Source organism: Anthonomus grandis, chromosome 6 (genome assembly GCF_022605725.1).
Source record: "Anthonomus grandis grandis chromosome 6, icAntGran1.3, whole genome shotgun sequence".
NCBI classification, from domain to species: Eukaryota; Metazoa; Arthropoda; class Insecta; order Coleoptera; family Curculionidae; genus Anthonomus; species Anthonomus grandis.
In genome coordinates this window covers 4,736,853-4,863,023 of record NC_065551.1, presented here as the reverse complement: position 1 = coordinate 4,863,023, position 126,171 = coordinate 4,736,853, and the positions used below count along the sequence as shown (strand labels likewise).

The following is a 126,171-nucleotide window of genomic DNA, read 5'->3' as shown; positions in this document are numbered from 1 at the left end:
TTCTTCCTTCGGATAACAATCTTTTTTTGCAGTTTGTATAAGTGAGTAGCAAGGATAGATGTTTTTGTTGCAAATCTGAATAATTTCATACTGTTTTCTTGTAAGATCAGCTTCGACAAAAATTGAAAGAGCCTGAGACGGACTGTGTTTTTTAACAATACATTTTTGTGAAGAAGAAATGACTTTTCTAATTTTTGAAGCCCTGGTAGGAGTTAAGGTAATATCCTTTATAATTTTAGATACGTCAATGTTTCCGTCACTTCGTTGACTCATTTGGGCAGCATACGTAAGCTCAACAGAGGATGCTTGCGCTCTTAAATCTTGGGTTTTACGTCGCTTACTGCGTTCACTTAGATCCCCAAATTCCTTTGGTGGTCTACCCGCTTTTGGAGTTATGTTTTCCCACATAATTAGGCTAACCGACCCATTAAGCCACTGTTCGTTAGTTGCTGAAAAACGGTCCTCTTTTCTTGAAGCGTTTTCCCATTTTTTCTTTAATTCGCTTTTAAAATTCCCTTACCTTCTTTGAAAATAAGAATTTTCATATTCAGGACATTTTGTGATGAATTTCAGTTTTTTTTCTAAATATAAAATTCTATCAGCAATAGTCTGTTCGTTGCATTCTTTCATAATTTCATATAGCGATCTTCTTTTGAAGTCCTTTTTAATAATCTCTGTAACAAAAGACACTTCATTAAAAACATAAAATACGTATATGTTTTTAAATCGTGTTTTGCATCTTAAATGGGCATGAAAGGTAAAATTTTAAATTTAATAAGCCATCTTAAATTACCGATATTTGACATTTGTTTAAATGACAATAAACTCTAGAACTTTGACGTTTTTTAAAAATTAAAATGATGCAAGTAACTTCTAAACCGCATACAACTTACACGAAGATCGAACAAATTGTGATTGCTAATTATGGGTAATTTATATACCTATAGCTACTCTAAAAAAAATATTTTAAGCAAATGGCGCAAATATACGCAAGATTTTTTTTTAGGACATTTGTGTCATAAGGTCAACCTATCGTATGCTTCAAAAAACTGAGCCCGATCTAACCAGATACACAACTTTTTACTCTTAGTTAAAACAAGAAAAAAATTAAAATACACTAAATATTATGGAAGTTTATTAAATACATTAGAAACTTGATGCAGTTAAAATTAAAAATTAAATTATATATCAAAATAAAGTACTTACCATCACGACCCCTCCATAATTCTTAAAATATAATATTACTTTATACAAAGCACGAACGGACTTTAAAATCCTAACTTAGCAGCACTACTAAATGAACTGTAAATTCAATTTTAGTTCATTACCTGCCACTTGCTTGCGTTGCCAAAACAATTTACATTGTTTTCAAAACAATTGTTTTTTTTGCCTCGCCAACTATTCCTCTTATCGCAAAAATGTTTTATTTACGGTTATATATTATATTGAGTTTTGGACTTATGACCGGGTTTTTGATTTGAATACTCCTCTGTGCGCCGCAACCCTCACAAAACAATCTTATGACATCCACTTCCTCCAGGTTCATAGACCTCAGATGGTTAAAACCAGGTATAAAACGTAGGGTGCACAAAAATGCATAAAAACTGATTTGCCTTAAGTAGAACGCATTTTGAAAGGGCATGAATTTGCTGCAATTCAAAGCAAATTGTGACACTTTTATCAGGAGTTTCATTGAGCAGTTTGTAGAATGCGTTGGCTCTTACTTTATGAATTCTTAGATCTGTCAGCCAGTATCGATTTATCTGCGATAGGTGCCGGACGGTTAACTGCTTCGAAAGATAACGACGCGTATTTAAAATTACTTCGGTTTTTATAAAGAATAGTGGCTCTTTAAATAGGATTAAATTTAGCAGCAATTCTGTGAGTTGTATCTATTTCAATTTAAATAAAAACAATTATCACGCCGCTTACCCTCTCATGTTCTTAATATGATTGGGGGTGGCAGTGTTGAAGGGGGGGGCGAAAAACCCCCCGATAAGCAAAATATTAAAGTAGTGGATATCACATATGTCGAAAAGAATAAAGATGTATCTATGCATGATTTAAGTTTTCAAAATCAATATAATTCAGGTGCAAAAAATATATTAGACGATAATTCCCAAGATAAAATTATATCAGAAAAAATAAATAACATTGATTTTAATCTAAGATATAGATTGAATAGTGAAGGCCCATTTATCATATATGTTGAGCATAAATACTTAAATTTTGGAAAGTTACATCCACTTAAAATTAGCGAAAAACTCCTTAATCTAGGAGGAGATGAGAAATATATTAATCATATTAATCCAGTAGATCGTAATAGGGTACAGATTGTTTGTCAATCTGCTTTAGGTGCAAACAAAGTTGTAGTTAACCCAGTATTTAAAGTAAATGATTTAGTTGCTTATATTCCTTCATATTTAATAGAAAAAAAAGGTCTTATCAGAGGAGTAGATGCTTCATATTCGGAAGAAAGTCTATTTAGTGCTATTAAGTCTTCAATCCCTATAAAATCACTGCAAAGAAGATACAAAACTATTTTAAATGATGAAGGTAAAACGGTTAGGGTTCCTAAACAACAAATTTTTGTAACTTTTGATAATCTTCAACTGCCTCAATATATATATATTTACAAACTAAGATATGAAGTAGAAACGTGGTACAGTCCAGTTACGATATGTTTTAACTGCCTTAATTTTGGACATACAAATAAAAAATGCCGAGGAAAGAAACGATGTAAAAATTGCTCAGTAATTATAACAGACAATGAATGTACAAATTGCAATACCTTTTGCATCCACTGTAAATCAATTGAACATTCTTCAACTAGCAAACAATGTCAAAAATACCAAAGACAAAAAAAAGTCAAAGAAGCCATGGCCAATTTAAACATTTCATTTAAAGAAGCCGAAAAAATCATCGAAATGCCCTCGTATTCAAGTCTAGTGCAAAAAAATAAATTTGCACCTTTATTAACTATCAATCAAGACAATTTTCCTGAATTACCCAACAAATACAATCACAAAAATGCCCACAATATTAACAATATATCACTTTCGCAACCTACTCCTTCTAAAAACATAAATAATCCATCATTTTACTCCCAGCCAATTACTGACAATAGTAATTCAAATAAAAAACGGCGGGTTCAGAATAGAAGCCCTAATTATGAACCTATTCGAAGTGATTTCGATTGGTCTTATACCGGTTCCCCTTTAATTGAAATAAATCAAAAACAACCTAAAGAAAATTTAAAACAACTGAAACAAAAAATACATGAAAACATTAAAAATGGATTAAGTCAATCTCTCAATTTTAACAACATTACTAATATTCCAGAAATTCTTAAATGTGTTAGTGATATTTTAAACGATACTCTAGTTAATATTATTGATGAAATATGGCTAATAAAAGACAACAACTAAATATAATACAGTGGAATGCTAGATCTGCTTACTCTAATCATAACCATTTAAAAAACCTTATTATTGACACCAAGTGTACAGACGCTATACTATTATGTGAAACTTGGTATAAGCCAGAATATAAAATTCGATTTAAAGGGTATAATATCATAAGAAAAGATAGGGTTCAAGGTAAGGGCGGAGTAGCAATTTTTCTTAAAAATTCAATACCTTATAAAATAATTGACTTTGTAAATTTAACAAATAATAAACTAGAATTGTGTGGAGTTAACATTATGTTTAACAAAAAAGAAATCTCGTTAGTATCTATTTATCGACCTCCCAATGTTCAGGTATCTACTTCCGACTACGAACGAATATTCTCACAATTAAAGGAGCATTGTATTATAGGTAGGGATTTCAATGCCCATCATATAGCATGGGGTTCTGATACCTCTAATAATTTTGGTACTACACTAATTAACTCCTTAGATAATTTTCAGAATTTACTTATTAGGAATCAAGGGCAAACAACCAGAGTTGGTGGTCCTAATCAGTCTGATTCTGCTATTGATGTTACTATTATTTCATCCAATCTGGTTCAAAATTCAGATTGGAAGATACTTCAGGATTCATATGGTTCAGACCATCTCCCAATTGTCTTGAATTTAAATAACTTTAACGTTAACAATACTAATAATTCTATACAACATTTGGGTTGGAAACTTACACAAGCTAACTGGAATAACTATAGACACGAAATTGATTACAAAATGTCTTGTATAACAAATAAACCTGAATACGCTCATGAAATTATTGAACTTATTTCTAATATAATAACAGAAGTTGCTAATAAAATTTTCCCCAAAAGAAAAGCACAAAATAATAAGTATTATATTCCCTGGTGGGATGAAGAATGTCAAAACCTTTCAAATAAACGTAAACATATTTATAACTTTTACCGTAAAAATAATAATTTAGAAAATTACATAGCATATAAAAAAATATCGGCCAAGTGCAAACTATACTTTAAAAAGAAATCTAAAGAGAGCTGGATTAACTTTTGTAGTAGTCTTAATGCTCAAAGCTCTCCAACAAAAATTTGGAATAGGGTAAACTGCATCCGGAAATCTTTGGTTGACAGTAATATAATGCCAGCAACTAATGATATTGCTGATGAATTTTTAAATAAAGTAGCACCTATTTCGGTTTACCAAGATATCCCAAGAAAACAATCGGATAAAAACCATTATTTAAGTCAACCAATTTCATTTTCAGAATTTAACTTTCATCTTAAAAGACATAAAGATACAAGTCCTGGTCCCGACAATATCACATACAGCATGTTGCTAAATCTTCCTAATTCTGCCAAACAATTGTTAATTAAAGCCTTTAATAGTGTTATTATTGATGGAGAAATTATTAATTCCAAGTCAGCAATAGTTTTAATTAATAAGCCGGGTAAACCTGGTGAATTCAGACCAATAACTTTGTCCTCATGTATTAATAAAACTCTTGAGCGAATTTTAAAAAGTCGTCTGGAGTGGTGGTGTGAGTCCAAATGCATCTTTCCGACCTATCAGTTTGGCTTTCGTAGGGATAAGAGTGTTAACGATTGCTTAGCACATCTTGTTTCAGACATACAACAAACATACTCAGAAAATAGTTATTTGGGAGCATTATTTCTTGATATTCAAAGTGCTTATGAAAATGTTAATCTTTATATCCTGTTAGAAAAGCTTATTTGTGTAGGTGTTCCTGAAGGGTCTGCTCATAATCTTATTAATTTATTTACAAACAGAAATATTACCATAAAAACTAGTTATAATACAACAGATTATAGGACAACATCTGCAGGCCTACCTCAAGGTTCGGTCTTAAGCCCCTTACTTTTTAATCTTTATACAGCTGATTTTCACAAGCTGCAAATAAGATCTAAAATATTGCAATTTGCAGACGATTTTTGTATTTATTGTACAGCATACGATATGCCAGTTTGTAGAAAGAATCTTAACCATGTTATGTATATTTGTAATAAATATTTTCCAAGCAATGGATTTAGTATTTCTAGCAAAAAATCAGCCTTAGTAATTTTCACACGACACAATCTACAAATACAAAATCAAATAATTTTAAGTAATATTACCCTTCCATGGATAAAAGAACTAAAATACCTTGGTGTATATTTAGACCAAAAATTGACATGGAATACCCATATAAATTATATCTTACAAAAAGCTGAAAAGAGCTTGAATATTTTAAAATCAGTCACTGCCCGAAAATGGGGCTCTGATCTTAAGACATCTTTAATGTTCTATCGAGCATTTACTAGATCGTTGCTGGATAACGGCTCAATTTTTTATGGTTCTGCTACTAAAACGAGACTACTAAAGGTTGATCGTATACAATATAGAGCTTTAAGATTAGTCACAGGCGCCTTAAGATCCACGCCGATTGAAGCATTACTGGCAGAGACTAATGAGCTACCATTAGAGATAAGACGAAAAACTTTAGCAGAAAAACTTTTGATTAAAAATGTGCAATATCGGAATAACCCACTAATAGCTAAAATTCACAAACTGGGTATGTCTAATTTAACTAATAAATATTGGTTGAATAAAAACAGTCCTCCATTGGCTGAAGCTTATACTGAAACAAAATACCTCCATCAATTCATTAATGAAACAAATATACTATGGATGTACGAATTAGCTTTTGGGGTTAATTTTTTTGACCCCACAATAATATTTCCTACATTTACGAACTGTCATGAGGCCAATCAAACTATTCTTAAGGATACTTTGAGTAAATTTCAAAATTACTTAGAAATATACACAGATGGATCAAAAACTGCTGATGGTACAGGTTGTGCCTTTATTATTCCGAAAATTAATATTAAAAGAAAATACAAGTGTGAGGATTATGCTTCTATTTTTACTGCAGAGGCATTAGCAATATTAAGGGCCCTGGAATTTATTAGTGATGCTAATATAATTTCAAACTTTTTAATACTTTCTGATTCAAAATCAGTTTTGCAATCACTAAAAAATGGACATAATTTTAAACACCCAGTTATTTTTAAGATTCGAGAGGCTATCAGTAATCTTGATAAACATAATACTAAGGTAGTATTCATTTGGTTAAAAGGACACACAGGATTGCTAGGAAATGAATTGGCAGATAAAGAGGCCAAGGAAGCAATTAAGACAGATAGGATTCTTTCCAAAGTACACTTTAGTGATATAGTTCCAATTATCCGAAAGAGGTCTTCAGAAACTTGGAAAAGAAAATATCTTGCATATTTAGCAAATACTTCAAATACATACACTTCAATAAAAGCGTCCCTTAGCAGTTATAGTATGGTTTCCAAATGTAACTTTCGAAGATATTTGACAACATCTTTCTTCAGATTTCTAGTGGGTCATGGTAATTTTAATAAATATTTACATAAATTAGGAATAAATGACTCATATATATGTAACTGTGACAACCAGTCAATTGATGATTTGAACCATATTTTATTTGAATGTAAAAATAATATGGACGCAGTGATGTTTCTGCATAATAAATTGAAAGAGCTTGGCTTGCTTCCTATGTGTCATACTTCACTTATGGCAAACGTAATTGCCGACGATAGAATGGAGTCTATTTTCATAAAATTTTTGAAATTGTCCAAAAGGAAAATATAAGTTAATATAAGTAAATATAATATAAGGTAATATAAGTTACTTAGAGATCCCTTTGTTTTTTCCCTATTGTTTACCTACCTATCCGAGCCCCCCTATGTTCTGTTTTAAAAAATGTCCTGCATTGGCTCCAGGACGAGAAGCGTGTGACCCTGTCTAAGATCCCTAGTATTAATCTTTCTTGCACTATTCCTTTTTTTGTACTCTTTTTATTAGATACAATGTCATACTACCCAATAGTATAATTATTTAAATACTATATTAGCAACCTGTTCTCCTATTATGAATGAGTTCCTATATTGGAACACGTGGCTAAATGTGCCAAGCACAAGGCCAAAAAACGGAAGAAAAAAAAATAGATCTGTCAGCAGTTTGGCTTTGCTTTCAGGCTTTTGTTTTATAGCATTTTTTAAGTTAATATGTATCCATATCAACACAAGTTGGGAAAGTATTTCCTGTGTGGTATAATGGTGAAATAATTAAAGATAAGGAATGTTATTTAAGGAAGTTTAAAAAAACTAAAGTTGGATATTGCTGGGATAAATATAAAAAGATTAGGCAAACAATTAAATTAAGTATAAAAAAAGCATATGGAGAATATAAAACTAACGCTGAAAGAAGCATGGATACACATCCCAAATTTTTCTGGTCTTTTATTCGTACTTGCCCAAATGACTTATAACAACCTCTCTGTAAATGGCGCTGAAAACATTGCAGACTTGTTCGCCCAGTATTTTTGTTCTGTTTTTTCAACTGCCATACCTCTCTGCCAGGATGAGGTACGCTCCAAAACCTTTTTTTGTTATAGAGCTTTCACAGAAACAGAGATTATGAATGCCATTAAGAAATTGAAAGGAAGTAGATCTGTTGGACCTGATGGTGTTCCTGGATATATTATTAAGGGTTGTGTTGATTTCTTAGTAAAGCCTTTTTTGCATATTTTTAGTCAGGGGTGCAAAGTCTAATATTTATACTAGTACCTCTGGGGTTCCCCAAGGATCCAGTTTGGGAGCCCTTTGGTTTTTAATTGCTATAGGTAATTCAATTGATATTGTATGTCAAAGGTAATTCAATGTCCTTATGTTTTGCTGATAAGTGTATATCGAAATTAGTACATTAGAGGATTGTCATGTTTTGCAAAGAAATTTACAGTGTTGTAGACTGGTGTAACTTAAATGATTTTAGTTTTAATGACAAAAAGTATTGTTCTATATCTCCAACACTTAATAAAAATCTGTTTAAATACGAGTATAGCATTAATGGTACACTAGTACAAGACCGTAAACATGAGAAAAACTTGGGTATTATTGTGGACTGCAATTTGACTCATACAGACAATATTGTTGAGTTTGTAAATAAAGCACATAGAACAATGTTTTTAAATATTTATCGTCAGGTCTACCAAGGGTTTGAGTATTGAGTGTTGTTTAAAATTATTTGACGTAAATTTCTGAAATTGATGTTTTTCAAAAAGTATGGATATTATCCAAGTCAGGGCTATAACAATTTATTGTTATTGTAGGAATTTAATAGGCTCTCACTGGAAAATAGACACCAAGAAATTTGCCTTGTGTATATGTATAAAATCTTAACAAATAAAATTAACTCTCCAGAAATACTTTCAATGCTTCCATTTTTTGTCAATGCTGGGAAAACTAGACAAAGAAATACTTTTAATTTTCTAAGAGCTATTTAGGATTTTGTATTGTTCACTTAGTGCTTCTGATTATTTTGAATTTATTAGCTATAGGTAATTTCAGTATCTATAATTGGCTGTTGATGCTGTAATAATAAATAAATAAATAAATAAGTTTAAGCAAGTTTCACAAACGACGGAAGCGGGTGACGAAATAGAAAATTCTCTTAAACATTGATTTCGACGCACGGAAATTGGCATGCTTATCGTTAAACATTTTCCATAGCTTTTCCAAGTTTAATTGACAAGAGAGATACACACGACGGGACTTACTGCAGTTGTCATGACTTTCACTTTTGCGCAAATTGTTTAAAAACTCACGAATTTTTATGTGGGGTAGACATCCTAAAATTACAATAAAGAAAATCAATAATATCACCTTAATTAAGTGGAATCGCCTACCTAGTTTGAGAAATAGATGCTAGCTAGTAAGTCCCCTTGAATCCTTCCCTAAAGTTGGGTTTATACTATTTTTGGGATGGAAAATGTCAAGAGGACCCAAAACAACGAGAAGTTGCAAATTTTCAAAAGATTTGACGCATAACTGTAGTCGTTCCAAATAATCGATTTTCCTCAAGCAATTTGAGCGGGCTCCAGCTCTGAGGGGGCGCATTTTAAGACACACGTTTACAGTTTATAGGAATTTTTATATGAAAAAAAAACCTATTTTGACTCCAACAATACGCTCTTAAAATATTTGGACCGAATTTTATAACAATCTGTATACTGCTGCAGCAATTTCTATCGTTATTGTTTCGATATTACTCAACTTTAAATAAATTAAAAATCGTACACGAAAATGATGGAACGGCAGAATGTTATACTATAGGTTATACCACAATGCTTTATTAAGCGATAATTTATCGAAACACCGAACTTCGCTGCGTAACATAAAATTGTTGCGCTTCGAAACGTAAAGGTTTTATTTTATATCAAATTTGAATTGCGCTCTACTATACCATGCGCTTAAAACTAGTGAGAAATATTTGGTTCTTTCAGAAATAGAACTAGAAATAGAACCTAGACATTGAAAAATTGTTAAAATGGAACTTTTTGTTATTCCCATATTAAATAGATGGGTTTTTAGAACAAAACATATTCACAAAATGTAGTACAACATTATAAAAAGATATTATCACAAAAAATTCATACAATAAAAATTAACAGTTGTAAACGCTTGTTAAAACAATAAATAAAATATAATTTTTTTTCCAAATTCTATAATGTATAAACTTACAAATTAATTTAATTAGGAACTTTGTTGCATGGAGAACAAACTATGTAAATTAAAATTTAATCAGGGTGTGGCAAAAGATTACAGTAAATGTACAAATTCAATAAAAATTTTATAAAATCACCAAGGAATTATCACCTACTAAATTCACTATTAGTGTTTCTTACTAAATGTTATAAATGAAATAACTATCAACAAATTAGTAATGAAAGAGGCAATAAGTACATACGTTAAAAGTAAAATTTATAGGTGTTATCATTTTTCTATTTACCTTCAAATTATTGGAAAATTTCAGACCTTAAGATTTGTATAGAATCCAAAATTGCTCATGGATTGAATTTGCTGAAATTGCTTTTCTTTTAGGTTTGGCGTCGGCTTTAGAGTAAGTTTTGACTATGAGGCTGTCAAAAAGTCTATATAGAAACAAGATGAATTATGTTGCATATTGAAATCTACTGAGTAAATTATTTTGGACTCCAATATCTAGAAATAGAAAGCATATTTTGAATTATATAAAATCTTACTCCATTTTGCCATATTTTCCATCTAGGATTCTATGGTATTACTAAATACCTGGGTGCAGTTTATTAATTTTCAATCCATCAGCATGTTCTGTTGTCCACTGCTGCTAATCAAAGCTGAAACTACTACAACAAGAAAACATTTTGCGGGAAATATGAGAACAGATAAATTTTGGTCAGATTTTTCGCAAAATTTTATTAATGAAAGTAAAAAGAAAGGGTCTGCAAGCTAAAGAACTATGGAACATGGCCGCATTTTGTATATCAGATGCTTGATAGTCCGTGTACTCTCAAAAAGGTAATTCTGCTCTCTTAAAGTCGAAATTACACCCATTTGTAGTTACGTCATCCAGGTGAGAAAAAACGTATGGCGTAGATATTTTTGCCAATCAATATTAGGTTAGAAACTTTACCATCGCCTTCAGAAATTAACAGTCTGCTATGTATTTTTATACGTTCAGAAATTAACAAATGATTTATTTCAGCAGCATATTATTATATTTTTATATTCGTGTATATACTTTCATTCCCAAAAATTTTAAAAAAATCTTGTAGAGTTTATTGTATTATTAACAAGTTTAATAATTAACAAATATTATTATAATTAATCATAAATAATGGGACATAAACATCAAGTCCGAAACGGAATTGCACTTCAAATTGAGAATGTGATAGAGCGAGCCGCAGATGCAACAAAATTGAGCACAACAACGATCGCAAATATAAAGAAGAATGGGATAAAATCAGATCAGGATTACGCTGCTCATATATTTTCCAAGCAAAAGACCGCAAAAATCAAATCTACAACATATTTGAAAAGTAGAATTCGGCACGAGCAGTAGACGTAACAAAACCGAGCTTACAAAATTTGTGAATAATGGTATAAAATTATTTTAACTCATTGGGAAAAATTTAAATACTGACAATTTAATTTACTTGTTCATGAAAAAAAATGCTGCTTGAAGGAATATGTTAACACATTAAAATAAAAATATCATTCCAAAAAATAAAACATACAAACTCAAAGCTAAGAGTCGCATGCACAAGACGTATTAAGCTGCTCTCCAAGTGTTTTGCCTAATTTGGTTAGTTTTTCTTGTAACTGGGTGAGTTTTACTAAGTCTCAGCTTTAGTTTACGACCTACGCAGTCAACTGGTGAGGTTTTTTTTGAGTTGATATTACCTAAGTAATACGTTTAAAGCACTTAGAAGCTCTAATACGTCGGCGATCCCAGTTTGGACTTTGAGACGTGGAGCAGTTCCGGACTTAGGATTATGACTAACAGAAGGAAATCTATTAGTTGCGGCAAGTGCAATCGTAACTTAACTAAGTTGCAATATAAGATCCAATGTGCTGGAACGTGTTCCAGATGGTTCCACAAAGACTGCTCTGGACTTAGTGCAGCTGAGTTCTCCGCCTATGAACTACGTCCGACAACTCAAAAATGCGCATGTGTTGATTGCTTAGCTGCTGATCTTTCATCGAATATAAGAAGAAACAGCACTGTGACAAACAGAAGAAGCACGCTATATGAAATCCCGGAGGTACATACTAATGCACTCGGCTTTGAAGACCTGTTTGACCTACAAAATCCATCTAACCTTGACATCATGAGGGCGGTAAAGGGAATGTTTAAAGAGTTGAAAAACTCAGTGTCTTTTAATAGTTCTCTGATGGAAAAGCTTCAGAAAGCAGTTGAGACTCTTTCAAATGATAACAAAGAGCTAAAGAAGGAACATGACCTATTAAAAGCCAGAGTGTCACATGTCAAATTCGGTTATCCCAGAGCCATGGAGGAGAAGAGCAAAAATTTAGTTATCGTAGGCATAAAGGCCAACCAGCAATGTAAGGATAACGTTTTAAAAACTTTTAAAAGTTTAAATGTAACTATATCTGAAAATGATTGAAGGCTCCTCCTAGTGATAAATCCATTAAAATGCCAATAATTGTATCCTTCGAAAACCTTGCATTAAGAAACGAAATTTTGGAAAAACGGAAATTAGTATCATAAGACACAAAAATCTGTAATATTCAGTCCGAAATAAAAACAAAAATTTATATAAATCCTGACCTGCCTAAACACACACGCGATCTGTTTCTTAAAGCACGGGAACCTAAGGAATTTGGCTACAAATTTGTATGGTGTAAAAACGATAGCATTCTTGTATGAAAAAAGGAAGGCGAGCCGGAATTATAGATTTGTGTGGCGAAAGATTGTTTTTAAAAAACAAAATATATTAAAGTACGATACAGAGTACAGTAGCTTAGGTACAATAAGAATGACTAAAACTAGAATTAACTTATATTTATAAACTAAAAAGAGCTAGGCTGGCATAAAGGTGGGCCGCTGCTGGATAGGCACTATGTGACTATGTAACTCCTCCCTCTTTAAGAAGCAAACATAATGGAATGAGTTTGCTTGGTATCTTGGAGCTCAGTTTCAGACTGGATGTCTTCAGAAGGTAGCTTCTTCTTCTGGCATCGCGTTCTGGCATAGGAAAACAATTGGCTTCTGTAGAGCAATATTAAAAGTATGATGACAAGACATGTAGTTATAATGCTTATTATCATATAGGTTGGTGAAGATTCTTCATGGATTTCCTGGATTGGGGTGAGTTGACTAGCGAAATCTTTTAGGTGGTAGACTTCCTTGAAATCTACGGTGTTGATATTGATTGCTGGGTACTTCATCGGTAGGATGGTGGTGTCAAGATGAAGTTCTGGCAGAATTAACGGTTTTCCTTGATTTATATGAATATTGTTGATAAACTTTCTGGTTCCAATGGAGACTTCACAAGGATGCGGAATTGTAATGAGAGTTGGTGCATTAATTGACAGGTACTTGTCTGAGCCACATTTTGTAAAGGCTTGGACCTCTTGTTCGGGAATCACCAAGACTTCAGTTCTAGTTATTTGCTCAACTAGAGGTTGTTTCAGGTGTAGATTACTAAACTGGCAAGAGGTTGGAGGTAGATTTTTCATAAGCTGAGCAATACAACTATCTTCTTCGTGAAAGACTTCTTTACAGTAGAATATTCCTTCAATTTCGGGGCAAGAGTCTTTTTCATATTGGATATTGTTCTGTGTTTGTGCCACATAGGGGTATTTAGGAATGATAATGGTATGGTTTTGAGGAGTAGGATAGATATGGTGAAAGGTATATGTTTCAGGCTTTAATAAGGGTATTTGAATTGAAAATATTATCCTATCCTTTGAGAATAAAACTTGTGTTCCAATAAATTGGTAGAATGAAAGAATATTTTTAAAGTTTGGTACAGTGTCTCGATCATAATTCGCTCTTAGGTAGTTTAATGTTTCATTTAACTCGGATACAGAAATAATAGAGTTATGTAAAGAGTTCAATTTAGCAAAAAGAATGGCATCTTCTAGGTTGTCAAGAAAATTAATTAGGTTTTGACAATCCAAATTGATTTGGGAAAGCAATCCTTCGATCATAAAGTATTCATGCGCATCTTTTAAAGAGTCTTTTAAAATTTCCCAGACAAATTCAATTCCTTTTTGAAGTTTTATTTGGTTTTGTTCGATTATGGAAAGAGATTTGTTGAAGTGTTCGATAAGATGTTTTGATAATGACATTTGAACATTTAAATGTTGAATAATGTTTTTCTGATTTTGTTGTAAAGCTGTGATAGCTTGATCAAATCTTTTTCCGTCTTCAGAATCTAATGTCCCGAATAACCATTTTTCTGCGCTACCTACAATATTAAAAAGGCCTCTTTTAGCTCTTTTATAAGGGATAAGATTGTTTACTTTATTCTTAATTATATCTATTAAATATTCGGTTCTAGAAAGTAGACTTTCTGTTAGACCTTGATAAGATAAGATATGTGTGTTAGTATCGTTTTTATGTAATATGTTAGAACTTAAAATATTGAAGGAGCTAACTAGTTTTTCTAATTGTACATATATAATATCTAAATCTACATAGTGTAAAAATACGTGTTTATTATATATAATTCGTGCATGTCCTAATTCAATAGGAAGTATAGGATTCTTAATGGTTGTTAGTTGGGTATCTTCACTGCTGATTAGCTGAAGTAGAAGGCCCAACGTCAATATTGTCTTTGTTAAGGTCGTCATGTTCCTGCAAAGGAACAACATGTTTAGATTTTGGTTTTCTTGCAGACCCTTTATGGTAAACACCTTTTGTAGTTAATAATTTTATAGGTGTTTGATCATTTACGTTTGTTTTCACAAATTTGGGTAGTGCTTTACTACGAAATTTGGTTTTAATGTACGCTGGTTCATTAATATGATGTTCAGGAGGGTCATTTCTTTTTTCATTCCGTTTGTTTATAATATTTTCTTTTATTTCTTGATTTGAATTAGAAATTCTTGCATAGAGTTTTTTGCAGTTTTCTTTATGATTCTGTATGTAATCAGAAATTATTATGTGATCATTAAGGTCAAAAGGATTAGTATTATTTATATGACCTTTAATAATTTCAAATGGAGTGAACTCTGTAACACTGTGTATGGAGTTATTATATCCTAGTAATGCTCTTTTTACCAGTTGTTCTGGGGTAAATTTATTTGAATCCTTAAGGCAACGATAATGTTCTATTAAAGTGGAATGAAAGCGTTCCACAGGTGAATTTGAGTTGCTGTTTTTGGCTGTAGTGTAATGGAGTTGGATTTTATAAAGAGAACAGAAATCTTCAAGATCTTTATTTTTAAATTCTGTTCCTCTGTCACACGTAATTTGAAGTGGCAAGCCATGATGTGTAACAAATGTTAAAAGGTTTTCAATTACAGCTGTTCCTGTAACACTACTTAAATGGTAAGCTTGTGCATAGCGAGAAAAAGCGTCGATGATAGTAAGAAAATTATGATTATCTATTTTAAAGGTGTCGATGTGAATTTGTTCAAACGGTTTTGTTGTACTCGGTGTTAAATTAAATTTGATTACAGGGGGATCTCTGTCATATTTATTCTTTTGGCAAATATCACATGAGTTAACGTATCTTTCTATATCCATAATCATACTAGGCCAATAAAATCTATGGCATAATGCTTTTTTCATTTCGGTTATGCCTCGATGACATGTTTTTGTGGTGTGATATAGAGTGAGTTTCATTTGTTGTTCTTCTGACGTTTCAATGTCTTGTAACATTGTTGAACATTGTACAAATTTATAGGCTGTGTTAACAAAGTAATTTTGTAAGGTTGTTGTGAAAAGTTTGCTAAATTCTTCATTTCTGAAAAACAAGGCATAAAGGTTTTTGGGATTTATGTAATTTTTCAAGAATTTAATAATGTCTCTTATAGGTTCTGTTTTTGGGAATGTTACATAATATCGAGTATTTTGAAAGATTTGTTCTACTTTACAAGTTAAGCTCAATATATCTCCTACAGTGATGACTATTTGTTTTTTATAGGTATTGAGTGTCCTTTCTGAGATTGGTAAATTAAAAATAGGGTTTTCTAATGATGTGTGCACAGTTTCGAGATCATCTGAATTCTCTTGTTCTTCCAGTGGAGTTGATGATTTTGGAATGGGTCTTTTTGAAATAGTAAAATCAGATATTATGTTTATTTTTGGTTTCTGCATTCCTAGAATTTCGTTTAAAGTTTCTGGATCTAGGTTTGGAAGTTTTTCTGAGTGTTGTAAAAGTTCATCGATAATTTCATCAATATCACCTGGATTATTATCGATTGAGGCTGTCTCTACAGCATTTAGGTCAACGGGGTTTCTAGAGAGAAAATCTGCTGCAGTATTTGATTTGCCTTTTTTATACTTAATGAAATAATCATATTCTTCAAGTTTAAGGCGCCATCGTACTAAGCGACTATTTGGTTCTTTTAAAGAAAATATCCATTGTACCGGTTTGTGGTCTGTTATGACTGTAAATTTGTTGCCAAATAGATAAGGTCTAAAGTATTTGCATCCCCAAACTACTGCGAGTAACTCTTTTTCAATTGTGGAGTAATTGATTTCCGCAGGGTTTAGTGTTCGTGATGCATAGCTTACAGGATGTCCATCTTGTGATAAAATAGCACCTATAGCATAATTAGACGCATCTGTAATAAGTTCAAAGGGTTTTTCAAAATTGGGGTAAGCTAAAACAGGTTCGGAGGTTAATATGTTCTTACAGGTTTGGAAGCAATCTATGAATTCTTTAGTGTGAATTACCCTTTCGTTTTTCTTTAAGCAATGAGTCATGGGTTTGGTTAGTTTGGCAAAATTTTTAATAAATTTCCTATAGTAGCCTAAAATTCCTAAGAAAGATTTTATTTGTTTTTGAGTTTTAGGGATGGGAAATTTCTGAATAGCTTCGATTTTTTTCGGGTTTGGTTTAATGCCTTCGGGTGTTACTACGTGTCCTAAGAAATCGACTTCTTTTTTTAAAAATTCACTTTTGTCTAGTTGAATTTTTAATCCCGCTTCTCGCAATTTGGCAAATACAAGTTTTAAATTTTGAATATGTTCTTGTAGGCTTGTGCTAAAAATTATTAGATCAATATAAACCATGCATATTTTACGTAGTTTCTTTAAGATTTCATCTATCGCACGTTGAAATGTTGCTGGTGCATTTTTTAATCCGAATGGCATACGAACGAATTCAAAATGGCCATCTTCTACAGTAAAGGCTGTTTTTTTAATTGAATTTTCGTCCATTTCGATTTGATGGAAACCACTTGCGAGATCTAGTGTTGTAAAGTATTGTGACCGTCCTAATTTATCTAAGATATCATTTATGTTTGGTATTGGCCATCTATAATCGATTGTTTTATCATTAATTTTCCGATAGTCGATTACTAGTCTCCATTTTCGTTTATTCGAAGCGTCAAGTTTCTTTGGCACAATCCATATTGGAGAGCTCCATGGGCTTGATGATGGACGTATTATTTCTTTATCTAGCATTTCAGCTATTTGTTTCCTAACCTCATTTTTGTGAATATAAGGATATCTATAGGATTTGGTATGTATAGGTATTTCGTCCGTTGTTTTTATTTCGTGTTTAACATGTGATGTAAATGTTAATTTGTCTCCCGGTTTATGAAAAATGTCTGAATATTCTTGACATAACTTTAAAATTTCTTTTTTTTCTTCTGAATTCATGTGGTCAGTTCTAATAAAGTCCTTGATGTTACACTTTGTACTTTTACTAGTGGATTTATTGTTATTAAAAATATTATCAAAAGAAAACATTTCATAATTACCACTATTAAAAGGTTCTACTGTTAGCGGTTTTGTAAGAACAATGTCTATTGTTTTGTCCGTCTGGTTTTCAAGTTCAACAGGGGCAAAACCGTTCTCAGCATAAGATAAAATATGTGGAATAAAAAGTTCATTTAATAATCTAGGTTTTATTATTATGTCGCCTTCGTAAATGCTTACTGGAAGCCTTTTTACAAGTTTCTCGTGTGGGTTTACTGATAAAGAAAAGTTGACATCATCTGGTTGACGATAACAAAACGGAATACTAATACAGTGACCTACTAAGACTTTATTAATAAGGTCAATGTTTAAATTTAGCTTTCTTAAGTCAGAAAGACCAATGATTCCGTCATAAAAGTCATGAAAGTCAAATAAAATACAGTCTATTTCATCGTTTATATTATATTCTTTAAAAAGAGGTAATGTAGCTTGACAAAGAGTTTGTTGGCTACCTAAGGCAGTTTTGATAGTGTTTTTATTATTATATATACATTGGGGGAAATATTTTTCTGCTATTGTGGGTTTTAAGATAGATTTGCTACTGCCAGTGTCGATTAAAAGCTTAATGTTTAGATTTTTTAGTGTTACGTAGGGGAGTGAATTGTTTGATGAAATATTAATTTCTATCAACTTTGTTGATTTGTTAGATGATCCTGAGTAAAATTTTCAGAGTTTGTATTTTTAATAGAAGTATTCTGTGAGTCATTAGATTCATAATTATTATCAGAATAATAATTAAAGTCATTAAAATATTCATTTTGAGAATATTCTTCTTGTTGAGAATATTCGGGTAAATATTCTTCATTATAATCTTGATTGTAGACTTCCTCTACAATATAGTGAGGTTTTTGTTGACCTTTGTATTGTGTAAAATGATTTTTAAAATGATTTTTAGAATTAAATCTTGCACTTTGAATTGTAGGGTTTCTTGAAGTTGTTGACATTGGTTCAGGTTTAGGTAGTAAATGTTCTGGAATTTGATTAGGCTTAAAAACATTTTTTGGCTTACCAAAAACTTCTTCGTTTGTTGGTAATCTTCGTGGAGGTAAATTTCTGGGTCTTATGTCAATAGGTTGACAAGGCCATTGTGGATTAGTTAAGAATTGTTTATTATTATTGAAGTTATTAGAACTATTGTTTGCAAAATGGTTATAATTAGTGGGAAAGTTACTTTGATGTGGAAACTGGTTTTGATTTGGAAAATTATTTCCAAAATTATTATTATTATAAAAAGGTTGGTTACTTTGAAATTGTCTTTGATTATTATATTTATTTTGATAATTATTGTTTCCATTGATGCTTGTATGGCCATATAATCGTTCGAAGTTTTCAAATTCGATTACATAAGCCATTGCATCTTCCAAGGATTCTGGTTTTTTAAGATGCATATTGTTTTTTAAGGTTCCCGTACAACCAGCAATAAATGTATTTAACGCGGTTTTATCATGATGTTTAATTTGATAGGTTTTTTCTTGTGTAGCAATTGTTACATCATTACTAATACGCTGTGCGACACTGCTTCTTAGAAGTTGTAAACGATTTCCAAAATTTAATAAGTTTTCATTTCTGAATGGTCTAGCTCTAGTGAGCTCTTGTATTAAACAATCAAGGTCTCGTCTATCTGAGAAGCATTGTCTTAAAGAATTTTTTAGATCTTCCCAATTATTAATTTCTGCTCTGTTCCCGACAAGAACTTCAGCTCTACCGATAAGTTTTTCCTGAATAGATTCAAAAATGTGTTTCATTAACTCATTATCATTAAATGGACTATAACTACAAATAATATCTTCGCATCTGGAAATGAATTTATTCAAAGTATTAACATCACCATCATAAGGTTTAATGTTATCTAACCGTGATTTAAATAGTTCCCAATTCATTTTGGGTTTCTCAGTATTGTTTGATGCAGTATTCATATTGTTTATATTAATATTATGTAATAGGTTTACCAACTCTCCTAATTCTGTATCAGAATCAATATCTGACATTAAAAATTATAAATAAAAAATATGAAATTATCTTTTATAAATACTATAAAAATAAAAATTGTTTTCAAAATTAAATTATTTTCAAAATATAAATATTCGAAAATCATAAGATTAATTGTGATCGATTCACTGAACTAAAATTACGAACTTTCTTAAAATTAAATGCAATTAATTTGCTAAATAAAATTAGTTTTATGTACGATACAAAAACTAATGAAATTAATACGTGCAATACGTAGAACCTAAAATTATCCCTATTAAAACCTTAAACAGAGGGTGGAATAGGGGCAAAAAGGATGTGACACTAACCTTTTCCGATTCTGTATTGCCTGCGCCTCTGCACCACTTTCAGCACCACACTGGTTCTTTCGGATTGCGTCTAAAGGGTTGAAACCACCACGGTGAAAGTTTTTATCGTAGCGAAAAATACATACACCGGACACAATCCTACCGACTGCGCCAATTATAGATTTGTGTGGCGAAAGATTGTTTTTAAAAAACAAAATATATTAAAGTACGATACAGAGTACAGTAGCTTAGGTACAATAAGAATGACTAAAACTAGAATTAACTTATATTTATAAACTAAAAAGAGCTAGGCTGGCATAAAGGTGGGCCGCTGCTGGATAGGCACTATGTGACTATGTAACTCCGGTGATCAGTATCATCACTGCTGCTCAAGTAGATAACTTAAAAATGTAGATATTTTTTTTGCAGCTATTGTTTATTTCTATTTGTGTTTATGTTTTGAATTAAGGTTCGATGGCTTTAAACCGTAATAACCTTAATATTACTAATGCAAAAATTGGTCATATAAACGTTAGATCTTTAATTCCTAAATTTCAGCTTATCAAAGACTATATCCTACTAAATAAGTTTGACATTTTTGCCGTCACAGAATCTTGGCTGAAAATTTAAATCAACACTACTATTTTGTACAGAATAGTAGTGTTGATTCAAATTTTCAGGTATCAGATCATTTTGTCGTTTTATGTAAAGTACGTCTTATGATTTTCAAACCTCCACCCTTCCTATTAACTTACAGGGATTTTAAACATTTTATACATGATAATTTTTACCAAGATTTATTAAATTCTCGATTAGATGACATATTTTATATGGAAGATATTAATGCTAAAGTTGATAGGTTTAATGATTGTATACTTAATCTTTTTAATATACATGCGCCATTTAAAACGGCCAGAATTACTAAAGGAAGGAGTCCTTGGATCACAGATAATATCAAACATCTTATTTATCTTAGAAATGGGGCCTTGTCCAAGTACAAAAGACGAAAAACTGAATTAAATTGGGAACACTATCGCCAACTTCGGAACCAAGTGACAGCGGCTGTTGAAATAGAGAAAAAGTGCTATCTCAATAACACCTTACAAAAGGACTTCAAAAATAACTGGAAGGTACTACGTCAGCTGAACATACATTACAAGCCTCAAAAACACCATTCTTGACCACTTGGGTGACCCTGAAATCATAAATACCTTTTTTATAAATGCTGCATCTTCCAACGCGCCTAATCCAGAAACGTTGCCTTATTATCTACTAAATGTTAAGGAAGGGGTAGGAAACTTCGAGTTTCAGCTAGCAACGCTTGAAGAAGTTAAATCTACTTTATTCTCAATGAAATCTGAGGCCATTGGGACAGATGGTATAGGCTTGTCGATGCTGCTCCACTGCGGTCCATATATTCTTCCATTTCTAGTGCATCTTGTTAATTGTTGTATTGAATCTTATTTAACTTAATTAGGCCTATAAGCATTCTCCCTGTCATCTCAAAAGTTTTAGAGACGGTATGGGAAAGCCAAATCAGAACATACGTAAACAGATTTGATATCTTGCCGGTTATTCAGTCCGGGTATCGAAAAGACTTCAGCTGCTCTATTGCTCTTCTAAAAGTTACTGACGATACTATACAGTCAGCTGATTGTAATGAGTTAACAATCTTGACTCTACTTGATTACTCCAAGGCCTTTAATAAGTTAAATCACCAACTATTACTGGCTATACTAAAATTCTTAGGTTTTGGGGAGAGTGCTCGCTCTCTAGTTCGGCAATATTTGACCGGTCGAACTCAGATAGTGAAGCTCAATGGGAAGCAATCCTCGGCTATGGATCTCTCTTGCGGAGTACCACATGGGTCTATTCTTGGTCCTCTATTCTTTACCCTGTATACGTGTCAATTGTGTAAGAGTCTCAAATATTCAAAATTCCATCTATATTATGACGATACACAGGTTTATTTCTCTTTTCCTCCTAACAAAATCTTAGAAGCTAATGATAAGGTATCTTATGACCTTAACATGCTAGCAAAGGCATCGAAAAATCATTGTTTGAGTTTAAACCCAAGTAAATGTAAGGTTCTTCTTTTTGGTAGGTTGAATTCCAGAGACACATATGAGAAATTTGTTCAGATTAAATTGAATGGTCAACTAATAAATTGTAGTAATGTGCCTAGGAATCTTGGAGTTTTATTAGATGTTAAGTTGAGGTTCACTGAATACATTGATCAATGTATTAAAAAGGCTTTTATTAACCTTAAGCTACTTTATAGTCAGAGGCAGCTCCTTAATAAGGAACTAAAAAAAGTTTTATGTAACAGTCTTGTATTGTCCCATTTCACTTACTGTGATGTTTTGTATGGCCCCTGCCTTTTGATAAGTGATATAAAAAGAATACAGTACATTCAAAATTGTTGTATAAGGCTAATTAATGGAATGAGAAAATTTGATAGAGGTATGAGTAGTGAGTTACGCTTGATGAGATGGCTAAATATGTGTGAAAGGAGGTTACTACATAGTCTTGTTCTCTTTAATAAAATTGTCTTTAAAAAATGTCCTAATTACCTTTATCAGAAAATTAAGTTTAGATATGACGCTCATGTTTTGGACTTAAGAAATAAGCATTTTATTACACCTCCTCTTCATAAAACTGTTTTATTTGAGAGGAGCTTTAGTTACTGTATTAATCTGCAATATAATTTAATTCCTCCTGAGTTAAAATATATTTCACCTTCTATATTTAAGCGAAAAATAAGCAGTTATATTACTGATCTCTGTTAGCCTAGAGTGTTGTTAAATATCTATTCTTTAACTTATTGTAAATTTCATAAGTCTGTGTGGTTATCAAACGTTGTAATGTTAATCGGTTATGCATTTAAGCAGTTAGAATGCAATTATTTAAGATAGATTTTGAAATTCTTTGTAATATTTAACCTCAAGCTGATTTGTATGGTTAAGCTAGGAAGTAAGCTTCAACTTCGCCATTTAGAATTTACCAATTGTAAATTTTTATAAAGACATTATTATTATTATTATTATTATTATTATTATTATTATTATTATTATTATTATTATTAAAAAAAAACACGTCATATTGCATTACCAAGTTAATGAAATTGCAAGGGATCTGATTGAATACTTAAACGATGATCATAAAATAAAATTTGCTAGAACAAAAAAAGCTTAATCAATCTTGTCAGAGTCAGAACTGAAATCAAAGATATTGTCTTCGTCAGTCGTAATCACAAGTGGCAGAATGTCATAGGCATCACACACTTGTATTACCTCCCAAGCCTTTTCAATTACCTTTTCTGTATGAAAAACATATTTTTGCCAATGATCTATAGAAATTTCGTTTATTACCCTTTCCCATGTAGTCAGAATTTCTGAAGGTGACCCCTTAAAATTGGAAATATATTGATCATATTTTCGTTTACATTCCGACCATACCATTTCAATTGTATTAAACTGGCAATGATATAGTGGCAGTCGCAAAATTTTGTGTCCTAAAGGTTTAACATATTCATCAAGGAAGTACTTTTTTTCACTAGGGCAGTTTCTGCGTGCAATACTCCATATTTTATCTTTCATGGCTTCTTCTGGAAAGCCAATATTCTTTTTCTTCAACCATTCGGTCAGTCTCTGCTTTGCCCAAGATTTTCTCGGGATTTGTTCTAATAAACCAGAATGGTAACTTGCATTGTCCATGACTAAAAATGACTTTGGGGGAAGATTTGGAACCAGCTGAGTTTCAAACCAGTTTTCGAAGTTTTTCCTGTTCATATTGTCATGATAATCTCCCGTCTTTAATCCACTCTTGAATATTAAATTTGTACCCTTGATGAAGCCATCTTTGGTTCCGGCGTGGACCACGATATAACGATGACCTTAAAAATAAAAGATAATTCAATTCTCTTCTTTTAGAAATCATTCTTCCAGAACATAAAAATAATATAATGTTCCATGCACATACGAGTAGTGTATGGAGTTAAATTCCCTCATATTGTCTTAGAGAGAAATTATATGAAACTATGAAACATATGAAATTATGAAGTTAGAGGGCCCTTACAAGGGCAATAGTTTTTATTCAAAAAAAAAAATCTAAAAAGATAACCAGATAATGTTTACCTTCACTGTTTTCCTTGAATCCGTGTGCTTGGTGTTATCTTGCCAGCTTCTACGAAATGATCCCTTACTAAAAATCCACGTCTCGTCAATGAAAACTGCAGTAAAACCTTCCGGACCTACATTTCTATTTTTGATATTCTCCCTTAAAAAATTGATTCTTTTATGAATATTTGGCAAGTCCATCAAATATTTTCTGTTAATTGATTTTTTCCACTTGAAGCCTATACTATTGATCCATCTTCTTAAGGAGTCAATGAAAAACTCAAAATATTCAATTTCTTCCCTGAACTTTTCTCTTATTGTTGCTAATATTACATATTCTTTTCTGGCGTACATAGAATAAATTGTGTCCCGAATTCTATGTTTCAAATATGTTGTAATTTTGGTTTTCGCTGTCTTGCTTGGAAGATTCATATAACATTCTTCACATAACCTAATATATAAAAGATGAATAATCATCAGACACCAATTTTTTTCAAAAGTTTGTTGTTGCCGCTGTTTGGAATATGCTAAACAAAGATAAACAAAAATGACGTCATTACAAATGGGTATAATTTCGACTTTACCGCCATTGTCGAGGAGTAGAAGCTTTTTCAGTGTTCCATAAATCTTCCAGGCCCTGGAAGAGATTACGCCCTCCCAGGTCCCCAAAAGTCTCTTTTGCCGTTGGATCATGCTTTTGTTTATTTTCCCGCTACAACTTTAAACTGTTATTAGGTTATGGTCAGAAGTCGCTCAGGCACACACTCTGCTTATGCCTGTGCTACATAGCAACAAACCAGACCAGGGACAGCTTTAATTTCTTTAAATCTTTCAACACGATACTACATAGTAAAAGTTATCTAGAAAACGAAGCTCGAAAGCAATACAAATAGATTTAAATTTTAAATGTCTATGCGCAGCGGCTCACTGCATGCTTGTGTAAGTTTGTACGCACCTTTACACACATATGCCGGCGGTTAACATTCATCTGTCAAAATGGTCAAAATAAAGAAACGTCAAAATTGAAAAATAACACAAAAAATGTAAAAAATGGAAGATTTGCATCTCTCGGAACCGTTTTTGAGATATTTTTCGGATGTATTCTTATGCTGCGATGAAGATCGATCAGGAAAAGCCTCGCTACAACGAACTGTAGACCTCATCAAATCTGGAAATGTCCCAGAAGAAGTTATTGCCCAGGTAGGTCTAGCCTAGATTCCTTCTTGTTGCATTATTAATTAGTGCTCCAAATCTGTTTTACACTTACCTATCATCAAATATAGTTAATTTTGTTAATTTAACTCCTTATAGTAAATTGATTCAAAGTACACTTTGTTACAAGGTGTCATTCTAATTCCACATCAACTAAAAAACAATACCAGTCCCACTCTTAAGAATGATATGATTTTCTCAGAAGTTTTAAGAAAATCAAAGAACTTATACTGGTGCTTTTGGGATTCTATAGAGCAGGCTATTACAAGTTTGAAAAGTAAGGGTTACTCTGGATAAAGGTTTGACATAGCAATGACTATCAAAATGTATTTGCCTTATTCATAACTTCCATAAACCTAAACTTCATAAAACTATTTAGTTAATATGCCTCTTATACATATTTTTTTCTTCTTGAACATATTTTATGATTAGTTATATTTTTATATATGATTATTATTATTTTTCATGATATATGAATTGTTATTACTTATATTCTGATATATCATCTTAGTGATTAGGATTAGATTCCTGTTAGACAATAAATATATTTGAATTTGAATAAGTTCCATATCAAATCAAATAATCTCTATTGTATGCAACAATTAAATTACATCTATTCTATATACATTAGGGTGGAGCGAAAAATTTTTTTTTTTTTAAACTTAAAATGTCTATATGCTGAAAAGTTGCGTTTTTGTTATTACAAATTGCTGTGCAAAATCTCAGATTTCGGGTCTTTTATATATGGATTTTAAAAAATGTGCCTGCAAGACCAAAGTGCCTGTAGCTGAACGGGATTTTCTGTCAGATCAGAGAACCACTCAAAAAATGGCAATTGGCAATGTTGATGCCAAGGTTAGTAAAGTATTCCAAAAAAAATTAGAGTGTAAAACTAAGGAGGAAGAAAGAAAACAACGACATCTCTTGAAAGAAACTGAAACAGATCACCAGTCGGAAGTACCTTCTTCTTCCAGTAAAAATAGTAAAATTATAGAAAAAGAATATTCCCAGGCAAATAGCAAAAGTTCTATAGAAGAAAGCTGCCCCTCAACTTCTCAAATGAGACTAAAACTTTCAAGTTTAGCGCAAGCTTGCGATAGAACAGGCGTATCCGATAGATCTGCCGCAATTATTGTAAATGCAGCTCTAACAGATATGGGAATTTTTTAACCAAAGAAGACCCCTCCAAGATCGTCGATTGAAGCAAAATAAGAAGAGAGAGAACAAAAGCGCGTAGTGACCTAAAAAGAAAAGATAAGGAAATATCATTTCCATTATATGGTTTATATTTTGACAGATGGAAAGACCAAACAATAATTCAAGTCAAAGGGGCAAATACATGTTCAAGAAAAACCATAATAGAAGAGCATATTGTACTAGTATCAGAACCAGGATCCACATATTTAGGTCATGTAACTCCAACTTCTGGTCATTCGACCAATCAATTAATTATTAATTTATCAAAAAAGCATTTTACAATTCCTAGAGAAAAACATGGATCTTTCTAAACTTCAGGCTATTGGATGTGATGGTACAGTAGTCAATACTGGTGTAAAAAATGGAATATTGAGATAAATTGAAGTTTCTCTTAGACAGCCTTTACATTGGTTCGTTTGTTTGTTACATGTAAATGAACTTTCTTTGCGTCATTTACTGCAAAATTTGGACGGCGGTACTATTGGGCCTAAAGGATATAGTGGCGAAATAGGAAAACATTTGGAAAACTGTGAAAAAATGCCTGTTAAAAAGTTTGAAAAAATTGATACTTTGCCTGCAATTACTCCAAGTGAACTTAGTACCCACCAGCAATACCTTTATGAAATCTGTACTGCAATTTCAACAGGAAACATTTCTTTGAGTTTGTCGCAGAGAGGACCAGGAAAATTGAATCATTCTAGGTAGTTAACTTCAGCCAATCGAATTTTAAGATTATATGTTGGTACCGAAAATCCATCAACAATTCTTAAAATTTGAACGCAATATATTATGAAAGTGTATGCTGTTTCATGGTTTGCGAACTGCTAAAATGTAGACAACACAAGCCATTAGGATTAAAAGTACATGAGTTTAAGGTATCATTATTAAATTAGACTAGATTGACCTAATTGATTTGCAGTCGATAACAATTACCGAGCCTTCCCTTACAGTGTCGATTTCCGATAGCAGCCTTATTGAAATAATCTCAGAAGTTCCAAGTGAAATTGACATTTTAAAGTTTCCATGCCATTCACAAGCAGTGGAATGCTGCATCAAATTGGTAACTGAAGCATCAACTGCAGTCTGTGGCTTTGATGCATGTGATGGTTATATAACGTCCAAAATAGCTTCTAGAGCCGCATTGCCAATATTTGAAACAAAAAGTCAATATTATAAAGTTTTAGAGAACTAAAAAAAAGTTTATTAGTATTATAGTTTTTACTTAAGACTACTGTTAATTATTAATAAGTACTTGAAATGTTATATACGTTGATGAATAAATAAATAAATAAAAATAAATTATAAGCATATAATATAGTGGTGAGTTCTGGGTTATTTTCTTTTAAAAAAGGAGTTTTAATAAAATTTTAAAAGGAAATAAGTGAAGAGCTGCATAGAAATTTGGAAAAATTTTGATTTTTTTTTTAAATATTCATGCCTCGTTGGGCAGCCAAAGGTAAGGTCACACCAAACCCAGATTTTGGGCAGTAATCAGCGGTTTGAAAAGGCAACTTTTTCAAATATAGGCATCGCCATATCTGACAAATAAAAAAAATCGGCCATTTTCACTCCACCCTAATATACATACAAAGGTGGAAAGTACCGCTAGGCATGTTTTAATAACCACCACAATAAATAATAACAGGACATGGTACAATTTTCTTAAAAATAAAAATTATTCAGTGTACCACACCAGAATTAAAGTTACACCCATATTAAAATATTAGCAGTCTCCAAAAATGTTTTTTAATTTAGACTTAGAAGAGGCCATATCTAAATTTTTAATTTCCGCAGGTAGGTTATTGTAAATACAGGCAAAAGTATATATGAAAGAACATTTAAGAAATTCAGTCTTATGCTGGGGCATTGCCAGTGGGCTTTTATAGTGAATATTTACATCTCAATTTACATTATGTGTATCTCCCCTTTGAATAAGGAATTCTGACATTCTGGTTTATGAAAATTAAGTAATTTATGTACAGTGCAACTTATGCCCAAAAATCTTCGTTGAGCGCAACATATTTAGACTATAGACCTGCTTTACATGCTCACTCACACAAACACTCCGAGGCAAAATTCTCTCTCAAAAAAGATGTTACATTTATTTTGTACAGTTAAACAAGGATCATATACAATATTTAAGTATCCAGCAACACTAAACACTAAACTCTCCATAAGGATTTTTTTTTGTACTAGCAGGCAAAATATCCTTAAATTTATGTAATGACCTTAATTTATAATATGACTGTTGAAAAATCTTATTTACATGTGCATATGACATTCAATTATACATACAAATGCCCAGGTTTTTTACTTGATCTACCCATTTCAATTCAATACCATTAATATTTAATTTACTTGGTGCTTCATTATTCAAGGTACTTTCATTTTTTGAGAACAGGATTGCCTGTGTTTTACCAGAATTAATAAAAAGTGAGTTTTTGTCAGCCCAATCAAAGATATGATACATATAATAATGGCAGAGAAATATGCCAATCATCTGCATACTTGTGATACCTGCAGTAAATTACTTTATGAATTAAGTTAGCCATGGATATATATTATAAAGAGAATCTGTCCCTAACACCGACCCTTGCCGGACTCCCCAAGTTACATTTCTCCACCCAGAAGTTACTTTTAAACCACCCATTTGTCTGAATATTGTAGTGTATTGTAGTGTAGTGTAGTTTTGCCATTAAGAGTTGTATATTGAGAGTATCAAAGGCTTTTGTCATATCTATCCAAACAGAGGGACAACATTGTCCATGAGATAGAGCAATATCTGTTGTTACTTTTAGAAGAGCTGTTGTACTATAATTTGGTCTAAGCTGAAATTTTGGGATAATGTTTCTGCTTAATAAATAATTCGGAATTCGGTAATTGACCTTTTACAGTGTTCTCAATTAGTTAAGATAAAGTTGGCAAAATACTTATTGGTCTTGGTTTATTAATATCGGTTGGATTGTTCACTTTATGTACTGGAGTAACGAGGGCTTTTTTCCAGATGTCAGGGGTACACCCAGAAGATAAAGAATTATTAATAATGTTCACCAGAGGTTTTAAGCAAATAGGAATGCAAGCTTTTAACATTTTTATAGAGATCTCATCTACCCCGATAGCATTACTTCTAATACTGTTTATTGTTTTATAAACTTCATTTTCAGAGAGCTTCATTACATTCAGGGCTGCATATTTTAGCTATTTCCATTCCTTTATCATATATAATATAATTAATTGGGCTTATTCAGCACATATGCCCAAAATATTTGCTCTGTAACATCATTGTTTAAATAAAATCTTATTGTTGTGACGAATTCATAATGAGTTACTTATTATATTGGGTATTACGTCACTTATAGCAAAAATCAATTTAGAAATTTTTATCTCACACGCTCAACAATTGAAAATAAGAAGAAAATAGACTTATTCACGTATTTAAAAGAAATATGAACTTAAATCTGTAACGATACCGTTCGATATACTTAATTTAATTTAAGTTCAATAAGTTTTAGATACAATAATTTACTTGAGGTATAATAGATTTTTTATATACCTAGCTCAGAGATTAATAGATTGAACCTCAGCTCCTAGGTATATAAAAAATCTATTATACCTCAAGTAAATGATTGTATCTAAAACTTATTGAACTTAAATTAAATTAAGTATATCGAACGGTATTGTTACAGATTTAAGTTCATATTTCTTTTAAATACGTGAATAAGTCTATTTTCTTCTTCTTTTCAATTGTTGAGTGTGTGAGATACAAATTTCTAAATTGATTTTTGCTATAAGTGATGTAATACCCAATATAATAAGTAACACATCATTGTTTAAGACTGATTGTGTGTGTGTGGGTTACAGAGATTGCTGTTAGTCCCATTTTAGACATCTTGGGGATCTCATTGTACCCAGTGCATAAATTCTTGTGTGTCTGCTATTTCTGAGAGGGAAAATCTTTCCAGATTGCTTACTTATTCAGACACTCACAATTACTGTAGGAGAGAGGTGGCAGCTCTTTAGTGGCACCATATCATAGACTCTCCCATTCATGCAATTGGGTATCCTCCTATGAAGTTAAGTTTTTTAATGCCTTGCCAACAGCAGTTAAGGACTCGCCCCTTAAGGAGTTCAAATACAGGGTAGAAAAGTTTTTAATTTTAAATGCATTTATTTATTTGAGGATTTCCTTTTTTATATTGGTTCAAATTTAAAACCTTTACTCTGGTACATAATTATAGAACTTTACACATAGGTAGCTAGAGCCTTCTGTATCTCTCAAGTCGGCAGAAATCAGGTACAAGATTAGTGTTGTTCCTTGTAGGATAATTATGGATGTTTTCATGAGAATTATCTAGGTTCAAATTTTGCTTGATGTGCATCTGACACTGCATAATGTACATAATGTACACACAGTGTAGAGTCATTATTTTTAAAGATTTAAAAGAATTTTAACATTCATCCCTATAGCCAAGACCAGACATGATGCATATGGATTTTCTTTGTTTTCCTAAAACTTTTTCCATATGGCAGGAATGACCCCACAATAGAATGACATACATTAAATGGAAATGGAAATTGCTGTGGTAAGCTGTTAAAAAGCTGTTTCTCTAGAAGTTACCTGAACAATGTTTCTAGAAAGAAAGAGTTGCTGTAATAATTTTTTTGACAGAATAATCAGATCTTTCCAGGTTAAGCCCTCATCCAAGAATACACCAAGACACTTTGGATGCTGTTCACATTGAGGTAACAAAGGCTGGGAAACATTTGTATGGTTGCGAAGAGAAAAAGTTACACTTTGTGATTTTGAATTATTTAAAGACAGATGGTTTGCCAGAAACCATTCAGAAAGATTTTGTTCTGATGCCTGGTAGTTAATATTGTAAATTTCTGAAGGATGATAACTTACACAAAATGTTCTCTAATCACAAAGCAACATCAAGATAGTGCTGTGTGTGATACAATTTAAAAACATAAAAAAGATAAAAAAATCATATATACTTTCACACTTAACATAATTAAAATTCAGTAATAAAATTTAAAATATGCTAAAAAAGATAAAATGCAAGCACACAGTTAAGATTCATCAACCAGACACTTAATAAAAAAAAAAGAAAAAATACAACTAATAGTAATAATACCAATGCATTCATGTACCATAATATCTACCACATATTCAAACTATAGAGACATTTTTCTTGAAGCAATTCCATTGTTTCCTTCCTAAACATTTTGACACTGATTATTTCTCTAATGGACTGTGGCAAAAAGCATATGGGACCCAACACTGACCCTTGTGGTACACCAAACTCTAAATGTTGTTTTTCAGAATCACACTTATTGAAATGGACATACTGTTCCCTGTTTGAAAGATATGACTCAAGTAGCTGAATTGCACTGTCACGGAAATTATAATAATGTAATTTTTTTAAAAGAATGGTATGTGTGACACAGTCAAATGCTTTAGTGAGGTCTAAAAATGAGGCTAGAGTATCAAGATATTTTTCAAAACCGTCAAGATTATTACTGGTAAAATGGTCAATTGCTAAGGTTGTTGTTTTATTTTTACGGAATTCAAACTGGTTAATTGAAAAAAGGTTGTAGGTTTCAAAGAATTCATTGATTTTATTTTTTTAAATGCGCTCATAAACTTTTGATATGATAGGTAATAGGGATATTGGCTGGTAATTATTGCAATCGTCAAATTATTAATTATATATTTGTCCTTGTGCTTAAAGAGAGGCACCACCTTTTTAAAGGTTCTGGGAAATATTTGGCATGAAATGGACTGGTTTATTAAGTCAGTTAAAGGTTGAGTTATAATGTCCTTTATTGTTTTTACTACCTAAGAGTTAATCTTATCTGTATCCTTGCTATTAATGTTTTTTATTTCTGATATAGCTAAGTAAACACCCTGTGAATTGGAAAACTTAAATTTGAAAGATGATGTGTTTTCATTTAATATGGATTGGAGGTAAACTTCAAAAGATTGTTAGGAGGGATCAAGACTGTTTAACACATTTGCAGCAGTAGTACAGAAGAGATGATTAAAGTCGTTTACACCTGGCTTTGACATCTGATCATTAACCATATTCTTTTTTGAATTACCATTGATTAAGGTCCACATTTCTTTCTGCGGATTGGTTGATTGATTTATGAAGTCATCATTTGCTTTTATGTTCGGTTTTCTATAACTTTTTTTGTACTTGGGATGGTATTCTTTGGCATGGCAATGGGATCTCTTTTATTTAGAGAAATCAAAGAATGGAGCCGGTCTGCGTACTTACATACTATACTACAGCATAGAGCACCATGGAACTCGGCGGCTCTGTACTGCAGTTTAATATGTAAGGGTACAACTATAAGAGATTATTTTATTAGATTAATTTTAATAGAAAAATAAAACAGATTTATATATTAGAGGATTTAACAAACATTTATTAAAAATAAAAACACGTACTTGACGTAAAATAAAAAGAAAATAAATAATAATCTGTAAATTCCTATACATTCTGTCTCATTAACACACAAAAATATGCTTCTAATTCTACCATTTCTAATCCGCAAAGTCTTGAGGTTTTATTTTCATATTTTAAGCAAAAGTAATTGCTTTATTTTTATTCATTAGGCCCTTTAAATTTCAAATCTAAACTAAATAGGTAGCATCTTATTAAAATCTAACAAATTATGTGTACTTATTTAGATACATATTTTGTATTCATATATATAAAAATAAATAACTTAACTTAGAAACAAAGCACTTTCAAAATTTTAAAACCCAAAATACAACACACCTTCACAACATTGTTTTTAAATTTTAAAGTAGCGTTGTATTCACTAAATATTTTAACATGCTTCATCTTATATATTAAATCCAAAACAAAAATGAAAGAAAAACCAATAATAATAACATAAATAATTACACATTTATTCACACTGTTACAATCAGTTTTACAGCACCAAACATATCACACAAATATATTTTTCTTTGCAATGCTCTGTAGCGTAGTATAGTATGTAAATACGCAGCCGGTCTCTCATTTCTCTTAAGTCATCATTAAACAATTTAATCTGCTTATGACAAGTTTTATCAGTATTAATTAGTTTGGATTTTTCATGAAAAGAAATGTTGATGGTATGTGCTATGATATGAATAAACATTTGAAATTTGAAATTTTTGGTTGACGTCAAAACTGTCATCATAAACAAAGTGAAAATTTTGATTGGAAGCATTTTGATAGAGATTTAAGAAACCAAGTTCTGTGAAAGGTTTATAACATATTCTGGTTGGCAAGTGTTTAAATCCATAACAAGTTTGAATGAAAATACCTTTATGATCAGAGGTATAAGTGAGATCGATGGGTTGAGCAATACCATTAATATTTGTATAATAAATATTATCCAGGCCTCTGCTGTGGTGCGTGTTGAACTTTATAGTCTTCTTGATATTAAAAGATCTAAAAAAATTGCATAGCTCTAATGGGCATTAAAGTCACCCATTATTATTAGAGATTTGTGAATATAAATTTTTCTAAATGCTAAAGCCATTATATTGAAGAATTTCAAATCATTATCCGGTGCACGATAAACAGTGATAAGTTTGCACATTAGATTGTTTAAGTAAAATTCCTATAATTTCACAGTTGCTCGACAGATACATATTCAAGATTTAAAAGCTCATAGGTTAAATTTTCATTAATATAGGTACCTACACCTCCATGAGATCTAACCGACCTGCAAAATCCAGAAACCATCCTGTAATTTTATATAGGGATCGTAAATAGTTCCTCTGGCACCAGTCAGTGTTCATTAAGACATAGATAATAACTTTAACCATAACCTTGAATGAAAAGTTTTTTTTATGTGCATTAACCATGCTTTAAAATAGTTTGATATTTAAGTATAAATATTCTAAATAAAAGCTAATTTTATATCCCCCAACAGATTTCAGAAATATGCTGGTCACCAGGTACAACTTGTCTAAGCAAAAAGCAGTTCTTTTCCGCCCTTAAACTAGTGGCTCTTTACCAAGCAAACTTACCCATTCGCAGTGACCTGATCATGAGTAAGGTAGACCTGCCGCTACCCAAATTTACATGGGGTCCCCTAGATGCTGAATCTCCTGTTCCTGATCTTATTGAGTTGAGAAATGAGCCTGAATGCAATACGGATTCAATTAGTACGGACTCTGAAGCTGATAGTGAGACTGTAAGTTATAGAATTCATTTAAATTTTTTTAAATGGAACTGCTGATCCTTATTACCTACTTAAGAATATTCCATGTAGCAGAAATAAACATATAGGTAGTATTAGAATATGTAAAATAAACTTGTGTCCTAAACTTTTGGGCTGCAGCATGTTTAAAAATTTGAGAAAAAATTATTTATAATATTATAAAACTTTAACTTTTTGAAATTCAAGTATCAATAGCAATTTTTTGATGTAAAAAAAGAATTTTTGAGTTTTAGCCAGTGACATCTGTACAGGATGTGTATTGGATATTTATTGTTACATAAATGGCTTTTATTTGAACATTTTGTGCTCCAACCAAGACATACTTTGCCTTAGATGGTGTAAGATTTTTCTTTGTTTTCGTTCTGGTAGCGTCGTTCTTTTGCCGAAATTGTAGTCCTGATGATGTAAAGCCCTAGGCAGATATAACTAATTTTTTTTGTACACTGAACATGTGTTTTATTTTAGTTTTTCTCAATAGTCAATTACAGCATACAACTGAAGAGGGCTATTACTGCCCTCTATGGTATAGATAATAGATATGATGAAAACCAACCACAAGTTGAGCAGAAAATTCAAAAAAGTGCATTTTAGCATGTTCTGCTTAATAAGGTCAAATTCCTTAATGTCATCTAAAAATATAAAGCAGGAGATCCTTGACTTCTTCATGGTTTAGATATACTACTAGGAACCTTACAATACACTTACACTTACATTACACTGACACTGGCCATTTGACCCGTCGTGTAAATGATGTTCCCCTATCTATTCCTACGTCTTCCCTTACCAAAAACTCATTAATTTACATAAGTAAAAAAATTTACAATCATGTTCCTCTGTGTGTTAGACATATATCGGATGTTAAGAAATTTAAAAGAGAATTAAAGTCGCTTCTATTGGCTAAGGCATATTATAACCTGGATGACTTTTTTAATGATAGGTTTTAACCTTGGACATGTTGGAAAGTTTTCTTTTTTTCCTTTTTTCTTCTCTAGTTTTGTCAACAAGTTTACCTTTATTTAGTAATTGATTGTTTTATTTAGTTATCTTTAATTTAAGTATGTTCAAAAAGTTTTGTCTTCTTGTGTTTAATTTTGTTCATTGTTTTGTCAATTTTTGAAATTGTATTTGTGTTTTGTTTTTTTAGCTTGTAATCACAATAATAAACTATTAAATTTTAACAGAATTAACAATCATATTAACCATTTAATTATCATTAACACCGATTTGGCTCCGATAACTTGACTATAACGCATAAATGAATATAACAAAATAACAGTGACTGCTAATATCACAAATATTAAAAATTAACATATCTTCCATAATCAAAAATAAAAAAATTATCTGAATAATTTCTCTATTTGATGCCTAAACTGAGACAAGGTAATGCTCAAAATGTCCACTTCACCTGAGTTTAATAATCTTAAAGTCCCGAAGAGTGAGATGCATAATTAGTGCCACGAAAAGGCAGGGAAAACAAACGATTATATGTATCTTAGGTTTGTAGTTGGTATATTAAAGAAAATCATTCTCAGAAGTTCAGGGCAATTTATATGATCATTTAACAACTCAAGTATTTAATCATCAGTTCCCATACATTTTGATTTATTTTGTGCAAAACATCTATCAATAATCATGTTTTGTAATGATCGGAAATTTGAAGGCGTTATTTGATACTGTTGGAAGTTTAATATTAAGTTTCAGATCTACTGGGATGTTCTTATCATCTAGGGTAGCAAAGTAATTGCAAATGTTTGAGACATATTTCAATTTTCAATCTTAAATAAAGCTTTAGAATCAACATGCTAATTATTGTTTTTCCTATGGTTTTTAAAGGACCAGAATTATCAAAGATTTTAATTAACTGCTTGTCTAGCATTTCAATGGTTTTTTCAATTCAATTCAATTTATTCCTGTCAATAAATGTTCAGATAGAACTTTGGGTCAATAATATTTGGCCAAAACCAATATTACTCATAAAAGTATTTAACAAATCTTTATCAAAGTTTCTAAAATATTAAAAAGTTATGAGTTTAGGTCTATGTAGTTTTAGCCTTAAATTTAAGCAAGGATAAACAAGTATATAGTCTGTTATAACATAAATTTCCACAGTTCTTGGATCAATGACTTGCATACATTAATCTAAACCGATAACAGTTGGTTTGTTAATCATATGGACTAACTTGTAGGTTTCTAAGATTAATTTACAAAAATGGATGAGCTGAATCAATAACTTCCTCAAAAAGTTATGCATATCAAATATAATTTAGATTAGGTTGGAAAGTATTTCTTATAGTATCACAACAAACTACTATGTCGTTTTCTATTCCTTCCTCAATGATTATCGGGGTGCTATAAACCATCGTCTTAAGATATAAAAAAAATCTAGGCTATTTAGATCTGGGGATGTAGGTGGCCACAAATGTGTTTCTCTGCGCACTATCCAGCGATTATTATAATATTGGTTTAAATATTCTCTCAAGTGCAGAATGCACTTACGATGTTGGGTTAAAATAGGGCGTAGCTAATTTGGTAAGCTCTGCTTAAGAAACTGGTGAAAAATATTTCCGGCCAGATTTGTTTTTAAAGTCACCAGGGAATTGGACATACACCCCCTCGTGATCCGATATACCCACTGAGTGCACTGAACAGGTAACACCGTCCAAATTACTGCAGAAATAATCAATAGTTATTTCTGTACGAGTGGGTGCATTAACATGCATGGTGAGTGCAAATGATTTGAAGATTCCATCAAGAGAAATTTATAAATAAATACAAAAACGTTCATTAGGTCTACGCCAATGTTCTGTTAATATAACAATGTCAGGCTAATTAAAATTAGCAAGCAGAAGTTGAAGCTCATCCACCTGATTCCGAAGGGATTGAATATTTAATAAAAATGAACTACAATGCTTTAATTTTGATATTGCAGTTGAATGAAAGGGAGCTTCAACTTCTACGGTCTCATCTATAAAAAAGAGAACCAGTCACACGCTCAGACGCAGTTCCCACGCTTTCGACGGAATTAGGTGATCTATTTAGTTTTAGATGCTTAGAATTATGCAGTGGGTTTAGAAAAATTTTTTTTATGTGGCAATGTAATATACAAGCCAAATCAGCAAAATGATTAGCATAATTGCATTGAAGTATTCGACTTAGGTCAATGTTGTTTTTATGGAAAGCTTTATATAATGACAGATTGCTATTATATACAACACTTTAACTTGGCCCAAAACAAAGGCTTGTCATAACGAGAAAAGTAGTGTTTTTACAGGGAGTAATAAAATCGTTAATAATAGATGTAGGAGAACATGTTCCGTTCAACCACAAAATTACCAAATCGTTCTTTGTAAAATTGGAAGCAAGAGCTGAAGCAGTTAGTACCAAATCACGGGTCAAGCAACCAGGTTTTAGAAAATATTGAATGTTGTACACATGTCCCATTTTGTTACGTAAAAGCTTAAGAAACAATCTGTTACTTTTTCCAGCTACAAACAGAAGCTTTGGATGAAAATCATCATGTTTATTGATCTCAGTACGCACATTCCTGGAGTCAGTGACTGTTGATACCACCTGCTGAGTTTTCAAGAGCCCAATCTCTAAAAGGTGGCTTTCTTTTTCTGCTTCTAAAACTCTTATAGAAGTCACCATCTCTTCATTAATAAAAGAATACTCATCAGCATCTCTTTGTAGCAAAGAAATTTGATGTTTATATGCAAGACTCTCGTTTTCTATAGCGTGAATGTTCGTAATTAGGTCCTTATTTAAATCCGTTAATTTGTCCATTTGACTTAAAGATCCATTTTTTCCTGTTCCAGAGACCTTACCAACAAATTCAGATCATGTTCCTTAGTCTTAAAATTGTCAACCTCGTAACTAAGTTCGTCATTTTTTTTATTGAGAATATCGAGTGTCGATGAAAACTTTCTTTTCGCTTCAAATACTTCATCCTCAAAAACCAGACGATTTCTGCGATTTGTCTCTAAGTGTCTATCCTTTTCCCTAAGTTCCTCTATCATACTCTCAATTTTCTGTTCATAGACCCTAATTTGACCTTTTTCTTTATTAAAAGTTGTCTGACATCTTTCCGTACACAAAATTTTATAGCCTCCCAACCTCAGATTGTCGCTCGAGGCAACTAGGGTGAAAGATTGAGTTGCAGGCTACGCAGCAGTAATTTAAAAAATCCATATTTTTACAGCACTTAAAGCTACGATTCATCTTATAAAACTAATATTTCTAAGAATTTAAATGTGCTGCTGAAACCTGAATTTCCCTAAATCCTAATTATAATGTGAAAATGTAAACATAAATACTGAAATGTCAACAGAAACAAAAATAATAACAATACATAGTCCATAAATATTTAGTTCAGTGAATAATGTTGAAAATGCCTAGTGTATCCCAGGTGCGAGAATAACAATGGAAATACCATCAATTGTTAGCAGAACTGGGCAGAGCAGCCGTTTAAAAGTTGGAGTGGAATTTCTTTCTTTGAGGCTCCCTGTATTGAGAAACACTTCTCTCGTTTTCGTAGTTACCTCCAAAAGTCTAAAGTTATTTAAAATCTCAATCCGGTGAACGTCACTACAAAAAAGAATAGCTTTAGATTTGGCTGCATTAATTTTTAAAAGCAGATTTTGAGTTTCAGTTAAGATACTATTAAGATCTATATTAATATTAAGGTTAGCCTCAGGAGCATAACTGGGTTTAAATGAATAATAAATTTGAGTATCATCTACATAGCAGTGATGTTTACATCTATTTAATTTTTTTGTTAATTGTGATGTGTATATTGTATATAGCAATGGACCCAAAATACTACCTTGTGGTACACCAGAAATACCATCAAGTGCCTCCGATATTTTTCCATTTAGTAAAACTCTTTGTTTGCAGTTTGAAAGAAAAGATGACATAAGTGTTAAGGCCGACTGAGAAAATCCTAGATATTGTAATAGAGATATGAGGATCTCATGATTCACCATGTCAAATGCTTTGGTAAAATCTAAGAGAATGAAAACGGTTGCCTGATCTTTATCCAAAGCCCGAAATATATCGTCTGTAACTTGAGATAACGCAGTGATAAGTTTATTGCTATATAGCGTGTAAATCAACAAATCTTATATTATTTGAATAAAAACATAATTTGGACACACAATAAAAATTTTTACTGTTTATGAATTAAAACCTATTATTAATATTTTGCAAATATGGATTGATGGGTAGAATACAAAAGAAGATGTTTTGGTATATTAATTATTGACTAGTGGAAATGCATATTTTGTATGTAACAATTGAATTTAAGTTCATCTATGTTATAAATTTATATTTCGATAAGGCTTTTTTTATAGGGTAGAGTTGCGACACATGACGCACCTTTTTTTGTTGCGTGATAAAGTTTATAGTTCTAACATTAGGAGACAGTAAATAAAAACCACATTTAAATGTTTAAGTTTATAAGTGAAAAATGTTTTATTTGGATTCAATAAATCAGGTTTTCCTGTCAATAACATTTTTTTTCCTTTCTATGTATTTGGCAATCACACCCATCCTATATGGGTGTGTTGACGCCGACCGGGTGGGTGTTATTGCTTATGAGCTTTATACATAATTTTAAAAAAAAGTGAAAAATGTGTAATAAAAAAGTATTAAGCTCACATTAAATATAGGTAGCTTCTTAAATAAAATAAAAAAAGTAACAGAAAGAATTCTAGATAATATGAATTAAATATTAACATGGCTATTTTTTAAAAACTAGTTTAGCACATAACATGCAATGTTGTTCATATGAGGTGCAGGAAAAAGCATGAACCCTCACACATCTCTCACATTTAACACATTTTATCCAGTCTACAGTGGTTGTTTGGTCGTAGTTTTCTAAGCAACCAACACATTCATTCTCATCAAAAATCTCGTCATCGGTGGAATCATTAATTGAAAAATCATTATCTGATGATGACGACTGACTTTCAACTAATTTGCGTTTTGCAGAATTAAGAGCACTCACGCGAGAAAGTGAGAGTGCTTTTTCTTTTTGTTGGTTTTGCTTCTGTTTTTCTAATTTTTTGGCTTTAAGCTCTAGTTTTTTGAGTCTCTTCTCTTTTTTTTTCCAAAATGTTGATTGTTGATAGGCTAGTTAGGTCTTGGGCAGACTGTTTTCTTCTTTTTGGATTCTTTGAAGCTACGATCTTGGGAACAAGAGAAAGATCTTCTAAAATCTTTGAAGGCGTCCAATCTGATGTACAAGCGACAGGCACGGCAGAATGATTATCCAATGTCTTAAGAGGCGAACTCTTAAGAGTTTGAACTTGTCAATGCTACATTGGGTGTTAATGTGGATTGAGGAGGACCAGGTTCTGAGCGTTCACTTGGTAAATGTTGAGAAGGTAGTTCATTTTCCTCGGCAGAAAGAAAAGCATGATCTGGGATAGCAGATGGTTTCAAGGGGTAAATTCCTGTAGCACGAAATCCTGATATTTCAATCTCAGTTGTTGCTGCACGTGTCCAAGAATCAGCAAGAAGTTTCCCAAAATGTCTGCGTTCAATACGTTTGCCTGGATTTGCCCTTATAAATTCATCACATGCACGTTTAAAGTAACTTTTTAGTGGCTTAAAAAAAGAGCGATCAAGGGGTTGTTAAAAATGGGTAGTATGGCTGGACAGGCACAATAATAAACTGTCATTTTCCAGGGCAGTTTCTAGCATTTCATAGGAGTTCATATGAGAACCATGACCATCTAAAATCAGGAGACACTTTCCAGCTGGCTTCCTGGGTGTGAAGTGATTTGTTAACCAATCCATGAACAGTTCTTCACAAATATAAGCAGACTTTTTTCTCATTTCAATTATGGCTCCGGGCGGCATATTTTCTTCCCAAACTTGTTGCTTGTTCACCCCCTTAAAAATACAATATGGTGGTAAAAATGAACCTTCTGCATTACAGCAAGCCACAAGAGTTATAGTCTCTCCTCTTTCTTGACCTTTAATAACATGAATATCTTCACTTCCTTTTGCAGCGATAACTTTTCCAGGATCATTGTTAAGCTGCAAGCCACTTTCATCCATATTAAAAATATTCAAAGGCTTATTTAGCAAATCATTATCTGTTAACTTTTGATAATAATTGAAAATAATTATTAACCTCTTCTTTATTTAGCCCTTGAGCTCTTGCTAAAGAGACGCCTTCTGCTTTTCTTATAGAAAGGCTCTTATTTCGATTTAAAAAAAGTTTCAACCAATCTTTTCCGGCCATATGGGTTTGTGTATTGAACCTACTTTCGATACCCAACTATTTTGCTAAATTGTAGGCTAAAATTCTAACAGTTGTTCTTGTTGGTGCACATCCAGAATTTTGTAGCTTTTTAATATGCTCACAAAGCTTTTTTTCAACATCCTCCCCCAAAAGTGATTTTCCACCCATTCCACCCTTCTTAAAATCGTTTTTGTGCATTCTAAATCTTAGCGTTCTTACAGGAATATTATTTTCTCTTGCAGCATGTCTTATTAAAACGTTTCTGACTCTTACAGCTTTTACATCTTTTAGCAGTTCTTCTTCTATCCATTTGCCCCTTGAACTTTTTCTAGCACCGTAAAATGTTGGCATTTTGAAGGATCTGAAAATAAACATTGGCTTAAAAAAGTAAACAAATTTTTATAAATTATGCGTCATCTATCCCAGATGTGTGGGAGAGATGACGCACCTATATGTTATGAAGTAAACGCACTCGCCTTAATAAAGGGTGTTTTTTTGAGAGGTATACAAATTTGAAGTGAAATAAAACTCTAAAAAAAAAAATTGACATGGTATTGGTTTTATTTAAAAGATATTGTTATGCCATTAGTGCTTAAAAATGATTTCGGGCATATGAGCGCCACGGCTGGTTCGAATGTAGCGGAATCGGGAAGTCCAATTTTCGACCACTTTTTCAAGCATCTGGGGCCGTATCTCGGCAATAACGCGGCGAATGTTTGCTGCCAAGTGATCCAACGTCTGTGGTTTATCTTTGAAGACATGTAACTTCACATATCCCCAAAGAAAGTAATCGAGGGGTGTGAGATCACACGATCGTGGAGGGCAGTTCACCGGTCCATTGCCTGAAATTATGCGATCATGTAATGTTTCCCGCAATAAATTGATAGTGTCACGCGCTGTGTGGCATGTTGCACCATCTTGTTGAAACCAAAGCTCTGCCACATCAAGTCGGTTCAACTGAGGAACAAAAAAAGTCGGCAATCATGGCTCTATAACGTTCTCTATTGATTGTAGCATTCTGGTCGTTATCATCTTTAAAAAAATATGGGCCAATGATTCCTCCTGACCATAAAGCGCACCAAACTATGACTTAATGGATGTAAGAGCGTCTCAACAAAAGCTTCTGGATTTTCTCCACTCCAAATTCGGCAATTTTGCTTATTGACTAAGCAGTTCAACCAAAAATGAGCCTCATCGCTGAACAAAATTTTGGATTGAAAAAAGGGGTCAAGCTGAATACTGTGTTCCGCCCATTCACCGAACGTACGGCGCGCATAATGGTCACGCGGTTTCAGTTCTTGCACAAGTTGGATCTTGTAAGCTCGCAAGCCGCAAAATCTTCCACAAAGTGGATGGGCACAGCCCCGATTGTTGTGCACGATGGCGAATCGACTCATTCGGGTCCTCTTCAACACTATGCTCCACAGCAGCAATAACTTCTTCTGTGCGCACTGTATGGCGTCTTTGTGGATGCGTATTATCAACTAGAGTATGCGTGGTACGAAAACGATCCATGGTTTTTCGAATAACTTGCTCGGATGGCCGACTATGTCGACCGTAAAATGGACGCAGCGCACGGTAAGTTTCGCGAATTGAACTATGATTTTCAAAATATATTTGCACAATTTGAAAGCGTTGTTCTGGAGTAAGTCTATTCATTGTGAAATGGCAAACTGTACTGACCACGAGTACACCACCAACTGTCAAATTGACAATCACCAGAAACAGTTTTGACAACTTAAAATCCAAACCTCTAAAAAAAACACCCTTTATAAGCACGTTACTAACATAACCTAGTTTTTCCTACGTCAAGTATTTTTTTGGTTATTTACGAACTTTGGTTAGAATAAAATATGTTCCGAAACTTTGTGGTACTTACCAATTAGAAAAATTATACTGCACCTATATTTTAACGCCTTTTTATATATGAAAAAACAAGAGAAACCGAAAACAATACCAGCTCTACCACAGGGCGTGCACGACTAATAAATTGGGTATGGTTACACCGTAATTTTGGCTCTGAGTCATCTGTCCCGGCGCGTCATCTCTTCCGACTTTACCCTATATTAAACTTTAATTTTAAGGTAAGATGTTCCCCGGACATGTCAAGTCCTGCCTCTGATAGCCCAACTCCAACAAACAGTGTTCAAGATCGAAATTGGGCTTGGCAAGGTTTAGTGTCTGAAGAACAGAGGCAACTTTTAGGTTGGTATAAATTATATATTTAATTTTCTTAAATTTATTAATACAATATTTTTGGTCTAGAAGAAGAGTCATCCGATAAGCATAGTAGCGAAGAGGACGCAGAAGTGTCAAATGAAGTGTGGGTCATAACGCCCGAACAAAAAGATTATTACACGAAACAGTTTCAAAAACTACAAGAAAATCCTAAGGCTTTACTGTCAGGTTCTGTTGCTCGGACATTTTTTGAAAGGTTAGTATTAAAACTTTATTTTAAAGAGTAGAAAAGATAAGTTGGAGTTTTTTAGATCTCAATTACCAGTGCAAGAATTAAGGAAAATTTGGCAATTGGCTGATGTTACGAAAGATGGAGCACTTTCATTGCCAGAATTCTATACTGCTATGCATTTGGTAATCATTTAAAACCTGATTTATATATATTATACTGAGGGCAGAAAGTACCGGAACACTTTAATAATTCACAAACATTTACATGGTCACTTTTATTTAGTAACCCTTTATATTATTAGCAAAAATGTCATGAAACATTAATCGTTATACTTTTTTTAAACTGGTGGATTTAGGTATAGCGTATGTTACATTAAGCCGTGTTGAGATTTTGTGAAGAATTTAAAAAATAAGATTACATTTAAAAAAGGTAACTGTTCAATACGTTCGTTGTAACGGCCGCGTACATTAAACATGAGTATGGGTGTTAAGACAGGCAAATAATTGTGTCTCTATCTGTCTCTGGAATAACCTCATAACCTGTGTATTGCCTCGATAACTTTCGAAGAAGTTAAGATATTAATTTGAAATTTGGTACACATGTTGCATTCCTATAAACTATTAGTTAGGATTTCTTTTGAGTAATATCGGTTCTGAAAAAGGGGTAGAAAATAAGGGATGGTTTTTATTCTTTGACAAAAAAAATATTTGGCTTTGATAAAATAAAAAAAACAATTCATGAGGAATGTAAACAAACTAATTATTAAAAATAAATTGTCTTAACCTTCATTTCAATAAGGGTAATTGCAAAAATAAGTGTTGAAACGAGGGTTGAAATTAAAAAAAAAATATTTGTATCGAGGGTTGTATATAGTATTTGGGGCTCATACTAATATCAAAAATAATACTTAGTATTATTAATTAATTGTAGGTATTACCTATCTTAACTAATGTGTTCATATTTTATCTTTTTTTTTATTTTTTGTTTTTTTTGAATTTTTTTTTAAACAGATTTGAAAAAGAAACTAAACTTCAAAAATTCATGTCATAAATTGGCGGGGGTGTTATTTAAGCAAATTTAAGAAGTTAGTGTATCTAATTTCCTTTTACTGCCCTTCCCAAGTCAATCATTTTTTTGCCACAGTAATTTTTTAAAAGAGCATTGGTAACAGAATTAATAATAATTTTACATTAGTTTCACTACTATGAATATGACATTTTGGAAAGCTGTCTGGAAAATTATTGTTCTTAGGATATTCCAATGTGGTCATTGCTAAAAACTTTTTTTTATTATGAATCGCTAGGAAGTCATCTTCAGAGTTTTGTAAAATTTGATTAAAAATAATATATTCATATAAAACAATGTTACTTATATAATTTTTAGGAAATTTAAGACACCGTCTTGTCAAATTTTTAATAAGAGTATGATTATCATCAATTTGAAGGTCATCTTTAAAAGTTAAATTTTCTTTACATATGTCACATTTAGTTTTTTCTTAAAGAATATAGCAACAATATCCTCCTAAATAGGCAATTACTGGCATTTCTTCTTTGACATTTTCGATATCATGCTCAGTTATAGATATAGTAGGACTAAACCAACCTGATTGGTTGTCACTTACACAAGTCGTATTATCGGTATCATTTCCTTCATCATTGTCATAAAACGAATCTATTTTAAGACGCCCAAAACAAGTGGATTTTAAAGACATTAATGCTTGAATTCTGTGTTTTTTTTTCACTTTCATATAGTTGACGAATAGAGATATTATATTGGCCTCCTACCATATGCCTGTATTTTCCAAATCTTTTTTCAAGTGGATCAGTCTGAAATTTTCCTAATAAAACATATTTCATTTTTAATTCTTCGAAACAATATGTTATTACCTCTAACATGCCATAAATAGTGTGATGAAGAGCAGTATGTGTCTGATTTGTTAAAAATGTTTTTGTATTTTTCCAAGCTTCCAACCAGAGCAGCATTTGATTTAAAAATTTTATTTTAGGATCATTAGATTTTACAGAATTACATGTTATAGGTTCTTGATAAATATCATTAAGCCGCTTCCCTTTATATGGCGTTTTAACATTAACTATTTTCCACCAGGTTAAAATTATGTTAAGAAAAGTGGCAGTGTCCTTTGAGTTCTTAATCTTTGCTCCAAAAGTTGAAAGTGCTTGAATTACAAAACGATTAAAAACTTTTAAAGCTAATGTTACGTTTTGTTTTTCAAAATTTGTAGGAAACAGAGATTTTCAGAGTTAAGCTATAACCATGTTTTAATAACTTGTTATTCTCAGTATTATGGAGCTCAATTAAAGCTTGGAACGAGGCATATTTTAAACCAAAAGTGTCCAAATCAGGAAATGTTAATATTTCATTAGGTTTAATGTTCATCCAGTTATTTTTTATACATTTAAGTAAATGTACAGAGTCAAATAAATAAAAAAGTGGTCTTTTTTCCTTTACAGGATGAGGATATACATTGCTTAATTGTTTTTTTGTGCAAAAATTACTCATAGCTTTACTATTAATAGCATTATTGTCACTTATAACACAAAAAAATTTATAGCCAATGTCTACTAGCCCAACAATTATTGATTTAATGAAAGAGAACAGTAATTCATGATCAATTTTAGCTATCGGTGCAATGTGGATGACCTCCTTAAAATTTGAACACAAACCATTTAGCATAAAGGTAAATGCAGACTTTGCCAAAGTGCTATTGTTAATTGCTGTACCGACAATATTCCCCCTTTATAATCAAGATATGGCTTTATACGTATTTGATCCATAAGCAAAATCATATATGTTTCATTTTCTTTGATATACTTAAATGCATTTTCTGCATATGTAAGAAATGATTGTCTTTCTTCAACGCAAGGGTCTGACAAAAAAGAGTTACAAATGTTTTTTAAAGAATCTGGATGTGGCAATGTTAAATGTCCAAACTTCCTTAAATACCTGTAGGAATGTGCACTTATTGTATTTAATATAGAGCAAAAAATTATTGTGTCAGGCGAGTAACGATATCTTTCTTTAGGTAATATTAATAATTTTAATTGTTCCGATATAAAAGATAATGTTTTATTAAAATCTTCACATTTAATAGACTCCAACATATTGCAAATCTGGTTTATAATATTTGTTTTTTCCTGTGAATTAATTTCATTATTGTTTTCTATTTGATTTTCTGAATTCAATTTATTAATTTCATTTAACAAATCTGATAAATCATTAATATTACTTATAGTGAATGGAGTTTTAAATTTATTTATCTGCAATACTATGTCTTGACCGTATAAATAAGTTTTTAGTTTTAAATGTTGGTTTATAATAAGAGAGTAAGTATGATTGGTGCGGGTGAGTATTTTAATTTATACAATATAATATCATTTTGGGTATTAACAGATTTTAGCCAATCATTAGGCAGTACCATTGCATTAAAAATAGGTAAAAATTCTTAGAAATTTTGAAAAGTTATAGTTTTTTGATAGGCTGAAAATTCATCAATACTGTTTTGAATTGCTAGAGTCAAATTTTGTTGTTCAATTTCAATTTTCTTTTCATCTCTACTTTTCCTAATAACTGGTATAGACTTTGAAATATATGAAGGACAATTAGGGAACTTTACAGGGATTGTACCTTGTTGAAGTTTGGGATATTTCAATGGAACTTGTAAAGTCTTGCCTGTCTTTTCATCAAAATATGTTGTCACCCAAATTATATTTTCCTTGGCAAAATGTGCGTCACAAACCCTACTATACTGGGTAGGTTTAAAATTGTCTCTAGGAATCATTCTTAGCCACTTTTTACACAGTTCATCATCCTTGGGAAATTGAAACATGTGCCGAGTATGTTCGGCATCGTAATTGCCTTTGCAACCCGGTACATAGCACTTATTAGGCATAATTGCGAACGGCAGTCGGATTATACAATATTTAATTTATATAATAACACAATAACACCGAAACACCTGTTATATTCACCTGTAGAAATACTACAAGTTGTCAACAACAAACACCCTTCTAACGGGATAATGTGTAAAATGTTAAAGAGTCAGCATTGTTGCCACAATGTGGGTATAATAACCACAGATGTCGCGGTCAATAAGCATTACGCCAAATATATTTTCAATGATCTTGCGGTTGATTTGGCACCGAGGCTCGGGCAAAGGAACAAGAAATGGGTCGTTCCATTATAAGATTTGAAGGGGGAAGGCGGTAGCGAATTTCTTCGCCTTCTTTGCGTGACGTATTACTTTAGTGACGTATAAAACCACACACCTCGGCCTTCTTTATTTCGGTGGTGTTGGTTAAAGCCTTCAACCATCCTTATATCATTCTCGGAGCAAAATATTTTAAGCTCCTCTGTCCATGAGTTTTACGAGTCATGGTTGGATATGCCAAGTTGTTTTGTCTAGTAGATGAATTTTGGTTGATATTTAACTCTATCTTGTTTTTATTTATATATTTAAGGATTTCTAAACAATAGAGTTGACGCAAATCTAATATCTTACTTTCAGAAAAGAGGTTATCAGTGGGATATATTTTGTCTCTGCCAAAAATGATTTTTAAAAACCATTTTTGAATTGATTTTAATTTTTGTATGTGTGTTTCAGAAACGCTTCCCCATCCCAAAATACCATAAACTAAATGACTTTGTACAAGAGACATATATACAATTATTAGATGTTCGGTAGTTAAAAAGTCTCGAAGGTACATAAATTTTGAGAGAAGTCCTCTTAACTTCTGAACCATTTCATCGACATGAAGGTCCCATTTCAACAAATTGTCAATTTTAATACCGAGATATTTAAAAGATGTTGCTTCGGGTATTTCACAATCACCAATCTTAATGTTGCCAAGCCTTTGAAGGGAACTTCTGTAAGTTGCAAAAACATGTAGTTAATTTTTTGTATATTTAAAGTTAATTTATTGTGTTGAAACCAGTTTTTTATACTACAGAATACATTTTAAGATATACTCCATTTTATGAAAACATACGTTTCATCCCGTAACGTTATGGGTGAAGGTCGTAGTATGGTGGGATCCTCTACTAAAAAGCCCGGAAGTTCTCAGAAATGTATGCCATTTGCTGTTGGATATTTTCGTATTTTTTCGATGCTATCGGCCTACTTTTATCAACGAGCGATAATAGCTCACATGTAGTTAAAGTTGACTGGTGAGTTGTAGTACCTTTGCCTTTTAGAATGGAAACTTCTTTCCAACTTTCTTCTTCACTTAGGGAATATCTATACTTTGTTTTACCAAATTCTGAAATTTTTATCCACTTTACATCCTTAAACATTATTTTTATTTATTTTTAATAAATAATTCTAGACTCTCAAATGATGGTTAGATTTCTAAAATGTATAAAGTAATTTGATTGTTTAGTTGAGTTCTTTGTACATAGATAGTGCCACTTTATTGTAAGCTTTGTTTATTTATATGTTAGGTGTTTTGTGTATGTTATGGTAAGTTTGTGTTGAATTTTCCTTTTTTCGAGTTACATCATCTTAATTATTATAGGTCTGATGATGCTCTAGTCGAGCGAAACATGTAACCTTTGTCATTTTATTAAATGTTTCTGTGATGCTGTAGATTTTGTGTTATTGCCTTTTATAAAAATACTTGTAATTTATGATAATATTCCTCGAAAAGACCGTGTGCTATGATGTAAGATTACCTTAAATATAGCAGTGGTCCGAAGACTGAGCCCGATCGCCGACAGTTACTCTATCTCTTGCTTATTTACACTAATATCTTAACAATCAAAGTTTTAAAACATATAATAAAACATATCTTGGCTACCCGTTTTCCATTGTAGTGTGCTGGAGATACCTTTATCAAGGTCGAAGCGTCGACATAGAAATTAAAGAACTTCAACAATTCTTTAAACAATTAGATAACTTGAACCACAAATACTAAATGGATAATCTCAAAAAGGGGGAAAACAGGAGAAAAAAGTTTGCATAAAACTACATTTCAATTAAGGAAGTTGACATCTTCGGCCATGCGGCCACGTTTTCAATATTTTCCTTATCATAATTCTTCTTCATCAGTGCAATTTCCGAAGAATCTGTCTGAACGAATTTTGAACTTTTTTTTCGGTATTGTCTCAGTAACATAATGTAACTTAGTTCTCATTTATATCTTAGGTGGTTTTACGCAAGCACAAAATCGCAATCCCTGACGTACTACCTGCCACTTTGGTACCAATAAATAAACCGCCAAGTCCAGAAGTAAACTCTGAACCAGTGGTGACCGTCCAACCCAAAGAAGTGGTCAAAGAATGGACTAAATTCGCTGATAGTCCAACTAGTTCAAACGTTTCCTCGCCAGGTTCAGACTCAATTTTATGTTCTTTTTATAAAATTACCATTTTTCTCGTTGTTAGGTATTAAACCCGTAAATTTTGATTTCCAAATCGATCAAAACGATCCTGACCTCCGTCATCCTGTTGCGAGGAGATTGACGCCGGAAGTGGTTTCGCAAATTGTCGCCGAAGATGTTCCCGATGCCATCGATCTAAGTAGTCCGAAAAAAGCGCCTGATGTTAATAATCTCCAGGTATGTTTTCAAATTAGGTAGCGTGGAAACGCTATTATTATTATTATTATTATTATTATTATATTTGCAATTCACTATATGATGATCAATATTTATGATAATTTAAATATTTGATACAAACTCGTTGCGAATATAATAATAATTATTTATATTTAATAATTTATTCAGTATTCATACATTATTTATTTACAACAAACCACCTTACAGGTAATAAAATATAAATTATAAGCTAGATAAATAAATACTAAAAGTTGTACAGAAGATAACTACGTTACTATTTAGCGATAACTATTGAAAAAAAAAAGAAATTGAAGGCTACACAAAACACTAAATATAACTAAACAGTAGCAGCTATATTGCTACCAAATTAAAATTATACAAAAAAATTTACCTTTATACAAATACCAATAGTTTCAAATGTTATATAACTTTATTGCAGTATCTGTACTTAGACTTAGAATTCTATAGGTTACACATTGAAAAACAAATCCTTTATTAATAGCACTAGGCTAGAGTCAATTTCATACATTGGTTTAACTATATAACAATAGAAGTTTTAATATATTGCTTACATTCCCTTTTAAGGCTATTTATATTATTACAGCTCTTTACATAATCCGGCAACTCATTGTATTGTATTGTATAATGACTGCAACCAAAAATAATTCTTAACGCCCTATTTTGTTTTTTTTTTTTTAGTAAATCGATTTCGGAGTAATTCATTAAAAATAAAAGAGTTGAACAAAAGTAAAGATAAGGAGCAATGATTGTCTTGTATACAGTTAATTTGGCTCACACACTTAAATTTTTTGACAGACGACCTAAAATATTGATTTTTTTGTTTATGTACTATTTTGTTTATGCAGTTAAAATGGCCTGAGAAAGTTAGATTTTCATTCCATTTATTTTTTATAATGGATTTTTCTTTTGAATGTTAAGCTGTAGACCATTGTTGTTTAACCACTGATATATGTTTTTAAATTCAGTAGTTTCTATTATTTCTGCTACACTGTCCCCAATACAATAAATAATTGTGTCATCTGCAAAAAGTTGAATTTTACACTTACGAACTTTTACAATATCATTTATGTACAATATAAAAGAAGTGGGGGCCCAAGACTGTCCCCTGTGGTACACCATTCATTGTTTCTTTCGTAGAGGAGAATTTTCTATTGAACTTAGTCCCCAAACCATTTGAGGATAGGCTCACCCATGCCTTTTGTAGTTTCAGTAGTAGTAGCAACTGTCTATCAATGGTTTCAAAAACAGGTTTGAAGTCCAAAAAGACAACCCCTATTAGACTTCTATCATTCAGTGCTTTTTTCCAATTGAAAAGAACTGTTTGTAAAGCACTTTCACATTAATTTTTTTTTCTGAAACCCGCCTGGTATACACTAAGTATATTATTTTCTTCTATATAGTTTACAATTTGTCCATTCACACACATCTCGAGTAGCTTTTCATAGGGTGGGACCATGTTTATAGGTCGAAATTCCTCACATTTGTTCGTCCCACTAATTTTCTCAATTGGGACAACAGTGGTTAGGTTCCATTTTTTTTTTAATTTTAATTTTCTAACTTGCAAAATTGGTCCACCTCATGTTCACACATTATATTTTGTATAACATCTTCATTACTTTTATTTCTGGGTATATTTTCTATTTCCTTACTATCCAGAAAGAAATTAATAAAATTTTCACAAAGATCCTTTTCTTTAACAACCACATTATGAAATATTATTTCCTTTTTAGTTTCAACATATCCGCTATGGCTAATTAGTTTTTTTAACGATTTCCACATTTCTTTAGAGTTATTTTTTACTTCATCAATTTTACCATTGTAGTAACTTACTTTAGCTGATCTAATAAATGATACTACTTTATTTCATTCTCTTGAGTAGCTGTTCCAATCTTCCTCGGTTTTGGTCCAAATAGCTTTTTTGTATAAGTTAACGCATGTTCTTAATTCATTTTCTATATCAGCATTCCACCAAATTTTTTTATGACTTGGACTATTTATATTTATTGTTTGTTCAGGGATTACCTCGTTTAAAGTCACTATCATATGATTCATTATATAATCAGCTAAAGTATTTATATCTGTACCGGGTGGCCAAATAAGCGAGGTAATAATAATAATAATAATAATAATAATAAGACGTTTATTAGCCACCAATACAAAAAAAAAGCATAATTACAGAAGGTAATATGATTATCTACATGGAATTGAATATTAGAATATTAAACAAAGAGAGCATATTAAAAACAATAGGTTATATAAAGAATTTAGTTAACACAAGTAAGGCAACTAATAAGCCATGCATTCAGACTTCCAGAAAAGAAAGAAACAACTTCCTGGATTCTGTTAAGGCTTATAATAGAAGAAGTGAGAGAAAAAAAAAACAATTCTTATAGACAAACTAAAAAAAACAAATAGGTAGGCATATACTTATGAGGGGAAAAAGCAGTAGGGGGAAAAATGGATGAAACGGAATGAAAAAATTCTTTTTCTTTCTCTTTTCCTTTCTTCCTTTTTTTTTTTAAACAGTTAATTTTTGAATAATAAATGTTAATAGAATATTTTACGTTGCATTCAGTTAGTTAGCATGTGCGTAGTATTTTAATAAAGAAAGGCATTCAAGAAAAATTAAGTTTGATTTAAAAGAAGAAGCTTGGTTTTTAATTTAAAAGTTTTTTCAGTGACAGTAAAATTAATTACTTTGAACTTATTAATCAAATTTGGTACGACATAAGAAAAGGATCGCTTAAAGAGTTTTTTACTATGGCAAGGAATTGTTAAAAGATTTTTACGTCTTATATTAAGATTATGCACATCAGTACGATAGGAAAGCTTTTCAAGTAAGTAAGGCGGAGTTTTTGATTGAATTTTGTAAGAAAAACATAAAATATGTAATATTCGTCTATTGTGCATATTTAGCCAACCTGCTTCTTTTAATTTATAAGAAATATGTTGCCGTCTTCTTATACCAAATATAAGTCTTAAGCAAGAGTTTTGAAGTTTTTGAATTCTACCTGAGTCGGAGTTATCGAGACATGGTCCATAAATTGTGTCGCAAAAATTTAACGGTGATAGTACTAAAGCATCACAGAGCAGTTTTTTGACACTTGAGCTTAAAACATGTCTTTGACGATATATTGTTTTTAAGGCAGAATATCCATTTTTTAGTTTAAGGGTAACATGTTCTTTGACTCTAAGTTTATAGTCCATTACTAGTCCAAGATTTTTTGCAGAGTTTTTAAAACTTATTATATTGTTATTAAGGTGTACATTTAAATTATTTAAAATATTAGTTCGATAATTGTCACTACAAAAAAGAATAGCTGCTGATTTAGTGGGGTTAATCTTTAGAAGTAATTTTTGAGTTTCTATATTTAAGGCTTTTAAATCCTCATTTATATATTGATTAGCTTGGACAACATTAGTGTGATGAAATGAGTAAAATAGCTGGGTGTCATCTGCATAGCAATGGTGCTTACAGTGTAAAATTTTTTTAGTAATTTGTGAAGTATAAAGAGTATAAAACAAAGGACCAAGAATGCTACCTTGGGGCACCCCAGAGGTAACATCCAGTGCATTTGATTTATTGTTATTAAGCACTACTCTTTGTTTTCGATTAAACAAGAAAGAAGACACCAATGCCAACGCAGACTCAGCAAAGCCCATATATTCTAATATAGCCAGTAATATTCTGTGATTTACCATGTCAAAGGCTTTAGAAAAATCTAAGAGAACCAACACCGTAGCTTTATTTTTATCAAGTTCCTTAAAAATATCATCAGTCACTTTAGATAAAGCGGTTGCACAGCTATACCCCTTACGAAACCCAGACTGGTATTTAGGAATTAAATTATTTACATTTAAATATTGAACTATTTGATACTCCATAATTTTTTCTAATATTTTTGATAGTATAGGAAGTACAGATATTGAGCGAACATCATTAAATTCAACAGGATTTTTTATTTTGGGCAAAGGAATAATATTGGCTTCTTTCCATTCATCGGGAAAGCAGTTTTGTTCTAAACATACGTTTATAATATGAGTGAGTGCTTTAATTATGGCAGGACAACAAAGCAAAATCAGGGTAATATTTAATTGATCAACGCCAAATGCTTTAGATTTAATAGATTTTAAGTAATTTATTATTATATCTCGTGTCACCAAATTAAATTTAAATTCAGCCAAATAATTTAACCTATGTTTTTTAAAATACTCAACAAATTCTTCGTCAGGGTTATTATTGTTTTTGTTAATATTAGAAAAAAAAATATTAAGTTTATCTACATCTTGCATAAGAGGAGGAAGTTGTATATTTGATTTATTAGAAATATTTAGTTTATTAAGTTCTTGCCATGTTTCTTTGTTATTACATACTCTAAATCTGTGAGCCAGGTATGCCTTTTTTTCCGCCCTAATTGAACTAGTTGCAAGATTTCTGTACTGCGTATAATTTTCCCAATCCTCGCGACTTTTGGTGTTTCTAAATTTACGTAAAGCCGAGTTGCGAAGCCTTTGTATAAATCTAATATTAGGAGTAATCCAGGGGAAATATGGTCTAGTTTTACCCTTTACGTTTTTTATAGGAGCATGTAAGTTAATTAATTCTAATAAAGATTGAGTAAAAAAAAAACTTTATTATTTAAATCAGCCATATTGTACATATTATGCCAGGGACAACTTAAATATTAACTTATACTTTTGATATTATTTTTAGTAAGCCTAGATAATTTGCTATAATTTTGGTTTATGAATTAATAACGTACGAACGACAGTAGGGGTGGGGAAAGCTATTGAAAGTGGAATCATTAAAATCGCTTTAAATTCTAAATTCAAAATTTATTTGCTAGATAAATGTAGCTGCTTTAAAATTCTGATATCATCACTACTCTATAGTTTCTAATAAAAGCGCCAGAGGGCGCAATTTGTAATAATTCCAGTTTTTTTCATTTTGCTCTAAAAATTCAAATTGAATGGTATATTTTTGACATCCTATTTAAAAAGTAAATAAAATTTGCAAAAGTACTGTGAAAACCGCACGATGATATCTGTTTAAAGTTTTTTACGCACCGAGCCGAAACTACTGGCGGTACGTAACCGCCATCTAGTGTGCCGCCTAAAAATCTCTAATTAGTATTACCACAACTAGGATACCATGATGTTGTCATAATTAATAAATTATTAAAGTAATAATTGATTGATAAATTATAAATTAATAATACCTATGTATCACAGAATAACTGTCTGAAGTTTATGTAACTTTCTTAAGGCGAATAATTTTATTAACGAATTTCTTTTTATATTTAAATTATGGTCCTGAAAAGGACCGATTTTAAACCCAAACATATTTGGTATTTAATGCCTCGATAGGTGTTCAAACTGTCAAATCACATTCCGAACAAGCTTCCAATCTTCTTTGGGTGGATAAAACTGCTGTTTCGATTTCAGCAGCTGATATTTAATTTATTGCACCACGGGATTCTGTTTTCCATATCCTGTCTTGTTGTAGAGTTTGGTACATAATATCTTTTAAACGACCCCATAAGTAAAAGTCTAGGCATGTTAAATCGGGTGACCTGGCCGGCCAAGGATATAGACTCCCCCTTCCGATCCAGCGCCCTTGAAAGTAATTATTTATATGATGTCGCACCAAACGGGAAAAATGTGCTGGGCACCCGTCCAATTGGAAATACATGGTCCGTCTTACTTCCAATGTCAAATCTTCCATTAAAATAGGCAAGGGATTTGTTAAAAAATGCAAAAAAACATTACCGGTTAATGTGCCATCAAAAAAATAAGGACCAATAATTTTCATTCCGATAATGCCACACCACACGTTTACACTCCAGCGGCCTTGGGTGCTGGACTTCTCGCATCCAACGAGGATTTTCAACCGACCAATAATGCATATTATGGCTCCCATCGCTACAAAAAGTGGCTTCATCGGTCCACAGAATCTGTGACAAAAAATCCCTGTTTTCGCGAATCATTGCTAGTATCCATTGGCAAAAATCAATTCGGCGCTCAAAATCATGTTCGTTTAGAGCTTGGCGTAGGATTATATGGAAAGGGTGTAGCCTTAAAATAAAAAGAAATGCCTATATTCGAGAAGAAAATTATAATAAAAAGATGTATTACCTGTGGTCTTATCAAAAGTATATTTTCAACAGTAGTTCAAGCTATACCCAAATCTAAAGATAACGCACGAGTTCCAATATGTCTATTAAACTCTATGTAGGCCAACACACAGTATCGCGTAGTCGCTGTACCAACCGTGGAAAAATTCTTCTGCCATAATGGCGGCGATCTGGATACCGAAGGGCATACTGTCTTTCAGCTATTGCTGCATTTTGAAAGTACTCAAAGAAAACAGTAATCAAATCCACAGCTTTATTATTTGTCAAAGGCATTTTCCAAAAAATCGAGCAAAGAAAATTGAAAACATTATTATATTTTTTAATATGATTTAAACTGGGCGTCTAATAAATATTTGACGTTTCCATACAATCCTTTTTAACACATTGACGCGCGCTTCGAGAATTTTGGGATTCGTTAGGGGTCACCTTTAATTTTTTAATTTTCAATTTAAATTATCTTTATTAAGACTTTTTGTTTGCATTTTTGTTAATTTTTGTTGTTTTTTGCAAAAAAAACACATGGCTGTAATAGCAGACATGTCCCTTGATATTACTTTGTTTTAAAAGGGACATGACTGTATTTGCAGACCAATTGCTTTGGAAAGATTTATTTTTAAACTTTAATACCTGTTAGTTACATATTTATAAAAATAAAGCAGTATAATACTAAAAACCAAAAAGGAAAACACCAAAATAAAAAAATCAAAACAGTTCAACAAAAATGAAAACCCTAAAATCAAAATTTACAAAACTTTTATCAAAAAATAAAACACTTTAGGCGTGGTAGTTTTCAAAGCATTTTCCTTGACAAAGAGGGGGAAAACCCGGACAAGCACTTTTTCTAGAATAGTTTTCGGGAACTGGAATTTTTTCCAGTACATGTGATATCTGCACGGCTCTTTCTTGAGGCGCTACATCCAATTTTCTAGAACCTGATGCGCAGTTTAAAGCTCCCTTTTTTACAAGTGCTTGTCCATTTTTAATCTGAGATACACCTAAAAGGCTTTTTATAATATTCTCACGAAATTCTAGCAATGTGATTTTATTTCTGTTTTCCTTGGTAATTTCCCGGAAAATTAAAAAGCTGTTTACAACTGTTATATTCAGCATATGAAATAGAACTTTTTTGTACCAACGCACAGATTTTCTTGGACAACTATAATATGATGTCAACTGGTCAGCTCTATCGACACCAGACATATACTTATTATACTCTGCTATTTCTTTTGGTTTGTTCTGAATTTTCCCAAAACTGTTTTGTACTTCTAATAGTGTAGGGTAAAATTTTGTGGTTATGCAAAGGACCTCACGCTTATCTTTCCACTTTGAGACGTAAATCTTCCCCTTTCTTAGCCAAACATGCTTTCCTTTTTTAATTTTTTTTTGTGGTTATGTCCTTTGGATTCCCTTTTCTGTTTGACCTAAGTGTTCCCGTTGTATGTGTCTTACGCAGAAGAAGTTTATTGGACAGGGAAACGCTATTGTAGAAGTTATCCATAACGATCCATGATGATGGATCCATGATGATGAAGTCTTCCTCTATGTAAAAGCAAAGACTCATCTAAAGACAAGGCCTCATCCGGTGCATAAGCATTTTGATAATTTTTTATAAGAGTTTGTAAGAGTTCGGTTTATTTATTTAGTCTATCTGTACTATAATTTATACTATTACAATTAAGACTACGAAGAAGTGGTTCAAAACGTCTTCCAGACATCGTGCTTAAAAAAATTGGGTGCTTGTACAAAGGGTCATACGAAAATAATTTTCGTAAAACTGGAAACTTTATTTGCGCTTGCAACAAGCATATGCCTATAAAGCACTTTAACTCTTCCTTATTTGTTTCCGAAAATGAATTAAATCGACTGTTTTTGGCGTGAGGTCTATTAGTTTTTTCCAATTGTTTTCCATACAAATTAGTGCGTGTCACAAGCAAATCCATAACTTCCTCAGTCCACAAACAGTAAAAAACTTCAATTGGTTCAGGTACATGATCAAATGTAAGCTTTATTCCCACACTTGTTGTATCAAAATTATAATTTGGTATGTCACTTACAACATCGATCCATTCTTCATCACTATTGTCCTGTGTGGCATTCGCATTTCGAAGAACTTGTGGCTCAGAATAAATTAAATAGTCACTATCTGAGCTGGGCTCATCTTCTGTGGGCAAAAATTTAGGATCGCGATCATCAGAACCAGCAAAAGGGTCTTCCTCACTGGTAGAAGTTTCCCACCCAACAGAACTCTCACTTACATCTGCCTGATCACCCTCATCTGTCTTAACCTCGTCGTAAAATTGCAGCAATCTCTTAGTTTCCTGGGAGTCCATAAAACTCTAAAATGAATAAAAATCTTTTAAGTTGCAGGTATTTTGCGGCTTAAAACGATAATCTGTGATTTTTCTAAATTATTTATGTAAAAACTGTAATTTACTAATTTACCAATAAGCAACAGTAAATAAATCATTACTTACCAATAAATATAGATGATACAACAACAAAATTCAAACACTTTCTCACAGCCACAAAAAAACGATGTTTACAGGGACACTTGTAAAAACCTAATGGGACCGACCAGCAGAAAACGTCTGCATATGCAGCCCGAAATATCTAAACAGACAGGCTTAAACAAGTAAATTTATTTGAAAATATATCACTTGTGGGATAATTCTTAGAAAATAAATGCTATGTATAGGGACATAAAACTCAAAAGTACATATACAACCTAACAAATCATAGATGTTATAGATAATAGATGGCGGTACATAAGTTTGGACTCGGTGCGGAAAAGACTTTAATTCGCTATAACTTTAAAACAAGCAAAGATACCATCGTGCGGTTTTCACAGTATTTTTGCAAATTTTATCTACTTTTTAAATATGATGTCAAAAATATACCATTTAATTTGAATTTTTGGAGCAAAATGAAAAAAACTGAAATTATTACAAATTTCGCCCTCTGGCAGTTTTATTAGGAACTATAGGGTAGTGATGAGATCAGACTTTTAAAGCAGCTACATTTATCTTGCAAATAAATTTTGAATTGCTCAAATCGAATAAGTGTCTAATACTATTAGATAATACTATCTTTCGTACGTCAATCATTCATAAACCAAAAGGATAGCAAATTATCTAGGCTTACTAAAAATAATAGCAAAAGTATAAGTTAATATTTAAGTTTTTGGAGAAAAATACGTTTCTTTTAGTTAATTTTTAGTGCGCCCTCTTGCGGTGAAATACGGAACTTAAAAATAATTTCCAGAATTTTCTCATGGCAACTTTTATAATAACAAAAAAAATTCCATTGTTGCCAGATGTACAGATCGTGAGATACAGCCGCTTACCTCGCTTATTTGGCCACCCTGTACAATCTGATGGCAATACTATATCCATTAGTTTATGTTGAAAATTTGTTGAATTTAGTTGTTTATAATTTCTGTATGTTATAGTTACATTATTACTTTTCTGTTGACTAAGAGGTAAAAATACATTAATAATTGAATGGTCTGTAATTTTGGGAGTATGTTACACTTCTTAAATCCTTATTATTTGTGAGAAGGTCAATTTTTGTTGAAGATGTAGGTGTTATCCGGGTATAAGTGTTGACTAATTGGTATATTCCATAACTATTTATTAAATTGTTTAATTTATTGGCATAAAAGCTATTGTTTGCTATCTATATTAAAATCTCCCAACATTAGCAATGTGGCATCCAGTTTCAGGTTTTCTAAGCAACTCTCTAATTTTTCTATTAACATGGCTTCACTTGTGCTTGGGGAATGATATAAACAATATATATAAAGCCGGCTACAGACGGTATGGCAAGTTTTGGCCAATGTCCGCTCGTTCCAACGTTGGCACATCGTGTGCATAGAAAACATATGGCAAAACAAAGCCAACGTTGGCGCTGGCCAGGGCTCGCATAGGAAGCAGTTTCGACACACATCAAAGGAACTTGTTGAAACTCGCCAGTGAGCTTGATGGCCGTACACACGACAATATAGTATGCGCCTACCATTCGATGTGGTTTAACAACAATTATTTCTAACCTGTTTTAATATTTTAATAGTTTATCATATCTATTATCACTCAGTTAACACAACTACTATATTACAAAAAAATCATTCTTACCATTGTTAAATGCTGTAGCACTTACATTATAGCTTTGCAAACTTCTGGTACGATAGATGAGATTAACTGAGGGGAAAATTTAAACAAATATGACAGATTTTGATAACTGTCTCCTGTGGTAAGAAATCTTAGACTAATTGCTAAGCGCTCCTTGGGAGGTATACATTTTCTCATATTCGTATTTTGTTTAGCTATTTTCGGTCCTATTTTTTTTAGCAAATATTCAAAATCACTCGCAGATATTCTACAGACATTAGTGAATTTTATGGAGGCGTCCTTTCTTAAATCCCCAAGCAAATCACTTCCATTGTACCTAAAAAGATATGTATAACGAATAAATATACTTTAAATAATATAATATAGGTAATAATATCTACCTTGTCCTACTCGCATTGAGCGAACTAATCCACCACCTTCGTTTATTTCTTTGTTTAATAATTTTTTGACAGAAATAATGCAGTTGAACTTAAAAGTACAGCAGCCGATGCTATTATTTCATCATCGGAATCAGCCATTTTGTATGCAACTTGTATGCTTGTATACGTGTTCGCTTTCACTTGCCTCCAAAATACTGGCAAAGATAAAACATGTAGTATGTACGGTCGTCGATACGCGAATTTCAACCAAAAACCAGCGTTTGTATAAGCGCTCGCTAAAACACTGGACAAGGCTTGCTATGCCGTCTGTAGCCGGCTTTATATTTATGTTTTTCTAGCATAATTTCAATTCCCGATAACGACATATTGTTGCTAAAATCATAATTAACTATTTTTTTATATATATTGCTGTGCCTCCAGTACGTGAGTTTAATGAAAGATTGTTGATTGTGTTATATCCATCTATTTTTATTTCATTTTGAGTAAGTCCTCTGTTATGTGAGTTTCAGATACACACAAAATCAATGGTTTTACATTTTTTATAAACCATTTCAATTGAGTTTTACGAGTATTCAGACCTTGTATATTTAGGTATATTATTTGTGCTTTTAATTTATTTTTTGATTGCTATTTTTGACTTGGATAAATATTATTTGGATAGTTTATTTTTTGCTCTATTTGATTATAGACTGCATGGCACAGTTTTTATCATAAATATGGTGATCAAAACTTACGTTTGATATTTTTAGGACTTCACCTGCATATTTACAGTTTGACTTGATATTGATTGAATAATATTTGACATTCCTCAAATCTGTGATTACCAACACTTTTTCCACATATGGCATTTTGAGATTTGCATTCTTGAGAATGCAAATGCAATGAAGATGACCAAATTTGCATAAGACTGTATGTATTTGGATCTACTTCTATGAATAAATTGGTTACAATTTTAAAATATTTGTACGAGGTGTCTGTAAGTAAAAGAAATTTCCAAGGCCAGCACATAGATGCTGAGTAGTTAAGATTGTTAGTTAAGATGTATTCTAGAAGTAATATTAGTTAGTTGTAATTTTGACATCAAAAAAGCAAGTAAACACCACTCTAACGCCTTCGATTTACGATGACTTAGCCCGAACCTTTCCCCAACATCACAACCCAACGAAATAAGTAACTCGTAGTGAATTCATCAAAACAGTGCAGATTTTAGCTAAGCATTGTCCTTGCACAGCGTACTAGCTCCTGAGGGAATAGGGTATTATGTATTTATTGCCAAACCAAAGTTTATTAAATTTACTTTGTATTTTTTTTGTTGTATTGCATTTGAAAATAAACATTATGTGTTGCCATATATTTTTAAGACTAACCCATATCTGCTTAAATTTACTTAAACCTAATGGTTTAATACCTAGAAAAAATTCGAGAAATAAAATCTTGTAAATCGAGAGCTTTAGTTCAAGATTTTATAAAAATAATTGAAAAAAGAGGATATCAATACTACTGTTTGGCGAATCGATCAAAAAATTAAACGCATTTTAATTAATGGGCACTTTTATAATGAGGCACTCAGTGCAAGCAAATTCATCAAATAGGCTACAAATATGATTGAAGTAGAAGTTACTTGGTTTTTATTGCGATTAAAATAAAGGATAGTACTTATACAGGGTGGGGCATAGGAACCAAGTGTTTTTAGGTAGGATAGTACGCGTGTGTAATGCATAATTCACGTTATTCAACGTTCAACGTGAATTTCGTGGAAGATTCAATATTCATCGAAATGACTCTGTCCCCGCTCGAGACACGATCTTACGTTGGGTTCATAATCTTTGAACAGGGGGCTCGATAATGAAAAAAAAAATCACCTGGCCGCCAGCGTACTGTGCGTACTCAAAAGAACGTTGAAAGGGTTAGACAAGCGGTGCTGCAGAGCCCACGCCGCTCTGCTCGTCGTCATTCGGCAGCACTTCAAATCAGCAATCAGACTGTAAGACGGATTTTACATGGCGAATTACATTTTGATCCGTAGAAAATATCGGTTGTGCGGGAATGTAAGAGGTTATCCACAACGCTTGGGTTTTGCTCAACAAATGCTTCAACTTTATGAACAAATTGAAAACCTTTCCTTAGTTATGAGTGATAAAGCCCGTTTCCACCTTAATGGGCCGTGAACAGACAAAATTGTCGTTACTGGGCTGGCGAAAATCCGCGTGAAATGCATGAAAAACCTCTTCAATGTGGATATCCAAGATTTGTGGTTTTAGCAAGATGGAGCCACGGCACACACTGCCAGAGCATCTATTGCTGTTCTTCGCCACCTTCCTGATGGTTTCCTAACCATCTCATTTCCCGATTTGGCTACATTTTATGGCCTCCCCTGTCTCCTGACTTATCTATGTGCGATTTTTTCTTGTAGGCACACCTTAAGTCGCGTGTTTACAAGACCAAGCCACGTACGTTAGATGAATTAACCGAAGCGATTTGTCGCGAAGTCAGCCTAATCAATAGAGATCTATTGGAAAGAGTGGAGGCAAATTTTCTAGAACGACTTGTCAATGTCAATGAAAAACGTCAATGAAAACGGTCATCTCATGCCAGATATTATTTGCCGTTCATGAATATCTTAAAATGCTTTGTTATTACCTATAGTGTGTACCAATAAAAAATTTTTAGAGTAAAAACTTACAGTTTTATTATTATTTTAAAAACACTTGGTTACTATGTCTCACCCTGTATGAGTACTATATAATATATTTATCAATTAATAATGGCCAACTGCCCAATTTTGCAAAATAGAATAACTAAATACGTATTAAACTAACCTACAATGACAAAACCAAACCAAAGTGTAAAATAGTGTAAATACAAAATTTTGAAAATCATAAAATTCACAGTCGATTATCAAGTTATTACCACTAACATCACATTGACAAAGACAAGAGGAACAGTGTTACTGGGGAAGATCAACTAACATAAAATATAAGGTTTTGTTTAAAGTTGGTGGGCCTATGGAAAAAGCCAAGATCAGGTCATGTTTACTGATTAGCCAAACTTACCACCGTAGACAAAAACATGTTAAAGAAATAGTTATAGTTAGTTCGATATGTTGGGTTATGAAAAGAAACCACTTGTCGAATTTTTCTCGACCGGACATAAATGCCGATCATATTTGGAAGCGGAGGACAATGAGCTTGGAAACGACAATTCAATTATTTTTTTTAGTAAAAAAGAGCAGGCTCCAACTTAAATTTAGCAATTTATTTCAGTTCTCTAGCATTTATAGTTACTTCACAATTAATTTTCAAAGATCGAATAAATACGCCATGTTTAATTTTTTCCTTGTACCAGCGCGGCCGGGATGATACGTCACAGGCGCCCAACTGGACGCGACGACCGACGCTAGCATGTCGACCGCGCACGCTGCTTTGTTAATATTATTATGCATGTTTTTGCTGTTGTTTGTGTTTTTCAAAATGTCTGCTCCACATACCTGCTATAAATATTGTATTGTATTTTATTAAGTTTATATGTACATATGTTCTATGTCGAAAAACGCCTTAGACAAGGAAAATGGTTGAACCGGTATTAGCCTATATTTACAATGTTGACGAAGTGAGCCGAATTTTTCTCGCATTATGGTGACACGCTTACTTGTTTTTGAGTGTATTTTAAGAGATTCTTGGTTTTTTTTAAGTAAAATTTTTGGTTAAATCTATACTTTTTGGATATTACATCAAAGTGGGATGTTCAGTGTTTTGATTTAAATTTCGTAGGAAAAATAATTGCCAGATGACATTTTTGCAGATTTGGTGGCAAGCAGCTCGTTTCAGGTGCGTGATTACAGGTCCACTAATTTTCCTTGTCTAAGAAAAATGCTTAGTTTTTGAAAAACAGGGTGTCAAAGTAAAAGTTTATTTTTAATTATTTTTGAATAGAATTTATAGTTTTAAAATATTTACGTTTATATAATGGGTAAGTTGTCTGACTGACCACGAACAAATCCCTGCTCCATTGTAATTAGTCAACAAGCAAAATACGTCAATAATAAGTTAAAAGTTAAAGTGTCAACAAACAAAACCACCCTGTCAAAATAACGCCTGGGCACTAGGCTGTGGCTGGCTGGCTAGCGAGCACTCTATAATACACCGTCGCGTCGCGTCGGCGTCTATGACGTAGCGCGTAATTTGGACGGAATCTCGGGAGGTATAAAAAACCCCAGACTAGCAGCCTTATAACTTTGCAAATACTTACCCTAACAACTTGAAATAAACGTCATTGTTCTTATAAACTTATGTTGTATTTATTTTTTGGAAAATATATATATATATTTTTTTTAATTTTCCAAGCTTATCGCTGAGAGTAGGGAGTTTGCCGAGAATGGAGGGTGTTGTGAAACATCCCTGTTTTGCAAATATTTATGATTTCGTCTTGTCTGCAAAGTGTTCATGTGCAGGGTTTTCTTAGTCAGATGATATTCAACAGAGTCTTGATAATTGATGGCAGCATGGTTTCTCTTAAACAATATATGTGTCTTAAAAATTTATGTTCAAATCTTCCAATATATTGTAAGTACTTATGATGTATACATTTCTCCACACTTAGTTGTCTAATGTCTGTCAGTTCTGTTATTAGTTCCCTGTTATAATATACCTAGTGAATCACCTCTATTATATACCGGGTGTCCGGAAAAAGGTGGCCAATCCACCGGCCACATATAGGGTGGACCAAAATAATGCGACTTTCGTTATGCCATTTTTGAATTGGGTGCTCGGTATTCAATATACAGGTCGTCAAAATGAGAAATATAAAATCGTTTTTTTGAAGTATGTGGAGTGTTTCATAAGATATTAAATTAAAATTTGGTGTGAGGGGGTTTTTTGGAACAAGAAATTGAAATCCGTTCACGGATTCGCTATTTCTTGCAGAGGGCGCCACCTGCGGTATATTGCATGTGTTAAAAATACCAAAACTTTTTTATACCCCTGTATAATAAAGTTCCAGTAAAAAATTCTGAGTATCCAATCTTTTCTTGTAAAAAAAGTATTCTTAGTAAATGTCGACCTGAGAATCCGTTTATTAAATATCTTAATTTTAAAATCTAAATACTTCTTTCTAAACAAATTGGCTGACCTCGGGCTCCAGTAACTTTTTACGTACTGTCAAAGTGACAAATTCAAAAGCTTCTGACGCTCTTAACAAGCTTCGCAATCACTCCCAAAAAAAATCTACATTTTTTAATTACATATTTGTATTTCATGTGTTTATTTTTACAACTTATAAAACACATAATGGCTCATAAACCAATAAATTTACCGAAATGGCTTTCCGAAATGGATATATGGATATGGTTTTGATGTTTGGTAAGTTTTAAATATTATTGTAAACAGTAAATACCTGTCAATTCTCAACTAGGAAAATGTGAGTCCAATGCTAGTTTAACCGCTAGACGCTATGTCCAGATTTTCCGAAACGGATTCAAAATATTTTTTAAATTTGATTAACCGCCTAAGGGAGACTGGAAGTTTCAGCGAAAGACAGAAGGGTAATTGCGGCCTACCTCGTGCGGTTCAACTAGGGCAAGAGGAAGAAATTTTAAGAATTGTCGAAGAATCACCAAACATTAGTACTAGGGTTTTAGCTGAACTTGTGAGAAATATTGGAAAAATCAAGACACATAATATTTTATGAAGTCAACAACTTTACCCATTTTATCTTCAAAAAGTAGAGTCTTTTACCCGACTATTCCGAGGCAAGACTTGCTATTTGGAGATGGTTTTGTGAAATGAAATGGATTTTATAAGGGCGATTCTGTTTACTGACGAAGCCACGTTCACGAGAAACAGCATGACCAATATCTATAACGCACACATATGGGCTGAAGAGAATCCTAGGGCCATAGTTGAGACACATCATCAAGTAAATTTTAAAGTCAATGTGTGGGCAGGTGTTGTGGATAACTTTCTTTTAGCACCTGTTATTTTACCAGGTAATTTGACTGGTGATCATTTCTGTTGTTTCTACAAGAAATACTGCCCGATTTCCTTGATGATTTGCCTCTAAATTTAAGACAAAATCGTTGGTTTTAACTCGACAGTGCTCCGGCTCATTTTGCTATAAATGTTCGGTACTATTTACATGAAGTATTTCCTAACCGCTGGATTGGTCGGGTCGAGATGTTCCTGTTCCGTGGCCCGATCTTACACCTTTGGATTTTTCAGTCTGGGGATGCAAAAAAGACTTTGTGTATATGGTTCCGATTTTAAACGAGGATCATTTAAGGGAAAGAATCATTGTAGAAGGAGAGCATTTCAGGTTGAAACCAAATATTTTTCAAAGCCTTAGATTTTGTTTAATAAAGAAGGCTCGTATGTGTATACAAATGAATGGACGTCACGTAGAACAAATAATTTAGGGTCTCTATTCTATGATTTTTATTATAATAAATAATTTAGCATTAATTTAAAAAAATAATTTACGTTGATTTTGTTAATTTGTTAAAATGTATCCAAATTTTATAATTAAGATATTTGATAAACGCATTCTCAGGCCGACATTTACTAAGAATACTTTATTACACAGGGGTACAAAAAAGGTTTGGTATTTTTAACACATGCAATATACCGCAGGTGGCGCCCTCTGCAAGGTATAGCGAATCCGTGAACGGATTTCAATTTCTCGTTCCAAAAAACTTCCTCACACCAAATTTTAATTTAATATCTTATGAAACACTTACTTCAAAAAAACGATTTTATATTTCTCATTTTGACGCCCTGTATATTGAATACCGAGCGCCCAATTAAAAAATGGCATAACGAAAGTCGCATTATTTTGGTTCATCCTATATGTGGCCGGCGGATTGACCTCCTTTTTCCGGACACCCTGTATATGCATAGACATTTAAAAAAAGTCTAGTTCTTCCGAAGTTAAACAATGTTCAGTCATACACATGATTGTTATATTTTATGAAAGTCAGAATAAAATTTAAAAAAAATGACATTTTAAACTTAAATATAATTCCAGGTTTACCAAGGTTTAAAACGTTTTTTTTTAAGTTTTTTTTTTGGATCTTTGTCTCTAACTCACTCCTCTTATTTTCAACAAGACTTTTCAGTCTTAGGTGCATTCGGAATTATGGAGCTCCAAATATCTAAAAAAATAAGTAAAAAATAAATCTTTAAAATAGTTTTGAGTAATCTTTTAATACGTTTATAATACGGACAAATTTTGTAGCCAATATTTTGCTTTATAAAATATTATATACCTTCGTAGGTAAGTCAAGTTTCTTCATTATCACAACAAAACAGCGCCATCCAACGACCACAGCCGAAGAAAGTAAACCCAAGAGGACCCGGGGCTATACCACCTCCTCCCGATGAAGGAGGACCTGTCAGCCTTCCGGCTTTTTCTGCACCTGCAAAAAAGGAGAAACCTCCTCCACCACCTCCTCCAAGACCCTTTAAAACTCACGGGAGAAGTTCATCCCTTGATTTAAACAGGTACCTTTAATGATTTAAATGTGTATGTATTTTTAGAGAATTTAGCAAAATGATTTTTTTTTTAACCAAAAAATACCCCTGTAGACTAACGAAAGCCAGTGCTCCTCCTCCTGTGGTGCCACCACGTGTCAGTCCAAGCAATCATTCACGGAAACTCATAATTCAAAAGTCAGAACAGAACAACGGGACTACTTACGCGCACGATAATTTTGCAGATTTCGATCAATTCGAACAATACGAAAACGTACAAGAAAATTGCATATTTCCAGGTATAAGCTTTATTTTCTAAGTATGATAAAATAATAAGTTTTTAATTTTAATTAGTTTATTTATTGTTGTTTTTATTCCCGATAACGGGTAATTTTTGTTTTATTTGGTAAACGTATATGTTTTTTGTAATGTTCTGTATCTGATGATGGCTGTTTACACAGCCGAAATGCATAATACCTACATTTACCTAAGTGACCTACATGCTTTTTTCTTGGAGATAAAGACTTCCCCTATTTGTAATATTTATACAGTGTGGTGACTTTAACTGGAATAAAATCAGTTAAAACTAATCAAAATTTATCTCGCAAAATTCCTGAGACCCGTCGATTTTTGTTTATTTTTTTTCACATTTTAAGATAGTTTTTGTATTTTTTCACCTACAGGGGGGATCCAAATTAACCCAAACTTTTTTTTATGGAAAAAAAGTTTGGGTTATTTTTTTAATTTATTTATAATTTTTTATTTAGTTTTTTTTTCATAAAAAAAATGGAAAGCCACTTTTTTTAAACTCTCATTGAAAAGAGCCCTTTTTCTTGATTAAATTGCCCTATTTACTTTTGTGATTATCTAAAGGAGAAATACGAAAAAAAAAATAAAAACCATTAATGTATTAAAAGTTGCGTTTAATGTATAAGATGCTGAAAATGAGCACCATTTACTTGTTGGCAAAGCCCAAGACGATAATAAAATTCGTTTTTGACATTTTCTAACACTGGAGATATTTGTCGGATTTCTTGCCTAATACGTTCTTTGAGTTCGTCTAGGTTTCCTGGTTTGCTCATATAAATTTGACTTTTCAAATGTCCCCACAGAAAAAAATCAAGTGGGGTGAGATCGAGAGAACGTGCCGGCCACTCGATTGCACTCCTTCTACCAATCCATCTGTTTGGAAAATGTCATTAAATACTGGCGTACATTACGGGCATAATGTGGGGGAGCACCATCTTGTTGCATCCAGATTCTTTCATCATACAAATCTGGATCGAACTGACTCGGATATAAGGCACGTAAGACTGGAACTAGTTCATGTTCAAGAAATTCTAGATATCTTTTCCCAGTTAAAGTATCATTAAAGAATATGGGCCCTATAACTTGCCTGCCAATTATCCCAGCCCAAACATTAGTTTTCTGGGGATATTGTGTATTAGTTTCCCTTACCCAGTGTGGGTTCTCGTCAGACCAGTAGCGACAGTTCTGCTTATTAACATGGCCATTTAGGGTGAATGTAGCCTCATCAGAAAAAAATGTTCCACTCCGAAGATATGCGATTTTCGTCAATGGCGTTCATCATTAATTCACAGAACTGAACTCTGCGATCTGGATCGTCTTCCAATAGCTCTTAAACGGGTTGCATTTTATAAAGTCGTTTGTTTACACTTTTTAAAATTTTTAGCACAGATTTATGATGCATAGAGTTTTCGAGAGTTATTCTTCTGGCTGCAGTTACCGGATTTTCTTCCATCGCTAACAATACATTTAATTGGGTGTTTTCATCGATTTTAGAAGACCTTTGTCTTGAAACATCCCTTACGTGCCCAACTTCTCGAAATCCGCTTTCGATTTTACTAACCGTACCTTGGTTAATAGGTGGCAAATCTGGATATTTCTGCCTGAATAAGCGGACAACCTCTAGCTGAGTACGACTTCGGTCCCCATAACCAATCATCATTAAGATTTCAATCTTGTGGGATTCGGATAAACAAGGCATTTTTTCAATATAAGTTAACTTATTTAACAACTGGTTAAAATTCACTTTAACAGTGACACTACAACAATGTCAGGAAATGTCTCGAAACCAATAAAATAAACAAACACGCCAAAAATTTACCAACACAAAATATTTCGAGACTTTTAATAATTTAATGGTTTTTATTTTTTTTTCGCATTTCTCGTTTAGATAATAACAAAAGTAAATAGGGTAATTTAATCAGGAAAAAGGACTCTTTTCAATGAGAGTTTAAAAAAAGTGGCTTTCCATTTGAAAAAAAAAAGTTTGGGTTAGTTGGACCTCCCTGTAGGTGAAAAAATACAAAAACTATCTTGAAATGTGAAAAAAAAATAAACAAAAATCGACGGGTCTCAGGAATTTTGCGAGATAAAATTTGATTAGTTTTAATTGAATTTATTCCAGTTAAAGTCACCACACTGTATACACATTCTCCTACAAAATATGGACTTTTATTCAACTGATAAAATAATATTTCGGCACAACATTTAAATTTGAACTCAATTGACAAGAATTTTGATAATTAATCGGCTTCTACTTTTGCAAATAAGATTACTGAAAAAAAAAATACTGTTATACAGGGTGTAAATAAATAAATCCGAAAAAGTTCAGGGGCTGATTCTTGGGTAAATTTTAAGAAAAACACTTTATATGAACGTATGTCCTTATGTAACTTTTGAGATACCAGGTGGTAAAGATTGAAGAAAAATATATGTTTTTTTTCAAGACAATAGACAATAGAATTTTATTGCTTCTAAAGTAATACAATACAGGATGTCCCAAAATTAGTGGACGAAACGCGAACCCTGTATTCTTTGGTCAAAAATAACCTCACTTTTTCCTATAAACATATAGGTATCGGCAAACGCCCCCCAAGGGAGCTACGCCCCTTTTAACTCTTTCAGGCACAAGATTTTTCCCCATTTCTAGTCCCATGTTGCAAAAAATACTAAAAGTTCTGATTTAATTTCTTTAATTTTCTCAATCATAATTGAACTAATTCATAAAAATTTAAAATTCTTATATATTTTTTTTAAAATGAAATGCCTTGGTGGTACAAAATGTGTACCACCGTGCAACTTGAACTAAGGCTAGAAGGCAATTATGAAAAATAAAAAAAAGATTATTCTAGAGAAAACCTGAAGTATTTTACTAATTGATAATCAAAATTACCAATATCTACTTTGTTTTGTGATATTCTTGAAAACAGTCTTTAGATTTGCCTAAGCATAACGGAACTTTACACACTGTACAAGACCATTCTGTACGAACTTGGTGGATTCTGGTACTACATCTGGCACATCTTCGTCTTGTAGTCCTTACAGGCTGATGATCTGATGACGTGAAACGCACTTCGTCTGGTACTATTCTTTTTATTTTCTTGAAAGATTCCGATTGCGTCTCATGATCTGTACTAATTTGGACGTATCGTTCTGCCAATAACCAACACCACCGAAATAAACACATCTTTATTTCGGTGGTGTTGCAATAACCCATTAACAACTCTTCGACGAAAATCTTTTAGGGGTAACCTTTTTAGACCTCTTAGTCGATAGAGAGTAAACGAATTGACGACGCAGCAATCAATGAAATGGAAAAAAATTCTCATCCACCATTTTTTACTTTTACGATCTAGCTCATAAGATGATTTCATTTGGTCGAAACGGTCCACCAAGTTCATGTTACTATTGTAGTCCACTAGTGCCATAGGACAAGGAACAGGGATTTTACTACCATCGTTTTGTTTTCGTTGCACAGAGCTTTTTACCGTTGGATCATGATAATTAGTCAAAATATGGATTGCTTCTTTGTCTTTCCATTTAATCAAACTGATCCCATCAGAACTTATTGAATAATCATATTCACCTTGCTTCAAAAGTTTATCTTCAGTCATTTTTGGAAGATGTTTTCTGTTCGACTGAACTGTGCCATATGCATGAATGCCCCGTTCTTTGAGGATTTTCAATAACATATACGAGTTGAAAAAGTTATCAAAAAAAAGGAGGTGATTTTTTTGTTGTAGATCCTCGGTAAGTCTAAGTATTACCTTTTCCCCTAACGAATGTTCCACGTAGGCTTTTTCGGCATATATTGCTTCAACGCACTTCGCCCCTTAAATTTTACCACTGATTCATCGATTGCGATGTTTTTTGTACAATCATAATATTTTTTTAAATTCTCCTTAATTTTATCTATAAAGGGCCTAACTTTATACAGTTTATCGAATCCTGCATCCCCTTTTTTTGGCATTACGCTATTGTCATTGAGGGGAACCTGGCTGGAAGCAACCAACCGAATCTATTTACAGCCATAAACTGGGAAATGTAATTATCGTGCATGTCTTCGTCGACACTCCAATAGTATCTATAACTAGGTAGTGGTTTGATTCCCATGAGAATATTAAGACCAAGAAAAACCTTCCGCCGGCCGGGTTTATTAGATGTAAATTTTGAGTAGACCATGAAACTTTAGGTGGTTGATTATTTGATTTTTGTAAATACCTTGAAAGTGGGACGTCATCATCGCTGGAGTCATCATCACTACTGATCATAATATCATTAGGCTGTATTTCACAGAAATTATTTTCATTGTCGGACTCTTCTGAAATAATTGATTCCTGATCACTTGGAACTTTATCTATCATTTCTAATTCCTCGTAGAACTCTTTTTCAGTCATATCGACCAATTTTAAGTCTATAGGATATTTACTGCTGCCAGCGAAAGCTATAGCCTGACAAAAAAAATACCCTTATTGCATACTGGTACAAATTAGGGACTCATTAAAATTATGTTTTTTTCAAACCATAATCCTTAATTTTTATTGCATTTATGTTTTTTACATACATCATAAAACGCAAATAAACCTTATCAAAATAAAAACAACACTAAATATTTATAAACAAAAACACGTGCTTCTTGCAACATCTAATCCGTTTGACCAGTCAAGACAGGAAATATTTAAGCAGTATAGATAGCAGTATATTTTATACTATACTTACTTATATAATTATTATATAGTAAAAATCCAAATCCATGTTCATTTAATATATGGTAGGGATATGTGGTACAGAATATAATATGTATGTCGCTGTGCCGAACAGGAAAATGAATTTGAAAGGTGGTTTATTTTTTGTTCCACTATGCATCTTTTAGCTATTTATTTGTGGTACGATTTATGTACCACACTGCCGAAAAGAGTTAAAGGGAGCACCTGAAGATGGTTTTTTCCACTTATTTTCGAAACGGGTAAATATAAAAATTTTAAATTTTGGTATTCTACCAATTTTGATGTGCTGAATTTAGTTGTCATTTCATAATTTTCATTATTCATTATTTAGTCAGGTGCGTATCATTTAGAGGGTGAGCCCATGATGAGAAAGTTTTTGTTTTTTTTTTCTTTAAATTATAAAAATTTAAAGCTTTTTACGTAAAAAAGTACCTCTTGGTCAATAACGCTAGGAATTACCATTTTCGAGAAAAACGCATTTAAAAATAACGCTGCGTAGTATTATTAATAACAATTTTTATTAAAATTCAATAGCATGCTTCAAAAGTAAATTAACAAATAAAATTGCAAACAGATAAAAATACTATTTTATTTGAGGCAAATGTTCAAACAAGTTTCCGTTTTCCTGAATGCATAACCTGGATCTTTTTTGAATATGTTGGGTCGATCTAAGAATTTCGAATCGGTTTTCTCTTATTTGGCCTGCAGCTGCGAGAATTCGCCTCTGAAGCTATTCTGGAGTATCAATTTCGGTGGCATAAATAATATTGCACATATTACCCCAAAGATAATAATCCAGAGGATTAAGGTCGGGCGATCGTGCAGGCCAGTTTATTGGACCACCTCGGCCTATCTATCTGCCTGTAAAATTATTGTCCAGCCAGTTTCTCACCTGTCGGCTGGTGCCCCATCGGGCTGAAATCATTTCCAACCGAGTTTCTATGGGAACATCGTCCAGTAAATCTCTGAGATTGTTTTGAAGAAAATTTAAATAATGACGACCATTTAACCTGTGTGGCAAAATAATTGGGCCTATCAATTTATCTCCGATCAAACCCGCCCATACGTTAAAGGAAAATCTATGCTCAAAGTTAGTTCGTCGAACTACACTCGGATTCTCGATGCTCCAAAAATGAGTATTACGGCTGTTAAAGCCCTTACTCCTAGAAAAAGTTGCCTCATCTGACCACAAAATTTTTTGACTAAGATTTGGGTGATTTAAAATCCAATGACAAAAGTCTACTCGAGCTGAAAAACTTTCTTCTTCTAACTCCTGAACCCTTCTATAATGGAAAGGATGGCATCCTAACATCTTAGTCATTCTTCCAATCTGAAATTATTTTTAAATATTTTAAATTTCATAGGAAATAAGCCTAAACCTTAGTAAGCCACTAAACATTCCAGTTAGTCGTCAAAAGGATTTGTTTTGGGCTGTTTGATGTTTGTGGTAAGACTTATCCAAGTAAATAAAGTAAATAATAATAATAATAGTAATTAGAGTATTTTGAAATGAATTTAATGCAATCCGACGATAATAATTAATAACAACACTATTTATACCAAGCTCAATTTTCAGTTATAAGTACTTTAAATTTAATTTTTTGGATAACAAATTAGGTACTTAATTATTTATCGTATTTAATTTTACTTACATTTGACTTTGGGATATTGGTAATCTCTTCTAAGGTTCTCAATGATATTTGAGGGTTTTCTTCAATTAAATTCAGTACTTTCCCATAACCATCATTTGCAATTGGTCTTCCTTGCCCTCGAGCACGTTCGAAGGATCCATATTCTAGTAAATTTCTATGAATTCTAACAAAAATTTTCCAATGTGGAAGCCTTCTTGCAGGAAACCTCCGCCGATACTCTCGTGCAGCGGCATGTGCGTTTCCATCGCAAAACCCATACATAAAATGAATATCTACTTTTTCACGGGTCGAAGTCTTCCATAGTTAAAAAGATATTATAATATAACTGTACTGCGCTTACCGCCATATCATTGCGAACTAAATCCTATAGAACTGATATGGGCGCAGGTAAAAGGATGTGTAGCAAGACAAAACACGACTTTTAAAATGAAAGATGTTAAGCTACTGTTTGATCAAGCCATTACGGAAGCGACACCAGAGAATTGGCGAAAAGCAGTCCAGCATGTAATTAAGCAAGAGGACAAAATGTGGGATCTTGACAACCTCATCGATCAGACAGTCGATCCTTTAATTATAATGTCAAGAAGTAATGACAGTTCGTCAGATGACGAAGAAGACTACAATCTATTATAATTTAAAATTGTTATACACTGTTCAAAAAGTGCCAGATCCAAAAGTGACATTTTCAACTGTTTTACTCTACATATTATGTTCAATAAATTTGTGAAAAAAATATATTACTCCATTTAAACAAAAGTAACTTTCTAAAATAAAATAGCATTTAAGTACATTAATTATAAGGTAAAAAACAAGTCCCAGTTGCACGCCTTTGGCGAACCGTTTTCAATGTTTATCAGTGGGTAACAATGGGCAAAACTCATAAATTGACCCAAAACCGGGTGGCACTACCTGCAATCAACGAAAAGAAAGAATTTTACATTGAAACTAATACCCAACTAAGGTAGTGGCATAAAATATTGGTGGATCACCAGGTACCACTTTTGCATACCTAATGAGGTTTTATTGCTCTACACACTTCTGAAATAGAGTATAACAATTTGAATGCAAAATGACAACTAATCAATTACAACAAATGTTAATGTCATTATGCAGTGTGTCAATTTTTTCCAAAGCCTGCTACTAAGTTTTCATAAAAATTGGTAGTGAAAATAATACTATGCAGCGTTATTTTTAAATTCGTTTTTCTCGAAAATGGTAACTCGTAGAGTTATTGACCAAGAGGTACTTTTTTACGTAAAAAGCTTCAAATTTTTAAAATTTAAAGAAAAAAAAAAACAAAAACTTTGCACTCAATTTTTTTTAGGTATTTTTTTAGGCTCACCCCCTAAATGATACGCACTTGACTAAATAATGAAAATTATGAAATAACAATCAAATTCAGCATATCAAAATTGGGAGAATGCCAAAATTTAAAATTTTTATATTTACCTGTTTCGAAAATAAGTGGAAAAAACCATCTTCAGGTGCCCCCTTTAAAAGGGGCGTAGCTCCCTTGGGGGCCGTTTGCCGATATATGTTTATAGGAAAAAGTGAGGTTGTTTTTGACCAAAGAATACAGGGTTCGCGTTTCGTCCACTAATTTTGGGACACCCTGTATATACTTATAGTAATAGAGTACAGGCATTACAAGGAAAAATATCTTTAAACAAAAACAAAATAAAGAAATCTGCTGAACCATAAAGCACCGTTTACAAAAATTACAGTTATAAAATAGGTAGCGAGGCAGAATTATTTAATATAAAAAAACTAAAAACAGTAACGTAAAACGTAAAAAATTGGCTATAGTTATAACCTAAAACATTTTTTACCTGTTACAAAATACAACACATTAAATAAATATTCAGTGGATTAAAAAAAATATATATTGTATGAAATATTGGAAAGTCGATTGTAGCTAGGCATATTCTAGGCATTCAATGTTCTAAGTCGTTTTCATTTTTAGGGGATGTATATGAAGCAGAAAGGAAAAAACTCTTTGACAAACTGTTCAAGGAGAGCACTGATGAGGCACCAAAGAAACATGGCGCTTTTGAAGTTTACAGGTTAGAGTAGATTAATAATCATTAATAGAGTCTAAAAAAACCTGGCTCATGCACTGGGTCTATTTGGTTCAAATTAAAAAAGAATTAATTAAAATAAAGTCGTGTAGCAGTGGTTTGGTTTCGTATAAAATGACTAATATTATTAAAAATATTAAAATTAAACCCAGGTTTTTAGAGGAATTTTTAAAAGAAATATTAGCGTTTCCGATACTTAGATCCAACTGACTCAAGATATTTTCACGTAGTTTATCATTACAAAATAATAAAGCCACCAATTTCAAGGGGTTCAACCTCCTTGCATGTGACCCGCGGACATCTCACAAAGCGCCCGAAGATCCGTATTTATTCTAAGGAGAGCCTCTGTCGCATTTTCTGGCTTAAAAGAGTATAAAATAGTGTCGGCATATAAATGATAATCACAATGGCGAATAGAATTAATAAAATTAGACGTGTAAATTGTAAAAAGAAGGGGGCCCAAGACACTTCCCTGTGGGACACCTGAGTGTAAAGTCATTACCTCAGAGTACTTTCCATCAACTAATACCCTCTGCATCCTGTTACTTAGAAAAGATTGAATCATAGATTGGGCATTAAACCGAAAACCAATATAAACCAAAATACTCAACAAAACATCATGATGACAAGTCAAAAGCTCGTGAATAGTCTAGAAGTACCAGAACGCTCGCTTTGCTGTTATCCAATTCCCTATTAATACGGTCTGTAATCTCAGCCCACGCAGTTTTACAACTATGTCCACGCCAAAATCCTGACTGCTTTTCTGGCAAAATATTATTACTTGAAATAAAGACAGAAATTTGCATTGCCATAACTTTCTTTAAACTTTTGGACATAGCTGGTAGGATAGAAATAGATCTTAGCTGTCCATTATGCCCAATGACTGCTTATTTACTTTTGGATAAGGAATAGGAATGGCCGACTTTCAAGCACTTAATTAAATGTTTAATATAAGGAATGATAAAGGGGCAGCACAATATTAAAATAGTACTGTTAATATCATCGCTTCCAGAAGCCTTACATTTCATCCCAAGCACAATATTAGAAATTGTATCCTCTGTTACTTCAGTGAAACAGAATTCCTGACTTTTTTATTATTCTTGTAAAATTCTAAAAGGTCTTTGTTAGGAGCATAGTTTGAATTTGTTGTGCTAACAAAATGTGAATTGATCTCATTAGGTTTTTTTAAATGAGTCGGAAGTGAATTTATTTTTCTATTTACAACAATATTTTTTTTTAATTCAGCCCACTTTTGTCTAGAGTTACAACTTTGGAATTTTATATTTAGGTAATACAAAATCATTTATTTTTGATTGCCAAATGACTGACCACTATCCGATTGTTTTTTGTTTTAAGAATGCCTTTGTGAAGAATGGTCAAAGATCACAAGATATTACAACAAAAATTTCAATAGAATGTGTCTACAAAACAAATCTTGGAATTGTATTTATCAAGCTTAGAGTCTAAATATCACAACTTTAAAGTTTATAAGTACATTAAAGAAATAAATGGCTAAAAATACTCATACAGTAAACCACCAAAAATAAATGGATTACTAAATTTGTTTTAGATCAGATAAAACCAAAAAATATTTTATAGAGTCAATGTATCGAAAATTCTGAAAATATTGAGCTTAAAACTTACTTACTTACTGAGGCTTAAAAATTAGGTGGCAAAATCTATAAAAAAAAAAATATTTTGTACAGCAAGAAATTTTAAAAAGTAAAAATCAATGTCAGTTATTATGGAAATGTGCTAATACATTATGTAATAAGTCCATATAAAAAACCGAATTCACATACTTTATTTAGTGCCGCCCGAAATGTTCAAAATGCCATTCATCATTTTCAATGCACTAAACCGTTTTTCTTGGGTATTCGAAATTGCAGTCTCTACTTCAGCAACTGACAGCGTCTGCATGCAATCCCTAATTCCCAATCATGTTTTGTCGTGTTGCAGGTCTTGTTGCAAAAACCATATCTTTTACTCGACCCCATAAATCCAGGGATGTTAGGTATGGTTCAGTTCAGAGATCTATTAGAATCTTTGATGTGCCGCAAATAGTCCGTGTGCTAGTGTTGCTTGTATTGTCACGTGACATGCATGTTTAAATCGCAAAATTTTATGTGGAAAGAGTCATAAAGTAATATTCTAAGCGATTTTTAATCATTTTCATTTGATTCGTAAAATTTGACTACATGCGCCCAGGTACTATTTTCTTAGACCTCAGCTGACCTCAGAGTCACAGCCACTCAAGCGTGAAAAGTTGCACAGGTCCGGCCTTAAAATTTATTTGTATTTAAAAGTTTATTATTCGGGATTTTTGGGTTTAGTTTTATAAAGTTAGAAATTCAGGATAGTTGATAGCAAGATAATATTTAATTTAAATATAACATTTAAGCACGTTAAATAAGTTTAACCAAAAATTTTAATTTAATAAAGTTTAGTTTTTAGCGCCATTAGTGGGGTGTTTATAACAAGTGATGAGAGAATAGGTGGTACGAATTACTTAGGTACAATTTATTCTGTGGATTAAGGCATTAAATATTTACTTTTTGACACAAAAGTGTAAAATGTTTTGGTTTGTCTTCAAATTTTATATATTCCCTTTTTGGGTATTGAGATTTATTTTTACTTGGTGGTGATTATTAATAAAGATTTTGGCTGCTATATTCAATGTCTTTTATTATTTTTTTTTTAATTAATACATTATATGAAATATTATTATAATAATATACCCATGAAAACCCCCATCTCTATATTTAGTACCAACTTCTTTTGATAAAAATAAATATGTAGTCAGAAAAGTGGAAGTATATTTTTTAAAATAAACTTTAACATTAAAAATCATCTAGCTGTCTTTATCTTATGCGTGTAAAAGACACAAGTTTTACTTATGAAAAAACACACTTTACATCTGAATGTAATATTTATTAATTTGTTTGGCTCATATTTAGTTATTGTGCATAATAGGAGAGATTAGATAAAAATTAACAAAAATAAATGCTTATACTAAAAACTAAAAATCTTATACAAAAGACTACATTTTAAGTATACTGGATCGTAAAACTACAGCGAAGATACTAAATACTTTTATAAATTTAACCATTCTTTTGAATCTGGCCCAAAGAGTTAATACAATTTTCTAAATTCTGTTTTTTGCCTTTGTTCTTTAGCAGTTTCTTCCATTAAGGAAGAAAACAGTTTCTCTGTTGCCGTTATGGATTCCAACTTCATCTCGCACATCAGCATATGGATACTAAAGCATCATATTATATATACTTTATTGTGTCGCTGAAGGACAAACAGGGGTAGTAAGCTGAAAAAAACAAAACTTTAATCTTGTTTAATTTAGTAAAAATAGGGTTTTCTTATTATGGCAAAAAAAGGACTTTTTTCCAGAGAATGGAGGAAGAAGCAGTCTTTATTGTGTCGCTGAAGGACAACAGGGGCAATTAGCTGTAAAAAACAAAATTTTAGACTTGTTTTCTTAATAAAAGCAGTGTTTTTCTTACCATAGCAAAAAAGGGGTTTTCTCAGAAAATGGTGGAGGAAGCAGTTTTTATTGTGTCACTGAAGGACAAACAGGGGCATTAAGCTGTAAAAAATAAAATTTTAAACTTGTTTAATTAATTAAAATATGGTTTTCTTACTATGGCAAAAAAGGGATTTTTTCCCAGAGAATGAAAATCATACATCAATCATAAATGTATCATACCATGTTTCGGCTAAATAATATATGGATCTTTCTTCCTCCCAAAATTATTTAATTTTCCTAAATATTCTATACACCACCTGACAATTCCATTACAGCAGCTCTTTTGTTAACCATCTTAAGCTTAAATCCGAGTTTTATCAGGTATCTCCGCAAGGTTGAGACTGAGAAATTTTTGTCTCTTGCCGATACGGTATCATTATCCATTTCTATGGTCAGAACCTCATTGTTTTTGTATTTATCCACACCTTTCCTTAGCAATTTGGCAATATCCGTGTCAAGTCCCTTTGATTGTTCTGCATCTTTCCTTTTTATTCTGCATCTAATCCCTTTTTTTACAGGCATATTGTACTATAGGGAACTCCTGTTAAAAACGCTGTTTTTTGCAAAGCACTACAATAATTTGTAAACTGAGGATCATTCCTTTGTTGATTGTTACAGATATTTAGATAAATTTGTTTGGCGTCTGTACTTAAACAATTACGTTTTAAAACTGCTTGATTTTCCTCTGTAGCTTCTACTTCCCTTACTTCTTTTTGCTTTTTCAACCCTAGACAATGAACTATCAGAACTATGTAAGTCTAAATCACTGTCCAGATCACTGTTATTGTTTTCATCATAAATATTATTGTCTTTCTTGTGCACCCACGGTCTCCATAAGCCCGCACTAACACTTTCCTCTTCATTTGCCAAAAAATTTGCTAAAAAAACACACTTCCTCACAGTAAAAACTGCAACAAATTTAGACGAATACAGGCCAAATTCTAAATTCTCTACTTTCATAAACGTGTAAAAAGCATAACCGGCAAAACACATCAAATATTAACCTCACATGACCCCCCTCCCAACTATTAAAGGTGATAGACCCATCCAACAACTATTTTAAAGGCGATAGACACATCCTTAAAGATCTCTTTAAAAACACGTCGAAAGTAATACAAAAACAGTCCAAAAATTTATTTGGGTACGGCCCCGTAATTCTCAAAATCAGTGGGATAGAGAGAGATACACAATCACTTGCACAGCCTAAAGTAGGAATCGCCAGAACGCAGGTGTTTTATCTTTGTTTAATAGACTGGCTAAAAAGAGGCGACAAGTCTGTGAGTGCTGGAAGTGTTTAAAATAGTCTGTAAGATGCTTGGATTTTAGTCCGCGGTCAATTTTTTCATATTATTTTCTTTTTAAAAATTGGCAATTTTCGAAAGAAAAATAAAAAATAGTATAAAAGTTTGGGTTCTACGTATATTTAAAATGATTTCATAGATAAACAATATAAAATTTTTCCATTTAAACATATATATCATGCGACAATAAATACGACATAGGCGCACGGACTATTTAGTGCGGCATCTGCGACACATCAAAGATTCTAATAGATCTCTGAACTAGACTTTAAGATGCTCTAGCCGGCCATTGAATGGTACCGCCCATTCCATTTACTAGGGTTAGCATCTAAAAATCCCCGATCATTTAGGGCGAAATGAGCTGGACAGCTGTCGTGCTGGAACAGCACTTGTTGCTGAATTTCAAGTAGCACTTATATAGTTAATAATATAATAACTTAATATAATTAATAATTCCTCTCTTAAATACTGCAAATAATTTGCACCAGCAGTGTATTATTTAAAAAAAATGGACCGATAATTCGACCTCTAAATATTCCTGCCCAACAATTTACAGACCGACGACCTTGTTGCTGGACTTCGCATCAAGTGCGAATTCGGTAATGAGTATTGTGGAGATTCACGCCTTCATTACTGTAAAATGTACTCATCTGTTGACAACATGTTTGAAAGTACCCAAGAATCCTTTGCAATCATGCCCAAAAGGCAGTGACAATTGTCAAGCCTTTTAAGAAACATTCATAATTCGATTATGAAAATAATCGGTAGCAGCCGATTACGAAAAAATAGTTCGATTGCTTTGAACGAGTGATGGAAAAAATTAAAAGATGAAATATAATCGTCATACGTCAATTGAGCTTTGTCATAGGAGTATGGACTAAAGCGGCGAAAGCAAGATTTTCAACTGTGTTGCCATTTCTTTTCATTTTCATCTTTTTAATGATTAATAGTAATAGATCTTATTTATTTTATTTTCTATAAAATATTTAATGTTTATTTATAATAAACATAACTGGTATTATTTTTTGTGATTAATTACTATAGGGTGTAGGACGAAAGTATGCGACTTTTAAATACAATTTAAGTTTGTAATTTACCTAAAAGTAAATACGAAATAATTAATTCTTTTAGTTTTTTTTTAATAGAAGTAAGCATATTTTATTTGGCAAATAATGGTAATATAAAATTATTCTAAAGATATTTTAAAATTTTCTTGCATACGTTACAAACGGCTTGTTTTGCATCGAGTTTAGGTTTGTTTGTAAAATAATCCCAAACTACTGTTTTTTTTTTAATTCCGGATCTTATCGGAAACATCATTTACTATTTACAGTAATTCTCTTTACAACAATCTTTGAAACTTGTTTAGAATTTGTGTATGTGTTAAGTAACTCAAGTCTGATGATGGCAAGAACACTTGCCGAAATGCATCACTCCTGAAATTAGAGGATTAGCATTTTATTTCTGGAGAAAAGACTTCCCCTACTATCGTTTTAATATTTGTTTACTGAAGATAAACTCGGTTGATTAATTTTTGATAGTTTAGAAACTATTTTTTACTTACACAACACTAAAATATCCAGTAAAATGTTTAGAATTCCATTGCTTGGCGATGCGTAGCTCAAATATAAAAAAGAAAGTGCTATTGTACAGAAAATTGAATGCCCTTTCAAAAGATGTATCACAACACATTCCTTTCCATTTAAAAAATAAGGGCGAATGTCGCCCCCGCTAAAGGGATTAAAGTTGTGGGGTTAAAAATTTAAACAAAAAATCGTTTTTCTAAAATCAAAAATCGATGGGTGCGAGCGTTTTTATTTTGTAAATCAAGAACCTCTAAAAACTAGCTCTAAAAGTATTAAACAATGGTGTTGTTTCAAAATCTTTGACAGACTGCGAAAACTCAAGTCAGCAATTTCAAACTTGGCGGTTGTAACTATACTCTATTTCAGAAGTGTATAGAGCAATAAACTGGGGAATTCCGTTCTGTTTGGCTACATTTCGTGGTAGTTCATAGGCGCAGGTACTTATAATATTTATGAATTTAATTTTCACGGATTAAATGCCTTTATTTTGAAAGAGATTAAATACTAAATAAATACTTTTAATCCTTTTGTATAGGTACCTATCTTTTAACGCTTTGTAACATGCAAAAATGGGGTCAGGTAATATATACAGACTATAAATACTTTTAAATCATATTTTAAACGTTAGTAGTCACTGCTACGCTGTAGTGTAATCACAATATTATTATCCCAATATTTAAAAAATGGAGGTATTCAGTCCAACGAAAAGATGTACTAAAAATTCTCCACTATCGCTGAGTGAAAAAGTTATTATTTTAAATGTACATGATTGCATAAAACACGATTACCCTAGTTTTACTGTGCAAGAAATTGTTGAAAAATGTTCTCGAATGAGTGGAATTGGAAAGTCCACCATTTTCAAATTGTTGCGGGAAAGAAAAGTAGCAGGTCAAGTGGAATCTCCCAAGCAAAAGCCAGGACGACCTACAAAAGTCCTTGATGAAAATGCTAAATGTATAATTCGAAGAAAAGTTCACTCTTTTTATTTTAAAAAGGAAATACCCACCCTAGACAAAATTTTAATGGAGCTTGGCCGAGATGACAGTATTCCATTGATAAGTAGAAAACTTTTATGGAAAACTTTAAAAAATATGGATTTTGCCTGGGAAAAGCATAACCGCAAAGCACTTTTACTGGAGAGCGACGAAATTGTTTGTTGGAGACGACAATACTTGAGAAGTATCAAGCAGTACCGCAGGGAGCAAAAGAAAGTTTTTTATCTCGATGAGACGTGGATTAACGAAGGTTATATAGTCCAAAAAATGTGGCAAGACAAAAATATAACCGGTGCTCGCCAAGCTTTCATAGAAGGCCTGTCTACGGGTATTAAAGTACCTTCGGGAAAAGGAAAAAGACTTATAATCACACATATTGGAAGCGAAGAGGGATTTTTAAAAGAAGGTCTGCTAACCTTTGAGTCGACTCGCACAGGAGATTACCATGAAGACATGAACTCAGACGTTTTCGAGGACTATTTTGGTGAAATGATAAAATTTCTTCCGGCTAATTCGGTGGTGGTTATGGATAACGCAAGCTATCATTCACGGCGAATAGAGAAGACGCCAACTTCAAGTTGGAGAAAGCAAGAAATTATCGATTGGCTGACTGCAAAAGGTATTGCGTTTGAAGCAAATTTGATAAAAAAAGAACTGCTGGCAATAGCAAACTTACACAAAACTCGTTTCATGAAATACGCCGTGGAAGATATAGCCGAAAAATATAATATAACTGTACTGCGCTTACCGCCATATCATTGCGAACTAAATCCTATAGAACTGATATGGGCGCAGGTAAAAGGATTTGTAGCAAGACAAAACACGACTTTTAAAATGAAAGATGTTAAGCTACTGTTTGATCAAGCCATTACGGAAGCGACACCAGAGAATTGGCGAAAAGCAGTCCAGCATGTAATTAAGCAAGAGGACAAAATGTGGGATCTTGACAACCTCATCGATCAGACAGTCGATCCTTTAATTATAATGTCAAGAGGTGATGACAGTTCGTCAGATGACGAAGAAGACTACAATCTATTATAATTTAAAATTGTTATACACTGTTCAAAAAGTGCCAGATCCAAAAGTGACATTTTCAACTGTTTTACTCTACATATTATGTTCAATAAATTTGTGAAAAAAATATATTATTCCATTTAAACAAAAGTAACTTTCTAAAATAAAATAGCATTTAAGTACATTAATTATAAGGTAAAAAACAAGTCCCAGTTGCACGCCTTTGCCGAACCGTTTTCAATGTTTATCAGTGGGTAACAATGGGCAAAACTCACAAATTGACCCAAAACCGGGTGGCACTACCTGCAATCAACGAAAAGAAAGAATTTTACATTGAAACTAATACCCAACTAAGGTAGTGGCATAAAATATTGGTGGATCGCCATGTACCACTTTTGCATACCTAATGAGGTTTTATTGCTCTACACACTTCTGAAATAGAGTATAGAATAAAAAGATTTTTAAAATAAGCTATCCCTTGATCCCCATTCCTATTTAAGATTTTGAGGGTTGATGTTAAGAGGTTAAAAGTATTTAAAAAAAATTTCGCCCTAAAATCAAAAAACCAAGGGTCCGTTTAAAAAAAAATTTAAAACAGGGTCCCAAACCTTGCTGAACTGTTTTCGGTTGGCCACCTTGTATACATCAGACTGACAGAAAGTATATTCATTGCTTTTGTAATTGTAGATATTTTAATCCACAAAGTGGTATATTTAAAATTATATATTTCACGTCATCCCTAATACGAACCCGTCATCAATTTTAAATAAAAAAAAATACTTCACAGAACTTTTCAAAAATAATGACCAAAAGTAAATTATATTATGGCATCGAAAATGTACTCCTTAAAAGTACATTTTCGATACCAATTCAACAATAAAATAATATATTCGGTCAACAAATAAAGGCTTTACGGGGGTTTATACACCTATAACCATATAACATACTGTATACAGCGCGAGTCTGTAACTTGGAATAAATTCGATAATAAATAAATGGAAGCGTGTTCGGAAAAACGCTCGGACACGTCAATTGAGATTGTAAGTTGCGCATTTTTTATAATAAAAAATTTTTCTTTCCACCTCGAGCTCATAACATCACTCCAGATGAGTTTAATAATCATTTTTCTTGGATTGCTCACAACTTAATAAAAGACATACCAGACTGAAACACGGTTTTTCTAAAGAACCTCAACGCAAATCCCTCAAAGTATTTTTCCTTTACTGAGGTGCCATTCAACCAGACCCGGAATATCATAGACAACTTAGAAAATAAAAAAAAATGTGATGTATATGGCTTGAAGGTTGGCATTATTAAGGTTATAAAAAATATTATCATAAGCCCTCTTACACACTTGATAAATCAATGTTTCAAAGAGAATACATTTCCAGCAGTTCTAAAAAAGGCATACAAGAATACATTTCCAGCAGTTCTAAACACCCATATTTAAAAAAGGAGAAATTGACGATCCCGAGAACTATACTGCCCTGCTTAACGTAAAGGGCGAATCTGACATTTTATCGAAAATTGGGTTAAAGGCTTGTTGGATAGCCCATAATATACACACAACCAAACTTATATGGAATCACCCAGTAATTTCGCAAAATTGAATTTATTTTAAAAAATAGTCATTGAGGATTAAAGGGCACTTTTTCAAAACCAAGTTTATTAAAAAAAAATAATAAAACTGATTACAATTTTCACAATAATAGAACAAAAAACAAAAATTGTAGATTTCTATAAAAATGATTTTTCTGAATATGACAATTTAACAAGAAAGTTAATTTAAAATTAAATGTTAATAATCAGTATTGCCACCTCTAGCATCGATGCAAGCACGAATTCGACGAGGCATGCTATTTATCAAATTGTCAATGTCTTCTTGGGGAACATTTGTCCATTCCTCTAAAACCGCTTGAATAAGTTGCTCAGTGTTACCAGGAGCATTCTGGCGAGCTCTAATCTTTCTTTTTATCTTATCCCAAGTGCTCTATAGGATTAAGATCCGGTGGGCAAGAAGGCCACTCTAAAACGGCAATACCTTCCGTTTCTAAGAAACATTTTGCAACTCTGCTGGTATGTGGAGGGGCATTATCTTGCATAAATAAAAAAAAATGCCAAAACCACCTCGCCAGAGCCTAACTACAGGTTGCAATACCAAATCTACATACCTTTGACCTGTTAGAGTTTGGCGAATTGGAATTAAAGGAGTTCTTTCACCAATCATAATTCCACCCCAAAACATTACAGTACCTCCTTTGTATTTCGGGATAGGTTTGGCAGCACGAAGTCTAGCTTGTCTCCCTCTATTTTTTAAAATGCGAATCCGCCGGTCATCGGATCGTAGTCCTATTCTGGTTTCATCCGAACATAAGACATTTTTCCAATTTTCAATATCCCAATTTTCATGCTCCAAACACCAATTTAAACGGTTAATTTTATGTTGCCTTGAAAGTTCTGGAACCCTTAACTGTCTTCTGCTAAATAATTCCCGAGCGCGAAGTCTTCTTCTAATAGTTTCGACAGAAACACTCACACCCGTAGCTTGTAAAAGTTGCCTTTGAAGCTCTGGATGAGATGTTGTGGGATTTCTTCTTGCTATTTGAGCTAAAAAGCGATCCTGACCTTCAGTAGTTGCTCTTTCACGACTTCTCCTTGGTCTGTTTTTTAAGGTTCCCAATTCCAGAAATCTTGAATATGTTTTTGAAACAACGCCTTGTGTAACCCCCACCATTCTAGCTATCTGCCTTTGTGACATGCCTTGTTCTGCCAGAGCAATAATTCTTCCCCTCTGAACTTCCGATAGCCCAATGTATGGCATTCTTGTTTAGTTTTCAAAAATAAATAAATTATAAATTTGATGCGACTTGCAAGTGAAACAGTAAAATCGACACTGCTAGGTAAAACATTATTATTTATTATTAATCTGCCTGTCCTTGAGAGTAAATACTTGTACTTTTTTATTGCTTGCAACAAAAAATATCTTTCTAAAATATTTCGTATTAATACAAGGTGATTCCATATAAGTTTGGTTGTGTGTATATCACCTTATTTGTAATGCTAAAAGGCGTATCTGCTGTCCATCTAACTTAAAAATCTTAATAAAATATTAGCTATCTGCAATACATACACATACTACTATGCCAAATGGTCGTATCCAACAATTTTTACGCTAAAAGTGCATATCTACATGCATTTTGTCACATTCGCCCTTTTAGCGTAGCATTTAGCAAGCCTTTTGTAGTTACGAAAATGCAAATACTTTAAATGTGGCATAAATGCTCCGCCTCTGATACTATAAAGTATTAAATGTGTTGTTAGTATTAAATGTGTATTAAACTATTAACGGCTGTCAGTAAGGCTCTTGTATACGTCTGTCACAGTCAAATCATTTTGGTGGCGTTAATTGAGTTGGTTCTTCCAAGATATGAATCCTTGAAGGAAGTAATATTTACGGGGAAAATCATAGCATTCAATGAATCTTTTGTACCTGGGACTAAACAACAGAACAGGAAGCCCATAGCAGTTATTTGGCATGAAGGTGCAGCCGGATGCTCAAAAAGTGATATCATTAGCACATTTTATTCATTTTTTTTACGACATAGGGATGACAAACATAATAATTCTGTGGCTTGATAATTGCTCAGCGCAAAATAAAAATTGGGCACTTTTATCATTTTTTGTCAGCATAGTAAATTCAGATGAAATTAGCCTTGAAAAACTGGAAATTAAATATTTTGAGCCCGGCCACACTTTCATGTCGGCGGATTCATTCCACCACCAGGTTGAGATGTCCCTTAAAAAAAAAGGAAAAGTTTATGATTTTCCTGATTTTGAAGACTGTGTACAAAATGCAGCGTTGTCGCAACAGTGATAAAGTTTTGGTAATAAATATGCAACATAATAATGTCTACAATTGGTTAGACCACAGCTCTCAATATAAAATTTAAAATATTAAACCAAGTCGACCATACCTAAATAAAATGGTGCACATCCAGAGAGTTTACTTTGACTTACAAATATAGATTTGTGACGATTTTGTCGAGTTAAATTTTTTAAACGCCAAAGTGCAAAAAAAAAGGATTTCCAGAGAAATAGGCTTGCGTTTTGGGAAAAGTTACCGGTTCTTTCTGAAGAATCTGAAATGGTAGAAGAAGACGAAGAAGACATATGAGTTTTTTTGTTGAATCATTTGGAATCTTGTAAGATTTTTTTGAATTTGAGGCAGTAAAACTGTATTTTAACGAATGTATTTTTATTACTTAATCACTTTTTATAAGTTGATAAAAATATTCAAACATTATTCTATATGTATTAAATGTCATAGTTCAGACATCTTTTAATTTAATCAGCAAATGGTAAAACGATACTAAGGAAAATAGGGGTATCTGCCATAACTCAAAATCTAAAAACAAGTTGCAGTTTTTATTAATGCCACTGATTTTTTAAGAAAAAATTACTATAAACTCCATATCTTTTCTTTCATTTTAGTGAAGTTTATCGTAATAGGTGGCACGTTAAAAAATACAAAACCTTCATTATCTCAAAACACTGTTGTTGCAGATACGCCCATTAGCTTATGGAGGGCAGTATAGGCCGGTTTCATTGCTCCCAAGTATCTCTAAAATAGTAGAAAAGGCCATGGCTTTGCAAATTACAAATTTTTTTGAAAGTAACAACTATTTTTCTGGATCACAGTTTGGTTTCAGAAAAAACAGGACCACAACTCTTGGCATTCTTGACCTGGTGTCCCGCATTTTGGAATCCTTTCATAGTATGCAATTCAGCACTGTTTTGTTTTGCGCCTTAAGTAAGCCGTTTGATTATATGGACCATGGGATACTCCTGAAAAAACTACAGATATACAATTTCTGTCCACAGAGTGTCAAGTTAATTCAGTCACACCTTAGGACCAGGCTACAAGCTGTGAGGGTGTCTGGGGTGTTGTCGGGGGAGAGTGTTGTTAATATTGGTGTTTCTCAGGGCTCTGTCCTTGCACCCATACTATTTTTAATTTATATTAACGACCTTGCAAGCATTGAATCAAACGCTACATACACACTCTTCGCCGATGACACCACGGTCTCCTTTGCAGCTGACACACTTCCGGACACTCTTAGGGGTTCAAGGTCTGCATAGTCGACCACCAAAGAGTGGTTCTGTGCCAACAGGCTCCTGCTCAATGAGACAAAGACTGGCAGTGCTGTTTTTGCTCTTAGAGACACCCAGGCTGAAAACGCTGATGTTACTAGTATGAAGTTCCTAGGGGTACACCTGGACCCCAAGCTTTCGAATTTCTAAACATTTTTCACAGCAGCGAATTAGCTCGTCATGGTTTGCCGCTCTAATTGGCTCTGGAGATAAACTTTTAAATGCTTGTCTAACCCTTTCCATACAATCCTGCTGCGTTGTTAATGAGCGTGTTACTATCCGGCTTTTAATATTAAGCCAAATTTAAACTGCCAATATTTCAGAAACTATCAATTTTTGGACTAGATAACCTTATACAAAGTTAACCTTATTTTTAACTCTTTTTATGAAAAAATAATAATAATAGGGGGTTTCTATTTAAAAGATTGACTTTTAATGATTTTTTTATTTTATTTTGTAATGCTAGTTTTTCACCTTCCTGTATCTTTTTTTTAGCTAAATATTAAAATAGTCTTTTAAGTGGTCCTTCCTTTAAAATAAAATCAAAACTAACCAATAAATAAAGGCTACTAAAGGGGAGTAATCGGTATTCTTGTTAGGGCTTATAAAAATAATTTTTCACATGAAATTAAAAATATGTCAAAAACGGTTACACTTAGGTATAGGACATTATTTACAAGAACGAAAAAAGATGGCGGGCGGCAAGAACGCATCGTCAAGTGACTCGTCATCAAATATCTATTTTGAGTGCCATAAATCTACTAAGTCAAGTACAATTGTATGCATAAAGTGTGGAAAAGCATTTCATAGATCTTGTGCCGAACGCGACTATTCCAAAAAAGTGCAATTTATTGACGCCACTCGTTTAACATGTTGTGATCACGACTTAACCTCCAACCACAGGGAATATCTAGAAACGGAAACCATTAATGTCGACCAAACAACTGAGGTACAACTATTACGAACTCTTGTTAAAGAACTACAGGAAAAAAACCTATTATTAGTGGAAAATACTGCCCTCTTAAAAGAAAAAAATCAGTTTTTAGAGGAAAATAAGATGACAAAAAACATAAACCAAGGTAACAAAAAATCCCAACAGAATAATGTCAACATCCCAAATATGCAGGTACCACTTCCAAACACAACTGATACTGTCACCGAGCAGCTTGAAGTTAGCCTCGAAGCAAGTGGCCATAAGCAAGTAGCAACCGAAACGAAGGATGGTTTTCTACTAGTTGAAAGAAGACGGAAGACTAGAGCTGGGCAACAACTATCGACTGAAGTCAAAGTCGATGGTCGTTCTGTAAAATAAGACGTCCCTTGTTGCTGCTATCAATCACATTTTATTAATACCCAATTATATTACATATATTGTTTAATTCACTTCCTAATTAATTATTCAGCAAAATACATAATGTCATTGGACTGGTATATTATAATATATGGAATAATACCTAATGCTTACTAAGCTATTTAAGGTTAATGTACCCATGGTAACAATACCAGATATTATTTAGATTGCACCATTTCCTATAACTAGAATATAATATAATTTGCTTATAAAATATTTTGAAGGTTATTGATCCTTTACACCTCCCTTTCCTAGAGAATGACCTTCACTATGGCCACTTGTGAAGGGCATTATCTAAAGACAAAAGTGTATACCTGTACTCTATATAAACAAAATAAAATTTAAAAAAAAAACATAAAATTGCTTACCCTAATAGCTACCTAGATACCAGTTTATATTTTACAATATTATATTATTTAAAATAATTAATGCTATACATGTTAATAATAATTATTATTGTTTAACTATACTGCCTTTCAAAATTATTTTAAAGCTTTTCGCATTTGAACTATTTCCGCGCACAAATCACTTTTGTAGAAAAATGCCAAAATACACTGTGTTTGCTTTTATACTTGTTTCACTTTTTTTTCACTGCTTATGCTCAATAACTTAAATCTAATCTTAAAATTATTACAATGAAATTATATTTTACATTTGGTTTACATATTTCTTAAGCCTATTTTTATGAATTATAGACTCTTTGCCTTTATTATCCTTTATAACACAATTTGGACCTTGTACAGCTATGATGGTCGAAGGGCCATCATACCAAGGATCTAGTTTATGACGATCTTCATTCGTGATTAGTACTAAATCTCCTGGTTTAAGTAACAATTGAGTTGAATTCAGGTCAACATATGCTTTACGATTACATTTTGCTTTGTCAAGAAATTCCCTAGCTCTCTTATGAGCCGCTTGTAATCTGAAACGTATTTCTTTATCATACGCATCTAAATTATATAATGGATCTACCTGACCATTGAGAAATTCTGGAAGGTCCGCTTGTTTAGCAAAAATTAATTCATATGGGGTATAATTATGATATGCGCTTGGTGTTGTATTATAGCAGAATGCAAAATATTTAGTCCATATATCCCAATCTAAACGCGTTTCGTTTACATACATTCGCATAAACTCATTAAGAACCCGGTGATTACGTTCGCAACCACCTATTGTTTGGCTATGATAAGGAGTAGACGTTTTATGGGTAATTTTTATTAAATTTGTAAGGTTTTTAAAAAGTTCATTCTTATATTCAGTTCCCATGTCCGTTCTGACTTCTTTCATGGAACCGTATATAAGGATAAAATTCTCAAAAATAGCCTTAGCCACTGTTGACGCTTCTTTATTGGGGATTCGAATTATCACGACATATTTTGTTAGTTCACACTGGATCGTAACAGCATAAGAATTACCCTGATTTGATTTTTGAAAAGGACCAATTGTGTCAATGCAAACAATATCGAAAGCTTTTTGGGGTGTAGGTGTCAATGTTAATGGTTCAATGTGTTTATAACCAGGCTTATTAACTTGACACTTATGACATTTCTTAACATAATGAGCGACATCGCGAGACATATTTTTCCAACGATAAAATGATTTTAACTTCTTTAAGACTCTTTTTTGTCCACAATGACCTCCTAGTAAAGGGTCATTATGAAATCTTTCAATAAGTTTAAGCTGTTCTTTTTTATCGTTTATTTCCTTTGGGGGAGAAAATAGTACAATTTTTAATTTTTCTAATATTTCTTGCCCTTTATATTTAAAATTATTTACGGTGCACCTCGTAAAAATTTTATCACTTATACTTAATCTCATATTTTTAAAATTGCAGTCATCAGCTATTTTTTCAAGCTTAGACAATAATTGCGCTAACGCAAAATCATCATTAATGACAGGCATATTAACATTTACATTTATTTTATTTCTGAAATAGACTAATATTTTTACATAATTGCGTTCGAGCTCGAATTTTAATAAGGGCATTTTTAATATATCATAATTATTTAATGTCTCGTAAATTTTAGGTTCTGTTATTGAATTTGGGATTTTAGTTGGATTTTTTGCTGCGTCACTAACTAGTTGTTTTGTTCGTGACCTAGTTAAAACAAAAATTTGTGAGCTTGTTTCTGTAATACTCTTTACATTTTCAAAGTCAATTCTTGACAACGCGTCAGCAGCAACATTTTCACTACCCTTAATATATTCTATCTCAAAGTCAAACTCCTCTAAATCTAAACGCATTCTGGTGAGTTTAGAAGAAGGATCTTTCATTGAGAACAAATAAACCAAGGGTCGATGATCCGATTTAACTAAAAATTTTTGTCCATATAAATAACAACGAAAATATTTAATTGCCCAATGGATTGCCGTTAATTCCTTTAAGATAGTTGGTTTGTGTGATTCTCCTTTAGTAAACGTACGAGAAGCATATGCAACAGGTAGGTCATTACCATTACTGTTTTGCGAGAGAACTGCTCCACACGCGATATTTGATGCGTCCGTCGTAAGAATAAATTGTTTACTAAAATCGGGATACTGTAAAATTTGGGGACTTATTAAGACATTTTTTAGTAAAGAAAAAGAATTTTGACAATCCATTGACCACACAAATTCGGTATTTTTCCTTGTTAATTTATTTAGAGGATGTGTAATTTCAGCAAAATTTGGTATAAATCTGCGGTAGTAATTGCAAAATGCTACAAATCGTTTTACTTCATCACCAGATTTCGGAATGGGATAGTTTTTTATGGTATTATATTTAGATTCATCTGGTAAAATGCCTTTGTCTGTAATTTTATGACCTAGAAAGGTAACTTCTTTTCTAAAAAAATCACATTTTTGTGGATTTAGTTTCAAGTTAAATTTTCTACATGTTTCAAAAACATTTTTTAAATTTCCTAAATGATGTTGTTCTGAACAACCTATAACGATTAAATCATCTATATAGAGAAATGCTTTCTCCGGTGTGATACCCGAAAATGCAAAGGACATCATTCGTTGAAAACTATTAGGGCTGACTGATAACCCAAAAGGTAATCTAGTAAATCTAAAAGACCCTTTCTCGACACTAAATGAGGTTATATCACGAGAAGATTCGTCAAGAGGTATTTGATGAAAACCTGACATGAGGTCGACTACTGAAAACCACTTAGCCCTACCTAATTGATCTAAAATATCATCCATTCGACTAATCGGATATTTATCTGCAATAAGCGATTTATTCACTACTCGAAAATCAATACATAATCTCCAAGTTTTCTGTCCATTTATGGATTTTTTAGGAACTAATAGTACCGGACTATTATAATTTGAAGTTGATGGTTCTATTATGTTATGATCAAGCATTTTTTCGACTTGTCGATTAATTTCATCTTTTAAAACTCGGGGTGTTCTATAGTTTTTAATATACACTGGTTTAGGGTCACTTAATTTTAATTGTTGAGTGTAAAAATTGTTAACAGATAATTTGTCAGTTTTTAAAGCAAAAATATCGGAAAATTCTTTACATAAATTTAAAACATCTTGCTTTACAAATTGCGGTATATTATTTTGATTAAGTTCGTTTACTAATTGGATTTCACGATTTTTGGGTTCTATGTCAATCTTATATACATTAAAATGACTAAGGTCAGTGACTTCTAATTTAGAAAGGTCTATATCTACGCTTTCAGATGTCGTATTAATTATTCTTACAAGGGGATTTTTCCCATTAATAATAGATCGAGCAACAAAAACACCTGGGTGTAACTCTTTATTTGAAACTACTGAATCCTGTGATAGGTTTTTTAGGCTATCGACTTGTCTTATGACTTCGCACCGAGGGGAAATGTGAACTGTATTTTTCTCTGGACCACTAAATATAGGAACTACATATTTGAAGCCCCGAATCTGCATACTTAGGGTCCAATTTGAATAGTCAATAACTGCCTGATATTTAGCTAAAAAATCACGTCCGAGAATACCATCCCCTGGAATAGGAAAATCGGAATCTACTATATGAAAATTATGAGGTAACCCTTGATCTTCGAGCCAAATTACAGTTTCCGTATCACCCAATGACTTAGTTAACCCGTCTGTTACGCCCTTAATTTTGCTGCTATTAGCTATGTTAATAATCTGATTATTATCAACTTTTGCGCGTTTAAAAATGGAAATATCAGCCCCTGTATCGACTAGCAGTACATTTTTAGATTTAGTCATATCTATATCAAGTAATACGAAATTTGAAAGTGTAAGATCTAGATGAAATATATTAGTTAATTTTCCATTTCCCCCAATCGAACCGGTTGGGGGCTCGATTGTTTTTCCGGAATTTCTGCGCTAGTATATCTTATTGAAGATCTATTGTTATTATAATAGTTTTGCTGGTTATTATTAAAATTTTGTCGGTAATTATTGTCATAGTTACAGTTATAGTTATAGTTACCACGCCCTCTTCGAGAACCCCTGAAATTAAATCTTCCGCGATTATTATTAAAGACTTGTTGATGGTCGCTGTTTCTATATCCATTTTGACCACCTCTACCGCGATAGTTTCGACGATTAGTTTGATGCAAACGAAATACGTTAGATTGGTTAGGGTCAGAGCTAACATTCATAAATTTAGTCAAACAATCATTTATTGTTCTAAAAGTGCCGGCTTGCATAATTAAACGTGTTTTTTCGTTACTTGCATTTTGAGTGAGAGATTTTACCGTAGTTTCTACGGTGTAATTTTGTGCAACTTGTGCTGGAACGCCTTCTGAAATAAAAGATTTTTGCAATTTGTCTGCCAAAGATTCAATTTCGACTGCGTACGAAGTTGCATCCTTGTGATTTTGTTTGTAATTTAAAAGTTTAGCTGTTAATAATCGAGAACTTTCACCCTTAATATTATTTTTAAGTTTATCTATAATTTGGTCAATTGATTGTTCGTTTGTTATTAAGCTACGAGCTTTCCCAGTTAAACGAGTTTTAATGAAAGCTAAAGCATTATTTTCGTGACCTGCTGAATTTGCTTTAAGCAGTTCTAAACAATCTAAAAATGATTGAAAATTTTCAAATGTTCCATCAAATTGAGTGGGAACTAATTTACTTGCAAGATTAAAGAAATCTGTTGCAGTCGCCATTGTTAAAATATTAGTCTTAGTTTCCTCGTCGTAGTCGCTTTCGTCTTCACTGTCTAAGACGTTAATATTTATTTTTGAAAAAATTGACTGTGGTATTATAATCCTCAGTTTTAATGCTAGAAAAGATTTTATTATTTTATCCCTAATATAATTAAAATGTTGTCTACAAATATTTTTCTCCAAAAGATCCAAAGACTCCCATGACTCCCTGACTATGCTTGTAAATTGATTATATAGTATTATAAGTTGATCCCTGAGATCCTGGCAGGATCGCCATGTAAAATAAGACGTCCCTTGTTGCTGCTATCAATCACATTTTATTAATACCCAATTATATTACATATATTGTTTAATTCACTTCCTAATTAATTATTCAGCAAAATACATAATGTCATTGGACTGGTATATTATAATATATGGAATAATACCTAATGCTTACTAAGCTATTTAAGGTTAATGTACCCATGGTAACAATACCAGATATTATTTAGATTGCACCATTTCCTATAACTAGAATATAATATAATTTGCTTATAAAATATTTTGAAGGTTATTGATCCTTTACAGTTCTATCTCTGAGCATAAAATGCCCACAAGAAAAAGAGCAAACATAGGAACGCGTGTGGAGGATGGAACTATATTCGGTCAAGCTACTGAAAAAAACGAGGACAGAAAAATATGGTTGTACCTAAGCCAAATCTCGAAAGCAATTACTAGCGAGGTGATTAGAACCTACGTAGCAAAGCACATTGATACCGTTCCAGAAAACGTAACCATTAAAGAATGTCTACCCAAGACAACAAAATCTGAGCGGAAGAGATATATGATTGGCGTAAGCCCCGTCCACAAAGACTTAGTGTATGATAAGAATTTCTGGCCACGTGGAGTAAGTTTCGAAAGGTTCAACTTCTCGCGTGGTCGTAATTTTTTAGACCATCATCAGAGAAGTCAACAAGCCACATGAGTCTGCATTCTAACCTAACAGTTGCTATACGGGATTTGCATCGCAAGAAGCATGAAAACGCTGAATACTTGTCACCAAATACAAATACTTTCAGTAATTCTGCACTAAAGCTGCTTAACTACAATGTGCAAAGCTTAAACAATAAAGTTCTGGAGCTCGAGGTTCTGCTGGCTACACTATCTCCTGACATTCTCACAATCACTGAACATTGGCAAAAAAACCAGGACATAACACTTGTAAAGATACATGGGTATAACCTCTCAAGTTACTATGGTCGCTCTTGTTCAAAAGGAGGTGGCACTGCTATATTTTATAAAGATGATCTCAGTGATCATGTTAAAGTAGAGGAAGTAAACAGTCTACAGACTGGCACAGAAAAAGACTTTGAATTTTGCATTTCTAAAATTGTTATTAATAGCAATAATTCCATAATAGTTGTTTGTGTCTACAGATCACCTAGTGGTAACAGCCAATTATTTCTCCACAATCTTGCTAACCTACTTGATGAGATGTATAATAACAAAATTTCTTTTATTATTTCAGGAGACTTTAACTTTAACTTTAGTAATCCTGATGACCATGGCTTGATGACCTTGCTTGGACTAATGCAGATTTTTGGTCTAATACCTTACATTAACTCCAACACTAGAATCACTGCTCACTGTGCCTCTCAGTTGGATAACATCTTTACAAATATGAACTCAAGTGTTGTCATATCTTCTGAAGTCTTTGTTTCTAATCTGTCTGATCATTATCCTCAAATTTGTGTTTTTAAGAGACAGATGGAGGTTCCCCAATGTGGTATGGTTGTGAAGCGACGAAAATTCTCAACACAGAACATGAATCGATTTTACAATATGCTGACGTCGGAGGCATGGGAGGAGGTCTATTCGGCTGAAGGAGTTGAAGGAAAATATAATACTTTCTTTCGTATTCTCTTCTATTATTTTGATTTGGCTTTTCCAATATGTACGACTAGGTTGAAAAATAAGAAGCCAACCTGGATTACACCAGAGATAAAAAGATATTCAAACTACATAAAAGATCTCTATGTTTGGTACAAATATACTAATTCTAGGGAACACTACGTTACATACAAACATGAAAGGAAACAATATCGACGTTACATCTCCTTTTATAAAAAGTCTATAAATGATAACAAAATCCAAAATTCAAAAAACAAGATAAAATCAGCATGGTCAATCATAAAATCTGAGTCAGGTAAAAATAAAACTAACAACAATATTGTTTTAAGGGAAGATGGTCAGTCCATTGAAAACCCAGCTTTAATCACCGAATTATTTGCTAAACATTTTACTCTTGACCATCAACAAAGCTGTAACTCCAATATACATGACTTGCATAATGATTATCCAACCATATTTCTCAATCCTGTTAATTCTCGGGATATCTTTAAGATATTGATGAACCTTCCAAATAAATTTTCCTCTGGCTTGGATGAAATTCCGGTATTCGTCTTAAAGTTTGTTGGGATTCACTTAGCCGGACCCATTTCCAATGTGATCAATGAGAGTCTTTCTACCCAAATTTTTCCTTTTGCTCTTAAGCGGGCAAGAGTAGTGCCCGTTTTTAAGAAGGGAGAAAAAACGAATATTGCCAACTATCGGCCAGTATCCGTATTACCATCCATATCGAAGGTATTTGAAAGGGTTATCTATCAAATAGTTATGAATTATTTAACTCACCATCAAATAATAAATAAACACCAATACGGATTCGTTCCCAAAAGATCGACGGAAATGGCCATTTATAGTGCGATACAATATATTATGGAGAATCTTGAGAGAAAGGCCAGTGTAGCTGGACTGTATTTCGATTTGTCGAAGGCGTTTGACACGGTTGACACCATTCTTTACTGCTGGACATCCTGGAACGGTATGGCATCAGGGGTGCAACATCTAAATTACTCAGTTCATATCTAAAGCAAAGAGAACAAATAGTTTGTGTGACACATTCCGGCTCACCAACGTTTTCCCGCCCCCAAATTATAGGAAGAGGTGTGCCTCAGGGCTCAATCTTGGGACCTGTGCTTTTCCTGTTATATGTCAATGGCTTGCCTGAGCTGTTCCCTTCTGATATGATTTGTCAATTCGCCGACGACACATCAGTTATAGTTGCCAGGAAGACAGTGGCAGATCTTTCACGGGGCTGCTCATCCGCAGTGGAGCGCATGAGGACCTGGTGTCTGGACAGTAAGTTGTCTTTGAACTCTGGTAAAACGGGGTTGATTAATTTTTCGAAGGCCAATATTGTCTCAGAATCTCTACTTGTGTGGTCTGGTGGGCAGTCAATCCCTGTAGCCAATAGTATTAAATTCTTAGGAATACACATTGACCCCAATTTAAATTGGGAGAAACATATTAAAAACCTTTATTCCAGATTAGCTAGCTTGTGCGGGTTGATTAGAAGATTAAGGGATGTAGTGTCTGAGGTATCTCTTCGCCTATTTTATTTCGGACAGGTACAGTCGATCTTACAATATGGTATCTGTTTCTGGGGATCTGCAAGAGGAGCTCTAGATATATTTAGAATGCAAAAGCGTATCATTCGTTGTTTATTGGGCATGACCTATAGAACTTCCTGTAGATCTTACTTCTGCAAACTAAAAATACTCACCCTTCCCTCCTTATACTTTTCTTCCTTGGTGTTATTTGTGAAGAGACACAATCATTTGTTTGTTGAGAATAGGGCAATGTACGCTGAGGATGTGACTATGACTACACGACATAGAAGCGATCTCCGCATTCCATTGCATAATTCAGCTTACTATGAAAGAGGTTCTCATTATATGGCCATCAGGGCTTATAGAATGCTACCTGCTGATATTAGAAGCATTGAATCTACAGTCCAATTTAAAAAAGCTGTTTACCACTGGTTGCAGATTAAATGTTTTTATAATTTTACTTTTGGATAATAATTTTAACTTGTGTTAGATATTTAGAATATTTATTTTAAATTTTGTTATTTTGTTTATATAAGTATATTGCCTCTATGAATTCTAGATAAGAAAAATTAATGTACCCTATGGGAGCTAGATCCTCCTTTGTATGACGTTGCTTTGTCGTCCTGTATACGATTTTGTTGGCAAATAAAGGATATTATTATTATTATTATTATTATTATTATTATTATTATTATTATTATTATTATTATACACAAAATATACTTAGAATTTTACGTAGAAGCCAAAAATGTAAAAATATATAGGGTATTGCATTTAAAATAATGAAGTTGACACCTACTTCCGGTATAACCGGAAACATCACAACTGTCAAAATATTTTAGTTGTGTGGCCCCAATCGACTGTGCCATGTGCTAAATTTTCAAAATTTTTGAAAAATTAGTTTCCCAGGTATCGATTGCGTCTATTCGTCGTGAGACACCCTGCATAATTCCAATTATTGTTGCTAAACATTTTTTTTTTCCTTTTAGAAAACCTGGCAGTGACAAAACTTCAACCCAATGCCCAGATACCTTAGAAGAAGAACAATGGGAGGAAATAGAAAAGCTGCAAGTGGAAAACGCCGCACTACTGAGGATTTGTCAAGAACTGAGCCAAGAATTAGCGGATTTAAAGCAAGAAAAGCTTAAAATGAAAGTTAAATTAGAGAGGTTGCAAGCTAAAGCACCTAACGGAGGTTAAATCATTTTTTTACAAAGAATTGAGGTAACTTTATTCAATTTTAGAAATATTGTAGATTTTTTTTATTTTGTAAGAGGTCTAGCAGCCGAAGGCTGAAAATTTTCATTGTCTTTATTTATTGAAATCGTAAATTTTCTTTGATGGGTAGGATAGGTTATATTTGAAATATCGTTGTTGAATGCTAGGTACATACATCTAACAGTAGTGGGCTTCAAACGATTAAAACTAGGCCTTTATTACCTTTAATGACCAAAAGTCCACTATCCCTAAAAACAAAGTGAAAATCTTTAAAATTTATAGAAGATACAATCATGAAAAAAGAAGTTTTTATTATAATTAGCATTATTATTGTTAGGTAGATTAAATTTATTGAATAAGTTTAAAGATTGGTGTACAGTTATATTATATTATAAGAACATGGATAAAAAATTTATTAAAAGCATTGTTAAAAAATAAATGTGATACGTAGGATATAGGAGTAAAGATCGCCCTTTTAAATTTTTTTGATTTCCTTTTTATACATTGTATTATTTATTTCTTCATATTGTGACTACTTAATTCGAGTTTTATGACTATTTTTCAGTATTTTTTGGTTGAGAATCTCTAAGTTTTAGCTATAAAAATAAATATGACTAATAATGGACTAATGGAATAATATTTTATTGGCATGTAATAACAAAGCTTAGGGTCAAAGTGGGCGAATATCGATTGGTTAAGAAATAATTTTTGACAAATAATAGAAATCTTCATTCAAACAACTGTCAATGTTTCATTCAAAAAAGACTTTCATAAGTCTTTTTATTGTCTAAATACTATTAAAAGACTTAAACTTTTAGAGAAGGGGTTGACAGAAATATCTACTGGTAAATTACCAATAATTGATTTTGTACTTTTTGTCCCTGTTCCTGGACACCATTTTAGAGGTTAAGTCGGTGAAACCCACAATCGTGTTGATTTTTAACTTATATATGGCAAAAAAACTCCGCAAGCAGAGCAAGCAAATATGATATATATGATCATTTTTGTAGTATTTACTCAGGACCGTTAGTTACATTATTTTCGAGTAATATTTACGAATGAGAATTTGGGCGGCAAAAAAACTCAATTCAGTTTGTTCTAACGTTTCCACATTTGTTATGTCTTTCTCAAGAGTTCTATAATAATAATAATGTAATAAATTTATTTGTCTTCAAAAATAGTTACAATTCTAGAATAAACAAAAGTTCGTGCAAAAAAAAATAAATAAACAACCAAACACGAACGATCAAGTCATACGAATATTCTCTCAATTTAAAAAATAAAACGTTTTTTACAGTTTTTAAGTTGTAGGATATTTTGCTTTTCCTTTTTCAATATTTTTTAAAGTGTTACTATTTTCCCATGTGTTATACCATCTATAGAATTTTGGCATCAAACAAAATTCGGACATCAAACAAAAACTTACAAATTTTTGTTTAATTATATGCTCAGGATGCTGAATGCAGGCTTATGCTCGCATGCCAATAGATAAAGTGACATTTTTTATTTCACTCTCATTTTTGTATTTGAATGGCTCCGCCGAACAACGTTGCAAGTGACAAAAACTTATTTTTTCAGAAAATCAAAAAAACACTGATTGTTCAATGAAATTAATTTCTAATTTACAATTTCTTATTATAAACGAGGCTTTGTTATTGAGTGAAATCACCTATAAGAGAAAATATTATTATACTATCATATCTTACTGAGAAATTGACATTTTAAAAGTATTTTTTCGGGTACAACGTTGTAAGCGACGGCGCTTGCAACGTTGTTCTTTGAACAAAACGTATAATACTGAATTAAATGGGCTGATTCAATAATGTAAGTAGGTAGTTTTCAAATATGATCTTTAATAATAATGAATACAAAAAACTTAAGTTTTCTTATTGTTCAACCTTAATATTTTCATAAAAAGGCACATGTATTTACACATATCCAACAAGTCCTTTTTCTTTGCCGCTTTGATCGGGAGTCTATCCTTGTATAAAGGTGGGAACCGAGAAACTTTTACTGAGGGCATACTTCTCTGCCCTGGTCCCTTTACTTTTTTTGCTAATGAGTGCGAAGTCCATGTTTGAAGGACGTTGTGTGATTTCCTTCCACGCAATGTTATAGGATCATCCTTTGTAATTTGGTACCATACATGACTAGTTACACTGAGTTTATTTTTTTCCAGTGAATCTAACGTAATGTCGGTGTTTTTAAAGTCTGCTGTATCCAGACAGTAAAACGATTGGGTGGTCCCTTGGCATTAGGTATGACTTCCACCCATTGGTGAGGAACATACACTTTTTTACCCTTTTTTGCTCGTTCAATTAGAGCAAAGTCCCTGTTACAGGGTAGAAAACTATGACCCGTCGTCATAAACTTTTGCTCAACGGTAGTGAAATATTCATTCAAGAGCCGGTGCTGCAAAACAGGTATAATCTGCCAGTTGTTGTTCTGACCTACGCATCTATCAGACCAAAGCTTAAGAATTCTCACTTAGCCTGTCTTCAACTTTGTAAAGTTAAGCTCAACATATTTTAAAATGCATGATGCTATTTCCGCAGCACCTCGCATGGCAGTGGTCTCATCCCAGAAAAACATATAAGCCATGTCTCCCCTGGTCATGTATAGCCAAATTGTAGCACGATAGTTGCCTCTGGTAAAATACGTTACTATGCGTGAGGTTTGGGCAAAATAAAACTTGTTGTAGGTCTACACAAAGCACAACGTTTTCAGAGCTGAATATGGCACTCTCTTTATCTTCAGCAAGCGCCTTGTAAGCAGAGTCAGCCCTCATATGATGAAGTTTGCTTTGATTTTCAATAATTTTTTTTCTCTCTTCAGTAGCAGCTGCAATGAGCTGAATGTGCAGCTGATCACAATAAGTACAGGTATCGGACCTAGGCAGATCAAATCTTAAGTTGAACTCACTTTGAAAAACATCACGGTACATGTGAAGTTTTGCAGTACTGTCGGTGTATTTAATCGTAGCCGATCGATAGTTCTAGCCTGGACACTTATCCCCGCTTCCATCGATACCTCACAACAGAAGCCGAAATCATGCGAGGCGACGACCGCATCGCGATGGCAAAAATTCCGCGCTGGGGCACATATTTTGCGTTAATTCGAAATAATATTTTACTGCAGTTATTATTGTAGTTTATAGTAAGATTACGCATTTAAAATTTTAAACTACCAAACTATTTTGATTCTCGCTTTGAGTTTTAAAAAGAATAAAAATTCGGTATTTAAATTAGGTGGGTAAATTAACAATTTTATTTTTAACTTACATTTTACAATCTTAATTTTATTTAGAATAATGCCTACCTCTTTCTGCATTCCTGGGTGCAAAAGCGATTATAAAGATACCGAGAGAGTTGCCATTTTTCGTTTTCCCAATAACCCGGATCAAAAGAAAAGATGGTTAGAATGCATTGAAAGAGACGACGTAGTGATAAAAGAATCATCAAGGATCTGCATAAAACATTTTTCTGAATGTTTCATTATTCGTGAGGATATAGTGGCTAGGAAGGATGGAACAATTTTAAAGGTTTCTCGAAAAAGAGTAAAGCTGTCAGAAGATGCCTGCCCTAAAATATTTGAGAATCAGCCATTCACAACCCATACCCCTACAAAAAAAAATCACGGGTCTTACAAGAGTTAGAACTTGAGCCACAAATGATAAATAAAGAAAATAAGGAACAAAAAGATTGTATAAATACATTTGAAGAACTAACAGGTAGTATTTTGCATATAGTTCAAAAAAATGTTAGCAATTATTTTAATTTTAAAATATCTACTGATCATATCAATATTTTTTATGTTACTGAAAGTGACTTAACCAGTTTGCCAGTTATTCTTAAGGGGGTAGTGGGAGATAGAGCTGTGCGAATTTCTCATTACTGTGCTACTGTTTAAGCTCAGAAAAAATTAAAATGGATTTTTAATTTTTTTTTTGGTTTTTTTTTATTATTTTTGGAATCATTCAAATTTTCGATTTTTTAAATAAGCAACAAAAATTTGGCGTAGGTACCTACCTAATTTTGTTTTCGGCATTAACATTTTTACGAAAAAGTAATAAACCAATGCAAAAACTTACCCATAGCAACCAAGATAACCCACAAAAGTGTCAAGAATAAGTTTTAAAATTATTTTTTTTTATATGGCATATTCTTTTATAAGTAAATAATGTGCAACTTTGGGGTAAATTATCCATTTTCGTATTTTGAGGGTAGACGAATTTGAAACACCGTTTATGTATATTTTTCCAATAAAATAAATAATAATAAATATTTAAAACATTTATCATATACCTAAAAATACGTAATATTAAAAAAAAATATATTATCTTGTAAAATGTAAAATATTAGGTCCCGCGGTATCTCCACTTAGTCGTTCCACTGTACGGCGTGCGCCACCAAATCTCGGCTTCAATTTTGACGCCACGAAACCAGTGTCACGGCTAGAACTATCGATCGGCTACGATTTAATGCAGAAAAGCTGCCACATTTTCTTGATACTCAGGTCAGGATTCAAACATTCCTTTTTGCTCATATTTCTGGAGTAGTGGTTTTCTTGACGAGGAAAAGAAGAAATATGCTGTTTCATCTGTTCTTTTGTTTCATCAGGGATCCTAGTATGATTTCCATGCGCGCCTCTGCCATCGGTCAAGGGCGTGGTGAACTTTATTTTGTCAACGAGAATCTGTAGGCGTCTAGGTGTAACCTTCATTATGTGGCAAAGTGTCTTTTGGCATACGCGAACGGTAGCATCTTTCTTTCGGACATAATATTGAACTGAACAATGTCTAGTAGAGATGTTTTCATTCACTCGACGGCGATTTATATCCCCTATATTGATGCAAGAAGCAAGAAACCTTGTTTGTTGTTTATAGTCCATACTGTAGAAGTCCCTAAATAATTTTAGCATTTCTTTATGGGCAACCAATCCACTTGTATTGACACTTGCATATTCTACCCTAAAACAGCAAAATAACTAACCTGTAAAACTGTAACGCACATCCAAAATGTTGTGACTTACCTCTTCAGGTGGTAATTTTCCAGGCACTGGCCGCTTTCTTTTGGATATGTATGGATTTCCAGAATCCCTTGAACGCTTACGACACTTATCTTTCCACTCACTAACTTTAATTTTTCTCTTTTTACCATTATTTAAGCGCTTTTGATCACCAGGCGAAAAAACAACACTCTCCGCGCCGGACATTTTGTCGGTTGCAACGTTGTTCCGAGCGCGTCAACCTGTTTTCGAAGTCATTTAACGTGCTGCCATCTAAACCACATTCATATAAAACTGATACCAAAAACTGCCATGCGGTAGAAAATGTCGTTTACAACGTTATTTTCTGAAAATCTCAATATCGCAATTAATGTCGCTTACAACGTTGTTCGGCGGAGCCATGCATTTATTGGGCAATCTATAGAATATACTCCACCTAGTCCTCTGTGGGGTTTGTAACTTGTCAAGGATTATGATCAGGATATCTAGGTCGCTATGCAATAGGACCAACACGACCAATCTATTGTGGATAATTGAGGCTATGAGTGCAAAAACGGACTAACCCCAATATTATTAAATGCTAAAAAATTGGTTTAAACAAATACGGAAATGTAAGGGAGAGCACCCACCAAAGCAGCGATATGCTTGAAGTGAAGCGTACCTGAAACGCAAGTCAAGTGTAGAACATGGGTGCGTCTTGTGATCGCGTACCAAAATGGTATACAAAACGCATGCAAATTGAAGATGTTTAATGTTTTTAAGGAAGTAAACTTGTATCCGGATAAATTCAGGTTATTCTACATGATGAGTCGGGAGACTTTCAAACTTTTAGCTGAGAAAGTCCGTTCTTTTATTCAAAAAAGAGATACGAACTACAGGCAAAGCGTGTCTACAGAAGAACGTCTGCTTATTACTTTGAGGTCAGTATAAATATGTTTAATAATATTTTAAAGCATAATATAATTTTTTTACCAGTAATAACAGAAGTAGGCGGTTATATAATTAAGTTTTAGCTAAATTTATATAATTTTGTCAGTTAAGTAAAAAATTCTGCTGTCGAACTTTTCTTTATTTGTCTGATAAATAACACTGGCTTGTTAGAATTATGAAATTTCTATTATTTGCGTTAAAACAAGATTCAGCTTATTCTTCCTGCTGAGGGTTGTTCCAAAGTAGATTAGTATCTTATTGGGATGCTGGTTGATGTACTGTAAACTGAGCAACACTACTATATTGAGCATTGAGTTGGGAGCGAGGGATAAGGTACTTCCATCACACTTTTCCCATATCCGAAGCTAATGAGATTATACCAATCTTGAATCTTCTCTTTTATTCTGGATTCATTGTTTACATGTCCGGAACCATACTTGATAAAAATCAAACTTCAGGATCTTTTGTTACACCTTGTTAAAATGCAGGGGTTCCTTTGGACTCACTAGAATAGAATAGTCTCAAAACATTTAATTGTTTTGCTATAGTTTGCCAAGCTTTCTCCTACACATTCGATGATAATATCTTTGCTAGTAATATCGTAGAGTCATGGGTGAGATTCTATTAACTGTGCGAATTTAACATTAAATTCTTGATCATCACGCATATTTTTAATAAATGTATAAACAAAAGTATTCAATCTTAATTTTATACATAACCTAAAACATATTAGCACTTCGCACTACACGCATATTAGCACAACGCTGCACTTAACTGCACACATCATTCCTTTTCTCTTCAAGCCACATCTTTGGTGGGCACTCTCCCTAAGTGCGCAAAACACTTTTAAAAGGACATTTTTGTAGTTCGAATAAATTGAATGTTCTTGAGTGTTACTTAAATTTGCGGAATTTGTTTTAAATTTTTGGATATGGCTAGTATTCGATTTTTCTATGTGGGTTAATCCATTCTGCATTTAAAATAGATTGGGTTTTTTAATGGGTTACTATAACTTAAGCTATAATAAGAATTACGCCAAAAACTTTATTACTCGTATTGTCACGGGAATAAATAAAAAAAAATAGAAACTTAATTTTTTTATTAAGTAGCTAGTTATTAAATAGGTAAAGTTTCTTCTTCCTCAATTGGGCCAATTACTTCACCTCCAGTCGCTTGAGCGGATGACCTCAGATTTTTATAAAAATCTTGGTATATAGGAGGGATTAATTCCATTAACTCAAGGGAGATCTTTCTTTTTAGCTTCATTAATGCCATTACCATTTGGGTATAAAAGGGTCAGTTCCTTAATTTCCTTGGAAACAGATTTCCTTTTATTAAGATCTACTATATTAAAATGAACCTCTTCATTATTCGAGTACTTATACTGAATAGTATTGGGAAAATCTTTTCTAAACCTTAACCATTGGATTTTGAGCCACGCCACCTTTGTTTTTGTTTTAGATACTTTTCTGTTTATTATGCTACTTTCAAGTTCCTTAGTAAAAAAAAATTTTGACTTATCCATTTCTACTATGGTAAAGGGATTTTTTATAGCATCTTATGACTGTATGCCAGTCTTGAAGTATATGTGGATGGAATTTCTTTTTCTATGATTCCGAAATCTTGGTCGCATGGTAAATAGGAATGACCACTTACAAGGAATTTATAATCTATTTCTTCCACACTAAATAATGGAGATGCAGTAAGATAGTTACATATCAATGACATTTTTATATTACGATTCTGACCACCACATTGGTCAGAATACATAAGTCTTTTCGATGTAACAAAGTTTTTTATGGAATATAAAATACAAGATCCCACTTCTTGCGGCCCCTTGGAAGCAATACTTTCATCCCATATAAACATGAACGAATTATTGGTTCCAATTTCATGTATATTAAAGCAGTAAGTTCATAACTGCCTTTTTTAGTAACAAATGCCTGTGGTAAGTACAGGTGTAGGAAGAGTCTTCATTAGATCAAAACATATGACTGCTGCGTTTCCACTTTTTGCGAGTTCAGTATCTCTTCTTAGGGTGTCTCTAGCACGTTGGGCCTTCCTTTGGTGAAGTTCCTTCTCAACTTCTAGTTGTTGCTTCACTTCATCGTCGGCTGCTTTGATTCTAATCCTTAATAAATCGAATTTTTTTTGCAAGAGTCAGTCATCAGCGGATGAAAGTGTAGGTTGAATTCTTTATTAAAAGTTTTTCGAAAAACAAAATAGGACAGAGGATTCTCTACTTCATCTTTGTATAGCTGGTACATTTTACCAAGGCCCAAATCTGGAGATAAATATTTTCTGTGGCAGCTTTTTTCCCTGCTGGAATGAGATTCATAACAAGGAAATTTTTCAATAAATTTCTTTAACTCATCTTTTTTTGCCTCGGCTGTTTTGTTATGTGGTGGATGTTTGCCCCGCTTGTCACATGGTGGTGGTGTTCCTACAGATTTAACTTTTAGAAGTCTATACAATCTCCCAGCAGAAACTTGAAAGACTGCTTGAAAAAACGGTTTGCACACTTTGTGCTCTACATCTTCCTTAATGGGTAAATAATAAAGCCTGTTTTTTTCTCTCTTAGATTCTGGATTCTGGGTGTAGGTACGTAACTTACCTACAACTTTAATCAAGGCAAACAAGTAGGCAGTTTGCAAGTCAACGGATTCTAAGGCATAGAAATTCTTATGCAGTTCCATTTGTCGTTCTACTGGAATCAAAACTGAGCATCTACACTGTAAAAAATCGAGTGTTAATTTTAACACGCAAAAGTGGTCTATATAGGTCCACACTAGTGCGTGTTAAAATAACCACTGGCAAAAAGTGGTTGTTTTTATTTAAAAAAAAAAAACATTTATTTTACCCAATTTAGCGTGTTAATAAACGAACGAAAATAAAATTTAAAAAAACCCCTTCCGTATTATTAAAAGTATATTTTGAGTGTCAAATGTATTTAAATAAAAGTAACATTTAATCACCCACTTTGGTTTAAATTAAATTTACACAGGTGCTTAAAATATTTATTTCGGGTTAAATATATTTTAAAAAAATAAAAAAGTACACTTAATTTATGGTTAATTGAGTTATAAAAAATGGTAAATTTAACTTACCTAGGGTTAAAATTATTTTTATTAGTGTAATAAAGAATCTATTTAGGTGGTAATTTATACTTTAAATAAAATATATTTTCCTTTATTTTGTGTAATAAGTATTGAATTTAAGGGTTAAAAGTATTTTTTTAGTGTATTTTTTTATAATTGGAGTGTGTTAGCCGAAAAAGAACTAAGCACAATTTTTAATTTACAAAAAAAATATTTAAAGTATTTATTTGTTTAAATAAAAGCTTAAAACTATTTCTAAATAATCTTTGGTACATATATTAAAGATTATTAAGGAAGAGTTTTAAACTATTCATTTGAACAAATACTAATTAACAAGTTAAAAAGTAATTATTTGGCGCCTGGTTCCTTTTCGAATTTATCACCCCAATTATTACATATTGCAACTATTTCGGTTAGTCTGTATATATTTGATAAAAATGAAAAAAAAAACTAAAAAAAAAACGCAAAACTTCGTATTCCAAACGATTAAATCAAAAAAGTTGTTCTAAGAAAGGAGAGCAATTTCTTTTTAGGACAAATACAAATAAAAGGCATAGCAATCAATTTCTTAGACATTATCTATTAAAGAATAATATAACAAACATAAAAAATATATATTCTGGAACAAAAATATATAGGAACCCATATTTTGAAATATAAAACCTTAAAAAAAAATAATTGGAGATCAAATTTAACCTTATAACAAGAGTAGATCTTATACAGATGAAAAAAACACTTATGGCTTATACATAAATCTCTGTCGCTTAATTCCATAAGCTGCAAAAAATTTTATTTTTAAGCTAAAATAAAAATATAAAAATATTTTAGCACGGCGCTAAGTATTTTAATAGTGTTAATATAACACGCAAAAAAATAAAAATAAAATTAATTCAATTTAACCACTTTAAAGTCTTGTTTAAGTGTTAAAAAATACTACATAGTATACTTCATAGTGTTAAATTTAACACTCAAGAAATTTACCACGCTGTTTATTCTTTTTACCACCCTATTATTTTTTACAGTGTAGCTTTACACGCGCATTCAAAAGGTTTCAAAGGTTTTGATGGAACAGTTTTGCCAGATTTGGTTATGTACTCTCGTCCAGCACATCTTCTCTTTTTATTTAAGTTTATTTTCCATTTTTCAGGACTACGTACACGCTTCTTTGGTTTAGAAGTATGGGGTAACACCCCTGCTGGCGCTGGTTCGGCTTCATTAAAATTCGTTTCTGTACCACCTTTGTCTTCTTCCCTATGCCTATTAGATGCCTCTAAATCTTTATCCGAGGGCAAGTACTCCGACCCAGAATCCGCAAAAGGGTCTCATTCAATGGTTGAGACGTCTGCAAAAAAAGAAAATAAAAAAATTCTTCTTTTTAAGAATAACAACTTGAATTTGAAATTTTTGAGCAAAAGTGGACTAAGCCTATCTATTTAATTAGTTTGAAACAGCAACGGTAAATTAAGTTTTTGTTATTGATGTCTAATGATGTATTGTAAAAATAAATAAATTACAATACAATATGAAGAAGTTCATAGAGATTAAAAATTTCCTTTGAAATCCATCATCCCTCTAGTCTTCACTACTCATCAAAATCGGAAAAATATACTGAAACACGTTGTCTTTATTTTCTAACCTTAAACTAAAGTATCAAAGCAACAAAAATTGACATTACAAACCTGAAAAAGGCATGAAAGCTTCAAGTTTTAGAATAGTCACAAATATTGTCCGGCAACCTTGCAAGAATTACAGGGTTATCAAAATTAAATTAATCGATATAAGACTGCGATCGATATTCGACTACTTTTCCCTACTTCATTATATGCCTTTCAAATATTGATTTTTGTTTTTCCAGCATCCCACATTTATGTAATTTTTTTAAAACCGCCCCCTAGACCTTTTTAAATTTATTCACGTGCCTAAGGGCATGTATTTATGGGAGGTAAATATTTTCATGTATAGCTGCACTTATATTGTTTTCTTTATTGTTTTTTAACGCGCACTGTTAGTTTACTGCATCAGAATATTTTGTTATAAATTTAATAATGAGATTAGCATATTATTTTTTGTTTTAACTCTATTGTAAACCGCATATTTTAATTTTATTAATAAAATATTAATTATTTAACATAGTATGTATTTTATTTTAGTTTAATGTTATGTGTCTCATTAAGACTGGCGATATATCATATGTCAGCAATGATTAATACAGGACCTTTGAAGAAAAAAAAATCAGTTCTATATCTGTAACTGCAGAGGGTGTTGCGAACACCATTGCATTTAGACCTCAGTAAGCTTTATTGTGCAGCCCAACCTGATGTCTTGCACTGATTGTTTCCGGTCTAGCTGATCGCTCTTGCCGGTTTTCTGAGTTTTCTCGTTTGTTGGGTCTAGGCGCCTATCTTTTTTTCTTCTGGTCGCATCGGAGTGCTTTGGCTGTTGAGGCTCGGAGCATAGGATTAACTGCCGGGACGTGGAAAGGTTGGTTATATTTATTTTAGTTGGTTATATTGCATTTAGACCTCAGTAAGCTTTATTGTGCAGCCCAACCTAAGAACATTGAAAGGCTAGAATTAGTAAACAACAACTTTGTTTGAATCCAACATGTGCATAGGGGCAAGAGGGGTATTTTGTTTACATACATATTTGCCGATTCTCTGTTGTCAAGTCGACACAAATTTCCAACGGAGGAAATTTTTAGCTATACAGGGTGTCCCGAAATTACATCGCAATATTTTACCAGCCGCATCTTTGTCTAAAAATAAGACAAAAAGTCCATGAGTCCAAAAAGTATGGTTCAAAAGTGCATCGTTTTTAAGTTACAGGGTGTTTTATGAATCAGGTTAAAGATGGTTTTTTGTTAATATATCCGGAACGCCTAGTTGTAATCTTTTGAAATTTTCAACATTTACTATTGGTTTTATTAAAAACTGATATTGCAACCAAAATGTATACAGGGTCGTGTAAAATAAGTGGTCGGTAAAGTTTAAATTGTTAAAACTTTTTTTCTAGCAACTCCATGATAATTTTGGTATTAGAATTGAAAAGAGCAAACATTTTTACATAAAAAAGGTGCTCTTGTCTAATTTCGATAGGAGCTTCCGTTTTCGAAGAAATCAATTATTAATAAATCATGAATTGGTATTTCAAAAAGTAACTACAAATAACATCTTGTAAAATAATAGTTGGCTGTGTTTGTTGACAATTAGTTTATTTGTTAAATTTTGTTTAACGTTTTGTTGACATTTCACATTTTTTAAATTTGCTTTGGCAAAGTAAATTAGTTCTTTTTTGTGATTAATTTTTCAAAAATTATGGATGGATTTACAAATCAAGAGTTAGCTGACATGCATTTTGTTTATGGTTTGTGTAATGGCAGTTCTTTAGCGGCTGTCCGTGAGTATCGCCGAAGATTTCCCCTAAGACATGTTCCAGATCGTCAAGTTTTTATAAACACTCACCGAAATTTATGCAATAACGGAAGTTTTCAAAGAGCTCGTGGACAAGGCAGACCACAAGAAGATTATAATTTAGAAAATGTTTTTGAAGAAAATCCGGGGGCAAGTATAAGAAATGTGTCAAGAGCCACAAATATCCCTCGCTCTATAGTAAGTAATTAAAAAAATTACTTATTGTTACGATAGTAATTTAATTTTTATTAGATTGGAAGAATGCTAAGATCCCAAGGGTTACATCCGTTTCATTACCAGCGGGTCCAAGATTTAGAGCCAGACGATTTTCCGTTGAGGATCCAATTTTGTCAATGGGTAATTAATAATCCAAACTTAATTCCTTCCATTTTATGGACGGACGAAGCAACTTTCACACGAAATGGTTCATTTAACATGCATAATATGCATTTTTGGGCAGATCAAAATCCAAGAGCCATAAGGCGTAGTAATTTTCAAAGAAGGTTTTCGGTAAATTTCTGGGCGGGATTAATCGCGGACCAACTTATTGGCCCGATAGAATTACCCAATCGGCTAACTTCGGAGAATTATCTTCATATGCTGGAAAATAATCTTGTGGAGCTTCTGGAAGAAGTTCCTCTTATCTTACGCCAAAACATGATTTTTCAACAAGTCTGCTCATTTTGGTCGCAATGTGCGTGAGTGCATGAATAACCATTTTTGATGACTTTGACTTCTATGAATAGAATAGAATAGAAGAACTGAAATAGTCATTTTCAATCAATGCTCAAATAAGTCAAAGTCATCAAAACCTGTCACCCTAGATTCTAGCAATAATGAAATTATTGAAAATTTGGATGAGATAGCCAACATATTTTCGAAGAAATTTAATGCTTCATCTCTTACTCCTTCATTTTCTGGTCAATTGCCTAAAGGAAGTCACATCCCCACTATTTTCCTCTTTCCCACAGATTTAAAGGAAGTTCAGCATATTCTATCGGCCTTGCCAAATAAATAATCTGCTGGTCTTGATGAAATACCAATAAACATACTCAAAAAAGCTAGTCACCATATAAATGTGCCTCTAGCTCACATAATAAATGCCTGTCTGCACATGGGAATCTTTCCATCTAAACTAAAAAAGGTGAAAGGTCTTCCAATTTTTAAAAATAAGGGTGATGAGCAGGATGTAGAAAACTATCGACCAATATCTCTCCTTTCTTCAATATCAAAAATCTTTGAGCGAGTCATTTATATCCGTATTATGAACTTTTTAAAAAGGCAAACTATTCTTTCAGATAGCCAGTCTGGTTTTATGCCCAATCATTCAACTCAGTTGGCAGTTTTCAAGCTTATATCCTTTCTGATTGAAAATGTTGACAAAAAAGAAAAAGTTGCCGGACTCTTTTGCGATTTATCGAAAGCATTCGACACAATCAACCATGGTCTACTGCTGTCAATCCTTGAAAATTATGGACTGAGGGGAAACTGTGCCAGACTTATAGCCTCTTATTTAGATCAGAGGGAACAAACAGTTTGCCTTGGCTCTGGTAATCGTACATATGTTTACTCAGCGTCATCCTTGGTGGTACAGGGAGTGCCTCAGGGTTTAATTCTAGGCCCAGTACTATTCATATTATATGTAAATAGTCTCAGTGTTTTCCAGGGTGTTTTAACAACCAATATGCTGATGACACTTCCATAATCTTGTCAGAACATCTGATTGAAGAACTATCTGTCAGAGCTTCTCAGGTGGTAGAGAGGATGCAGGAGTGGTGTGACAATCATGCTCTGAAGCTAAATGCTGATAAAACCGGGCTACTGACATTCTCCAAAACTTTACCTCAAAATTCCTTACTAGTAAAGTTTGAAAAAAAGTCTCTTTGAGAGGTAGCTTCCTTAAAATTCCTTGGTATACAAATTGACTCCTGTCTCACATGGATCCCACACATAGACACTCTTGGCAAAAAGCTAAATAGTTTCTGCGCGTTAATAAGGCGTCTACGAGAAGAGCTTTCCCTAAATTGTCTGAAGCAACTTTACTATGCATCGGTCCAATCTCTAATCACTTATAGTGTAATGTTTTGGGGATCTTCAACTGACGCCGTGTCAGTCTTTATAGCACAAAAACGCATCATAAGATGCATGCTCAGACTCACACCACAAACGTCTTGTAGGACTTATTTTACTAAGCTTGGTCTACTCACTGTTTCAGCTCTGTACATTCTTATGTTAGCTATTTTTGCAAAGAAACACCTGCATCTTTTTCAAACTAATGCAGATCATTATGCTGAGAGTATGTCTATTGTGACAAGGGGGAGAGCTGAACTGAGTGTCGCAACTCATCACTCTGCCTTTTTTCAAAGATCTCCTGTCTTTGCCGCTATTAAAACATATAATAGATTACCTCTCGCCCTAAGGCAAGAGAAAAATATCATGAAGTTTAGGAAAGCCACTGCAAGGTATCTGTTGGGCAAGTGTATCTATAGTTTCGATTTACAATTTTAAATGTGTATTATGATTAATATTAAGGATTTGTTTACTAATTTATTTATCTTTATAATGTATCATACTTGAGATACAAGTGGTAAGGTAATGCACCCATTATTATGTCCAACATTATCTTTTTGTTCTTACTATTTTTATTAACAGTATGTACTATGTAGATATTATCAAATTTTAGTTTTGTTTGTTTTGTGACGTTGCTATTGTCTATCTAAAATAGACAATAGCAACGTCACAAAACTTTTTTATATTTTTATATTTAGATCTTGAAAGCAATAAAGAAATTATTATTATTATTATTATTATTTTCCTGAACGTTGGATTGGTCGAGGTGGTCCTATAAATTGGCCTCCTCGATCTCCAGATCTAACTTCGTTAGATTATTATTTATAGGGACATTTAAATGAGTTGGTATATGCCGTGGAGATAAATACCCGTGAACAACTGATGCAAAGGATTAATTGGGCTGTTAATGAAATAAAGAGAAATCCATTTTTTGTTTTAAGGGCTACTCGCGCAACGCGTAGGGCAAGATTGTGTCTTCAGCAAAATGGAAACCACTTTGAACATTTGTTGCAACTTATGCTTTTTTGTTTGGTGTTTTTATGTTTTTTTTTTACGTAATAAATTAATTGTTCCTTTTTTTTACCTATTCAATTACATTAAAAAAAAACAATTGAACTCGAAAAACAATTTTTGACCTTAAATAAAGTATTTGTGATAGTCTTAGGTCATGTTTATCCCCAACGGATTTTTAAGATGCTTTTTAATTTTATTAACTGTTACCAAAATAACATACGCGTTCTCTTTGCAAAACATTTACATCTAATTTTTTCGAAAACGGAAGCTCCTATCGAAATTAGACAAGAGCACCTTTTTTATGTAAAGATGTTTGTTCTTTTCAATTCTAATACCAAAATTATCACGGAGTTGCTAGAAAAAAAGTTTTAACAATTTAAACTTTACCGACCACTTATTTTACACGACCCTGTATACATTTTGGCAAAAATGGTTGCAATATCAGTTTTTAATAAAACCAATAGTAAATGTTGAAAATTTCAAAAGATTACAACTAGGCGTTCCGGATATATTAACAAAAAACCATCTTTAACATGATTCATAAAACATCCTGTAACTTAAAAACGATGCACTTTTGAACCATACTGTATATGGACTTTTTGTCTTATTTTTAGACAAAGATGCGGCTGGTAAAATATTGCGTAATGTAATTTCGAAACACCCTGTATATTAACAACCATTATAACGTTAATTTAACTTATTTGTATTGTATTTTACAGGAAAATTTAAAATAAAAATTATAACTACTACAATTAACCTATTTTAGGAATAAATATAATATGCTTAAGAAAAAAAAAACAAAATTATTAACATTCTTATTCCTAAAACTGCTTCTAACAAATTTGAAGCGACAACACCGGAAGCTTAAGCGGCTGAGCGATACGCGTAGTGTCATCTATCAAACGGCTTTTTGTTTATATTCTGGATATGTGTATTTTCTATAATAATTAATATTTTTTTAATATTCCATTAGAATTTTGCGCCGGTTTTGACATCTTCTCCAATAAAACCCATTATTTTTTAACCGTCTTCGCAGGGAGTCTTTTTTATATGGAAGTTCAATGTTTGTTCGTGTTTTTCCTGGAGTCGATAAAGGCTCTGTGGGGTCAAACTCATGCCGATGTTGGTCTTTTTTTCTAATTTTAATTATAGTACATCGCTCTACTCCACAATACATAGCTGCTTGTTCTGTTTTATTTTTTAAGGATAGCTTAAAAGCGTTATTTGCACTTTCCTCATCACCAATTCTTATTACATTTGCAATAACCTCACAAGTCTGACCTTTCAAAGCTTTATTTTTTAAATGTTCCATATTACTGATTAACAAACCACGATACCACACAAAAACTAATATTAACACCAAGGAACAAAATTAACGCGATATCACAAGATTATTATTAATGAAAAATTAAACAGATACTTGCCAACTTCTAGAAAAAAATGGGCGGTTCTAAAATAGTAGGTGTGTACCTATGTAGTTAAAAGGCTAGATTGAGAGGTTCTAATTAAAAAAAAGCTATTAATAACCCTGTTCCCTAATCATTTACCAATATGAATATATATCATAAATAATTAGATTAAAACATGTTTGGTTTACCTACTGTTATCAGATTATTAGCCCTTTAAGATACAACTGGTAAATAATAAAAAGACAACTCGAAAGGTATAAAAAGGTCATAAATTATTAATTATTTTATAAATATACAGGGTGTTTCCTAACTACGGTACGAAACTAGACAGGGTGAATCGTTAGGTCGTTTTATGAAAAAAAGTTCCTGTGAACGTATGTCGGGAGTTGCTTTGTTTCTGAGATACAGGGCGATGACATGGCGATTACATGAAATGTAGTTAGGAAACACCCTGTATAGGTACTAAAGTTCTTTTTTGGTTATATGTGCTTAAAACATTAATTATGCTCTTCAAAAAGCATAAGCAGGAAATTATAGGAAATAGTTCGTTTGGAACTCTTACAATCCATTTTTTGGTTGCCCATTCCACATTTAGTGCAAGTAAGAAGTTGTTTTATTTACATGGGTAAAAAATGTTATTTTGATTACCAAATATGTATGTGTGATTTGAAAAAAAAATATTGTTACTCTGTTTTAGACCAGTCCTAAGTTTAAGTGACTTGCACGCGAACTATATGTTACTATAGTCATTTCAAGAAAAAAATTTTCATAAAATAAATAGTTCATCAATGTAAGGGCTTAAAAATATAAATTTTTCACATATACACAAAGCATCTACATAATATCCAATAAATACTCTTCAACATCATTATAAGCTCTTTCAATCAATATCTTCTTTACATTAAATTTTTGACATTGATTTGACTAGAATCTTCACCTCGAAATATTACCACTGCAAAATACATCCTAACTAAATCCATAGATTTCGAGTTTTTGCAACATTATATCATGCGAAAGGCTTTTGCTACGTTAATTTTCAGATAGAGCTTTTTCAATTTAATAATATAAAAAATAGCGTAATCAGTCGTATTCTTGGATGATTAAAAACCAAACTGGGAATCGTTCAGGACATTCCAGACTAGATTCCAGAAATTTCCAGTATTCTATTTTTAAGCAATTTCTTAGTCAGCGAAGGCAGTGAAAACTCTCCTTGCTTGAAAATGGGCATTTTTTAGAAATTGGTACGTAGAGTTTGTCTAGCTAAGGAAAGGTATACCATCTGTTTTAAAGCTGCGCCAAGTTTTGTCCCCTAATAACGCGCGATTAGCCACAGTAGCGCGCCTTTTTTTAATTTAATTTAATTTAAAGGCACAGAACACAAATATAAGAATTAACGCAACGGCACTGTTTATATGCCTATCGGGGCGATCGATACCGTTGCTTTGGCAGCGGCGTAAACAAATTTACTGCGCAACCGAGCCGAATAACACGTGCTGTACCTTTCCTTAGCTAGACAAAGTCAATGTCTGATTTAAATTCTGCCGAACGTATGTATACCTCAAAGTGTGTGGGATAGCCATCATGCAGGAACCAATAATTTAGACGGATATTTAAAGGTTTGCAGCAGTTGTGGTAATATGTGTTGTATAAAATTTAAATATTCCTTAGCGATCAGGCAGATCGACGGGCCCTAATAAAACATTACTTATTACTTCTATCCAAACATCGATAGTTTTACTCCTATCTAAAAATAGAGTGCAATCTTTGAATAAAGAAAACAAAGGAAAGAGCCAAGCGACAAATTTTCGGTGGAAGGGGTGCGACGGAAGTCGGCCATATTGAAGAGCCATGAATGAGGTATTATTTTGGCTCTGGTTTATTTTTCGATTTATTTTCTATTTACTTGCAGTTTTTATTTGTTTAAACTCTTATAATTATTGTAATTGTAATAATCTCTAAGTTTTTTCTGTGTCTGTTTGTCTTTTGTTCGGAACTATTTCCTTTTAGTACCCCCTGATGATGGACACCACTGTGTCCGAAACATGTAGGGAATTTTAAGTTAATTAAATGTGTAATAAATAAGTGGAGGGAGACTGAAGGATTTTCATTTTACTTCAATCATGAATGTAAGAAATATTTTGTTTTGCCTGATCTATGCCATATGGTGAAGCTAATAAGGAATTGTTGTGCGGAAAAGGGTATTTTTTGTAATGGTACAAAATTTATAAAATATGAATACCTTTTTGAACTAAACAATCTACAAAATTCAGAAGGGCTACATCTAGGCAACAAATTAAGAAACTAGCATATGAACTTTTTTAAACCAAAGATGAAGGTCAAACTGGCAACACTTGCCCATAAACGGTTAAGTTCTGTTTATAAATCGTTCTACAAAGATTTTTCAAATTTAGTGTCAAATAGTATCATTTAAATACTGTACTATCGATAGATCTGATCATTAGCGTATATAGAACAATAACTCTGATTTTGTAGTGCCTAAGAACTTCTTTTTTACCTTCAAATCACCAAAATTTAAACGGTGTTTATTGCCAAGTGAACTTCGACCCGTGCGCTTTTAAACGTCGATCACATCGATATCGGGTACGTAGTATTTGGAATCTCGAGCGGAGTTGCCGTGATTTACGGATTATCTTAGCAGTATTAAAATGCCAAAAACCAAGACTGAAATTTGCGACATATGTCTTAAGGACGTTCTTGATGATCATCAAGCACTACAATGTGACAGATGCAACATATGGAAGCATAGAGAATGCTTGTCTATGTCAAATAAAACTTATGTCAAATTAAGCAAATCCAAGGACGAGTGGCTCTGTGGCAAATGTAACACCAAAGATGGACCTAGTTCTGCTTTACGTGGAAAGAGGGATTACACTCTGGCCGATATTATGGCAAAATTGGAAAAGATGGAAAATGAGTACAGATCTTTATTAACTAAATATGTTGATCAACTTAAAATAAATAAGGAATTACAGGATGAACTTGGTCAAATTAAGCAACAGTTAAATAAAAATGAACAAAAGGAACTTAAAAACAATTTGTTGGTGCAAGGAATCCCATACAAAGAGAACGAGAACTTACCTGAAATTGTAAATAAAATTGCCAATTATCTTGATGTCCCAAACGTAAACAAATTTACTGTTTATAGATTGGGCAGGGATAAGAATAAAAATAACCCTGTTAAAGTCATCTTTGAAGATGAATCAACTAAAACAAAAATTTTAAAATCAAAAAAGAAATTTGGCCTAAAAAGTTCAGATTTGGGATATACTACGGATAATAAAATCTTTCTCAACCATGAACTTACAAAAACTAATCTTGATTTATACATGGCAGCTAAGGCTTTTAAGAAAGATCAAAATTTTAAGTTCCTATGGATTGGCGATGGTAATATCTTTTTGAGGAAAGACGAAAGTTCAAAAGTTCTCCTTATCAATAATAAAAGTCAGTTGGAAAACTAGCGAGGCCTCGTGAACAACTAAAAATTGCTTACATGAACTTACAAAGTATAAGAAATAAACTGGATCTGGTGCAGTGTTTGGTTGTGAGTGAAAATTGGGATGTACTATTGGCAGCTGAAACATGGTTAGAAGAAAGTGAAACATTTCTGTTTGAGTTGGATGGTTTTAATGCTGTTCATGCCTGCAGAGCTGGTAGGGGGGGTGGTGTGTCAATTTATGTGAAAAAATCTATTAAGTTTCGTGAAATTGAGAAATCAAGGAAGGGTGAGTTAATAAACTGGATATGTATTAGCTTAGGGGAACAAAACTTAAAAATAAGTGTTATATATAAACCACCCACTGTTAATAGTGGTAATTTTTCCCATATTTAGAATATATTATGCGTACTCACCCTAAAAATCATTTAGTTGTTGGAGATATGAATATTAATTTGCTTGATGTTTCGCAAGTAACCAAAGAGTACAAAGATTTAATAGCATTAAACAATTTTAAAATTAATAACTCGATAAATGAGGAATGCGCTACTAGAGTTACCAGTTTATCAAAATCTCTTATAGACCATGTTCTTAGCGATTATAGTAGTAATTTAAGTTGTAAAGTTAATGTTAAAGAAAATGCAATTTCAGATCACAAACTTATATTGCTTGATATTAAAACACCTGTGCAATTTTATAAACCAAAAGTAGATTATGAAGTCAAATCTGTAGATTATAAAAAATTTGTAAACTTATTTATACAAAAAATATTAAGCATTAACGTAACAACTTTTCAAGAATTAATTAATTTAATTAATGAATGTAAAAATAAATCTTAATATACAAAAAGAAAATTAACCAACCCGAAAACCTAACTATTATCTCTGAATTTAAAAACATAAAAAATAAAATTAATAATAAAATACGTGCTTTTAAAAATAGGTATTTTCAAACCCAATGGAATTTAGCTGGAGATAATGTTAAAAAGCAATGGGCATTTATCAACAGCTTAATAAAAAATAAAAAATCTAAAGTAATAATTAATGAATTAATAATTGAAAATAACATTATTAATTCTCAGCTTGACATTGCAAATAATTTAAATACATATTTTTCTCAGGTCGGTGAATCAATAGTTAAAGATTTGGAAACGGAGATTCAACTATCAAACGAGATTTTTTCTATTGATGAAGTCTACAATGATAGTTCTATTTCTATAACATTAACTAATAAAGAGGAAATATCAGAAATTTTGAAAGAACTAAAAATAAACTCAGCACCTGGATATGACGATATTACGGTTAGGGACATACATAATCTTGGAGAATACATAATACCTGTTTTGGTACGGTTAATTAATAAAACTATACAAAAAGGGATTTTCCCATCAGAGTTAAAAATAAGTAAAATTACACCTCTTTTTAAGTCAGGTAATAAAAGATATATGAATAATTACAGGCCCATTTCAGTCGTTAGTGTATTCTCCAAGATTCTTGAAAAAATAATAAAAAATAGAATGTTATCTTTCATTAACTCTTGCAATCTATTGAATGATAAATATCAATATGGCTTTATAAAGAACAGTAGTACACTTGGTGCGGTTGTGGATTTTGTAGACTGTATTTCAATGGCATTAGATAAACAACAAATAGTTATAGCTGTCTTCATAGACCTAAAAAAAGCCTTTGATGTAGTAAGCATAGACATTCTTTTAGACAAATTATTTAAAATGGGATTTAAAAATGTATTGTACAGCTTAATTAAAACATATTTGTATGACAGAAAACAGTACGTAAAGCTTGACAATATTATTAGTGAATGGTTATCTAACACCTACGGGGTACCACAGGGATCCGTTCTTGGACCTCTCTTATATATTCTTTATGTACTGAATCTCAAGTTAGCCAAGCTAAAAGCAAGATATTTTACCTTTGCAGATGACACTGTACTGGTATATGCTGGAACAGATGAAACTTCTTTAACACAACTTATTAATAATGACCTAAAATGTTATCTTAAATGGCTGTTTTCAAATAAATTAAAAATTAACATTGAGAAAACCAAATACATGATATTCAAACAAAAAAATAAGTCAGTCAGCAATAATCTAAATATTAATATTAATACTGTAATATTAGAAAAAGTGTCGAATATTAAATATTTAGGTTTGCAAATAGATGAAAATTTAAATTGGTCACTACACTTAAACAAAATTTTTGATAAAACAGTTCCAATGCTATCTGCCTTATATAGGAGTAGAGACTATTTGTCTGAAAAAAGTAAATTTCAAATTTATAATGCCTTCTTTCTCACACATTTTAGGTACCTCTTGCCAGTATGGGGTATGTGCGGTGAAGTTAATTTTAATAAGGCTCAAATTTTGCAAAATAAAATTTTGAAAATTTTGTTTAATTTTGATTGGCTTACAAGTTCTAATACAATTTATTCAAATTTAAGTTTAAACAAATTAAAAGTGATATTGGAGATAGAACAATGTAAACTTGTATATAAAATTATAAACAACAGACAAAAAAGTAACATAAATATTATGTTTTACCATAATGTACATAATCATCAAACAAGATCACTAAATAATGTTTATCAAGTTTCTACAAGAACTAACATAGGTTTAAGAAATCCAATTACAGATGCAATTAAAACATTTAATAGTTTACCTCATTGTATAAAAGATATAAATAACTATAGATTTTTTGTTAAAAAATTAAAAGATTTAAAAAATGTTAATTAATTTATGTATAAAAAATTATAAGCAACATTGCAACATTTGTTTACTATAGATAATTAATTACTGTTTTGTTATTCTCGGGGCCAGTGTTTTCAAACACTGATTGGAGAAATTGTTAAAACTCGTTATACATTGTATTATTGTGGTTAAATAAATTGTTTCAAAAAAAAAAACACAATTGTTTAGCCGTTCGGTGGGAGACTCATTATTATTTTGCAAAGATGTCCTTAAACTACCAAAATTTGCTGATTGTCAAGCCACAGCTGATTTTATTTATTTAATTAATGATGCTTTTAACATTTTAAATTCTAGGAAATTAACACTACCAAAATTTAAGAAAGCTGTGCGATTCTAATATAACAAAAATAATCGAATTTTATAACAACTTTAAATTAGTTGTGGCAAATTTAAAACTGTCAAATGGACAACTTATTTTACAATCCAATCGAAAAACGGGG

The 126,171-nt window shown here is 32.5% G+C and overlaps 1 protein-coding gene across 3 annotated transcripts; it reads left to right on the top strand.

Annotated features, from left to right (window-relative positions):
- The first annotated feature begins 25,114 nt into the window (after window positions 1-25,114).
- Window positions 25,115-113,738, top strand: LOC126738016 (ralBP1-associated Eps domain-containing protein 1). 3 transcript variants are annotated; one of them, XR_007661187.1, is made up of 12 exons: window positions 25,115-25,322; window positions 34,473-34,736; window positions 44,097-44,217; window positions 44,278-44,446; window positions 44,502-44,604; window positions 50,583-50,766; window positions 50,822-50,994; window positions 68,923-69,149; window positions 69,234-69,418; window positions 77,768-77,867; window positions 102,347-107,597; window positions 107,630-113,738. XR_007661187.1 is itself a non-coding variant. In XM_050443178.1 (11 exons), the coding sequence occupies exons 1-11, from the start codon at window positions 25,173-25,175 to the stop codon at window positions 102,555-102,557; spliced, it is 1,884 nt and encodes a 627-aa protein (XP_050299135.1). In that variant the 5' UTR covers window positions 25,115-25,172; the 3' UTR covers window positions 102,558-113,738. The 3 variants fall into 3 exon arrangements, 2 of the variants coding, with proteins under 2 accessions (XP_050299135.1, XP_050299134.1); XM_050443178.1 differs by having other exon boundaries at window positions 44,281-44,446; window positions 102,347-113,738; XM_050443177.1 differs by having other exon boundaries at window positions 102,347-113,738.
- The last annotated feature ends 12,433 nt before the right edge of the window (window positions 113,739-126,171 follow it).

Excerpts from the sequence above, each read along its gene's own strand:
- LOC126738016 (XM_050443177.1), top strand. The coding sequence starts at position 25,173 with ATGGAAGATTTGCATCTCTCGGAACCGTTTTTGAGATATTTTTCGGAT. Across the intron at positions 34,737-44,096 it reads CTGAAGCTGATAGTGAGACT|GTAAGATGTTCCCCGGACAT; the intron begins GTAAGTTATAGA and ends TTTAATTTTAAG. Across the intron at positions 77,868-102,346 it reads GGCGCTTTTGAAGTTTACAG|AAAACCTGGCAGTGACAAAA; the intron begins GTTAGAGTAGAT and ends TTTTCCTTTTAG.